General features: G+C 38.5%; 1 protein-coding gene across 1 annotated transcript; it reads left to right on the top strand.

Moving 5' to 3' along the window:
- The first annotated feature begins 71157 nt into the window (after nt 1–71157).
- On the top strand, nt 71158–141563 carry LOC150080995 (general transcription factor II-I repeat domain-containing protein 2-like). Its single transcript, XM_090380881.1, has 3 exons — nt 71158–71331; nt 124020–124082; nt 140934–141563. The coding sequence occupies exons 1-3, from the start codon at nt 71158–71160 to the stop codon at nt 141561–141563; spliced, it is 867 nt and encodes a 288-aa protein (XP_090237007.1).
- Nucleotides 141564–144179: the final 2616 nt, after the last annotated feature.

Below are 144179 nucleotides of genomic sequence, written 5' to 3'. Positions count from 1 at the left end.
TATATATTTTTTTATTTTTTTTTTACTCTCGCATTTTGACCACCTGTTTACTAAAATTATAAACTTTACTTCACATGTTATAAAAAATCTCCAGGCAACATTGGGGGCTGAAAAGAAAAACGTTTCATATCTGTTACAAGCCATACTTATCTCTTTGGCCACGTACGGAGCTGGTACGTGGTTTCATAGAGCTAAGACGACAAAATTCTATGCAAAAAAGTTGTTTACCCTTCGTAGATTTATGTTCCTCGCATGTTCAGCATGCAGGACAGAGTGCATACTTGTTGTCTAGGTTATAGTTGGAATTACATCCCATGACTTGCATTTGATTTTAAGAGGTCTTTTTTCTCGGATTTAGGAATAAAACCCCAAAAGAATTTTTGGTTATTATTACTGATATCAACGGTGATATTAACTAGGAAAAGCTGTGTTGTTGAAATGTAATTATTAACATTTACACCAGGTGGGAACACTTACTCCAAAGGTGTTGCATCAGAACCCTTTATCACCGATGTTATCTTCTCCATCAAACAAGATCCACCAAACTAGCAAGTGTCCCCCCCGTCCCTGTTTATATTCTTCATTCCTTAATCGGTCACCGTTCTTTAAATGTTAAACTCTTAATTTAGACTTGCAAATTCTGACTCATGTACCTGCAGTAGAAAATAAGTCGTGGTCCTTTGTTATTTATCAATGAATTGATAAATGCGAAAGGTTTTTTTTTTTTTTTTTTTTTTCCCTTCTTGGTTGCAAAGTAATGCTGTGATGTGAGGACTTCATCCCAAGTAAACCCCAGATAAGAATTAGGCATATCGTGCAGAATGTATGGACATTCCAATAAATCACTGAAATGCTATTAAGAAGAGGAAGAATGGAAATATTTATCCTGTAGCTTTGTTAAAAATTGATATAGAATTTATTTAGAAAATTAATATAAACTTTTGGTAGGGATGACCACAATTCCCAAAGTTCAAGCCGCCAATTGCATATTGACTTTAACCATTTCGTGACCCCCCCCCCCTTGTATGAAGGTCGTCTGACTTAAGACAATTTTATGAATTGTTCGGTTACTACCTAACCATGTAGTGGGCTTTCCTCAAGAATCCATCCCTGCATGACTTTCCGGTCACGTGATATACACACGAGAAAATGAAGCGTGCAGAGTGTAAAAAGGGTGTGAAAGGTGTCTAAATTGAGCAGAAAGTTTTACAGAAAGGAAAACAATTACTGAAGTAATGTCAGGTGCGGAAGTGGATGAATATTTATAAACCACTCAGAAGTTGTCTGCTGCTCCACTGTTTACTTCTGTTGTCAGCGAAATGCTGTTAGTGCCATTGTGATAAAACTGAACGAACTCACGCATTGTTGGCTTGCTAACTCAAGGACAAAGAATGCACATGTCAGTCGCGCAGAATTGGTTCTTACTGACCAGTCAACTGTGAACGACAGTTAGGACTGGCGATGAGTGCTGAATCTAGATCTGCCTCACCGGACCAAGTTTACGAATTTTGAAATGTAAGTGGCTTTGTGGAGTGCGAAATGTATAGATTATAAATATTTGGTACTCAGGCCATGCTTCGTGGTTTTTTTCCCTGTTTGTTTAAAAGGACATAATATCGAGTCGTCGCACTAGAAAGAATTAATGGAAATATGATTATTAATGACAGACATTGATTCCAAATACTTTTTTCAACATCAATGTTTACTGGCATTTAATGAAATACTCTATCGGAGAGATTTATCCCGCCTCATTGATTATTAGCCAATTGGTTGACGACGTCCTCATTGGTATTCCTATCATTGCTTCTGCTCCGAAGTCGTAGTTTTAATCGGCCAGCTTTTAAATAAATAATGTTTATACGCTGGAGGTTGGAGGAATTTACAAGTAAAGGTGAGTGTACAGATGCACAAATCTCGTAAACTGAGAGCATTTGTTTATTTCTTCACAGAGACTTCGATGTATTCTTGGAAGAACTGTGATAGCCTTGGCAGAATTCGTAAGGGTAGCGCTACGCCCGCTTGCGGAGTTTTGCCAGAGTTATCGCCTGGAATGTATTCTGTACAGGGAAACCATCTGGGTAAATCGCATAACAAAATAATTGATCTAGTTTTAGGTTCTCTCATGATTTCCACCGTTAAGACTGAAATCTGAAATACTGCAAAAGTGGTTGTTTTCAACGTCGGGGTAGAAGTGACCATATCTTTATCCAAGTTGCAGATGATCGTATAAATAGTGTTCTATTTCTTTAATTATTCGTTAATGTTATCACACCACAGATTATTCTCCTTACAACGTACGAACTCCTAATATCCTCGAAATTTAATAGTGTCGACTATCATGGACTCAGCGAGCGACTATGGGTTATATGCTCGCTGAAGTTAGAAATGTAACTATCAGATTTAATACTTATGGGTAGATCACATGGCAGAGATTCTGCATCAAGATACCCTAGAAATTTATCTAGGAATCCGCGGATCTTACCTTCAGGGAATCCCCGCACTAGATCAGTCTTGCCCAGTGTTTTATGTCGAAGAGCCAAATCGGGTATTTTTTAGATTCCGCGAAATTTAAGAAAATCACTCGCTATCAAATTAATTGATCGTGCGAAGCCATAGTTAATCTCTAGGATATCTAATTTGAAGAGCGATAATTTTCAAAATTCTTTCGCTAGCCAGCTTGAACGTTGTCGAGGATCGTCCAGGGCCGATCCTGGACAAGGTTCAAGCCGGCCGTTTATTTTGAAATTCGTGAAGACAAAGTATTCATTTAATGAAAGAAAATATCCATTTTAGAAACCTTCGAGAAAATTTGCCTTGCTCCTTATATTTGTAGTTCACTTCGGAGTCCACATGGTTAATATGAAAGCGGCTGCTGGTTCTAACCTCACCTGTAAAATATATTTCCTATTTCTAATTTTATATCTTTTTATTGTAACTGCAAATAGCGTGTGTTTTATGGCAGGTTTGTGGGATGAAAAACTTGAAACTGGCTAACTCAGTCCTGGTTGAAAGAAAGTAATGAAGTTCCTGCATCACCGATGGAAGTTAAACCAAAACAGTTGCCAGCTGTTAAAGTCATTATCCTGCCACGGAAGTAATATAGTATCATGGTAAAGGGCTTTGAAAATTGCTTGAAAAATGGTAAATTGCTTTGAAAGATGTCTCACATAATTCAGGAAAATAACGTTGGGGCATAGTATTTTTCCCTTATTTCGAAGGAGAGTGGGTATCAGAGGCTAGTCTGATTCGTGTGCAGAGTATTAAAAAATATGAAAGGTTTTATAATGACATATAATTGAGGTAAAAAGCCGATTTCTGTACCAAGATGTTAAAATGGCTGAGATATTCACAGTATGGAAGGTTTATTTTAACATGCTACATTTTTTTCTCTATATTTAAATAGAAATTTTCATTCCTTTTTTATTTATTTATTTTTTTTTGTGTTAATAGTGATCTTTAATTTTAAGTGTTCAAAAGCGCTCACCACATACTCTGTATTTATTGAAAATCTGTCCGTATTGGTGAAGAAAGACGCAGATCTGGAGTGGTGGATCCGCTATGGTCTTATAAAATATTGTGCGAGTTGCTGTTATTATTTAAATAAATAATAAATTATTGTTATTATATAAATAATAATAAATTTTTTGTTTATATTCCGGCACGAGCCCCACACAGTCAAAGGAGTTCACAAGATAGAGAGAATACAGGAAACAGCACAGTATTTAGCAGTCACGAGCTTGAACCTCGGTTACTCAAAGTAAGTCTACGTATGCACTCTCGCGTTTACCACTCGGCTACGGCTGGAGTATTAGCATTCTAAGGCCACGTTGCGCTGCATGTGTGTTTATGTCTATACAAGGCGCCTCCGTAGCCAGGTGGGAAGGAGCAGTAGTGCGTAGCACACGCTTATTGATTAGACCGGGGTTCGAGCCCGTCACCACCAAATACGGAAAGGTCAGGGAATGACCACTGCATATCCCGGGGCAATATGGCCTTAGTTGCTAATGCTCCTAAAAACCAAATAACTAACTATGTCTATACAAGTGTTTGTTCCATTTGCATGTTTTGCGGATTGAAAAACTTCGAATACTCACGAGGAGAATCATACTTTCTCCCTTTGAGATCAACTTTGAGATACAGCTCCGATTAAAAGAGGAGTTTAAAGAATTCTTAATTCCGACGATTGGAATCCAGACATTTCCAAACCAGTGGCATGTGGCGAAATCACTATACTCTGCTCCAGAAGTTCCCAAAGTGTGTGTGTGTGGGGGGGGGGAGACACTTGTTGTTTTCATGAAGCACTTTTTTTTAACGAAATATGTAGAAATCATCTCACTAATCCAGGTACGAAGCCAATTTTAATCTGCTATTCGTGCTTTATTTCCTTGAGATTAACTGTATCGAATTATAAATTATTTACAAAAGTATGTATATTCATAGATAAATGTTATATCAAATCTGTTTATTTGCACTTGTTCTGGAACTTAGGGGGCGCGTGGAATTTATGAAAACTTTTAAGGGGGCTCTCTGCTCTACTCCCATGAATGAATTATGTATGAAGTTTCATAAGAAATTTTCAATTCTGTGGGCTAGAAAAGTCCGCTTTTTTGAATAAGAAAATAGTTGTTTGCTTGAAGGGACTTTTTTTAAAAAAAAAGTGTCTTTAGAAAAACTTACTTTATATCATGCTTAAAATTTTTTTTAAATTTTTTTTTTATTTTGGTCACTAGCCATTGCCTTCAATGGCTAGTGACCAAATCCAATGTTGAGGGGGAATAATGAAAAAGAAATAGTAATTGTATTTGACATCGAGAAATAAAAAATATATCATGTACCGCAGGGGCTGTAAAACATACAGAAGTCTCTGGTGGTCTGTGATGATCGACTGTTCCAAAGGGGTAGAGGGGGTGATGCAGAACCCTCTATTCAAAATCCGTTATGAGCCTCTGAAGAACAGTCAATCATTCAGCTCTTATGAAGTATTAGGTCCCTCCACTTTTGTCAGCGCTCTGGGTTGCAACAATGTGTTCATCGTGTTATGCATAATTGCCACGTAATGGCGAAAATAATATAGACGTAAAAAATTATACATTTAGCTGTTTAATCGCTCTCATAGTAAATAGCTGAATTTTTTTTTTTATTTTTCAATTCGCTAGCCTAAACGAACTTGCAGTGCTAAACTGCGCATGAAATTGACGTCTGAAACACAGGAAGGAAGTGACGCGTGAAATTGACAACTGCATCCTAACTCGAAAAACTGAAGCGTGAAACCAGCGCTACTATGACAACACTTCCGATGTGACGTCATAGAGTTCAAGTAATTTTCCAGCAATAAAAAAAAAAAAAAAAAACGCGCACTCTTAAAAGGGAACAATAAATAATTTTTATTTGTGCTGCCATAAATAAAAAGATAAAATTATATTGGTAAGAGACAAATTCCCTGGCAGTAGATGCCAGTGATTTAACGTAAAATAGTTAATGAATAGCCGCAATAAAAATGTATAATTAATTAATTTATGAAAGTTTAATGTAAGTTTGCAGTAGGAAAACGATTACTGTACGAATTGTTTAGTTAACAGTACAGCCAGTGAAATCCAGATTAAATCAGAATTAATCATGCTCATTATATCAGCCATAATTTAAAGACAAAGTGTATCTTTAAATTATGACTGATATGAATATTAACCTAGCAAAAATTCCAGCCTAAGGGTCCTCGGCCAATAACCCTAATAAAGACTATGGTTCATATTGATATGCTATTGAGAGAGAGAGAGAGAGAGAGAGAGAGAGAGAGAGAGAGAAACGAAAGCAGACCCGAAACTTAGCGAGACGGAGGGATCAGGACACCTAAACACTATCGAATGCTATCTCGATGTCCAAATAGGTGATTTCGAGCGTTTCTCCGAGTTCTGAAGAAGAGAAGATGTTACTGTTGGAAGTAGGTTTGTAGTCGTGGTGCTGGTTGGTGGTGCATAATGGATTTGAGATGGTTTGTCTGGTAGCAGGTGGTAAGTCAGTACAGGAAGCAGGATTTTCTCGAAAACTTAGAAGGCTTGATGCATTAAACATTGGCTCATTTTGTTAAGATGGCATTTTAGGTGACAAAGAGGAGTTGCATGTAAGGGCTTAAACACTTAAGCATAAACTCTGGAACGTTATCCGGTCCTGCTATTACAAAGATAGGCAACTGGTTGATTGCTGTGGTAAGCTGTTTGTTGTGTTCAGATGATAATTGAGCGTGGAGATTATCATATTGCAGCAGGTTGTGGGACAGGCATAGCTGGTCTAGTTGTTCGTTGAGCGTTCATTAATCTAGTGAGGGTACAAAAGTACACACATTTTAGTGGTGGTGGTTGAAGCCCACGCAACTACCAAATACGTGACATTCTTGTTGTCTTCCATTGCCCTTATTATTGTGACTTGAGAAATTCCTTACTGGAAAAAGTTCCGCCGTTCTCTCCTGACAATGTAGAAGTTTCGATTGAAATTGTCTCCATTTTCAACAGTTTTTTGTTGATGTTTTCAATAGAAGGCAGTTACCGGCAATTTCCACGACGCATCATTATGAATGGATGGTTTCTTCTCACATCCTGCTTGCCTTTCAGTATTATCCTTAATAGTACTGAAATTCCCGAAGTTTCAGTGACTTATTTCTTTTTCTTTTTTTCCCCTCCCTCTCTAGTTTGGGCAACTAGAGAAATCTGCTGGCATCCACCGATTTAGCACTGCCTTCGGTGGGTGCATAGTGTGCATAGTGTTAGGGTCGGGCCCCACCTGTGGTTTCCCACTTCTGCGCCATATGTACACTGAAGAAATACAGAACACTGTAAATGCCAGAAAAAGTGTAGTGTGTTGAATGTGTAGTTTTGTGTTGGGTTCTGTTGTGTGTCCTGGCATTTGGCCGCAGGGCCCCTGGTGGAACCCCACGTTGCCCGCACACACCACTAGGAGATAGCCAGGCTGCCCATTATTCTCTGGCAGGTCTCCGTCAGGGTCGCCTGAGCTTCCTGAACGGAGACCAATTAAAAAATAATAATAATAAAAAATAAAATAAAAAAAAATAAATAAAAAAAAATAAATAAAAAAAAAATAAATAAAAAATAAGGTAGAGTGCGGCAGTACAGGGTGTACGGAAGAAGATGGGGGATGAAAGTAAGAATAAGGGGATGTAGGTAAGGGCATCCCGTAAATTGACAGTGGAGCATATGCCCCACCAGGCAGGTCTCCGTCAGGGTCGCCTGAGCTTCCTGAACGGAGACCAATTAAAAAATAATAATAATAAAAAATAAAATAAAATAAAATAAATAAAAAAAATAAATAAAAAATAAGGTAGAGTGCGGCAGTACAGGGTGTACGGAAGAAGATGGGGGATGAAAGTAAGAGTAAGGGGATGTAGGTAAGGGCATCCCGTAAATTGACAGTGGAGCATATGCCCCACCAGGAGAAAAGGGGGAGGGGATAACTCCAGAAGGGTAGAAAAACCACTCAGCGAGAGTGCTGAGTGTGACTTATATTTTGCGGTGGAGTGGTCAAGACCACTGGAGCCTACCAAACCATATGGAAAGTTAGCAGGTAATCCTACTTTGGATGTTCCAGGGTTAGCAAGTCGATGCTGGTAAAACAGTCCAGTACAGATTTTTTATTTCAAGTTTGAGTAAGTCCTTTACAGGTGGGTGCTGGATCTGCCTCTTTTTGGGAAATTAAGTTAATACAGACCCACTCCTCTTGCTGAGGATGGGTACCGCTTTGCTTCTGCCCGCTTAAGGTGGCACATATAAACCACATATGATCTACATTTGGCCAAACTACAGCATTCTGTAAACAATATGATGATAACTGGCGGAGTTGAACTCTGATCCAGATGCTGCCGCTACACTGAACAGTTACCTGTATATACACACACACATTTATGCGTGTATACAGTTGCATGTATACACGCATAGATGGTTTTCTTTAGTCTGAGTGTTTTATTGTTATTTATGGATTTGTATAAGATGATCTATAATCAGGAGTTTCCCTGCAGAACCGGATGATTGTATAAGAAAAGTGTTTGTATATATGTTAATAAAAAAAAAACTGAAAATGAATGAACGTCCCGGAGTGTAAAAAGAAATTATTTTTTTATGCATGCTTACGGACCGAAATGGTCTGGGAATTTAGAAATCTTCCAGATGCTAGGTAGTGGGTGACAAAATCGTCTATTGCTTTGGACTGTTGACGGTTAAACCAGAACCATCTTTTCCAGCAGGAACTTTAGACGCCTACGAAATAAAATAAAAAAAATAGGGTCGAAAAAATATATAATTCAAGTAGAATTCAATAATATTATTCCAACAATATTCTACAAAGTAATTTTTAAATACAGATTTATAAGTTAAATTCTTTCTTCTTCATTTTCGTTTAAAAAAATTATTAACAACAACGCCTCAACTAAGTTGCTGTTCGAATAAGTTCTGTGTAAATAATTTCAGTACAAAATTTACAGAAACGCTCTGGAATTTCTTGAAAAAACGAAAAAAAAAAAAAAAAAAAAAAAAATTCACGCAGGGGCATTTTAATGTTTGATATAAATGTAGTGACGCCTCGGAGTGCAGAGTACCTAGGACCTACGAACATCAAACGAAGAATATCTAAGGCCTACGAAAACCAAAATGCGGTTTTGGGTTAAACTGGACACCAGCTCCAGAATAGGTTATATGATCATTAACATCTTGGGTCCTTGTGCAGCTTTTGAGTGGACCGTGATTATTATATATTTTTATTAATCGTGAGAGCGAGTTCGCAGTATCGACGCCACGAACGTGGATGAAGTTAGTCGGGAAAAAAAAGCTGGCGTGAATATCTGTAAGAAATTTTAAATTTCAATTGCACCTTGACATTGGATGATGAGATAGAATGAATACGTAATGCATAACAAAGAAATGCTTCTCAAAGAAGCTTTCACATTGATTAGAAATGTAGCTCTCACTATTCGTATTCATCAAACATTTCTTCTTTCAGCAACGTAAAATATACAGACAACTGTGTTTGTCTATTCTACATTATTTTTACCCGCCAAGTCATGATTGACCACGACTGCTGTTCAGAAACATTTGTGAGGGCAGTGTACCCATTCACGTCAGGCAACTTTCGAGAGAGGATGCTAACAGGTTGTGGTATGGAAATGATGCGACTTAAAACACAGGTGAGGATTATGATGATCGTGGAAAAGGCACGATTAGGATGTCGACACACCATCTAGAAAGGAGTGGAGTTAAGAAAATATCATCACTCCATTACGAAAATGAAGCTGCCCTTTACATGTGTAAGTTCCAGACTGATATTCACATCATCGGACTCACCCGTCTTGATATCGGTGCCCCAAATAAGTAATGCGTCTAAACCGACACTTGCGAAACGAAAACAAAATAAATCAACTCGAGGTACATGGGTCCACGGTTGTTCGGGAGTTGGCACTGCAATTATGGATCATTAGCTGGCGACGAATGTGTACAGCGAGCCCACCACTAAGGTTTCTTCCACCACACCATCGGCAATTTATGACTATGTCAATAAGTCCCACCCCATAAAAAAGGAAACGAGACGGGTCCCCACCCTCCTCTCCCAATAGCGTTTCGTTGGTATTTGTTGTTCCTTCCCCCTCTCCCAAGTGCAAAAAAAAAAAAAAAGCTAGTAATTTTTAATTAGGTGAGATATACTTCACAGGAACCATCCAAAGCTTACCGCAGCCACATAAAGCGGCCGAGGGCACCCTCTCTACTACCCAATCTTCCTCCTCCCCCGTCTGTTTCCTTGTCCCTTGTTAGTTTCACTTCCGGCCAGCTTTTTTTCTTTTTTTGCAATGTAACCTTAAATAATCTGTTCAAAGTTACACGGCCTTCAGGTGGGGGCGAGAGCAGGAGTGGGAGCGTAGTATTTAATTTATGAGTTGGTGAATTTTTCCCGTTTACCTTCCCCATATCACGAGTTATGCAATGCTTAGTGTCCTCTAGTCTTCCAGTAAGATTCTTCGCAGAAATTCTCCTTTAATTATTGATATTTTGTCCCTATTAATGGATTTTTCAGTCGCTTATATTATTTTTCACTTTCTGATTTTACTAATAAGATGCTGAATAATTGCAATAAATAAGGAATAATTTGTCATACGGGATATTTAAAATAATCATGCCAGTTTTGAGAATTTGTTGGGATTAATCCAATAAAGATATGCTGAAGCTAAGCCGCCTTGAAAGCTGTAAAAGTTTGATATATCTGCATATAAATTATTTATTTCCTGCTAGTAATAATAATAAAAGATACTCAGGAGCAGCCTGCTGGAGGTATTTACAGAAAACAAAATTTACTTGTAATCTTAACAGCGCAGCAAACTAAGATCGAGTCGTACCATAAGTCGAAAAAAAAATCTAGTTAAAAACACACACTGAACACACATGGCCAAATGACATATATGAAAATTCTGCAAAATTAGTCTTTATTATGTCTTTATTAATCATAAGTCCACATATGATTCATACTGGCTAATAGAGCACACAACTTGTTGATGTAGGAATCTGGTTCGCGTTCTCAAATACATAATTACAGAGTTTTTTTTTATTACTAAGTCTGCCCATCTGCATGTAGCAACTCGACAGTGGAATGGATTTTCATGAATTTTTATATTTAACTCTTCTAGAAAGATTTGTTGGGGCATTCCAAATTTTTTAAAATCGAACCAATAGAAATTCGTTTTTTTTTTTGTTTTTTTTTACCACTCTCCATTCTTTATATGTTTCAAGTTATAAAAATTATAATGCTTTGGATGTTCGGCATTACTCTAGAAGGAAAAGTTTGATTGACATTTCAGAGTACGTGGTATGCCTGACGTAGCCGAGTGGTCAGGAGCGAGAGTGCATGGCTCGCGTTCCTTGAGTGGACCGAGGTTCAAACCCGTGATACTAAATACGATAAATCTTTGTATTGACGATTTATTGTAAACTCTACTGACTTGGTTGTCGTGCCGGAGTATAAACAGAAAATTTATTTAGTTGCTGTTTCCGGAAAGATTTTTAGAAACAATTCCGATTTTATATCCCTTGTCCCCGTTTTCATTAAAAATAAAGAAACATTGCTAATAAATTTGGAACAGCAGGTCCGATGTTTTTCAGAATTTTCGAAATTACATGTATTTAGAATAATTTAAGGAACAATAATACGAAATTTCATCGCGATAAGTTAGACCATTTTCGTGTACATCCGTCTCGCTTAAAAAGTACTGCTGCACAGTACCATCTCATTAGCTACCCATCATGTAAACATCATATTTTGATAAAAACTTCGAGTATGGTATAGAATCCAGGGACGACCAACCTTTTTTTTTACAGCATGTCGCACATTATGTATTTTAAAAATGCGTTGCGCACCACTTGAGGTGGATCCAAGCTACTGGAATCAAATATCCACAAAAAAGGAAAAGGCTGTCAAATTTCATTTTTGATGTAGACAAAAAAATCACTCCCCTAAACGCCATAGCAAATGATATTTTCCAAAGAAACTTTCAAGTTGAAGAACAATCTAACGTTACTAAACAAGATATTAAATGAAAGTATATGACCAAGTCCAAGACTGATATATATTATTCGTTTTTATTATTCGTAATTATATATATATATATATATATATATATCAGTCTTCAATCTTCGCGGTATACTCTCAACCAGCTTTTTATAAATGTCAGGTGATTTGTTTCTCTCGCTCCTGACCACTCCGTAGCCGAGTGGTCAGGAGCGGGGGTGCAATAGCACCCGCCCTTTGAGTAGACAGAGGTTCAAGCTCCTGACTGCTAAATACGGTCGATCTGCCAACCCGCACTGGACCAGCGTGGCAGATTATGGTCCATTTCCCTCAGCATGAATTGTTGAGGAGGCTTCCATCCTGCAGTGGATAATGGCTGCAGTTTACTTTATAACCAGAAGTTGATTAACTCTATGCCAGATTATTGCAATACTATAATTGCAGCTCGAAGAGGAACAACAAAATACTGAGGACTTATTTTGCTGATTTACAGTAAATGTTACTATTATGTCATTTCAGTTGGTACACGTAAATGCAATAAAATGTATGTTTGGTTGTCATGATTGCCATTTGCATGATTTCTCATATTTCCATTAATTACGCATTTTAACCTTTGGGGAAGATATTTATAGCAATTAGGTATATCAAGTGGTCTTTTTATTGGATTTCATTCAAAGAGATATTTATCCCATCTAACAAATGCATTTCGAACATTTCTGCAACCCACAATGCAGCGCAAAACACATTATTTGCAATATTATATATATATAGCTATTTTTGGCTTTTAGCTTTCCGTGTAAAAAATAAAGTAAATTTTCTGTTTATACTCCGGGATGACCAAACAGTTAGAGGAGTTCATAAGATAGACAGAATACAAGAAGCAGCACCGTATTTAGCCGTCACGCTATATATATCGGTCTTCAATCTTCGCGGTATACTCTCAACCAGCTTTTTATAAATGTCAGGTGATATGTTCCTCCGCTCGGCCTTTAACGCAGTCACCAGTTCGGCCTTACTCTTAGGGCTAACTCGACCCGCCGATCCAATACATCCCAAAGATGCTCGATATTGTTCAGATCAGTACTCTGGGCTGGCCAATTCAACTTTTCCACACTCATGTCCTGAAACCACTCTGTTACGACCCGAGCAGTATGGCATGGCGCGTAGTGTTGCTGATACAGGTATGGGCCTTCCCCGATGTATTGTCATAATGTTGGAAGTGCATAATTGTCCAGGATGGCCTGGTATTGCACAGCATTCATGGTTTTGTCGATAGCGACTAATGGGCCCAAGTCAAACCCTGAAAGGAGCCCCATACATTGACACTGCCTCCTCCAAACTTCATTGTTGGGAGGATACAATCAAGAAGGAGCTGTTCCCCTGGAATTCGTCACACTCAGGAACAGCCATCAGACTGCGAACCTCGACTCGTCTGTCCATAGGACTGTTTTCCACTGCTCCTTACACCATGTTAATCGGCGTCTATCATTTGTTGAAGTGATCAATTCTGTTGAACTGTTGAGGTTATTCTGTTAAACGTGTCATTTTGCAATTGTCTGTTCGAAGCCCAGTATGCATATTTATAGTAGGTCTGTGACGTGTTGCATGCATAGTAACTGTTTCCCCATCCATGGAGGGGGGTGTCCGGATATTAATGGTAGGCGGTGTGTATATATATGTACGAACACTGGGTTTTCTGAAAGGAAAATTCAAACTTTTATGTTTAAAACAACTCATTTTTACGTAATATTTATATAAATTATTTTTATGTAAATATTAATAATAACTTTATTTATCAAATTGCTATACACAGAACGATAATTTGACCAGTTCCTGAGGTTCGTTTCGCTGATCCCCCCCCCCCCTGGAACTGGTCTACGGCTTCCAGTTTGGGAAACGCTGCTCTAATCAAACAAGCGAAACTAGGGTATGCAACCAAGGAAGAGTCTCTCTATAACGCTAACAATCACTAGATCAGTTTTTGAAGTCACTTTTAATGAAGTGTAGCTGCAAAATAAAATGCCATTAGAATAATTAAAAATCCGAGAAACGGAAACTCGCTATGCAGCTCAAATTGCCAGTTTCATTCTTTGCAATAATAAATAAATAAATAAAAATCAGAAAAGAAGTAAAATGTTGTACAATAAATGTGAACTTGGATCACGAGGTTTGCTGTGGGTCTTCTTTCAGCGATGATAGTTGAAACTACCACTTAAAAATCGAAATTAAAAAAAAAATCACTTGTGTACCCTGTACGCACGAAAGATGTTTTATGCGTAAACAACTTTAACGACACCTACTAAATTTCGAACAGCTAGAATCGAAATCATGAATGATGTAATTTATGATCACGCCCACCACTTACTCTGTGTTAGTGATCTCTGTGTGATCAATGTTAGTGATAAATAGAATACACACGCCCGCTGCTTACTGTACCGAATCAACATTTTGAAGGGGTTAGGCCAATAGCCTAATTACCCATTTGATTGTAGTCATTTGTTGAATAGTATGATTGCAACAATACAAGTATTTGTATTGTTACAATCATACTATTATGTAGGATCACTTTACTGTGTCATGCTTTGTCGCAAATTACACATTCAGCGCTAGGAGATCTGCAAGAAACGACAGTATCCACGCATAATACGCTATCGAAACTATGATTTAGCTGAGGATCTCAACGAGTACAATCACGAGATGGTAATGCTGCACATTTCGCAATGAGGAAACAGAGATACTGTCAGAGATGAAATATGTCAAGATCTATGACGACAGTGAAGAGCTCATACTAGATCATAAATTGTATGAATCTGACTTGGACATTTGCAAAACGATTGAAATATGTAAGACGATGTGTCAAGACAACGAATACGTTGATTCTGACGAAGCATGCTGTAATGACCTGCATACCTTGTAACGAGACTTCGAGAAGACCCCTTTCGAAACTTTTACAATCATCCAAACAGCGAGACGAATGAGGATCTAAAGCTCGCCACGCTCAACCGACTCAGCGCGTCGGTTGAGCGTGGATTCAGTATGAATTCATTACTTTATGAATTCAATCATAATTGATTGAATTATGATTGAAAGATTGAAAGAATGAATTCAATAAAGTAAAAATGATGAATATCAGAAAACATTTAAATACCTGTCATTCATTGTTATGTTTCATCAAGATAGTCATAAATGGAATATAAACATAAGCAAAGAGCTATGACAACTGTAGAATTGCTCAATAGAAAGCCGTGTAAAAAAGAACTGGTGCCCTCCATAGCTATTATTGTAACATAGAAATGAGTTGAGCTATCGAATATAAAAAAATGAATGCGAAAGGCTGATTGCGAAAAAAAATTCTGAAGAAACGAGAAAGAGCAACATACCATAGACGAAAAGAAGAATATAAAATACCATTTCAATTGTAAATGATTATTAAAAGTAAAAATGAAAATAGACTTAGAGTGAAAACGCATAGATATCGTTCAGAGAGAAGTCATATGATGCGTTCACTTTCAAAGTAGTGAAACTACCACCATTGAGATGCTGGCGCACTATGGCCATAGATGCTGATGCGCCAAATAAATCTCCAATCAACCAACCATTGAGATGTACATCTATACAAGTATCAAGTTAGCACTAACCAAAATGAGACATAATACTTCTCTTATTCTTTGCTATTTTCGCCTTCTTTGTCTTTATCAACTTTATCCTTCCTTTGTTCTGCTTTATTTCCCGTTTGTATACCACTGCCTCTCACACTTAATACATTTTTGATCTCCAAATTCACTTTTTCGTCTCTTTTTCAAAACATTTTTTACACACCCAGTTTTTTCTTTACTATCTTTTTACTTTTTATCCTTCGTTTTTCCGTTTGTTGGGCGATTCAGAAATTCTTGCTCTCCTTCTTTGCTATTTTCACCTCTTTATTTTTACTAATTTTTTCTTCCTGCACTCTGTTTTTATTTCCCTTTGAATTTACATTATATATTCTCAAGTTATGTACATGAATTCAAGGTATTCATTATTCTTTTTTAATTAATTTATACTTTAATTTAATTTATTTAATATAATTTTCTTAACTTAATTACATAACTGCATTGGGGCTATCTAACTTATGTTTTTAGAGGTTCTATCTTTTTCTCCCCCCCCCCTTTTTTTTTCTATTATTTTTAATCTTTCCTCCATTACCATATGTTTGTATAGAAATGCAGTGGTTTGGTGCATGTTCAGGTGTAATCTCCTGATGAAATGCCTGATCGATGTACCAACTTTCTTTAGTTTGCATCAAGGCTTTTTTTTTTTTTTTTACCTCATTTACCGTCTTCCCACCATCAGTTTGCTCATTTTTCTTTATTAATTAATCATATATTTCTTCTTTCCCTTTCAGCTTCTCTACGTTTAATTGGCTCATTGATTCAGCCTTTAATTTTATATATATAATTTTTATTTTTATTTAATTTTTTTTTTTTTTTTGTTTAGGTTCTTAATATTAGGCTCTGCACCTTGTGTTTAATACTGCTCCATCTTTTTGTATTTTCTATTAATTCTTTCTGATTTCATCCATATACTTTTGTATTTGCATCTTTGCGCACTCAGGTGCAAGTCCTATCTTTTCTGTACGTTTCCTTTTTCTTTATATTTCTTATTCATCCATTTTATTTATATATATATATATATATATATATATATATATATATATATATATATATATATATATGCGCGCATATATATATATATATATATATATATATATATATATATATATATATATATATATATATATATATATATATATATATATATATATGCGCGCATATAGTGGTCCGCAAAAGTTTTTTGATTTTTGAAAGGGTCCGTAGTTTGGGAACCACTGGATTAGAGGATTCAAATAAAAACAGTACTTCTCAACATTTTCCAAATCTTTTCCTTTAATTAATAATAAAATAAACTGTAATAGCCTTTTCTCGAGGTGGGGAGAAATAATGCGAACAATATTCTTGTTGACACCGACCAGACAGTAAATCTGTGATTTAAAATTTTTAAGTTGTAAATTAAAATCCTCATTTCTTGTGTAGTCACTGCCGACAAGAATATTGTTCGAAATAATAAAATAATTGAAAAGGCTGTTTAAGCATGGGTAATGCATCTTCATCATTTCTATTACCCAGGTAGTATGCATGCATCGTTTTATTATATCTCATATTGGGAATACCTTCACTTACTTCGAATAAGTAATGCTTGTCTGGTAGAGAAGACTACAGTTACTTATTCTCAGATGGGCACCACTACCCAGACATGAAGTATAACTCCACAATATGAGAGATACTTGATGGTGTGCGTGGTTTAATCTAAATGTAATTCTTGATTAAGCATCAAAGAGTATGAAAAGGCTGTTTAAGCATGGGTAATACATCTCCATTTCTACTACCCAGGTTGTATGCATGTATCGTTTTATTATATCTCATATTGCGCTTCTCTACCAGAGCAGTCTTACCTTTTCGAAGTGGTACAATACCTATACAACTTGTTGTGAATATATTCACAATATGAGATATAATAAAACGATGTATGCATACTACCTGGGTAGTAGCAATGATGAAGATGCTTAAACAGCCTTTTCATACTCTTTGACATTTAGTTAAGAATTATATTTAGAAATTAATAATTAAAGATATATTTTCTTTTAAAAATAGCCTTATCGTCTTAATATAAACTGTAGCGACCAACAGATTTTGATTTCACATTTGTGCGCATAATCACCATTTGACAGATTTTAATTCGTTTACTAAATAATAATAATCTATTTATTTAAATTAATTATACTGTATGAAAATAGTTCTTGAATGTACGTTTGTATATCATGATATACGAACATAGATATTAAACAGAATTAATCTTAAATACAAAATTAAGTAATTACTTAACCTTAAAAAAAGGTTAAGTACAACATTTGAACACGACACTTGGACCAATAGTTTAATGAATGAAATGGTTTCATGCGTGTTTTTGTTACTTCGGATATACGTGATACATATATAGGTATTTTTTTTTTCTCTTAACCAACCCTTGATTCTTTTGACATAAAAATTGAACAAAGTGATGTAAATGAGAGAAATATGAAAATTGAGAGGAAGCGAATTTACCGATTAAACTACCCACTGAATATTAAACTGGTTATTCATATCATTAATTTGGTAGTAAAATATTTTTGGCTCGATGAAAGATATTTAAGATATGCTGGTATATGTTAGGAGGTAGTACTAGACAGTACTTCCGGTTTGGTCAACTTGATTTGATGTATTATTTCGTTCCTTTAACGTTCAAAACGTTTGTTTTGAACGTTAAAGCCCTTAATACATTTCAGTCTTCATTTCAACCAAATTTATTTTAAGTGAATAGCATTTAAATAAGAGAAACTGCAGTATTCATTGAATTACCTTTCAAAAATCAGCATATTCGATCAGCGGTTGAAACTGTGGACTGCTAAGGGTGTTATTTCGCTCCGCGAAGTTCTCTTCGGTTGACTCAACCTTTCTCTCTTTTCAAACAGTTCGCACTCAGGAAACCGTAACCTGTAATACTTCCTCTACTGAAGACTGCTTGCAGCATGAAAGTTCGACATTTTCAGGTGTTAAATTGATAAATTTCTATCATAAAATTAGCTGTATTTCTCTTGGGGTGAAGGTCACTAGCTTCTTGGAAGTTGTAAATGCCACAGTATAATGGATTTAATGGCACCATTTTAGACTCTCTAAAAATATTATCTGTCTCCTTGGCCCTAGATAAGTTGTGTTCTGATGTGGTCCGCTTTCGGAAAAGGTTGCATCACCTTGGTTTAGAGCGGCAGCTTTTCTTAAGGCTCTGGCCATTTTTAGCGTTTTACTTATCTGAGGGAGGACATCATCAACATTACTGCAAGTTTATTAACAATTTCGCACACCGTCTGGCTGTCAAACTTTATTCGTAACTTATAAGCTGTCGTGTCCGCTTTGTTTTGGAAATGCAGTTTTCAAAATTTACACTCTCTTAAGATCTGAGTGAAGAAATAATTTTGCTATATACATGTAGTTATTTCAGCTACGAAGATGGTGAGTTAACTTGTAAGATGACACAGTTTCTTTAAAATGTTATCTATGAAACAGTGTAGAAGTCGTTAAAATTCTCGTTTTTAAGAAGAAAATAATCTTCAATAGAAACAATGTTTAAATTAATGATTGGTATTGTTTGTAGGCGTTGGTCAGAAAGTTTTCCTTATTCTTCATATATAGTTTTATTTTCCAGAACGAATTCATAGGAGTTTACCACTAAACACATTGACATGAATATAATCGGTAAATGCAGGTAACAGTCATGCAGCCTCCAACTTCTTTCAACTCAAACGGTGTGCCACTACACTTGTCCCTGACCGCTTAGCTACATGTTTGGGGAAATGTTGACCACAGTCCCCCACCACAAGACACTGAATTAATCTTGTCCTTGAAATGTCTGAAGAAGAGATATCTGTTCTGAACCTCAAGGAGTGGGGTTTTAGATATTCATGCGTATGGATGGGAAACTTGCTCGCACTAGAATCATCATCCTGGCGTTTAATTCACCACCGTCTCCTAATGAGACCAAAGTTGGATATATTAACTGTCTAATGCGCCCATATGTTCCAAATATTTTAAGATGCTTTAAGTTTTAGGAATATGGACATTCGCAAATGGCCTGTCGTGGAGCCCTTACTTGCTCTCGATGTGCTGCAATGGATCACGAAACAATTTCTTGTTCAGCTACAAAACCCACCTGCGCTAATGGCCAAGAAGAACACCCTGCATGCACACGACACGCGAAGGCCAGATGTGGAAGGAAGAAAAAGAAATAAAGATTTAAGGCAGGCTGAACATATCATATCAGCAGGCAATAAAAGCGGTGAAATCTATAAATAAAAACAAACCTACATACGCTCAGAAGGTAGCAGGGAGAAATGACCATCCTGCCAAAAGAGTCATTAACTCCCATCGCACACTTTCTGTTAAGCTTCCAGAAGGCGTCTCCGTAGCAAGGTGGGCAGGAGCACCAGGGCGTAACACACGCTTCTTGATAAGACCGGGATTCACTAACGCCGCAAATATCACTAACGCCGCAACCTGTTCGGTTGACCCTGATGATGAAGACTCTAGCTTCTCTAACTTAACAGACGCAAAGGATAAGTCCCACCATCGCAGTGTCGCCACTGTAGCAACTCAAACAGAAGACTTCGCCAATATCCCGCATGCACAGCCAACAATGCATGCAGATCCCCAAAGAAGGAACTCCCCACCTTCTATCATGTTTACTAATGTGTCTACACAAACTGATTTTTCGCTTGCTGAATCTTTGTTTCCTAGCCACTCCACGTGCCTCTTCAAGAACCGTAAATCACTTGAAATTATTATAACATCAATACTTGAAGATATCAAACATCGTATGCTCTGCACTAATAATAACTACGTATCCTCCATAGCTGATAACTTTTCTCAAGATCAAAGTTTGTGTACATGTAATGGTGGTCCAGCTATTAAATGCGCTACGACTCAGACCTGCGCTACTAATCAGGATCACAATAACTTATCCTACAGCACTAATGTACTAAATTGCCCCGAGATCCAGATAGCCGAAGAACTTCCTTGCCAGGAAAACCAGACCAGATATCCTGCCAGTCCTACGGAAGAATCAGCTAATCCAGATAATCCACTTAGTGTCCCACTCCACAAATCACAGAAGCCATCTACTACATTGCAATGGAAACCCAATCCTGAAACTATCGTCGAGCCTTACTCGTACTCAAGCCGAGTGTATCAACCTACAATGCCGAAGAAACCTGAAATCCACAATTGCAGCCCTCCACTGCTAACATTACAACCATCCTGGGCAGGAGTTGTAGCTGCACCTCCTCCTACACTTGTGGCCCAGAGTTACTGCAGTAAGCCTCGCCACCCTGAAGAGGGTAAAATGGGAACCCCAAATGTACTAAAGAGAAGGCGATCATTTAAAATGGGCACCTCGGCCACCTCCAGGCTGCAGGCGATGAATCCACCAACTGTCCGTCTTCGACGAAGTCTATTCGTTTCCCGACTGGCCCCAAATACAACTCCAGATGATATCGAGTCATACATAATGCATGAGCTGCACTTTACTGTGTCCGTCACACTTCTTAAGAAAACACCCCTGCATACATCGTTCAAAGTTGAGTGCGATGCACAGAATTTCAGCTCCATATCAGCGACTGCTCTCTGGCCGTCTGGATCACTACTCAGGCCATACTATGAACCTAAATCCAATATCACCCCACGCCTAGTCATGACTAATGCGCTATCCCACCAATACTGCTCCCACGCGTGACGGTTTGATAGACATTCCTATTCTCAGAAGCCCCAGAACCAGGAATCAGGGTCACACGATGATGAGCCCTATACATACCCCGATGACAATACCTCTGATCAATCTCTGCAATACCACAGCTACAATGAAATCCACCCTCAGCTTATACCAACTATTGTAACCAACCGTGCTAAAAAGCCAACAAAGAAAATAAATAATGTCCTCGAATCAGCACTCGTGAAGGTCTCGTGTCACCTTACACTCAAGATTTTTTATCAAAATGTTCGTAGTATTCGGAATAAGCTCGAGACACTTGAGCAGATGCTTCTGTCCCAAATGGCTGATGTCATCTGCATGTCTGAAACCTGGCTGGAACCACAACAAGAATCAATTGCCTCCGCCCAAGCTGCTGGTTACAAATCTTTCTTCACCTCCCGCTCTCATACCTGTGGTGGCGGCGTTGCTGTTATCATAAATGCCAGTAGACTTGAGTTCGTACATGCAGTCTCCAGCAAATCCAATCTATTCGAAGCATTGATAGTAACGGTCAAGATCAACTCTTGCTTATTAGATCTCGGTGCAATATATACACCCCCAACCCCCGATGCTCAGACAATCAATGATATTGCATCCTGGCTAATAAATACGCTTCACACATCTGCTATCCACCTCATCTGTGGAGATTTTAACTTACCACCAAATCTCCAACATCTTCATGAGTCACTTATGGCTAAGATTGCACCTAGTGGCCTCAGGATCATAAATGAAGGCCCAACTAGAGGTCTTCATCGCCTGGATCTCATATTATCGTCTGGTTCCTGTAGCGTCGACATTAAACCCGAAACTCACTTTGAATCCGATCATGAACCCATCGTAGTCCTATTGCAGCTCCCAACGCCCAACTTTAATGTTTCCCACTACGTCAAAAGGAAGATCATCATCTCTCCCGCCTTCCTACAACCGAACAGATGCCTTTATGCAACAAGATTAATTCCCTGGGAAGTTCTCGAATCAGGAGATCCGGAACTGGCTCTAGACATATTAACTAGATGGTTGCACACTGTTACTATGTTCTCAGCAGCTAAACAGGTCAGTATCTCCGCTAGAACTAATGCTTGGTGGTCTTCGGAGCTAAATTACAGTTTCAAGCGCAAACAGTCCCTCCATAAACAATGGAAACAGTCTGGTACAGCATATGACCGAACTCAGTACTCCAAAGCTAGAGCACTGTTTAACAGACTGAAATCGCAAGCCATTAAAGAATATACTGACAAGACCTTATCCAAAGGCAAAGTGCCATATACCCGTAACTCTGAACCAGATTGCAATTTCAATCCAGTTGAATGGATCAACTATGTAGCCAGATTCCAAGACAACATTACACAACCATATGATTACAAACCAGACCCCATTTCTAGTCCACATGATGAGCTGTTTTCCATTCAAATCGATCGACAGCAGCTTCGTCAAGCCATCAACTCGCTGCGTCCGTCATGCACCGCTGGCATCGATAAAGTCCCGCATTTCATCGTAAAGTGCCTCAGTCCATATATCCTTGATCCTCTGCTCTACTTGTTCAACTCCATCCTCTCTCATAGAGTGTTTCCTGCATCCTGGAGCAAATACAGTCTTGCCCCACTACCTAAAGTTCAACTACCAAGCCAGCCGAAGCACTATAGACCGATTTCCACTTCATCCACGCTCCTAAAGCTACTGGAAAAAGTCCTTCTTCCGCATATAACACGCCATCTTCTTCCACAATCATCAAAACAACTCCATTATGTTCTCCCTAATAGATCAACTGTCTCCAACCTTCTGGCAGTCCAAACGGAAATTTTAAATGCATTTGAGGCCAAATCAGAAATGGCGGTTGTTTATGCCGATATTGAAGCTGCTTTTGATAGCCTCAACATCTCAGCCCTTCTGAATCTCCTAACCAATTTCTTTCGGATCAAAGGTGACGTTTTCGCTTTTCTGCACTCGCTCCTCCGGAATAGAACAGTGTACCTCACTCATCATAAGCTCTGCTATACCCGATCCATCAATGCTGGTGTGCCGCAAGGTGGCGTTTTATCGGGGTTACTTTTTACCGCCCTCCTTATTCCATTTGTGTGTAACAGAGATGATGTCATTACCTACGCCGACGATATAAAGTTCCTAACGGAAATACCACCATCAGCCGACAGGGGAGTGATCACATCGGAAATCTGTAATAAGATCACAGCTTTCTCTAACCACCTCATCCATTTCGGTCTCAAACTGAACCCCCAAAAATCCGTTATTATGGTTTTTTCTCTGAAGAAGTGTCCCACATCCATACAACCCTCACTGCAGGGTGCAGTTATTCCAAGTGTTACTAAACACAAAGATCTCGGTGTAACCTTCGACCCAAACCTTAGGTTCAACTGTCACATCGAATGTGTTCTACGCAAGATCAACCGAATGCGCTGGATTGCCCGTCAACATCTTCTTCATAACACAGACGCAAGAACCACAATCAGATATCTGGAAACCATTGTGTATCCTACCTTTCTGTATGCCTCTGAAATATGGGCATCCGCAGTACCTTCTCTCATGAAGCCCATCTTCGCCAGTGAATACTGGATGTTGAAGTGGGCAACCCACAAACATCGACTCCCCCCTCAGCAGAGGACCACCAGCATGGCCGACCAACTCCAAATCCCGCGGCTGCCTCAAATAATCAGCATGAGGAGAACTGCGACCACAGTCAAAATGCTGGTTGGAAAAATCAACTCCCCTGACTTCTGGGATATATGCCAGTGGCATGTTCCACTTCCTTCCTTACGAGCCACCCCTCTTCTTCAGCTACAACGGAACAGGCTGAAGATCAGTGACAGATTCCTACCTGGACAAGTACTTCCTACAGTACAAGCCCTGCTAATGATCGGAGTTGACCTGCAGAAATTCGCTTCTGATCGCAATTACAGGCGCTCGTTGGCCGAACTTGTTCCCCTTTTGTTTGGCCCCTGATGTCGACTCATACTGAAAACTCCATCTACTATCTCCTATGAGGCGCATAACGGCACGTCGCAGGCAAATCGACGAACTGTCTCACAAGAAAAGACGATACCGAACATCAATTTGGCACTGTGAAAAATTCTGACTCGTGTGAATATGCTTAAATATGTGCTTAAATATTATGCACATACCTTGGTGTACTGTCTGCCTCACAACTATACATACTCGTATCTATTGAATGGCTAATGCTACGTTTTTAATTGTTATGTAATCTTTTATACTGCAAATTTTTATACTGTACATATTTTTATATTACCCTATATCATTGTCAAGCCCCTGGCCTCCTGGCTGTGGCGGGCACATTATTGTATCTGTATCTTTACTGTACAATAAAGATTTTCTTCTTCATTCGAGCCCATGCCCACCAAATACAGAGGATGCGGAAAGGTCAGGGAATGACCACCGCATATCCCCGGAGCAATATGGCCTTAGTTGCTAATGCTCCTAAAAACCAAATAACAACAGCGTAAGCTCCCAGAAACCCGCACAAAAGGATCAATCAACTGACACTCCTATATCTGTACTTCCTAATACTCCACTAGCAACGAAAGAAATTTCTGGAGAAAAGAATAAGAAACCTGAAGTACCCTTTAGTTCTCAAGAAAAAAATGGTTGTCGAGTGAAGGAGGTACCTGACAAAACAGTCTTGTAAGAAATGGACGGACACGTGATAGCGTCCATATTTATCCAAAAGAGATAAATCTAATACTGAGAAAAGTAAGCCCCTAGCACTTCGGAAGCTGCCTGATGGACGTACCAAGCCAAAATAATGGCTAAATTGTCGTGATTACAATTTAGTAATTGTCGTGATTGTAATTAATCACGACAATTACAATACAATGGCAATTGTACTCCTGTCCCAGACTCTATACGTTGAAGCAAATGAATCACTGTTATCTCTCTGACGTAAGAAGTTTTCTAAATTACGCTTTAAATCTGAAATTCCTCTTAGACCATCAGTAGACATCGTTTTTGAGTCATGGTAGGAAAATTTGTACAATTCCCGTCAGATTGCTAATCATCCGTATTCGTGTCCAAGATCTACTCAGAAAGCTTAATTCATAGTAGACAAGGCTGCGCAATAACCAAGGCGACCCCTTCCATCCTGGCATTCTCACATTCCGACATGCGAGTTTTCCTTAAGAACTGGGTGAAGTGTGATATTCTATTTGTCTACCTGCAGCTCTATACGGCACACGAAGCTGAATACGGTATTCTGACTTCTTGCCAGTTTTCATACACGGCTTGAAGTCTGAATCATACGTTGGGTTTTCTGCTGTCTTTCCAGACACTACTGTATCCAATTAGATTCTCTCTGAATGCAGTATTTTCGCTGTAGAGTTAGCTTTGGATCACATCAGTAGTTGTCAGTTACCAACGGGTTACTATATACTCCGTATAACTCTCATTCAGTCCTGTCACGAGTTCAGCAGAAGATTTACTCTCTCCGTGAACGCGAATATGATATCCTCTTGTGCTAGGTTTCTAGCCACATTGGGATTAGGGGAAAATTATTTGGCTGATACCGCAGCGAAATCTCAATTCCTACTAATAATCGTTGCCTGTTAGTCCATTATACAGACTACAGGCAAATAATACACAAGATGTACTCCCAATGGCAGGAATCATGGAATAGACAGACAAATAAATTACATCCGATAAAGCCTATAATTGAACCATGGTATTCTAGTCTGCGCAGGAATCGTAGCGAGGACGTTGTTTTTGTCCGGCTCCACATAGGACACAATCATCTTACACACTCTTTCCTACTGAGGACTGATCACCCTCCTATGTGCGATCTTGTGACATTATTTTAAGTATGGAACATGTTTTAATTAATTGGGCTAATTTACCCGTGCTCGAAACATGTTTTACCGCTTTTACCCATCGGATTAGGCCTTATACATTTCAGTCAGATTTTATCAGACAATGATCACGTGCCAGATGTTTTTAAATATTTAAAATAAAATAAATTTTCTGTTTATACTCCGGCACGACAACCAAGTCAGTAGAGTTTACAATAAATCGTCAATACAAATATTTATCGCATTTAGTAGTCACGGGCTTGAACCCCGGTCCACTCAAGGAACGCGTGTTATGCACTCTCGCTCCTGACCACTGGGCTACGTCAGGCCTTCTACAAGTTATTAATTTTTATAAATATATATAATATTGAGTATTTATTTTTAGTCTCTGTATGCATTTTATACTGTTTTATATTTGTACAGTATATGTTTTTTAACGTGGTAACCTTGCTGAAAGATTACGAAAAACCTTTTTTCTTTTACACTTTTGTACTTTTTATGGCGTAGTCCGTGCACTATAGCTTCAGTGGTTTTTGCTCCAGTAAAACAGAAATAATTAAATCAAACCAACCTCAGGTATCTGTGGACCACAGTTTGAGAAACGCTGATCTAGTAATATGAAATTATTGTGAATAACTGCATGTATGTATTCTTATTGTTTCAACAAAACAGTTGATTTTGGTTTTCATGTATTGCAATGCTTTGTCAAAATGTGGGGTCATATTTTTAGAGAGAGATATCTAAGTGGTGTATAACCACTAACAGTATTATCTAAGTGGAGCGTTTGTTAACTTTTGAGAAACAGTACACTGTTGTATGGGTAGCCAAAGTTATATGACCAAGTTATCAGGTATAATCCGCCCGCCATGGTACAAGGACTCCACCACTACGTCAGACAATGTTATATCTATATGTACTAGGCTGTATAAGTCTGGTATCGAACGGAAGTGCGTGTATGCAATTCAGCTAAAGAATGGGTCCGCAGTGCAACCCAAGTAACTTTTTAGCGCAGTATGGTAGCCGGTGCCAGATTTACCGGTACAGGTATCAATGACACTCCTAGCTTTTTAAACTATTCAGACACAACTGTGTCCAGAGTATAGCGAGAATAGTTCAACAACCAGAAAACACCTAGCCAACAGCAGTGCTAGATTTAGTAGGTTGTTGTGAGAGGCTGAGGGAGAGCGAAAAGAATTGTGCAGGATCAGTCAGATGACAGCTCAGTAAACCAGCGATGTGCAAAGGGGGTGCAATATAACGGAATGCACTGTGCATCGGAATATATCGCGCAGCATACGACCTCACCGACTACCGTTCTTTTCAGCTAAAACAAGCAGCATGTAGCTGCTTGTTTTACCTGAAAAGAACAGGAACGCCGACAAAATAGTACGAATGATGGACTCATCGTACCAGGTATTAATCAATACTGCAGGCTGGTGGTGGAAGGATAACGGTCTGGAGTTGATCAACCATAATGACGGTGGATTAATGTCTGAATTCCACAGCCTACTTGAACATTGTTTACAACTGCGTTCATCTCTTCATGTTTTATAGTTTATTCATCTGGTAAGTTTCTTCCAGCAAGATAATACTGGAAGAAGCCATGCCTAGGGCATGTATTATTTGGGGAGCATAAGAGCAACTTTACTGGCGTGCTTATTTACGGAATTAAAAAGGATTGAGCATTTGTAGATTTGAGGTGAGCACGCTATACGTTGCAGGGATCCGCCGTTGTCACATACCTCAACCCAAATGAGTATTTGTGGGATTTGGTGAAACTACTGTTCGCAGCTGAGATTGGTTGCAGTTCATTCTGAGGAAACTGCAGGCTAATACCGCGTTTGCACGGACCACCATCCGTATGAATGTTTTCAGCACCTCGCAGTCTTACGCCCTGACGAGTGGGCTGTATCATGTAATATGCTGCTGCTCTCATACAGTAGTGTTCAAAAAAAATTTAATCATCTCATTTTCTAGGTTGTTTTTATTTATACTGGCACCTAATCTTTTGAAATAGCTGAAAACACATAACTAATAACAATACACATATGAAACTATTAATTTTTCTCCGAAATAACAGCATGCTACTTGTACCTATGGTTCTTATAATAACAAATTCTACGAAAGCAATGTTTTTTTTCTTTTCCTTTTTTTTTTTTTTTTTTCATTACTTTGCTCATACTAGGACGACAGGCAGCTACATAACCAAAAAAAAAAAAAAAAAAAAAACAACAAAATGCACAGTAATATTTTGTTGACCCACCCCTTTGCTTTGATGACTGCCGCACATCGTCGTGGCATCGACTGGATAAAGTTCAGAATGTATTCCGGGGAAATTGCATGGTACCAAACACGGATTAATGTTTCCTGGAACTCTAAGTGTTTTTTGTTTCTTTTACATTAATGAAACACCCATTTTGTTCAACAATTTTCAATTGAATCGAGGTCTGGACTGTTCCCAGACCATGTTATTGTGCGAATTTATTTATCCTTCAACCATTTTTGCATCTGTGGATAGTAAAGACAGAAATAAATTAAATTACATTTATTTCAGCAAGAGTGTGACGTTTCATAAATTTAAAACTTTTGCTAATTTTGTGTAGTAGTGCTTACGGTTTTGACTCTGACAAGGAGCAGAGTCTTCCTGAAAAATACAATTGCAACATCTCCATAGTGATCTCTAATTGCGGGAAGTAATTTTTGTCTCAAGAATGTCCTTGTACACCTTGAGGTGTACAAGGACATACTTGAAATCTCAGCATTCATTGTGCCCTTCACAAATTCAAGATGACCAACTCCTCTGTGTGAAATACAGCTCCATATCATTTGAGAGGCAGAATGTTTCATTGTGGAGACGATAGAGTTAGGATGAAATTCTTCTTTCTCTAACAGTCTGCTTACCATTCTAGTCGAATTTTGATTAATCAGAGGAAATCACATATTTCCACTGATTCTCAGACCAATACTCTTTTATTCACTTTAGACGCAGGGGTTTCATTTTTTTTTGCGTCAAAAGTGGCTTTTTTCTTGTTTACCGTGCTACTAATCCCGATGAGAGAAGGCGTCTACCTGCTGCACCAGTACTTGCCTTTACTCCTGTGTCCTCCTATGCCGTTTTTTGGTTCTGACGATGAGGATCTTCTGTTTCGGTCACAAAAACTGACTAGAAATCTGTCATGCGCTGCAGAAGATTTTCGTGGACGTCCGCTTCATATTTTTTCTGTTTAGACTGCTAGTTTCTGAAAATTTTCGTAATAAACCAGCTACTGTTGACTGATTACAGTGAATCCTTTTAGCTATTTCATGCGTAAAATGTTTTTAGCTGGGATCAAGTTTAGCTTAAAGAACTGTGGATCCTCAGCCAGGGCATGAAGCCTTTCATCTATGGGAACTGTGATCTAATGGTGTTCATGGATTGATGAAGGTTAGAAGCTTAATGTAATCTGGACAAACAACGATGTCCTCTTTCGAACGAATAAGATGGTATACTGCTAGACAAAATTAACAGAACAAAATTTTTTTCATGAATATTTAATTGTGAAGAGTGTCGCCGAAGGCAATTATTCATTATAATCCTGGCATGCAAATTTCAAGTATTCAATAGAAATCGATCTACCACCTTACAGAGCCACAAATTATTCATGCCTATAAAAACACAGGTTGCAACCACATCACTTCATTCCCGTTTTTCGGCTTGCCCAGTACTCAGGATGGCAAGTCATCGTCGTTTAGATAATTTTTTGAGATGGCGAGCCGTTGGACGACTTGAAGCCGGGTAGTCGCAGGCGGAGATGGGACGTTAGCTTAATGTGTCATGCCGTGTCGTCTCGGCACTATGGAAGCAGTTTCAGGCAGTGACGGGCCTTCCCGAGGGTGAAATGAGTAGTGGCATAGTATTTAGGGCCAGGCGCCACCAGTGGTTTCCCCCATCTGCACCGTATATACTCTGTGATGGAATGTAACCCTGCAAAGCCAGAAAAAGTGTAATGTCTGGTTTATGTAGTATTGTGTTTTTTCTGTTGTTGTATCTCTGGTTGCTTGGCCGCAGGGCCCCTAGTGGGACCCTACGTTGCCCGCCACAACCACTGGGATGTGAGCCAGTCTGCCCATTTATACGCTGGCTGGCCTCTGCCAGGGTCACCTGAGCTTGCTAGATGCCATAAAAAAAATAATAATAATAAACATTTTTTTTTTCTTTTTTTGAAGAGAGCATATGGGGTAGTAAGAAAAAGAAGAGATCAGAATGGGCAACAGTAGTTGGAATGGACCAATAGGGAAGGCAGTTCACTATAAGTTAGGCGAAGGTAGGGATGGAGAATGGAGTGGAAAGTCACAGGAGCAGATGCTACTGCGTGAGCGCCTTGCTCTCTCTGAATATACTGCCCTCTGAGGAGTGCTAGAATGAAACCTACCGTTATCGGGTTAGCAGGGCAAATCGCCTTTGAAATCCTGCACCCAGGGTGCTTGCATTATCCTCCCCCAATAGGAGTTCGCAGGGGTGGCACGTTATTCTGTTTCGTCCTGAGTTCTGCAAGTCTAGCTCTTCCAGCATTGAGTACAGCCTGGGCGTAGCGTGTTAAGGCTACGCCCAGGCATGTGGTCTCTTCTTGTAGTAAAGTTGACTCCTAATTGCGGGGGTTTCCTTGTATCTCTGTGAGGAACTGAAGTCTGGAGTTTTCGTAAGTGAGACACTCATACCTAAGGTGTTCCCAGGACTCGTCTTCACCACAGGGTTATTTTCTATTCCCATGGCTGTCAGTTTTTGCTGAAACGGTCCATGTCCTGTAATCAGGAAGGTGACTTGCAATCCAGGCGAGTACCAGGGAGAAGGCTTTGGGAAAGTGCGACTTATTGAGCGAATAAACCTTTTGGTGGTTGCTCCTTTCGGGGACTATCCCATGTTTCTTGCCAGATGTTTTGTAGGTGGTCTGCAATTTTTCTTCTTTTCTGTTTAGGATCATTTTCATGGTCCAACTGCAGATTCAACAATTGCGTTGGGATTCCCTTCTTTAGGCGCTGGAAGAGACAGAGATCCCTCTTGACAACTTCCAGATAGAGAGGTAGGTATCCTGCAATGACTTGTAATACAGGGGTGCTGACAGTACAGTACCCTGGTACCGATAGTAACATAAATCTTTGAATGGATTCAAGCTTGCGCTTGTTCCTTTCCAGGGTTGCCTTTTCCTTGTATGCTATGGAGCCACAAGATAGAGGCTCCGTAGCATACAATTGGGACATATACTACCGTATATATTAATGCTAGAGCTTTATTCTTTAGGCCCCAATCAGCTCTACTAATCCGCCTTATCATTGCAGTGTAATTTTGGATTTTATCTGACAGGCATTTTAAGTGGGAGTGGAAGGATAAGTTGGCGTCAAGATGCAGATACTTGATTTCTGTATAGAGACGGATTGGGAGGCGCCTCCGTAGCCAGGTGGGAAGGAGCAGCAGTATCTAGCACACTCTTCTTGATTAGGCCGGGGTTCGAGCCCGTCACCACCAAATACGGATGATGCGGAAAGGTCAGGGAATGGCCACCGCATATCCCGGAGCAATATGGCCTTAGTTGCTAACGCTCCTAAAAACCAAAGAACAAGACGGATTGGATTGTTGTTAATTTTCATCACTTAAGGCGTTTGGATTTGGAGCTTTCCTTTTAGAAGGATTGGCTTTGTTTTTTCACTGGAGATTGTTAATTTGTGCATGGCAGCCCAGTCTTGCAGTTTTTCCAGTGCAAAGTTGGCTCGTATTTCCAATGTGGCTTTTCCACCATAATGAACAACCAATACTAGATCATCGGCAAAGGACAGTGGCTTGACCTCGCCGAGATCCATCCATCAGGAACTCGTCCAAGACAATGGACCAAATAAATGGCCCAAGGACAGCCTCGCAGTTTATTATTGGTGACTATTTGGTAGTTACTTGCACTGTTCTATTGCCAAGGTAGGACTTTATACTGTTATAAAGACTGCTGGACGTCTTGGCTTGCCGAAGTCTTCGAAGTACGCTAGGCCACCATAGTCAATCGAAGGCCCTAGCAAAGTCCACCATTATGACTAGAGAGTATTTAGATTCTGTCTAGGTAGCTAGTGAGATTAATCTGTGGATAGCATCTTTTGTACTGCAGCCTGTTTTAAATCCAAATTGATGCGGAGATAGTAATTGTTGCTCTGTGTAGTAGTTGGTGAGACGGAAGAGCAAAAGTCGTTCTTGAGTTTGGCCAAAACAGAAAGCAGGGCTATTGGTCTGTAAGAAGTCGGGATTTGAGATGGTTTTTTCGGGTGTTTTAGGATTAATTTGAGTGTTGCAACTTTCCAGAAGTCGGGAAAAGTTCCTTCAGCAAAGCATCTATTAAATAAACTCAAGAGAGTTATAGGATAGTATTCTGCGAACCTTTTTACTATGTTGACCTCCAGTAAATCCAAGCCTGGGGTTTTACCCTCCTTCGTTTTGACCAGAGCCAAATTCATCTCCAGGGATGTTGATGGGCGGTTCACTAGTATCTGATATGTATGCCCTTTTTCTGTCAATGATTTCTTGTTGCTTCAGTGTCGGTGAAAGGAGTGCACTGCACCCCTGCGCCAACGTTCAAGGGGCACCTGAAACTTTCATATTCATATGAAGAAATTTTAAAGGAGGGAGCCAAATTGCGATCGGCACCCTGGCGCCGCATACCCTAGGAACGTCCCTGGTTTCAGGAGAGAGAAACCCTTACAAGAATAGCTGGCCAAGGTTACCCCAAAGGCTACGTCAACCAGAACAGACTGCTGTCTGGCTCTAACAGCAAGACGGAACCCTACGATGTCTGGCCATCAACCGTCTCTTCAGGTTGCTGCAGCTACATTTTAAAACATTTTGAACCGGACTGTGCAAAGAAGGCTCAATCCAAGTGGACTCTACGGAAGGAAGCCAATGGTTTGTATCGCATTAACCCCCAAACGTCGCAGAGCTCGTCGAAACTGGGCTCTTCAGAGAAAAAACAGTTTTCTGATGAGTCCGGTTTTAGCCTACAAGGAGATTATAGACGTTGTTCCATCTGGAAACAACAGGAATAGGGTACCATCCATCCAACATCAGAGAAAAGGACACTTAGGTTGGAGGCGGTCGTACGGACATAGTTCACGCCTGCATGTATTTGGGATGTTTTCAGAGCATCCTTGTGGGTGCAGAATAATAATCAACGGCCACATCCCTCTTCATGTTTTTGATAGGAGTACCGTAACTGCGCAAAAGCACCGAGAACAGATCCACGAACCCTATGTGTGAATTTTTAGGGGTACGGTTGGTATTCTTTTTATGCACGACAACGCCGCTGCACTACAACTCAGGTGGTGGAAAAATATCTCGAAACCGAAGTTATCCGACGACTGCCGTGACCAGCACGATCAGTAGACTTCAATTCAATTGAACATGTATATGATGCCCTTGAGCATCGCATTGCACGCCGACAATCAACTTCAGTCACTTGGTGAGCTAAGATGTGCGCTGGTGTAAGAATGGGAATTGTTGCCACATAATAATATCGACACCCTTATACAGTATTGAGCAAGGTTCACCGCTGTTAGGTGTGTTTAGCCTTGAAAGGGACCATACGCCGTATGGATGTCATGTGACGATATTTTCTGGCATCTTGTATCCACTTCTGTAATACATGTATGACATTTTTGGTAATTCCTGTACAACCCTTATAAAATGTACCTTATACCTGTCCGAAGTTCGTGCTGTCTCCTGATTTCATTGCTCTTCTATAGTGCTCCGCCATAACAAATTTTGTCTTACTTCATCACAAGCTGCATAAGTTTTACTACATTTTCTCCTTGTTCCGTTAATTTTGTCGAGCTATTTGGGTGGTAGTTAATAATAGGCCAAATCGTACGGACATAGTTGCACATCTGCATGTATTTGGGATGTTTTCCGAGCATCCTTGTGCAGCGGATGGATGTTTCTCTTGTGTATTAGAGACTTGCTAAACCAGAACGTCATCCATTTTGAAGGATTTTTGAAAGAAAGAGAAAAGCGGCGATGCGCAGGCTATCAAAGCTTTTTCAATATTAGCATAAGTGGCTACGAGTTTAGCATTATATTTGAAGGCTTTGAGAATAGAGGCTGGAAGTGGTGGATCTGTCAGGCAGAGCAGAATGGAGTTGCTTTGGAACTTCAGCCAGGAACTGATCAGCTAAAATCGGGAGTATTATTTTTCCCACGAGTTTCAGTAACGTTAATTAAGTCGTTCATTGCCGAAAATGCTTCGGGAGGGTTGAAGAAAGGATTTTCGGAAATGGCATCACGTGATAGCAGTTCCATTGATCTGGAAAAATCCTGCTGAGTTAGGTTTTTATTTTTTTATTTCATGTAATCCCCAAACATGAGAGGTATTAGAACCTATAGTACTTAGTACCGTGCTTGGGTTGGAGGTTGAGAAGACGAATGAAGATATTTGTTGACATTGGACTTCTGGACTGTAATTTTCAGGAAATATGTATGAAGGAAGGTTGTTCTAGAAAACGGCAGTTGAATGAATAAACGAGGAAGATGAAAAGTTGGTTCTGTGAGTTTGAAGTTGGACAGTAAATTGATGTTGGCTGCCTGCGGCACGTGTTCGCAAAGGTTTTGAAAGAGAGAGCGGGAATTATAGAAGCCAATTCCACATCGAACAGTGCCCATCGAAATATCTGTAGAAGAGGCATGCAGCAGAAACAGTACGTCTATGAGACAGCGAGTGGAGAATCTCTGTTAGAGATGAATCATTTTGAAGTGATAGGTGTATAATGCACGGCTTAGACACTTTAAAGTATGAAATTTGATCAATTCCTACCAGGTACGTGATGGCCGCATGGAGGTAACTGCATTCGTTGTTGTCTAGAGATATTGATAGTAGACTGAGCTTGGGTTGGGATATAGATGTGATAGACATCAGTATAGTTGGTTTGGTAGGGTTATTATGATATATTGAAATACATCTAATTCAATCTTCGGGCGGTAGGCGAGGTGGGAACTCCTTGAGGTTGTGATGGATGGGGAAGTTTACTTTTGTTACAGTGGTGTCAGTGTTTAATTTAATGGCCTGCGATTTAAGTCTGCTGACTTCGAAGATATCCGTTGCTTGTGAAACAGAAAAACTCTTTATTGTATACAGGTTTTTGGTAGTTGTTTTTGATAAAAACATCTGGTGAGTGCAGAGTCCATTAATCTTTTGTTCCAGGGGAATATGAATGTAATTTTAGCAGAAGTGTAGAAAGTGATGGTATTCAGCCAATTAGTAATGAAATTGACAGTTAGTTCAGGGTTACATACTTCCTAGGATATTCCAGGGGATGCAGTTGGCGGCATGGAGGCATTTGTCATCTCTCTTCGATTTGGGAGCTCAGCGACTAAGGCCATATTGCTCCGTGAATATTGTGTGTAAATTGCGTGTGTTCTGAGATCAATTTTCTGTTTTCTCCTCGAGTTTCTGGGAGAAAAAACCATGCTACTTACTCCTGAGACCGACTAACTCAGTTACGTTGTGTAAAAGGCCTATAAAAATTTCTCCCGTTATCGACGGGATTCGAACTCGGGTCTTTTCCATTCGGTGGAGAGCACAGCGATGCTACCAATTGTAAATAAAAGGTAGTTAGATAACTAACGTCTTCACAACCCGATTTCGAACACCAAAATTGGGTGTAGGTAGCTTTAAAAAGTGCGATTATTGGATCATGATTGAAATGTCTTTAGAGCAGAACATGAGATCAGGTCTGTTGTTTATACATGTCTGGTCATCGTTGACAACTTCAATGCGAAGTGGAGCAGGTGTGCCAAGAAGTATATCAGGGAGGTTTTTGAGCGCTGAGGGTAGATTGAAATCGCACATATGCGAATGGTAGCGGGTGAAGGTTGGTCATAATCTTAAATGCATCATTTACTGTATTCAAATTTGGGAGGAATGGTATGCAGATCGTGCCAATATCAATCAGTGTGGATATATATGATTTAATTGGTTAAACCATCGTTAGCAGTTTCTGCAGGCCATTTTAAAATGTTAAACTGACTCAAATTAGATAGTCATTCTAGATCAGTGATAATGGCCTAGATTCTACCAATATTAATCCCCAGTAGACCTGGATGTACAGGTGATGGGTAAATAAATAAATTTGCGGTTTTTTAATGAATGTAAGAAATGATGATAGCTACCTCCTTAGAGACTCAGTGAATTTCATAAATGATTATTTTGGCTCCTGTTGATGGGATTTCTTTGGTTTGATTAGGTTTGAGTTTTATTAGGCTACATAGAACAAACGGGAAGGTAACAAAAGCTGTCACTCGTCAATAAAACGACGTTTGTAAATTGCGTGCATTCTTTGGTTGGGTCGTAAGTGGGATGAAACACCTGACTTTTCGGGAAGTTAAAAATAAAATTGCCTGTCCTTGTTCGAGACCGAATGATATAACCACAGTGTTTGAACCCAAGCCATTTTCACACTCCCATTGCGCCAAAGCAACTTAGGTTAAGAAGCGTCAGTGTTTCCTACGGTCGATTTGCCTGTTTTGTTAGATTAAAATCTCACTCTTCAGGGGCAATAAAGCTGTGCAACTCGAGGTCCTTTAATTTGGTAAAAGCGTAAAAAAAAAAAAAAAAAAAAAAAAAAAAAAAAACCCACAAAACGGGATTTGAACCCAGGTCTTTTCAACTCTGTGTGAAAGAATGGCGATCGTTGTCACTGATAAATAAAATTTTCTATTTATATGCTGGGGCGGTCACACAGAATTAGAAGTTCACAAGATGGCCTAAGGCTATTTCGTATATTGTTGTACCGTCGTACCTCGAGAATTCGACTTTTCAAGGTTCTGCAGGCTGTATTTATGTGTTGATTTCTTCGCTGATCCCCCACCTTCGTTCTCTACTATGCTCAGTCGTCCCCATCTCCCTCATGCAGTTTTATCATTTCTTTCGTCAGTGTCCTTCTCATAGCTGCTGTGTGAGTCCGCTGTAAGGTGCGTTCTGATTTAGAACATGGTTGGTCTTTTATATGAAAATGACAAAGAATGGATTAGAACATTTTGCGCGTAATCGGTAACCATGCAAAGTGCCCTTATTAGTACCTATCGCAATATCCTTGGAATTTATAAATGCCCTTCCATTCATATGTATATTAAATAAAATGTAAAACTGTGGACGGTCACTTCGTATTTTTCTCGTCACCATTTGCCCTCAGGAGAATCAAAGTCTATTAATTAACAATTGCTCCTTGTTACAAGGATATTTCACAAGAAAAGGTTGTAAAATGGATTTCATAAAGAACTGAATGACCTACTTAGCTCCTCATTGTCATAGTTACTGCTCTCTCTCTTTCCCTCAGCATGAATTGTTGAGGAGGCTTCCATCCTGCAGTGGGTTGATAATAGTTGCACTTTACTTTTTTTTTACTCTCTCTCTCTCTCTCTCTCTCTCTCTCTCTGTACGCAGTAAGCTATGGTTCCGATTGGCGATTTAATTTCCGCAAAACTTGTTCTGGACCCCAAAATATTAAAATAAACATTATCAACTGTTAGATTCCAGAGACCTCGAATATATGTGATGTGCCCGTCCCAAGACCTTTTTGGAATTTTACAGGCTCGCGAATGCGAAAATTTGTTGAATCTCAGCAGTCTGTTCACAGTTGCTATTTGCATTGACAAACGGAGGGGTGGAAAAAACGGATAATGCTCCGTCTGGTGGAAGTAACTGAAGGAAAGGATCGGTACTACCTCGACTGTAATCTGAAGCCATTTATTTTTAAGGTAGGATGGTTCAGAAGGGTCCGTGGAACCGAAAAGGATGTTCACAGGACGCGTGTTTCTTGTGGGAAAAACGTCGAAGTTCGGTCAGACTGTGACCGCTATCTTGATTAAGGCTAACGTATCAGACAGCATTAGGCGTGCCTCTAATTACTTATCAGTTGGTGGCGTTCATTAGCTAACCGATTGGAATACAAGGCTAGCCGTGATAGGTTGGGCGATAATAGACGGAGAGGTCGCCAAGGTCAGTACAGTGGCCTGGCAGCCTCTCTTAGGCCGTAGGCAGCGTGCAGCACCGCCAGCAGGTCGGCACGAGCGCTGGTCGCTCCCTAGGCGGAGCGTGCCGCTTCACAACAAAGAAGAGGGGTGGGAAGAGGATACAGAAGTTGCACGTGAAGTACAGATTAAAAGCAAGAATGGGAACTTGACACGAGGGGAGGGAGGAGGGGGAGGTAGATAATGGGGCTGCTGGAGTACTACCGAACGGAGGCTGGTCACGGCTTCGCCCCTGGCTGATTTGTGTTGTTTGATGGAGTTTTTCTTTTTTCTACTGCCAACTGATCATCCGACTACGGAAAAATACTGAGGGGGAGGAAAGGGGCGATTATAATGAAGCATCTCTCTTATTGTTTTTCGGTTTATTCTAATAATTAAGAGGCGTCAAAACCAGAACTAACGGAAAGGATGCGTAAAGAAGCGCCATTTGCAGTACGTGTTTACATTAATTTTTCTTTTAGCCCACCCCTTCCTTGTATAGAATTTACTAAATTGAAAACATTTAGTTACAGCTTTTAACAACACAATATTCAAAACAACGGGTTTATCACCGAACTACAATGGATATGGGATACATAATATAGAAATATTTTTCCATAGTTTGCAACTGCTATAATTAACAATGGCGATATCTTGTTGCTGTTAAAGTAATTTGATTAATGAATGGATATATCAGGGAATATTATAAACAGGAATCAGTTTCCAGTGCAGAACATTAGAAATTGCAATTTTTTATTTTCTGATTACAATGCGACTCATTGTAAGGTTGTCTTATTAGTTCTACTGCAAGTGAATTCCAAGAGAATCGAATGTCAGGGATAGTTAAGCCAGTTTTCGAATTGCTTTGGAACTCACAAAATCCATCTACTCCTTGTTAAACTTTCAAAAACGAGTTTTTGAAATGTCAAGGCTTTCCTTCAATAAATTTCACCCTCTTTGCAGTTCAGGAGGACTGCAAAGAGGATGGAAATCTCCTCACTCTGAGGTGCATCACTCTTTGTATAAATGGTTTTCCAACCGTTAAATATAGTTAACTGTCTCTTTTGTATCAAAGATTGCAGGATACTATTTGATTTGATGCCTTCCGTCTCTTATATACATCTTAAAGTATTCCTTTAAGATGTACATAAGAGACGGAATATAGACATTGGACATTATCTTTTATATAGACATTATCAATCTAAGGCTTTTTGTGCTCTGAGGTGGGTATCCAGGAGATTTGAGGTCGGTGAGCAAAACAGTGTTGAATAATTGTTGTATGTAAAAGTTTTTCAAAACTTTTCAATAAGGAGTTATCCTATGGAGATTGAACGAAAGTCTTTAGGAATCTTCGGTTTTAAATAAATAAATTTTTATTTGTCTTACAAAACTAAATATTGTTACATTGGTGAGTGACCAATTCCCTTCACAGCAGTAAATGTCAGGAATTTACATATAATACAATATAAAGGATTAGAAAAAAAACAGTGAATACATTTACACTGCCTTTCTGTCTAGAATCCTGACAGTTAGCATACAAATTGCTCAGTATAACAACAACTATAGACAATTGAAAACACTAACATCTGGTGAGTTATGGGCTTGGCACACCCAGGGTCTTCAGCTGGATATCATCATTCTTCTCTTTCTTGGTGATTCCTCTCTATCTATCTCTCTCTCTCTCTCTCTCTCTCTCTCTCTCTCTCTCTCTCTCTCTCTCTCGGTTGGTGCAACATAAGTCTCCGGCTTCCTTGCACCGTATGGCTAATAATAATAATAATAACACTTGTTCACATAAGCATACTATTGAGTACACGCAGTTCAAAAAAACACACAGAACTGTTAGGCGACAGTAGCCTCAGCGAACCACATCGCGGTTTTTTTCAGTACTTCGGATCTTCTATTAGCCTTTTAAGGTCAATTCCAATTTGAGATAAGCAGCGGATTGATTCCAACGCCCTGGCTGGTATGAACTTACCATCTTCAGTGTGTTTCCTTTCATCCTCAGGGATTTGGTGCCTCTTAAGGCAGATGGCGGGATGTGCCACTCACAAATCTGCCAGAAGCACGGTGAAGATATCACGGCCATCATCATCTTTATTGTAGTTATCAGTCGTTTCCAGGCAATGATGTCTGGTAAAGGCTGTAGTTTCAGCTAGCTGTGTGGGCCTTAGCTGATGGGGGAGATTATGTTTATTGTTGGCCCACTTCAGCAGCAAGGATTCAGTCTCATATATTCTCGTTATGTGGGTAGGGGTGGCGGACGCACACAATTCAGCACTATATAATATGACCGAACGCACCGTTGTCGCAGCTTTGTCTAACGTGAATTTGAATACATTTAAAATGTGTGTAGATTCCTGGCAATATTGCGCAAATAAGTGATTTTATTTTATTGATCGTACCTAAAAATGTGTCTTTCGTTCATAGTATTATACATTTTTTTGCTTGTTGATCGCACTTTTTCTTTTCGCTAAAATTTCTTCCTTCATTAAGAGAGGTATCAGTTTCCAAATACTAGGATGCATATTCTGTGCCAAATACCAAAATTCTGTCTACATCATGTTCTCTTCTCCACTATCAAATAACAAAAAATTTTCACCATTTTTAAGAAACTTATACTTAACAGGAATAACGTAACCATTTCTTTTTTTGGGGATTGGAGGAGCTTGATTCTTCTTTTACCTCCAATTTCTAATATTGCGTGGTAAATTTGGTAAAGACTGCATTAGAGAACAAGCTGTTGTATCTGAATTAGCTAAAGAATCGATAATTAATGCTCTCGAAGACTGTTGTGAATTAGTAGCCGCCTCTTATGTTTGCCATAGCTTGGTAAGATTTTGGTTTTGACGGGTGGGAGGGATGACTGTGCTCACCGAAGGATTTGCAAGTTGATATGTTATCATTTTCTAGTATAGTATGCAATCTGGCTCTACACTCTTATTTCACACTTCCAGTAAGTTTTATCACCGTATTTTCTATCAAGTAGATATATGTAGTTGTTATCATCCACTATTTTAAGACCACCACTCTACTGGTCACTGTATAGGCCAATATGAGGGCTAAGATTTATATACAGTAATATGAAAATGGGGGTACTGCGAGAACTTCGCCAATGGATAAAGGAAACCAAACTGTCAAATAGCTTAAATACATTGTCTGCCGAAGGCGGTTGATTCGTCAATGGAAAAATGAAACCAAACTGTCAACCAGTTATTTTATCTTTTACGGCGAAAATACCGGGCACGGTAAACATCGTCCCTACCCCCGCAGAACGGGATCATCATTGCGGTAAAGAGGAGTTCGGATAAGACGCCACCTTGTGGAACTTCTACATGGACTGGTCGTTGGAGTATAAGACTGTCTGTATGGAAGTAAATGGAACGGCAAATTAGTAGAGACTGCAGGAACTTCAGCAAGTCTCCTTTTATTTGGAAGGCGTGTTGCAGCAGATATAGTAGGGCATGAACATGTCACCATATACTCATGTTATTGCGACTTCATTTCCAGCTTGAAAAGCGTTCAGTATCGCGGTTTGCACGGTAAGGAGGTTCGTAATTGTTGATCTGTTAGCGTTAGATATTGCATAATGAATTTGTTGAGGCTGACTGGCCAGGATCTGTTCCGTCAACTTTGTCAGTAGAGCTTTCTCCAGTATTTTCAAGAATGTAGATGCCATAGATTCTGATTTAAAGGACGTTTGACATAATGAGATTTCCAAAAGTTCAGGTATGGCGCCTATCTTTAGGATCTTCTGGAAGATGTACTGTATCTATACAGTGTGGTTATAAAGTCTCATCCCACTTTTAAATTAATAACTTGAAAACTACAAGTTGTAATCACAAACGGTGTTTTGCGTTGTAATCAATATATATGATATTTAAAAAAAAACCCATGAAACAGTCCGAAATTTTGAACGTTCCAGGACTCAGCGATTTGTTCACTTCAATATATAAATAGAGGGATTTAAAGATTATAGTATAGTATTGGTTCCACTTCCTTAGAAGCCATTAACAATCGAGCGTATTTTGAGAACACGCACAACTAACGGCGCACGATATCTTAGCCTGTTACAGGGCAAAATGATCCTAGAGATTAATGAATGTGGCTTACATGGAAGCATAATTTTTTTGCCCAATGATCTACTAGTATTGAAAATGTCATATGTCCCACGAGAACCAATCACGGAAGAGTGAATTACCAATCATCACTTTCCACATCCCTGGCTTGCAAGTTAGTTCAACCGAACTGCAACATACTTTTGATTTCAGGATATCTAAAAAACCGTGTTTGCAGAGATTTATCTTCAACTTTTTCAGATTTGAAGGACTAAATGGGTTGGGGCGTTGTTTCTCCTTCAAAAATTTCTGTTGAAATTTTTGAAGGAAAAACAGTGCTCCTTCTGGATTGCTTATTAGAAAATAATGGGGGGATATGTGATGATTTGATTGTCAATAACAATTGGTGAAAATTTTACATTTGTGCTATTTTTCGAAATTAATCGCCGTGTGCCCCTGGTGATCAAATTTCGAATTATTTTATTATTATTGTTTTAAAAAAACTGCACATATACTGATTTACAGAGCTGAAAACCTGTAATACGACCACAGAAAAGGTTAGGCTGGCAAAGGCAAATTATATAGAAATTACTGGTTAAGAGAGCAAAGAATAGGGAAAAAGAGTTTTTCGGGTATGAATACAAAGAAGAGAACAACAAATCATTTTGGATCCTTGTGTAATGGGTGCGGGAAAGCCTTGATAACCCGGCTGATGCTGCGGACGAATTGAAGCGGTACTTTGCATCGATGTTTACAGAAGAAAAACCCTTGATAATAATGAGGAGAAACTGTGCGAGTGAAACTGAGAATTATGAAACCAGAGATACTGAAATTTCAGAAGATAATTTATTAGAAAAACTTTCTAGCCTAAAGGGCGTAAGACTCCTGGAGTTGATGACATGCACTCAGCAATTTTGAGGGAAGCGGCAAGAGATTGCATAGAATCATTAAGGTTAATTATCAGGGCATCTCAGGAGAAATTCCCTTGGATTAGAGAAGTGCCAATGTATCGCCAGTACATAAAGGTGGTTCTAAGAGTGAAGAGAGTAATTACTAACCAGTCAGACTACAGGGAAAATCACGGAAGCAATGATCAAGAGAGCTGTATAGGATCATTTTCATATAAATGGAATTCTGAAGAAAACACAGCATAGTTTTCTTAAGGGAAAATCATGTTTCAACCAGCCTGGTTAGCTATTTTGATAGTCACTCATTCATCATCATCATCATCATCAGCCATTTTCGGTCCACTGCAATATTGAAGGCCTCTCCAGCAACTTTCCAGTTCCTTCTATTTTGAGCACTGGCCATCCATTTACTACCCACAAACTCATGGATTTCATCTATCCATCTCCGCCTTTGTCTTCCAGGTTTTCTTCTAGCTCCTCTTGGATACCATTCTGTTATTTTCTTAGTCCATCTGTCATCATGTCTTCGAGCTATGTGTCCTGCTCAAGACCATTTTAGTTCTTTAGTTTTGATAAGAATGTCCTTTACTTGAGTTTGCTGCCTAATCCATGTTTCTCTTCTAATCTAACAGTCTGATTCCCAATATAATTCGTTCCATTCTTCGCTGTGTAGTTCTCAGCTTCTCTTCCATTCTTTTGGTGAGTGCCCAAGTTTCACTTCCATAAGTCATGGGGGGGGGGAGTATACATTGGTTCATTATTTTACATTTCAGACAAACTGGGATATTGCTCTTCAGTATGTGACTATATTTCCTGAATGCTATCCATCCAAAGTTTATTCTTCTCTTGACTTCCAGCCATTTATCATTATTACAGCTAATAACTTGTTCCAGATAAGTATATGACTCCACCTTTTCAATTACTGCTCCTTCAATCATTATTTTCCTTTCTGTGGCGTACTTGTTCATCAGTACTTTTGTTTTAGCCATATTCATCTTTAGTCCAAAAGCCTTACTAATTGTGCATAACTGATTAAGATTTTCCTCTAATTCTTTGGGATCGTGGCTTATGACCACAATGTCATCTGCAAATCGTAAATGGTTTAGGTACTCTCCGTTCACATTGACTCCTTTCTGCGACCAGTCTAATCTTCTGAAAGCTTCCTCAAGGGCAGCAGTAAACAGCTTCGGAGATATTGTGTCTCCTTGTCGAACTCCTTTCTCAATTTTAAATTTCCTACTGTCTTTGTCTAGTCTAATAAAGGAGGTAGCACTCTCATATATTTTCTTCAAAATGGTAATATATGGGGTATCTATGCCTTGTCTTTGCAGTGCCCGAAACATTGCCTTATGCTGTATGGAGTCAAATGCCTTTTCATAATCCACAAATGCCAGGCATAATGGTGTTTTATATTCATTTGCTTTCTCCATTAGCTGTGATATTACGTGAAGGTGATCCATAGTTGAGAATCCTGTCCTAAAGCCAGCTTGCTCTTTCGGTTGATTCTCATCAAGTGTTCTTTCTAATCTGTTAGTAATGACCCTTGTGAACAACTTGTAGATGTGGGATAACAAGCTAATTGGTCTATAATTTCTGATTTATCTCCTTTCTTATGCAGCAAAACTATGATTGCATTATTCCCCTGCTTAGGCGTCATACCTTTTCTAATGCACTTTGTGAAGAGCTTTGCCAGTTTTTGTGTTATGTCTCTTCCTCCCAATTTTAAGAACTGTACAGTAACTTCATCTTCCCCCGGGGCTTTCTGATTCTTCATTTTCTTCAATGCATGTTCTACCTCATCAGGAAGAATATCGGGTATGTCGTATGTGTTGCTACTTTGCAATCCATCTTTCCCACTGCTGGTATCAGTCCCCTGCTCCTTGTATAATTCTCTATAGAATTATACAAGGAGCAGGGAGCGATGGTGTACTTATAAACAGCAGAGAAGGCATAATTAAAATGGCAGAAGAATGCCTTCTCTGCTGTTTATAATTACACCATCGCCATTCTTAGGTTTCAGTATCATGTCTTTCTGTATTACTGCTCATGGCTGCTGATTTAAATCCTTTGTTTTCCCTTAATGCTTGTTCTACTTTTCTTGTGTTAAATCTTCTTATGTCCTCTCCGAGTCTCTTTCTAATGGCTTTGCATAACTCAGTATAATCAGTTTTCTCCCTGTCAGTGTTTTTCTTGCTTTTCATTTGTCGTCTTCGGTTCATCATGACAAGTGTTTCTTGACTAATTTTTCTTCTTTGGATTTCTTTTTACCTATAGGTTTCTTGGGCTTTATCACTTTCAGAAAGTTGTAATATTCCTCGTCGATATCTTGGTCCTGAGCAGTCTGCAGAAGCTCAAACTTGTTCTTAAGTTCCAGTACATACTGCTTTTTTTCTTCTTCTGTTATCTTAAAGACCTTTGTATTATTTACTCGAGTCAGTTTTTTCCTTTCCTTTCCTTTCCTTTCCTACATCTATATCAAGTGTACATCTTACCATTTTGTGATCACTTCCAACATTTACCTTATTCAGGAGGGTAACATCATTCACAATATATCTTCTGTTAGTGAGGATGAAGTCGATTTCATTAGTTGTTAATCCATTTACTCTTCCATGTCCACTTTCTGTTCACCCTTTTCTTGAAAAAAGTGTTCATTACTGACAGTCCTTGAGATTCTGCAAATTCTACAAGTCTTTCACCTCTCATTTCTTTCACCAATTCCAAAACTTCCTATAGTTCCCCTTTCTGCACTGTTTTGTCTTTTTCCAACCTTAGCATCGAAGTCCCCCATAATAATAGTGAAATGGGTTTTCTGCTCATCTAGAAGACTCAATTTCGGTGTACATTTCTTCAACATCTTCATCATCATGGCTCGATGTTGGTGCATAAATCATTATAATCTTTAGCTTGTACTTCTTAGAAATCTTGAGTATTAGTCGTGACACCCTTGGTGATGTACTTTTGAATTCCAAAATGTTTTTAAAATCTTTATGGATCAGAAACCCAACTCCACCTTCACTCCTTTCCCTGTTTCCATTGGTGTACAGCAGATTTCCACTTGATAAACTTATATGTGATTCATTTCTTCTTGTTTCAGCCAAACCGATGATATTCCAATTCACATTTTCTAATTCCTTTTCGAGCTCTAATATCCTGTCTTCACCGATGAGTGATCTTACGTTATAACAGGCCAAGTTCAGTTTCCGTGTATGGCAACCTGGTCGTACCCAGAGATTCTTAGCACCCTCTGCTTCCACTCTGATCCTCTCGTTGCCGTAAGAGGGAGAGTGAAAGCTGCTAGGGACTGAGGGCCATTTGTGTCACTCATTAGCTGGATGGAAGAAATAATTTAGATTACAGTACTTCTATTTCAGCAAAGCATTTGACTCAGGCCTGCATGACAGCTTATTTAAGCTGGAACATGTTAGAATGGCAAAATTCTTACATGGATCTCATGGTAGCTGCGATACATCAGAGGGTTATGATTAATGGTAACTCATCAAATTGGGCTAATGTAAGTAGTGGCGTTCCACAAGGATACTAGGACCACTGTTCTGTTTCGTTTTCTTAAAATGATATTGACGAGTGGGTGCAGGGAGTAATTTCAAAATTTGTAGATGATATCAAGATCACAGAGTAGTTAAGATTAATGCCAAGAAGCGCTTCTTCAGAGATGATCAGAAAAGCTGTTTTGTGCAGCAAAATGCAAGGTCTTACACTTGGGGAACAGCATAACTTATATACTTGATAATAACTTATATACTTGGTGGGGTGAATTAAGGGCAAAAACTATGATATTTTTTTTTTTTTTTTTTTTTTTTTAAGTTTAAGGTGCCTTCTTAATATTTGACCGCACTTGAAATTACTTGGTAGGATCGGCAAAAGGAAGGCCATATGAGGAAAGAAGTCGAATATGTGGGCTACAGAATTTGATAACTGAGTACTGTAAAGAAGACCTGATTGAGGTGTACAGTGCTCTGGGTGGAGAAAGTAAAATGTATGAGGATGAAAGTTTCACGGTTATAAATGATTCAGAACTAGGGGCCTTAAATTCAAATTACTAGGGAAGATGTTTATATTGGATTGCTGCAAGTTTTCTTTTAGCCAAAGAGTTGTTGATTACTGGAATACGTTGCCTCCATGGGTGATTGGGGCTGACAGCTTGGATACCGGTATCTAGGTAAAGAGGCAGTCAAATATGTAGTTTATTTCATTTATTTATTTTTTGGCCTCGAGCTTACTTTGCTCCATATGGCTAATAATAAGTGTTTCTCGATATGACCTATGTTCTCGGGTTACTATCATTCTAAATGTTGATCTCTTTATGCTAAAATAATGATAAAAATAATTTCAGTCTAGCGCCCCTCGCGTGTAGTAGCACAGTGTTTGTGTTTACCATCCTCGTACCTGGTGGAAAGGGTTGGGGTACGAATCCCGTCAGTAACGCAAGGAACGTTGATGCTGTTTTTCTCTCTCTCTCTTCACAATGTGGCTGAAATATTCGATATGTGGGGCGAGGTCTCGTGTCTTTTTTATTTTCCTGGAAGCTCAGGTGTTTTTGTCTGTCGAATAGCAGACCGACAAAAGAATGTCCAATTATAGACACTATACTGACTCCTCATAGCCCTAGTTGTTCTGGTGCTAACACACATTTCTACATAATGGCTCTTTCCTCATTCCTACCCTTTTGGTCCGCTTCACAGCATTTGTGAGGTATGGGTCGTGGAGTACACTAATTTTATGCCATGGTTTTACTGAAATGACAGTAAACATATTCAGTTTTTTTTTTTTTTTGTAGAGGGAACTAATTTTTACATATGTTGGAAAATGGCAACTGATAATTCGCTCTCTTCCTTGAAGGTTTCTCGTGGGAGCTTTTGACATTCGGTCGTTAATATTATTTAATTCAAGTCCTTGGTTAAGACTAAAAAACAGTCTTAAGGATGTCTTAAAGTATCTTGAACTTTTTTTTCAAGGTATTTAACCCACTCTCGTAGTTGCTGCAAGTAATGTACAATGGTAATAAAGCCGTAAGCCCACCCACGATGTTTTTTTGCGTTCTGATTCCGAGCATTATTATCTATTCATGCGTTCATGAATGCCATAATTCTGCAATCAGTGACGTCATCCAATGAAGCCGTATCACACAGCACCATGTCGCCACTGACAAGGTGTCAGTAGATCCAGGTGTCACTGAAAACTGGTTTAGCTGCTTTGAGAACCATCCGAAGGAGTTGCAACAGTGCTTGCTGCGATAATGGGGATGGCAGTGGGGGAGAAAGAGTTATCGACTGTAATTTGCGCCGAACATTTCAGAACGAGGAGCGCTTCTCTGTTTGGGACTGCCTTCAAATAATTTCTTGCCTTGGCTGAGCCTTATTTCATCCGTCATTTTCTTAAAAATGCAAAACGAAAGTTCGCGATAAAATCAAAAATAAAGAAACGAGCCTGACCTGAACTGACACAATTTAATAACACCACGTGATTCATACGTTACAGCATTGCATATTATTCATTAGAGATTTTTCACTGATGCCACTCCCAAAACAAAGTTGATTATTTGATACAGATTTCTCAGGTGGCCTACATATCTGTTCGAACACTTCACAAAATTTCCCGTTTGTCGGAGGATTGTCAAAGAATTTCGTCGTACGATTTAATGACATCGTCTTTTGTGTGGAACGCAGCAGTCCCAAAGATTCCTGTTACGAGCGAAAGCAAATTGCCAGGTGAGCCAATTCTTGTGGTAACAAAAACAGAATTGTATCCTTCGAAGAATACCAATGAGATATTTTGTTTCTTGGCGTTGCTTTATTAAGTTCGACTAGGCCGAGACAAGGGAAAAGTGCGGGGGCTGTATATAAAGAAAAAATGTGATGTCATAATTACAGACATTACTGCACCGCTGACATGCTGTGTTGATATGAATAATTAGCGTAGGATTTTTGCCTGAATTTCACTCTTCGCTCCTTCCTGCGTATAGGCAGAGGCCTGACAATGAAAGACGCACACAACAACAAAGTAGATAGACAGACTATAGTCAGTTTATAGGCACAGTAACATTGTCGCCTCATAGCCTTGTTTGCTTTGGTGTAAACACACACACACAGGGGAAAAAAGACACGCACGCACGCACTTGCAACACTAAACTTGTTTTCAGAAACCAGAACATCTGTTGGTCAGGACTGATGTAGCCGAATGGCTAGCGCTAGAGCACAGTAGTACACGCGTTTCAGTTAACCTCGTTTCGAGCATAAAAACAAAAGTTGTAAACTTCTCTGACTTAGTGATCGTGTGCCAGGATGTAAACAGAAAATAAGAAAATATATATAGTTAGTATATATACCAAAAGTGTTTCAATCAAAATTCACCAGGAACCGTCTTCTTATTTGTAGATTTAATGAAAGTTGTTCCTCGTCATCAATTAATTTAAAAAGAGACAACAAAAAAAAAAAAAAAAAAAAGAAAGAAAAAAATCCGCGGTTGCTTGGAATGTTTGCTGCTTTGTAGTACGTGTGTTTCGCTGTGCGAATGCAGTTATCATATGTTGTTATTATTATTATTTTCTTTTTTTTTTTTTTTTTTTTTAGAATCGGTTTACGTTTCAGAAGTACACCGATAACGTTTTTTGGCCAAACCGAAGACGACAAACAACTTTCCATTGAGAGAAAAGTAGTTGATTAGGAAAAATTAAAAACGTGGCGCAGTCGAGTTAAAATTTATTATAAAAAGCCAAAGAAAAGTTAAAAAAAAAAAAAAAAATGTAATGTAATAATTCACTGTAAATTAATTTTAGATTTAGAAACTGCTTTGGCTAAGATAGTGTTCCCTACGCTGTGTACTGCATGTAAATAGATAAAATATGTATGTTTGATTCCCTTGAATTTGAAAAGTGCAAACGTATCTCCCATACAAAAGGGTGGCTCTAAAAGTGAAGTTGGAAATTATCGACCTGTCAGTCTGACTTCAGTAGTAGGGAAAATCATGGAGGCAATGATCAAGGGTGGCATTCAGGATCATTTGGATCGAATTGAAATTCTCAAGGATACTCACCATGGCTTTGTAAAGGGAAAATCATGTTTAACAAATCTGGTTCGCTATTTCGAAAGGGTCACTCACGAGCTGGATTTAGGGAATAATTTCGACATTGTTTATTTAGATTTCAGCAAAGCTTTTGCTCAGTCCCACATGAACGGTTGCTTTATAAGCTGGAACAGGTTGGAATCACTGGGAAAATCCTTAGATGGATAGCAGGATGGCTTCAGGGCAGGAGGCAGAGGGTTGTGATAAATGGCTATGCCTCAGATTGGGTTGATGTAAGAAGTGGGGTTCCCCAAGGATCAGTATTAGGACCACTGTTTTTAATTTTCATAAACGACATTGATGAAGAGATAGAGGGCGTGATGTCTAAATTTGCAGATGTTAAAATTGGTAGAGTAGTTAATGATCACTGTCAAGTTGAGCTTCTTCAGAGAGACCTAGATAGACTTCAGGAATGGTCAGAAAAATGGCAGCTATGCTTTAATCCAACAAAGTGTAAGGTATTACACCTGGGAAACAGTAATCCCAAAAAAACTTATTCACTTGGTGGAGTTCAACTAAACCCAGTACTGGAGGAAAGGGACTTGGGTGTTACGATACGGTCAGACATGAAATTCTCTGAGCATTGTAAACAGGTTGCAAGGAAGGCCCATGGTGTCCTATCGATGATCTATCGAACTTTTGCAAGTAGAGATAGGGACGTGATAATCCCATTATATAAGGCTTTTGTTAGACCACACTTGGAATACTGTGTTCAGGTATGGAGACCACACCTAAAGAAACACATCGAGCTTCTTGAAAGGGTGCAAAGACGGGTAATTCTCCTGGTGAGATCGGCAAAAGGGTGTCCTTATGAAGAAAGACTTCGAATATGTGGGTTGCAGAGTTTGGAAACTAGACACCTTAGAGGAGTTTTGATTGAGGTGTTTAAGGCTCTGAGAGGCATCAGTAAAATGAATGAGGACGAAATTTTCAAGATTATAAATGATGCTAGAACTAGGGGACATAAATTCAAGTTACAGGGGGAAATGTTTAGATTGGACTGCAGAAAGTTTTATTTTAGCTAGCGAGTTATAAATTACTGGAATAAGTTGCCTTCATGGGTGGTAGAGGCCGACAGTTTGGGGAAATTCAAAGGTCATCTGGATAGTACCTTCGGGTAAGGGAAGCGCATAGGATGATAGGTTTAATTTCCTTTTTTTATTATTAATTATTATTATTTATTTATTTTATTTATTTATTATTTTTTTGTTTTTATCATTGTTTTGTTCGGATATTTTTTTTTTTTTTTTTTTTTTTTTTTTGGCTGGTGCATCATAAGCCATAGGCTTTCTTGCACCATGGTCATTACTAATACTAATAAAAATTTACAATTTAGTTTAAAGATTTTTTTGGTGGGGGGATTGATCTTTTAATTTTAGTTTAAAGGTCAATGATCCCCTAAAATATGGGGACAACACAATGATGAATTGATGGTTTGGGAAATAATGCTAATCGTAAATAGTGTGCAGTGCACTGCCGAAAGGAAAAAGGTTAATATTACTGTATTCCAAATAATGTACAGACTCAAGGTAATATGGTTTTAGGGGCATCAGCGAAGAAGGCCATATTGCTCCCTGTAAATTGCGTGCGTTTTGTGGTCGATTTTCTGCTTCGTGAACGAAAATCCCGAGTTTTCGGGAGAAAAAACCACGCTACCCTCGCCTTGACCGACTAACTCAGCCACGTTGTGAAAAGAGCCCATAAAAATTCCTCTCGTCATCGATAGGTCTCGAACTAGGGTGTTTTCCACCCTGTATGGGGAGGTCGGCGATCCTACCAACTTTGCTACCCACGAGGGCTGCAACTGAGACGGAGGAGAAAAGAAAGGACAGAAATGGAGGAGGAGAGGCAGGGGTACGAATCGATAAATATTATTGGAAGTCGGTTCATCTCTGTAAAAGGACTTAAAAGTTGGATACACTCGTATATTGAAAAATAATTTACAGAGAAGTCTAAATTCCCGGCTGATTTTTTGCAGGGATGTCTGATGGAGCTTATTGTACTACCTTTCGCGTACACTCTGGTTACGTGAAATAAGCTTCAGTGGTCTTCGTTTGCGTTGCTGGATAGTGGCGGTACCGTCACGCTTCCATTTCATGATAACATCACCGAAGGTCCACTTTGGATGGTATTGGCCAGGGTTAGGGACGCTGCGGCTTCTTGTGATATTCAGTGACCTTCTTTCACACTTGCTTAAACATTGTCCCGTGCAACTTTAGTGCATAGCCTTTCGGCTCAAAACTGCATTCAATTTTGATCCCTTTTAACTATATCTTTTCATTATTCTAAATGTCAACCTAAGATGTCAAAATGTTTGAAATATTCTAATATAAATCATAATTACACATGTACTTCAAAATTTTGTATTCAACCTTTCAGGGTGAACGCCCCATAGACTTTGTAACCTTTTGCTCATGGGGTCCGCTTCACACCTTAGAATGTAACCCACACCCTTCTAGCCAGTGGCTGTCCCAGGGATGTCTCCTCAACAGAGATATATTTTAATTATTTTAATAATATGGTTAATTAAAGACTCACAACTGAGTAGAACGCGTCCGACTTTCTAGAGTTTTTCATTTAATACTTGTTTCTTTACCATCACTTCAGAGAAGTGATAGTAAAGGTATCATTGATGTAAAGATGGTAAATCAATTACCATTGATGGTAAAGATATCATAAAGGTATCGGTGATGGTGTAGGTATCATTGATGGAATATATAGGTGTTCTTGATTGAGTACAAGAACAGGTTTACGGATTTTGAGAAACATTGTGTTCACAGTGAAGTTAATTTTTCTGATGTATCTGGGTGATGGCTCAAATGCTTCTGAAGATTTGCAGGTAGAGTTCATAAAACTCAAAAAACAACATTCTGATGTCTATATTTGACAACAAGGACTAATCGAAAGATGGAAGAATGCTTTAGAAAATTCAGGACTGTGGAACTTCTTTACTCTTGCTTTGACATAACCATTGTTGTGAATCAACATTTTCACATTGACTATAATTAAGACATGTCCGCGATCATAGGTGATAAACGTTATCGAGAGGGTAGTTGAAGCTGAAAGAAACAAAGTTCTTAAGCTCACAAAAGAAAAAAAAGTCTAAAAAAAAAAAACTCATTGTGTTCGTCTCTTCATTTTTTTTTTTTTTTAATTTGGTAACTTTGATTAATGTCAAAATGTGTAGTTGATACGTTGTAGTTAATCCTGGAAAGTCCACTGGACTATGAAAACGGTGTTCGAATATTGTTTGGAAGGTAGTATAAAGTAACAAGTGCTGTCGCCATTTGACATTTTTAGTAGATGAGTGAGGCTGGGAACAAAATACCTCAGAGAAAATAAAAATATTTTTGTTTATATCTATAAGAATAATGATAAGCTTGAAATAAATATGAAAATAGAATTGAAGAAAAAACATTCTCGGAGGCTGAGATTCTTCTCATTATCTTCCGATTCCGTCCGACTAATGGCAGCCCCAAGTTTCGTGATACCTTAATTGGATTTGGTATCATGAAATTTGGGGCCGCCATTTGACTATTTCGGCAGATTAGCAGCAGTAAAAACTAAGACTACTATTTGCAGTAACTAGAAATGCCTTTTATGCCGAATCTAAGAGAATATAATAGTTAGGGAAAAGAACCTATTATTGTTGCTGCTTTTATATAAAATCCTACAAATTCTTCGTTACTGAGTTTTTTTTTTTTTCCCTACAGATCAGTTAGTTTTTCGATATCGGCAGCATTCAAGCACCCTAACTGCATACATTTTATCAAAAAATATTGTTGCTGCAAATGATAAAGCGTTTTTCTATGCTTTAAACTAGCAGCAGATAGTGGGAAAAACAGCACTTCTCTCAACCGCTACACCGGCCAACATAATTTTAACCCACACTAACATATGAATTGTTTGCAGTCAATTTTTATACGTAAATTTTGAAAATAATTCTTAAAATTGCGCATCACGCCACAAAAAAAACAAAAATAAATAATAAAATAAAAATAAATAATAATAAAAAAATCTGCATATGCAGAATTTTGTATTTTCCCATAATACATTCTTCTTCCAGTCACATGGTTCCATGAGGAGCTGTTGTGGCCACCAATAAATTCCTCCAACTGCGTCGATTATTTGCTATACTAGCAGTATAGCAAAATGTCACGCTCAAAAATTCACTGATTCCATCCTTCCACCTAGTTGCAGGTCTTCCTTTAACACCTTCCATACAATTTTTAAGGAAGTATATATGACACTGATATTACCTACAAGTAATCTTTACAGATTCTCATTTGTTTTCATCCGTTCAGTCGCAGCCGACTTTCGGAGAGTTTATGGGCGAGCTGCCTCCATACTGTCAGGTCTTAAGCAGCTTTTTTCAAGTCCTTCATGCTCATGCCAGTGTCGATCTTGATAGTGTTAAGCCCGCGTGTTCTTTGCCGACCTCTTCTCCTTGTTCTACTGACCTTTCCTAGCATTATCAATTTTTCCAATAAATTGGATCGCATTACGCAACCGAAATAGGCCAATCGTAGCTTGGTGATCTTGGCTTCCAGTGATGTTTCTGGCTTGATGCGATCCAAAACCTCTGTTAGTAACTTTCGCTGTTCATGTTATGCGAAGCAGCTTTCTCCAGCACCAGAGTCCAGAAACGTCAATTTTTCTTCTGTCTACTTTTTTCTTTGCCCCTCTTTCACACCCGTAAGTTGTTATGGGAAATACTATAGCATTAACCATTCTGATCTTCTTTGTAACGATGACGTCTTTGTCTTTCCAGATATTTTCCATGTTCATCGTTGCGCTGCGTCCAAGTGAAATTCTTCTTTTAATTTCAGGGCGAGATTCTCCACCCCGGTTGATATTAGATCCAAGAAAGATGAATTATGGACAGATTCGACCTCTTCATTGTTAAATTTAACTTCTCCAGTCTCAGTCTTCTCCAGTCATAATTTTTGTTTTCTTGATTTTAAGCTGCAGTCCCGTTTTTTTCGCTCTCATCTTTAGCCATTAAAATCAATTGTATCAGTTCCTCATTTTCTGCAAGCAGAGTTCTATCATCTGCATATCTTAAATTATTGATGTTTCTGCCGCCAATTTTCACTCCAATTTCTGAATCATCTAAGTACAATTTTCTCATAACTGATTCCATATACAAATTAAATAGAAATGGGGATAAGATATAGGCCTGTCGCACACCGTTTCCGATTTCAAACCAGTCTGTATATTCAAATGTTGCTCTGACAGTTGCTTCTTGGTTGTGTACAATGATCTTATTAGCTCAACTAAGTGTGCCGGTACCCCCAATTCCATCAAAGAATTCCACAATTTTTCGTGTTCAACATAAAATGCTTTGAAATAGTCGATGAAGCACATGTATACATCTTTCTGAAATTCATGGGCTTTTTCAATGATGCAATGGATGTTTCCATGATTCTATTCAATCGTCCTTGAATCATTTTCAATAGAATCTTGCTTGTGTGTGATATCAAGGCTATTGTATGGTAGTTTGAGCAATTTCAGGTGTTTCCCTTCTTCGAGATTGGAATAAACATTGATCTCTTCCAGTCTTTTGGCCACATATTGCTTTTCCAGATCTCCCGGCACAAAACCGTGATAACTGCAGTTATTGTTGAGACACAACATTAGTTTGTTAAGGGGAAGTCTTGTCTGACAAATTTGATTGGATATTATGATGTGGTGGCAAAGGAACTGGATGCAAAAAATAATTTTGATATCATATACTTAGATTTTAGGAAAGCTTTTGACATTGTTGCACATGGAAGACTGCTGTACAAATTGGAGCAGTATGGCATTAAGGGCAAGTTGCTACAGTGGATAAAAGGATGGTTGAATGGGAGAAGACAGATTTGTTATCAATGGACGCTGCTTCTTGTGGACTAATGTTATTAGTGGAGTTCCCCATCGTTGTTTTCTGTATTTATCAATGAAATTGATGAAGGTATATCAGAGTTAACGGCTAAGTTTGCAGACGATACGAAGGTTAGCAGGATTGTTAATGACAGTAATGATAGTACACTAGTGCAACAGGATCTAGAAAAGTTGAGCAGATGGACTTGAGAGGTGGCAACTGAAGTTTAACATTGACAAATGTGAAGTACTACATATGGGTAGCAATAACCCCAGAGTAACGTACCAGCTGGGTGGTACTATACTTAGGGTATTGGAGAATGAAAAGGATCTGGGGTAATTGTGCAGTCAGATATGAAGTTTTCTGAGCAGTGCAGACAGTCTGTAAGAGTAGCTCATGGTGTCTTGTCAATGATATACAAAAATTTTGCTAGCAGGGATAGGGAAGCGATTGTCCCATTTGTATAAGGCAATGATCAGGCCACACCTTGAGTACTGCATACAGATCTGGAAACCTCATTTTAAGAAGGATATAGAGATGTTGGATCGAGTACAGAGAAGACAACGAGATTGGTAAGGGGAACAAAGGGTTGCTGTTACCAAGAAATCTTAAGTTCTGCAAATTGCAGCGTCTGGAGACTGGCACCTGCGAGGTGATCTAACTGAGGTGTATAAGGTCTTGAATGGTTTGAGCAAGCTCAATGCTGATGGGATTCTTTTACTTGCTCAAATTACTCACTTGAGGGGACATTAATTCAAATTGAGGAAAGACAATTGTAGAACAGATGTGCAGAAATTTGCCTTTATCCAGCGGGTGGTTGATAGTTGAACAAACTTCCATCTGTTGTAGTGGAGATCAACATCTTAATTAAGTTGAAGGCATAACTATACAAACATTTGGAGTGAATGAATGGGTGAAAATGAGTTTTTTTTTTTTTTTTTTTGCTGATTATAATAAGCCAAAAAGATATATAAAAGCTTGCTTTCTTGCATCATATGCCTCTACTAATTCTAATTGTAGTTAGCTAAAGTGTTAATAATTCTGTCGATATTCCATCAATTCCAGGGGCTTTTCTCTTTGGTAGTTGTTGCAGCGCCTATGCTACCTTCTCCCCTAAAATATTCGGTTCTAGTTAATCCTGCGGTTTCATTTGCAGATGCTGATAGATGGCAGTAACGTTGGGAAGATTGAACATGTTCAACCTTGTCTGTTTGCTTTATACCTCTCTTCGGTAAGGGAAAGATAGTTGTAGCGTGGGTACTCGTACAGTTTATCAGAAGCACAGTGTCTGAATCACCCTGACAATTTCCGATTGTCAGGATGATTCAGACACTTGAAGTACACCGTCTTTGGCTTGATGATCACTAAGTCAGACGGTTTATAACAAAAACTGAGGAGGAAATCTGGTATTACCAAACGTGTATAATTTGTGTACTCTACTTACAAGACTACTAGTTAGGACAAAACTTGGGTTTTAACTGTGCTGTGTGTGATGAGGCCCACGTGAATATAGCGAGGATTGTCGTGTTGCAGACTTTGCTGGCCCGTTCACTTCGACAAATTTAGACTGCTAACTGGAAAATTATTAGGCAACGCACTTTAAATTTAATCAAGAAGAGGTGAATGACTTAGTTCGCGATTTAAACTTTACTTTAGCTCTTAAAGATTTTAATGTTATATTAAATCCTCGTTTCCCCCCCCCCTCTCTGGTTGTCTTACTTTACATTCCAAAGAGGGGGGGAGGTGTTATGAGGGGAATAATGGATTACAGTAAGATACTGGAGGAAAGGGGTTGGACCCTAGGAGTTTTTATTTTTCAGTTTAAAAAAACTTGCGGTTTGGTTACTGGACTTGGTTACTTCACCAAGTTAAGGGGCTGCAGCTTGAAATTTTATCTTGACCACGAAGAATAACACCACGTAGAGCAAACACTCGAATTCTCCGATTCCAGAGTCATTCCTTTTCATAACGAACGCAAAAGCTAATTTGTTTATTAGTTGAATACACCTCCTAGGCGCATCAGCGACTTAAAGTATAATGCGCCATTGTGTATTATGTCTGTACAATTTGTGTTTTTACGTGCAGATTTATGTTATGCGGACTTTTAAACAAGGAATACCTCACGGGGTAAATCTTTGGCTTGATTTTTAGTAGCGCAGAAACCTTCAAAATTTCATTCTTCAAATTTAATCCAGTTGCCACTCATCGGACAGGTTTCATCGCTTCTTGCGTTACATGCATGTTCCCTGAGGTAGTTTATACTTTCTCTGCCAACGTCATACAGCAATAAGAAGCACAGTTGGTGCTTCTTATATAACGTTTAACTAAATGTTCTGCTTACACTCCGTCACGACGAATTCTGCTAATGGTTTCTTTTTACTTTTTATTTCAGCTACTAGTTAAAGATATAGAAAAACGCTTTATATCATATGCAGTTAGAATAATTTTAAAATTTAAATGTTCTGTTTATAGTCCGTATGATCACTAAGTCACAGGACTTCATATTTGACAATGAATATACTGTCAATTATCGTATTTAGCAGTCAAGAGAGTTTGAATCACTGCCAACACAAACGCGTGTACTATTCCCTTTATCTCTAACCACTTGGCTAGGTCAAGCAACTCAGTTTACAAGGAAAATGGATATAGCAAGCTGTTCATCTTAAAAAGAACTAAGATCTGTAGGGAAAACTAAATTCAGTGACGAAGAAATGAAAGCTTTTCATATTAAAACCTCAACAATAATACGTAGTATAGTTTTAAAATCCTTTCCGACTTATTAATTATTCGAAAACTATCTAAAAACATTTTTTTCAGTTGTAATCTGTATGTTTTGAAGTTTTTTAACAATAAAAAATTTAGCTGAAAATTTCACCACCAGGGGAGCGCACAGTGATTAATTTAGAAAAGGAATTAAAAAAACTAATCTTTTTGATGATCAAATGAACACCGTTATTTGCTAATAAGCAATCAATACGAACATTGTGTTCAAAAACCGCCTTCAAAATTTCCGATGGGATATTCCTATTCTCCCGAAGGATTGCGCCTTTCAAATAGGAAACAGTGTGGTTGTTACATCTCAACAATTCTTTGAATACCTTGTAATCCTGACGGACGACCATTTCTAGAATTAGGAATAAGGTAGAATTTTTGAAACGACTTATAGAATTTAATACAGTTCTTGAAGAAGGAGGGTTTGAGACATTATTCTGTCTTTGCTCCAATGTCTGCAGTACTACATCGCAATTTTTGTGATAAAGTTTAATTACAAGAGCATTATCTTTGGGCAGCATTTAAAAAGGAACTTATCTGGACTTGGTTACTTAACCAAGTTAAGGGGCTGCAGCTTGAAGTTTTTATCTTGACCATGAAGAATAACACCACGTGGAGCAAACACTCGAATTCTCCGATTCCAGAGTCATTCCTTTTCATAACGAACGCAAAAGCTAATTTTTTTTATTATATGAATACGCCTCCTAGCGGTTAAGTTTCAAACTTTTATGTTAAAAAATCCTCCATACAATGATTAAAATGCAAGAAAGTATTTTTCGTTGCAACCTATAGTTTTCGGATTAATTTTTAAAAGTTGGATTCGGCATGAGAAAGCATTTCGAGTCACTGCCAAAAGGCTGCCTCAGTTTTATGCTACTAACGAGTATTCCTACCAGGAGCGGAAGTTTGATGTAGAACAATTAACATCTTACAAGGGTGCAAAAGGTAATATTGTTTGTACATTTTAGTACTAATGATGCTAAGTACAAGCAATGTGAGGCTTTACTTAACAAGTATGAGGCCTTCTTGGGGAGCACAGTTGGTATAATCACCAACTGTGCTCCCCACACGAGCTAGAAAAGTTCGAATCCAACCAATGACTCGAGGAATTCATAAGAATTCCTTTTTCGCAGTGTGGATGAGTTAGTCGATCTACGGCAACGGTAGCATAGTCTTTTTTATCCTTTTAACCGGAAACTAGGGTTTTTCGTCCAACAAACCGCAAATTAACCACTGAAGAAACGCAAATACGTCACAATATGGCCTAAGTTGCTGATGCTTCTGCATCATATCTTTTACCACAGACTCCATGATCTTACGGACTATTGAAGTCAAATTTACCGGCCTATATTTGCCTCTCACCTCTTTTGCACCTCCTTTGTAGATTAGAGAGATATTAGCGCTTCTCCATTCTACTTCCATTATTTACTTTTTCAGGAGCTGAATGTAGTAGTCGTACTGAGCACAGATTCTTGTATGCCGCATTGAACTACACTAATTGGCCTTTATTAACTACGTATACTAAATAGCGAGTTGGTGTCCTTTAGCCTTCAGAATAGCCTGGGTTCGTTATGGCATGGACTCAACGAGGTGTCGAAAGCGTGCCACTGGGATGCTGACCCATAGTGACTCAACTGCTTCCCACTGTTGTTGCAAGTTGAATGATTGCAGATCTTTACTCCGAAGAGCTCGTTTCGCCTCATCCCACAAGCGCTCAATTTTATTGATTTTATTGAGATCTGATGACAGGGGGTGGTCACTGGAGTAGTCTGAGCTCACTCTCGTATTCCTAGAACCAGTTCTGTACAATTATGGCCTTGTGAGCTGGCGTATTTTCTTGTGGTGTAGTCGCCCGCGAATGGGTTCTTCAACCCATTCGCAGATGGATACACCACAGCCCCTTCATGGAAGAGATGCTCATGGCCAGAAACAATTCCCAGATCATTTGTGGCATCGAATTGTCGAGTTCCAACAATTCAGGCCTACTAGCCCGAATTGTTGAAACTTGACAGTATGGGCTCCATAGACTTATGCTGTTTTTGCCATATTTTGGTTATCACATCAGCATGAAGCAACAGGAACTGGGATTCGTCAGATTAGGCAGCGTTTTTCTAATCTTCGACAAGACAGTGGAGAATTGAAAAAAACGGTGTTGGTTTTCCTAGGTCAACTGGAACTATACCTTTTATGTTCTTTTTCTGAGAGGAGTGGAACCTGCTTCGATCGTCGGCTGCGATGTCCCATTCGTGACAAGGTATGACGAGCTATGCGTTCTGAAATGCATCTTTAGTTGCTACTGTTGAACTAAGTTATGTGACTGAGTGTGGTCTTTACGTTATCATGCACGTCTTATCAGCCTCCGTTAACCTCTTGCATCGACGAGCTGTTTCCGACCATAGAATCGTCGTTAGCTGGATATTATTTTGTTATCGGAGCATGTGTTGCATGTTATGTTAGCTCCTTAATGTACGTTAAAATCTGAAACGGTACTGTGATAATATATAACACTGTAAAATGGTCAGAAATGAATATAGTGCTGTATTTCTCTAGTGTATATTTCTGTTGTAGTGTTTCTGGTCACTTTCCTACCAGAGAGCAGCGATCAGCAGAAAGACTGCTCTTCAGTATCCGTCCACGCCACGAGGGTGCGCAATAGCTGTTCACATACTCTCTCCTATTATGCAGATAGGATTAATGAGCTCCCAGACTCATAGGAAGACAAGCAAAACTTGCAAGTGCCAGCAGTCCCGTCTACCCGGAAGGGAATCCAAACCGGAGACACTAGAAATGCAGCCTCAAAATGCTAACAAAAAGGGTAAAAAATAAATTAAATAATAATAAAAAAAAAATCTTGTCTATCAGCAAACCTGAGTGGCCAGCAAAATTTCCGCCCCAAAATGGGCCCGAATAAAAAAAAAAAAAAAAAAAAAAAAACGAAAGAAAGAAGACAGAGAGATAAAGATGTCACTAGAAGACAATTCCCTACTAGAATTGTAGTGTCAACAAGAAAAATAACTAAATTACTGAAAAAAAAAAAAAAAAAAGCATCCCTTTAAGTATTTCTGATGGCTTGGTAGACATTAATTAGCTGCTGCAGGTAAGTGAAGGGGTGTACAGCAGAAATTAGATCCAAAAAAGCTTTCCTGTTCAGCGGCAGACAAGGCTAGTGAGTGATGAAATTGTAAGTAAAGTTCTTGTTCATAGAATAAGGCCAATAGACGGCTAACTATTTAATAAAAGAGTGTAGCTGAAGGCTGAAAAAAAAATTAAATGATAGAAATCTTTGGACACGATCTGATTGATATACTGTTGACTTGCATAAAAGGTGACTGAATGCATATAATATTACCTATCCATCCTCTAACAGTTTTTCTAGTTCTTCCTTGAATTTATTTAAACAACCCACCTCAACAACACCAGATGGAAGCTTGTTCCAACAGTCAACCACCCGATAACTGAAGGAAAATTTTCTACACATCTATCCTGCAGCCATCCTTCTTCAATTTGAATTTGTCTCTCATGTGTGTAATCTGAGCGAGTGGAAGGATGCTATCAGCATTGAGCTTACACAATCCATTCAAAGCCTTAAACACCTTAATCAGATCATCTTGCAGGTGCCTAGTCTCAAGATGCTGCAGTTTGCAGAACTGAAGCCTTTCTCGGTAAGAGCACCCCTTTGTTCCTCTCACCAATCTCGTTGCCCTACGCTGTACCCGTTCCAGCAGCTCTACGTTCTTCCTAAAATGAGGCCTCTAGACCTGTATGCAGTACTCAAGATGTGGGCTAACCATTTTCTTATACAACTGGACAATCAGCTCTTTGTCTCTGCAGGGAGGAAAACCGTGAACTGTCCTAACTGCCAGTTTGCATTTATAAATCGAGGTCTCGCAATAGTCTGTTGTCTAATGCTCCCCCCCCCCCTTTGCTCAATGAAACCCTTAACCTCTCTTGTTATCTATTTTGGCATCTTTCTTTCTTGAAACTTCTCCACTCTATTGAATGCGTTTGTGGTTTCCAAGGTAAATCCCTAAGTACTTCCCATAATGTACTCTTATCCAGCGGTATATAGCTGCGTCTTCAGTTAGTAGAGTCTGACAGCTACATCAATCCAAGCTTAAAATTAAAGCCCTTATCTTTGACCACAGAAATCTATTTGGACAATACCCTTTTATGATAGTGTTCACTACCGCTATTGGTTCCTGTCAATTTTTTTATGTTATATTTGGATCGTTAGCGAGGACCAGGTCGAGGATATTAGGGCTTTTTTTTTTTTTTTTTTTTTTTTGACACATCAGATTACATAAACAATCATACATATGGTTCGAAAACTCCATATGGCACATTGCCAGTTTGCGATATCTACTCAATATGAGGCAGGTGGAAGACCGAAGATGCTTGATTGAAATTCACTTAAAAGTGTAAGACTGTTAAATCTTGTCTTTTATGGTTTTTTTTTTAACTTGTTTTTTCCATCACAAGAATTTTATTAAGTCTTACAGGATTTCTGGCATTGGTATCGAAAGATATAGTTGAAATGATGTAAATAGGCTGCACCACTTGGCTTATATCATTACTTGCGATGGTCTATTCTGTATATACCATTCATATCTACAAGTTTCTTTTACTGCGCGTGTGTGGGATGAATCACACTATGACCATCCCTGTTAGATGTGGACCAGTTTAATTTTGCTTCTTTCTATACGCTTGAAACACATTCGTCGACTAAAACTCCCATAATATAACAGACACTATACGACAGAATACTCCAAGTGACTGGTTAATAGTTATGCATACGTACTACAAGTATTGCGAGATAATCACCCTCAACCACCATATAAAAAGTTACACTGGCGGCGTGTTTTGAAGTCACGATAGCTATGGCAAAAATTCCTAATTAAGAAATGGGAAAGAAAGAAAGAAAAGAACAATGCCTTACTAGTAAGGAGGGAAGGCTTCGATGTAATTCATATGCAGTGTCGTGATTAGACTTTTTAGATGACGCATATTTATGTAATCTGTTCCTTCCCAGTTCTGAAGACTACGTGGTTATGCGATGTCATTTCCAACAAAGGCATCGCAGAAGACAAATGATGGCCGAAACAGAAGTCCTTTCTTTGAATTCATGTGGCAATTTGAACTTAATTAATGGAAAACAAATAACGTTTTTCCACGTTATGCTAGAGTTGCAGCTATTTCTGTTATTTTGGCAAGGATTCTTTCTGTAGAACAAAGAGGGAAAAAAAAAGTGTCTGAGCTGGATGACTCGCGGTTGCCGAGTCACGCACATCGCTGGGGTAGTCATTTCGACGAAGCTTTAATAAGTTCTTTTTTCATGAATATATGAATATTAAGTGTTTGTGTGGGACCTTTGTTTTGGGTTAATCAATAAAGTTTCCATATCGTGAATTGAACGATATGCAATTCGTACGTATATTCTTGTATACCTACGTATCAGAAGGTGGTACTAACTTTAGACCAGATTTTCGAAATTGATGCCATTAAACCAAGTGACCTAGAGTTGCATACGGACTATTTTAATGTCATGTATTTAAAGGCAACTCATCTCTGCAGTTAACGCATCTAGCAGACATTGAGATAAGTAGAACATTCAATTGACCCACTTGTCGTTTTCTTTTAGCGCCTGATTCCTTATACACACGAACATTTTTTGTATGCAAAATGAGGCCGCCTGGAAACTACCTTGAGCTGTTTTCATTAATATGCTCCCCACCAATGAACATAAATCAAAGGAAACAATCTGCGAAACGCGCTTTACGTTTTCTTCTGTCGAAACACAGCATGAGGACACTAAGAAAATGAACTTAAGTCCCAAATCCAGTTCATTAAAATCATCCGAAGTAAACAGAGTGACGTAAATCATTTCAGGTTGTTCAGTCACACTCATTGAGGACAGGACGAGTTCAACGTGATTTGTTTTCTTGTCCGAGGATAAAGTAATTAGGCTTAGGATTGTACGTGTTATGATAAGCTAGAAAATTCCGTTTAATGGAGATTCAAACTTAGATACCCCAAAATGGTATTTTTATAGAAGAAATGAAAATAGTTCTATATTTTAATTCCCTAACTTTTTGGAAACATTCAATATGCAAATATGTATTATTAAATTCATTTAGAAAAAGTCTGGATAAATTGTTATCCTGATATGTTCTTCGTGCTGGATGTTTACTTAAAAAAAATCAATCCGCCATGATCTTTATCTTAGCTAGTTCTTTAATTGCAAACTTATCCAACAGTACATACTCATCTGTGTCATTTATTCTTGAATCGAGGGCTCTGTAGCTGCTGTTGCTTTTTTCTTTTTCACGAGAGCGGCCGTGACCTCGTGGTAACAAGAAAGTAGCAAATTAGATACCTGCAGGTTCGAGCCTAATTGCACTACAAATATGAAGTCAGTGCTTTCAGCTGGTTCGCAATTAATAAAAGTGACTGGTCAGGCACGCTGTTCAGTCTACAAAGCGCTACAGATGGTAAAATCAGCAGCCGGTGCTAGTGATTGTACTGTCTATTTTTCTTGGTGGTTCCAAATTAAGGAGATTGCTTTCGACTTTTATGATATGCCATCTTACTTTCTTTTTGCTGCTAGTAAAAAGAATTTCTGAAACGATTTTTTGTCCGTCTGGAATATTTGATTTTTGTCAATTAGTAGAATTTGCCTCTGTAAAACTGGCTTTGCTCTTTGCGGGATGGAAATTTTGTCACTTTAGACTGAAGTCGGCTAACTCGGTGTCTGCTGAAAATGTCCCAGTAAGTTAAGTCATCGTAACGACTTCCTTTTCACGCATTCACATCCGCGATTTGAATGAGTCTTGACATAGCCACAATCTTGCCACGAAGATTATTAAAAAAATGTTTATTGTACTGTATTAATTAAATTCACCTAAGAGTAAAATTTGTGGCCAGTAGTCTTCTCTTTGTGAATTAATTTTCGTATTCTAAAAGCAACTCTCTATCTACAAAAAATACATTCTTCAGTTATTTATTCATTAAATCTTGATTAACGAGAGGTGTTTTTTTTTTTTTTTTTTGTTCAGTTTAATGCATGTCGTTCTGATTAACGACATGCATTAAACTGAACAAAAACTGATAGGCAGGTAGCAAAATTTAATGATAATAGTAGTTATTTATGGTAAACTGAATTGATTAGTGTATGATGAGAAGAATATTACGTGGGAACTTTAAATGAAGGCGATGAAAATACACGTTACCCGACCAGAAATATTAGGACACTATTATGTTTTGAAAAGCACGAGTTTTATTAGCAAAGTAAGATGTAGATCGCCTTTAGTTCTAGCGAGATCATCGATCTGCCTTGAAACACTTTCCACCAGTTTCTTATAGCAATCAGTAGTACAGTCACTGTTTCAGCTGTTGAAGAGGGGTGTATTGGCCACGCCCTGATCCGCTGTTCCCGTTCATCTCAAAGGTGTGTTCAATGGGATTCAAGTCTGATCCCGTCGTGGGCGACCAGACTAGTTGTTGGACTTCGATTTCCTCGAACCACGTTTTTACACTTCACATAGCATGGGGAGAATTATCGTGCTGAAACGTGGAGGATCCATTTCCATATAACTGCCAGAATGTGGGCATCACGAAATTGATTCAAGATGCAGTATGCGGCTCAGAATTGACAATTTTTGGCACTACAAGCCAAAGTCCTAGTCCAAACCACGAAATAGAGCCCCAAACTATGACCACGCTTCCTCCCACTTTCGACCCATTGTTGTGGGCACAATACATTGTGATTGCTGACGTTCCCTAGGTATCCCCCTATATTCGCACTCGACCGTCTGATCTGAAGCAGCACGACCCGTCACTTCATAAAACTTGTTTCCATTGTTCAAGAACGATGGATTTGACACCACTACAAAGAACGTGTGTTGTTCGTTGGAGTTATTTGGATTTAATACACTTCCTCTACGCTGGAGATGGTTTGACGTGTAACCGGAGATGATTATCTCATTGTATAGGGTAATGGTAACGCCTCATCTTGAGTTTTGCATAAGGTCTAGAAGCCGCATTTTAAGAAGGATGTGGAACTCTTGAAGCAGACGCAGAGAACAGCCAAATTCATATTCAAGGATACAAAGGATTCTTTGTATCCTTGAATATGAATAACTCTGAGATTCAGTGTAGTGTGAATTAGTTGGAAGCAGAGAAGTGGAAATAATCTACAGACCAGAGGCTTGTGAAGAGTTTGACGAGTCTCAACATGCAGTTGGAACGGATAAGAAAGTGTGAATGTCTTATTACGGGTAACTTCAGGCTTCTTCTAATTGATTGGAATAAGTGGGAGAGAAACTCACCATGCAAACAAAATTTTTAAATAAACTAGATGATTATTATATGTACCAGAATGCAAGAGAATACACTAGAGGTAAGAATATTCTAGACCTCATTACTCGCAAATTAGATGATATCATAGGACTTAAAGTATAGTAACCGTTGGCAGGTAGTGATCACGTAGTAGTTAGTTGGAAGATGAAAAAGATGCTGCAGTAGTTAAAGGTACGGTTTAAATTTCAGAAAAGGGGACTATGACAATTTAGGGCGCTACATGGCATCTATTAATTGGGCGGATTGCAGAGGGACCACAAATACATGAGAATATGGAATGCGTTTAAAGAAATAATCACAGAAGCCATGAACCCATACATACCATTAAGAAACGATAGAGAGAAGAGGATGCCAAGATGGATGAATACGGAGCTGGCCAGTCTAATAGAGCACAAAACGACAGCATGGGAAAGTTACAGAGCGATGAAAATTACTGAAGCCGACAATAACTACAAGTTAGGAAGAAAGTATTAGAAGCTTATGAGAAACCACTAGTTAAGAGAGCTATGAATGGAGATAAGAAGATTTTCATTTATGTCAATACAAAGGAGAAAACGAATCACATCAGGCCCTTGTGTACTGGATATGGGAAAGTCCTAGATAACCTAACTGAAGTTGCTGATGAAAGAAAGAACTTACACGCTGAGGGCAGGTTGTGCTGGGCGAGTGCTGCTGAGACATATGAAATTAGGTTTTATCGAAATTACCGATGACTGTTAGAAAAGTTTCAAACATTAGGGCAAGTAAGGTTCCTGGAGTTGATGGCATAAACCCAGTAATTTTGAGGAAGGCAGTTAAGAGTATATCGAACCACTGAGGTTAATTATGAAGGTATCATTTGATTCGAGAAGTTCCAGCGTATGGTCAATGCATAAATGCGGTTCGAAGAGTGATCTCAGTAACTATAGACCGGTTAGTCAGACTTTAGCGAAATTTTTGAAGGCAATGATTAAGAGTGCTGTTTAGGAGACATTTAAATACAAATGGCATTCTGAAGGACACACAGCATGGTTTTGTTAAGGGAAAATCATGTTTAACTAACCTAGTAAGCAATTTCGAGAAACTTTTCAAAATAGATTACCAGCTTAGTTGCTGGATACCTGAATGTAGGGAACCGTTTCGGCATAGTTTATTTGGATTTTAGGAAGGCATTTGAATTATTCCCTCATGAGAGGTTACTGTATAAGCTGAATTACTGAAAAGATTCTAATGTGAATCGCAGGATGGCTACAGGGTAGAAGGCATAGGGTTATGATTGATGGATATTCTTCAGATTGGTGTAAAGTCAGAAGTGGGGTCTTCAAAGAATTGGTTATTGGACCACTGTTGTTTCTGATTTTTCATAAACGACTTCGACAAAGGGATAGAGGACGTGATGTAAAAATTTGCAGAAGATTTAAAGATTGAGGGAGCCGTAAATGATCAGTGCCAAGCAGCGCTATTTCAGGATTACTTAAAATGCTTCAAGAATGGTCAGAAAAGTGGCAGGTACGTTTTAATTCAGCAAAATGCAAAGTCTTGCTCTTCGGGAATTGCAACCCCAAATTAACTTATACACTTGATGATGTTGAATTAAAATATCAGAGGAAGAAAGGGATCTGGGAGTTACGATACGGGCCGATTTGAAGTTCTCTCAGCAGTGTAAACAGGTCGCCAGGAATGCTCATGATATCCTATTGATGATTTATCGAATAATATCATATGGAGGTCATAGTCCCACTGTATAAGGCAATTGTAAGACCATATTTGGAATACTGTGTTCAAGTATGGCGACCTCATCTGCAAAAAAAGACATTGGGCTTCTTGAAAGGGTCCAAAAACTTGTAACTCGCACTGTGAGCTTGTCTAAAGGGCAACCACAGGAGGAAAGACCTGGATTATGTGGGCTTACAGAGCTTGGCAACCTCTGTGAAATGAATGGAATTTTCACTGTTATAAAGAATTCCAAAAATAGGGGCCATAAATTCAAATTACAGGAGAAGAGGACTAGACTAGATTATTTTTAGAAAATTTTCTTTTAGCCAGCGAGTCGTTGATTACTGAAACAAGTTGCCTCCTCGGGTATTTAAGGTTGACAGTTTAAAGAAATTCAACGGTCAACGGAATAGTTACCTAAGTGAAGAGGGAAGCGAATGATTTGTGTTTTGTTATCGACTTTTTTTTCTTTTTTAAACCCTTTGGTTTCCTTAAACTATATGGCTAATTCTACTCTGGTTTCTTTATTGTTGAAATTGCTTTAGTTGAGAAGTTGTTATCAAAAAATGGAAAACGGATGTTCAACGTAATTTAAACTGGGGGTATGTGTATGTTAAGTGGATGTTAAAATTTACGGCGGTCTTCCTTATGTTGCTATGAGAGATCACATAACTGCTGTAAGAGTTAATTCTAGGTCATGTTTGATTGCTGAAAGTTGCAGTAATTTGGTGCAGTCATGGACATTCTGCCTCTCTATTGACAATGGAGAACATTTGGAAATCGGCCTCATAGATAATCTATTTCATTTATATAGAGGCTCAGATGGAAGGTATGCTATTCATTCATTCACAAAGAGGGGAATTAGTAGGGAAAATATAATAAATAGCCTGTCGAACGCTAATGAAAAGGACTCGTGGATTAAAGCATTGATCCACGATAAAGACAATTTAGGGAATTTTTGGTTGCATGGACACATTAGTGACTTTCCACAATTCGGTAATGCTTCAGCTTAACAGATGTAGCGAATGCTATTATTTACTGATATCTATAGATGAATATAAATTAACCTCCTGTGACGAATTATAATTTATAAACGGATATTTATTACTTCAAGAGAATAGAAAGTATTTCCGGTAGTTTGGTATTCTCTTAAATCTCTATCAAATGCAGATATTATCAGAGAATGATAGTAATTTGATTCTCACTTATCATGGAGAATGTCAGCCTTTTTGATCAAACGGCGAGGCTTAATCAGCGTATTGATCTTGTGAAGGGATTCTGTGTTCCCAATAAAGTCCCCTCGACGTGGGAACCTATACGTGGTGAGGGGACCTCCCCGTGATGCTGCTGGCCTTCCAGATTAGCATCACTGGGATCTAACGCCCATACCTTGGTTCCAGGGTTACATCGTTGGAATCCGACGTGTGCAGCCGTGCGCTGCGACCCGTGGAAACTCGAAAAGGGGGGATACTGGTGGTTGAGGGGCCCAGCCTTAATACACCACTTCGGCCCCTGCTTCGACAAGACGGGTGGTCCCGGACCGGCACAACTGGGATCAATCGGCGGCTGGTTCTTATTGCTAGTGTCAACTGCGTTCCAATAAGTCTCCCTCCCTTTGGCCCTGGGACGGGATCAAGGCTTATTGGAAACGTGGGTATGATGCTCCTGAGCGAACTTGGCGTCACTTTCGTGTAAGCAGTACCTGCTAGTTCACGAGTGGGCGTCCCCTCGTAGGGCTCCGTGGTGGGTGAGGTACTTAGGGCATCTGAAATTTTTATTTTACTCCTATGAGTAACTTAAATCCTCTTTCTTCTGGGGCCCTAACAAGGCCCTACCTAATCGAAATGATAGCACGGAAAACCCTCCGTAAAAAGAGCCAGAACTGAGGACACCACCATCAGTGACGCCACTCTTCCTCATTCTTCATTCCACCGGAGATCAGTCAGTCGGAAAGATGTCACCCTTCTTTATCCAGAAAGGTTGGCAGGATCACCAAAATCCGTTAAACGACCGTTCTGGCGACCTTTTGGTCGAAGCTTCCAGCGCAAAACAAGCAGAAAAAATCCTGAACTCTACATCTATAGGGGGAATACCTATCACCGTAACGCCCAACAAAACACTGAATTCTTCACGAGGTGTTATATCAGAGTGGGACCTTCTTCATGTCTCTGAAGAAGAGATCTGTTCTGAATTGAAAGACTAAGGAGCGACAGCTGTCAAGAGAATATCGGTACGAAAGGATGGGAATCTCATCCCTACCCGAATTCTTATCCTCACATTCAACACCCCACGGCCTCCAAGTTCCATCAAGGCAAGCTATCTAAACTGCCCAGTGAGGATTTACATTCCAAACCCACTGAGGTGTTTTAGATGCCAAAAAGACGGCCACTCACAGACGGCTTGTCGTGGTAACCCTGCCTGTGCTCGATGTGATGCTAAAGACCACGAGAGCAAGGAATGTTCAGCCTCAAAATTGATCTGTGTCAATTGCCAAGGAGAGCACCCCGCCTACTCTAGAGCATGCCAGCGGTGGGTGGAAGGATGAAAAAAAATCCAAAAATAAAAAAACAGAGCTGAATATTTCCTACCCAGAAGCCAGAAAACGTATCCAACCAATAAATAGCGGGAAACCTTCATATGCCCAGAAGGTTTCTGCTAAGTGCACTATCGGTACACAAACGAGATGACCGTACCATCTCCAGAGTCATTCGCTCCGATTGCACGCTATTTATTGAGTTCAGAAAAGCCCACCCAGAAAACACAGTCAGCTGCCACTCCTATATCCGTACCTTCTAGTGCTGTACCACTATCAAAACCAAGTGGTAAAGAAAAGCCAAAAAGATCGGAAGAGCCACCTGTAATACTAGAAACAATCGATGTAGAGGATAAGGAGATACCGGACGAATCAGTCTTGGAACTCTTTGTGGACGAAGAAATGGACACGGGACAGCGTCCACACTTCCTCAGAAAAGAGAAATCCAAGACTGACAAAAGTAAGCCCTCAGCACCTCGGAAGCCGCTTGATGGACCCACCAAGCCAAAATAATGGCTAAATTCCTACAATGGAATTGTCGTGGATGCCGGCGAAATACTGATGACATCAAGGCCCTCCTGCAAAAGCACGAGCCAGTTTGCTTTTGCTTGCAGGAGACTTATCTAAAGGCAAATAATCACCCCACAATGCATAACATCACAATTTTTGGTAAGGACAGAATTGCAGATGGTCCTGCTCATGGAGGAGTGGCTATCCTTGTAGGCAACCAAACCCCAGTTCAGGCCTTGCTACTTACAGCCATCATAGAGGCTGTTGCAATTCGCCTTACAGTGGGATTTTTATTAACCTTCTGCTCTATTTATTTACCACCTGGGACTGATATCTCCCAGGAAGACCTTGATGATCTAATAACGCAGTGGCCTCTCCCTTTCTTACTTCTAGGGGATTTTAACGGACATAACACCCTGTGCGGTAGTGCTAGCAATCAGGGCCGGCCCTAACAAAAGCTGGGCCCGGTGCAAAGTTGACTTGCGGGGCCTTGATACAAATTTCGTACAACAAAATAATTTATTGCATTTCGATATTTATTACATTGCACAATTGGTTTAGTAAGGATTACATGAAAATGATAAATAATTAAATTATTTTAATAAAATTAACATTTCAATCACAAAAAAAATCTTTAATAAATCAAATAAGAAAAATAATTGCTTCATATATTTATAAATTACAATTTGGTATGCGACTTAATAGAATAAGTCCAATACGTGATTTTTGTTTCATTTCATTATTTCGTTGATAATATCATCATAATTTAGTCTTTTGGCTAAGGAGGTAAATCGTTCTTGACTAATGCTAGATCTCAAGTAATTTTTTATAATTTTCAATCTTGAGAAAGATCTTTCTGCAGATGCGACGGTAATTGGTAAAGTTAATATAATTTTCAGAACAGTAACAAAATTTGGATACAATTCAGGTAAATATTGTAATATTGTGATCCTGGAAGGCAAAACTCGACGACATATTTTGATTTCATTAAATAAATCAATGCAATCAATATCGTCTTGCAAGGTCGCATTTAAGATCGTTTTCAGTCAGTTTTTGAATATTATCCGAATTATATAAAAAACCATATAATGTCTCATGTTCGTGATAAATTTCGAATCTTTCTTTAAAAGAAATAATCGCACTATCGATTATGACTAGAAAATATTGAATTCTGAAATATTCTTCGCCTGATGAAATAGGCTGATAGGTTCCTTCATAACAAAATTGCTTTGTTTTTCGTCCAGTTCTTTGATTCTTAAATTCAGATGTCACTTGTAATTCTTCAGCTATTTCCTTTGCAGTTATTAAAGAAGATTTGAATCCCGATTCACGATACTGTTCAAAAAAATTTAAAAGGCTTTTTAAATGTGAATTTGCAGTACCGATATCTATATTTGAATTTTGAAAAATCTTGCTCACAATATTTACTTCATTCAGTATGTCATACCAAATGACCAAATTTAATAAAAATTCAAATGAAGTAAGTTTATTTTCGATTGATTGGATTTCGTTTTCATGTCACTGTTATGTTCATAAAGGTATTTCAAAGCTAGAGAAAATTGTGGTACTTGGTATTTCACACTTTCGAGGCGACATTCCCACCTCGTTTCTGACAGTGGTTTTGGAGTAAGATATTTGAAATGCTCTTTTAATATATCCCAGCGTATCACAGAACTTGCAAAAATATTATATATGCTTTGTAAAGTCCCAAAAAATGAATTTGCAAGAGAAGATTTTGAAATGTCTCCAAGAACTAAATTCAAATTATGACTTCCGCAGGGCATATACTGTGCTTTGGAATTCTTTTGCAGGATAAGTGCTTGCACGCCTTTATATAAATCTCTCATGAGCTCCGTTATCGTACCCCTGTCCTCGACAGTTCCCTAAATCTAATTCCTCCTTTTCTAATATGCTTTCAGTTTTGGCTGATAACCCTTTTCCTGTCGAGTCTTTTAATGTTTCAAAACAAATAAATCGTTCTTGTATACTCACATCACTTTCAGAGTTATCTATATTAACATATCTTAAAATAACAGATAATTGTTCTTGATGGCTTACGTCTCGAGTGCAATCTAATAAAATTGTGAAATACTTAACTTCTTAACTGTATTTATTATTTACTTTCTAACTTTTTTAGCCAAAGCAGAAATCAGTTCATCTTGTATTCTATGAGATAAATAGGAATGCACCGATCCAAATGTTGTTTCATGATTGGGTCAAATCTTGCAAGTAATTCTATGAGACCTAAGAAATTACCGTTGTGCGGTTTATATAAAGCATCGCTACTGGCCCTGAACGCCAAATTATGCTCTGATAAATATAAAATTGCAGCCACTATTCGTTCACAAACACATTTTAAACGCTGTGTTTCGTTTTTAATTATTTTTTCATATTCTTTGTCAATAGTGTTTCCAAGTTTCAAATTCTTTTCAAGTTGTAACAATTTGTACATAGCTTGTAAATGATATTCTGATCTTTCGTGACTTTGTAATCGCGAACTTAAATGTACCCAATCGTTAAGTCCAGTTAAACGCAGAGAAGTGGTATTTGAAGAGAATAACTTACACGCATAACACAATGTGGCATCTTTGTACTTTGAGTAGAGTAACCACCTTCGTTCTTGACGTTCCCCATTCGTTAATTTTCTTAAATAATAATTTTCGGAAAAACTTCTGTTATTTTTTATCTTTCGGAAAATCGTAGTTTTTTACTCGTGTCACGCCATTTTGTACGATAGCCATTCTAAATTTATCAGTTATAATTTCGGGCCAAGTACCAGGATCATTGATATCGACATTTTCGTCTTCGTCGCTTCTCTTGAAGCTGTGGTCCTCGGAATAATTCAACTTGTTCTTTGTTCGACGCTGACAAAAAATCCTCCGTCTGTACGTTTCCCTCTGCTTCATGATTATCTTCCTGTTCTACAGTTTTCTTGTCATTGCTCTCCTCTTCATTAGGACGAGAGCTGGCTTTATGACGATCAGGATCGTTTTCGTGGTGTCGCACGGCGTAATTTCATTTCCGCGAGTTTGATCTTCCAGTAACTGTGAATTATGCGTTTCTTCAGTTTGTTGCACATTTTCGGTTTTTAAAAATTTTGCGAGGGAGTTCCTCTGTTTTTCTGTAATTTCTTCTCTCTGTTTTTTCTTCAATTTATCAGAGCCACACATACTTTCTTCGTGCATCTCTGTCTCTACTAGTCATGTTGCGAAATAGATACGAATATGTTATTTTCACACCTCGCGAATCGCGATAAAAACGTACGATGTACGCTGTCATATATATACATTTGTATATTCGTATTTGGGGGGGGGGGAATATTTATTCAATAATTTCAAATGAAACTCCAATAAATTATTATTTTTATTTGTAAGGAGAGATATTTTAAATATATTTGAAAAAAAAAATATTTTTTAGTGTTCTTTGGAGAATTCTTGGCGGGCTTTCAGATAATGTTAACATGATTATTGACATTTTATTTCTTATGTATATTATTTTATGGCGATGTCGCTAGATTTTGCGACAGTATTAAAACAAAAAAAAAATGAAACCATTTTTATTTTGCAAAATCAGTCAGCGGTCATATGCTAAATGACAATGACCTCTCCCTTCTAAATGTAGGAACCAAAACATTCTTCCACATGCCTACCCGTACGTTTTCTGCCATTGATCTTTCTATCTGCTCTCCCTCTCTACTCCCTTCAATGACTTGGGAAGTGGAGGAGAACCTATATGGGAGTGACCACTTCCCTGTGACAACCTGCTTACACAGCGGGAAACGATGTCTTCCTTTCAAGTTACCACGGTGGAAGACTGGTCAGGCAGGCTGACTGCAATGCTTTCCAACATCAGGCAAATTTTGACCTTAATGCAGTCAGTCAGAAGACTATCAATGATGCAGTCACGCATATCACAGAAAATATCGTCCGTGCAGCTGCCAATACCATTCCGAAAACATCTGCCCGGTTTCCATCTTTTCCCAAACCATGGTGGAATTCACAATGCACAGCAACTAAAAAGGCTCAAAAAAAAGCTTGGGGGATATTCCGCCGATATCCTACCAGTGTCAATCTAATAGCCTTCAAACGTGTACGAGCCAAAGCACGCTACATTCGCTGTCAGAGTCAAAAGGAATCATGGATCTGTTTTACATTATCTATTACCCAGTCTACCAGCACTAAGGTAGTCTGGGATAAAATCCAGGAAACGAAGGGAAAATATACATCTCACCCTTCACCGATCCTACAATATAATGGATGCACTATTGCAGAGCCATCTGCAATAGCCAATGCTCTTGAAGAAACATTCTCAAACATATCTGGAATATCTTCCTGTTCCCCAGAGTTCCTGGTCCTGAAACATAAAAGAGAAAAACAGGCACTAAATTTCACACCGAAAAGCCTTTGTCCCTACAACGTGCCTTTCAATCTGCAGGAACTAAAGAGCTCTCTATCTTTCCAAGGCAAGTGCTGTTGGACCAGATGGCATTCATTATGAAATGCTTAAACCCTCTCACCAACATCTATGAATCGCCTGCTTGTTCTGTATAACAGTATCTATATAAAAGAGCAATTTCCAGATACCTGGCGCATGGCAATTATGCTTGCCTTTGCAAAGCCAGGAAAGGATCCTAAATTCCCTAATAATTATCGTCTTACTAGCTGTCTGTGCAAAATCCTGGATGGAGAATGGTTAATTTTCGGTTAATGTGGTATTTAGAATCGAATGATCTTCTCTCCAGCATCCAGTGCGGCTTCCGAAAAAAAACAGATCGACTCTTGATCACTTAATTAGACGGGAAACATCCATCCAGGATGCTTTCCTAAAACAAAAACATTTGGTGTCAGTATTCTTTGACATGGAGAAAGCGTATGACACAACTTGGAGATTCGGCATCTTAAAAGATTTGCATAGCCTCGGTCTTAGAGGGCACCTCCCTATTTTTATTAAAAACGTTCTTGCCAACTGGTCGTTCCAAGTTCGTGTGGGATCTTTACTCTCTCGCTCCTTTTGCCAAGAAGAGGGAGTACCACAAGGATCAGTATTAAGTGTCACGCTTTTTGCCATCAAAGTGAATTCCATCACAGAACAGCTTCCTCCAACTGTAAGCAGTGCCCTCTATGTTGATGACTTTAGCATATTTTGTCAGTCATGCAACATGAGGGTTATTGAACCACAACTGCAACAAGCCATTAATCGCCTTAATTCCTGGGCACTTGCTAATGGATTCAGGTTCTCGCCGCAGAAGACCGTTTGCGTACACTTTTGTCGTAAGCGTAATCTTCATCCTGAACCTGAATTAAGGCTCGAACAAAATGCTATTCCAGTAGTGTCAGACACAAACGAACCACCGTTATCGCTTCGACGTAAGCAGTTGTCTTTAAACTATGCTTTAAAACTGAAATCCCTGCCAGATCATCCTATGTGGCCATCTGTGTTTGACCACGTTGGGAAAATTTGTACAATACCTGTCAGAATGCCAACCGAACTTTTGGTATTCGTGTCCAAGAGCTACTCGGAGTTTAACGTCATGGTAGACAACGTTGCACAAACACCAAAGCAAAATCTTCCACCCTGGCATGCTCATACCCCATCATGCGACTTTTCCCTTAAGAAATGGGTAAAGTCTGAGACTCCATCTGCTCTATTCAGCTCTATTCAGCACACCGAGCTGAGCAATCCGGCTTCCTGCCAGTTTACACAGATGGCTCGAAGTCGAAATCGTGTGTAGGATCTGCTGTTGTCTTTCCGGACACTATAATATCTCAACAGATTCTTCCTGAATCCAGCATATACACTGCAGAGCTACATGCTATAGAGCTAGCCTTGGATCACATTCGAACTTGTCAGTGCCAAAGGTCAATAATATATTCTGATTCTTTGAGTGTATTACAGGCTTTATAATCTTTGAGACAACTCCCGTCCAGTTCTCTGTCGGGTTCAGCAGGAGATACATTCTCTTCATGAATACAAATTTGATATCCGCTTCTGCTGGATTCCTAGCCACATTGGGATAAGGGGAAATGATTTGGCTGACACTGCAGCCAAATCAGCAGCTCCCACTATTAATCTTTGCCCGTCAGTCCTCTGTACAGACTACAGGCAAATAATACGCAACAAGATATATTCCCAATGGAAAGAACTATGGCATAGAGAGAGAGAACAAATAAATTATATCAAATAAAGCCTGTAATAGAAACATGGCAGTCCATTCTGTGCAGGAATCGTAGCGAGAAAGTTGTTCTTGCTCGACTCCGCATAGGACACAGTCATCTGACACATTCGTTTCTGCTGAGGGCAGATGACCCTCCTATGTGCGAGTCTTGCGACACCATTTTATCAATAAAGCATATTTTAATAGATTGCGTTAATTTTACCCATGTTCGCAATATATATTTTACCGCTTTTACTCATCCGACTGGGCCTTATACGCTCAGTCAGATTTTATGTCTTCCATGGCGATGGTGTCTTCCAAGATGACAATGCGCCGAGCCATCGGGCATTTGTTGTGCAGGAATGGGTTAAGGAACACAGTTCTGACTTCCAGCATATCGATTGGCCTCCAAACTCCCCCGATATCAATCCCATAGAGCACTTGTGGGACACTATGGAAAGGCATATCAGGCGTCTAGATACACCAATCACCTCCATACCTGCATTACACACAACTTGGTTGGCCACACCTCCCGAAAGCTTCCGACATCTTGTTGAATCAATGCCACGTCGGATAGCTGCTGTACTGAGGGGCGCCTCCGTAGCCAGGTGGGAAGGAGCAGCAGTGCATAGCACACGCTTCTTGATTAGACCGGGGTTCGAGCCCGTCACCACCAAATATGGAGGATGCGGAAAGGTCAGGGAATGACCACCGCATATCCTGGAGCAATATGGCCTTAGTTGCTAATGCTCCTAAAAACCAAAACAACAACAACAGCTGTACTGAGGGCAAAAGGAGGACCTACGTAGTATTAGGTTGATGGTCATAATTCAATGATCACTCAGTGTATATATGGTGCTATACATCTTAAGTCGCTGATGCCCCTAAAAGCCTACAATAACAACAACAAACTCACCCAGCCACCTTTTCTTTTCGTCATTTCTCCCTTCTGCTTCAGTTCTATGGAATAATCTTCGTTCATATAAAATATTTGCCGAAAGTTTCAGCCCACAAAAATTCAGGTTTAGTGTCAACAAATATTTCCCGCCTTCTTAGTCTTCAACTCATTCACGGTAAAAAGGAAAAAAAAAAAAAAATTGTATTGTCACCAAAGGGAACTTGGGTTTCAGCTTTCACCCGAGACCAAAAGTTTATCAGTGAAATTGAAAGCACCGAGCAATGAAATGTTTCAGACTGTGCAGCCAGCAGAAAAGGTAGTAGTGATTGTTTTTGTGTTAATTCATGGCATATTTCTTGCACATTTTTGAAAGTCTGGAGACACCGTGAATGTCATTGAATATTACATTGCATTGCATTCTCCTGAAAGCACCTGGGGCTCAATTCGTACTAAACTGCTTGGGCTGTTGAAAAATCGACCACAGAACACACTCAATTTACAGACAGAATATACAAAGCAACAGGGCCTTAGTCGCTAATGCTCCTGAAAACCCAATAAAAACTAAATCACTGCTGTAGGTTTCACAAGTGAAGGTGGCATGGTAAAATTGCCGCAAATAAGGTGAATAGCTGTAAGGAGATCATTGAGTGAGTACAAACGGAAGCAGATATTGACTGCAGTCAAATATTTCAGTAATTATTGTAACGCTATTTTGGTAGCACTGATAACGTGAGCAATGGCATTTGCAAAGTTTAAACTGAACGATAGACCTTTTGTGTGTAACTTGAAAAACTTCCCATGGCCAATTAGGAATACTATTGGCTTTTCTATTAATTCATATTAACATCTGGGAAATATACGCCCTTCTGTCGGTACATCTTTGGTCCTTGAGGTTGTCACAGACATTCTCTCGGTTATGCCAGACAAGCTGTACTTGCTACCTGGGAGTCTAAAACGCTGATGAAGCTGATATTCTAGTGACACTCAAGTCAAGTGGACCCAATTTTAGGCGAAGTCCGGCCGGTTTGTGACAGCCAAATCCTCTGCTTGCACCTTCACGATGGTGGAACTGTTATTAATCCCGGGTATAACCTCCATGCACAAGCACACGGTGGGTGACCACCCAGGTGTGAACCAACGTAAGCAGGGGTCGAGGTGTGGCGCCCACACCACATGGAGGAATGCTGCCCCTGTGTATTACCAGGTAGCCTTTATCTCGAAGTGGTAGATGACTCATCCACCGGTGAAATATCACCACTTTGCTTATTGGAGGCTTGAAGTGGTGAATCCAAGTTTAGTCTCCAGAGCAAAGTTCCGGTCAACCCTTCCCCATCTCTTCCATCATGCAGTATGACAGGTTATAATGAACATCAGGGCGAGATCCAATCTCCTTACATTTCGAAGGTACAGCTCTAAAACGGTGTTCGCAGGCTGGCCGCTAGTTCGTACACCGGACCGAACATATTGGTAACTCCATAGGAGGACTCCGGATCATTCAAAAATTTCATTACTTCATACAGCATATCCACCCACTTTTTCTTACTATTGAATACACAATGAATTATCAAACTAATAAAGTAAGCTTATCTGCGAAAAGATCTAAACCTCCCAAAAGCTTCCTAGTTAATTTCACAAATATACGTGGTCTCAATTCTAATCTCAACGATGTCCATTTCCACTTGCAGTCTGTCAAACCCCATGTACTTTTTCTAACAGAATCTCAGTTATCGGTTGATTCAACTACTGCTCATCTCAGTTGCCCAAACTATTCGCTGTATGATTCCTTTCGCCACAAAGGTGGTACTTGTGCATATGTTCGTTCCAATATTCCCTATCAGAGACTTGGTAATTTGGAATCTCCTCTTTTCGATCTTCTCTGGCTTAAAATCTCACTACCTCATTGTATCAAATTCATCTGTTGTCTCTACCATTCTCCCAACTCATTTGGAGCTCATTGACTTCTCTTTGCAACTTGACTTTCTCCAGTCCAACTTTACTAACAGTGAGGTAATTTTCCTTGGTGATTTTAATGTTCACAACTCCAGCTGGCTTCCGTTTTCTAGTCACACGACCCAGCTGGTCGAGATGCTGAGGCTTTTGCAATTACTAATGACCTTGCAGAGATTGTTCATTTACCTACAAGAATACCGGACAATCCTAACCATACAGCAAACACGCTTGATCTTTTTCTCACCAGCAACCGTTCTAAGTACACGGTCGAAGTGAGGGGTCCTTTAGGCACCTCAGATCACAACTTGGGGATTGTCTCTTCTCTAATGATGCTTTTATCTCATGGCTATTCCCATCCTCGTATTGTTTGGCAATACAAGAATGCAAAATGAGATGAAATGCTAGATTTATTTTCTTCTTTTACTTGGTCGGATTACTGTTTCAAAACTTCTGATGTCAACGTTTGCTCAGATCGTGTCAGTGAAATTATTCTTGTAGCAATGGAATCCTTTCTCCCACACTCCACTTTAAGATCTCGTCCTTTATCTAAACAATAAATGTGCTAAGGCTGTTCAAGCGAAGAACGTTGCATATCGTAATTGGCTCGTTTCTAATTCTTCAGTTTCATTTTCTGCCTACACCAAAGCTCGCAACAGTTGTAAAGCAGTCATTAATCAGTCCAAACTAGAGTTTGAACAGGCTAAGAGTCGAAAACTTGCTTCTTGCCCTAATGGTAGCCGAGCATTCTGTTCTCTTGCCAAAGCTATTGGCCGCAACTTTTGCCCATCTCTGCTCCCACCTCTGTCCAAACCAGATGGTTCTGTTGTCACTTCAGCCAAGGATAAAACTGACCTGATAGCATCCCATTTTTCTTCCGACTCATGTATTAATGATCTTGGTAAAACACCTCCCACCATTCCCAACACGTTCCATTCAATGCCTCCTGTGGTCTTCCGTAAAAAGGATGGCAGAAGGATTTTGACGAATCTTGATGATAAGAAAGCTCCACGTCCTGATGGTATTTCTCCACTTGTTGTCAAAACCTGTGCTCCTGAACTTACTCCTGTTCTTTGCCGCCTTTTTTCATATTCTTATTCCAAAGGTGTTTTTCCTTTAGCTTGGAAAATTGTTCACATCCAGCCTGTTCCTAAAAAGGGTGACGAATCCCTCCCATCCAATTATCGTCCCATTGCAATTACTTCTACTCTTTCTAAAGTAATGAAGAAATCAATTAACCACCAACTCTTAAACTACCTAGTAACCTTCGATCTGATCAACGATCGCCAGTATGGATTCCGTAGTGTCGATCCACTGTTGATATTCTGGCTTATGTTACCCATTTATGGACAAATTCAATGGAAAAGTTCGGTGAATGAAAAGTTTGGAAAACACAAGCAGTTGTTCTTGACATCTCAAAGGCTTTCGATCGTGGTCGGCATAAAGGTCTTCTAAACAAGCTTCCATCTTATTGTTTTCCAACTGTTTTTTGTAATTGGTTATCCAGTTTTCTCTCTGATCGCTCACTGAGGGTGATGGTAGATGGCTCTCTGTCTTCTAACTTCTCCACTAGTGCCGGTGTCCCCAAATGTTCAGTTCTTTCCCCCTCTCTTTTCCTCTTGTATATCAATGACCTTCTTCTATTGACTGGAAATCCTATCCATAGTTTTGCAGATGATAGCACATTGCATTCTACTTTCTCTTTTGAGAAACCTCACCCTGCTCAATCAGCTTCAACTTCTCTAATATCTGCTACTAATTCCTTAAATGCCGATCTCCAGGCAATTTTCCAGTGGGGCAAAGACAACTTAGTTGATTTCAATCGTTCTAAAACTCAGTCTTGTCTTATATCTCGGAAAAAGGATTCTTCTGCTCCTATGCTTATCTTTAGTGACACTCCAATTTCTAGGCAAAATGATATCTCTTTTGAGGATTACCCTGACTTCTAATCTCTCTTGGCACAAGCACATTACAAATATCGCTTCCTCTGCATCTAAAAAAAACTTGGTTTTCTCTTTCGCTCTCGGCGGTACTTTTCTTTCAAACAGCTGTTCACTTTGTACAAAGCGCAAATCCGCCCTACCATGGAATATTGTTCCCACATCTGGGGCGGTGCCCCCAAAACTTTTCTCAGGCTTTTAGATTTCATTCAGAAGAGGAATTAATGATTCATCTCTAACAGAGTCTCTCCACTCGCTGTCTGATAGACGTACTGTTCTGCTGCATGCCTTTTCTACAGATACTTCCATGGGTACTGTTCTTCTGAATTGACTTCTGTAATTCCCGCTCTCTCTTTCAAAACAGTCCGAACACGTGCCGCTAACAGCCAACATCCATTTACTGTCCAACTTCAAACTCACAGAACCAACTTTTCATCTTTCTCGTTTATTCATTCAAGTGCTGTTTTCTGGAGCAACCTGCCTTCATACGTATTTCCTAAAAATTACAGACTACAGAAGTTCAAGTCTAATGCTTTCGTCTAAGTACTATAGGTTCTAATACCTCTCATGTTTGGGGTTTTAATAAAAAAAAAAAAAAGAAGAAAAGTTTTGTGCGCAGTGATGACTTGTTATTCACTGGTGTGTGTGAGAGGAGGGTTCCCCCTGAACAGTTGAATAATCAAATTTTGGATGCATCCCTTGAGTATAAAAATAAGTAAATAAATTTTCAATTCTCAAAATTTACAATGTAGGAAAAAATACAAAAACAGCATCATATTTAAGTCACGTGATTGATCATTTCATTTATATATATAATTTTTTTTTTTTGTCAGGTCTGTGTTGAGCAATCAGTGATGCGTTAATCGTAAATTGAGAATGATGCCCGATCATAAATGTGTTCCAATTTGATTACCTCTTTTTATCCAACTGCACGTATGTGGCACTTGCATATTTGCTGCCAGCTGTAAGGAGATAATCACATCCCAGTTCTCTTTATCGAGGATTTTAATGCTTATTAAAGCCCTTATAGCAATAAGCACCGTTGCGTTTTCTGCCTTAAGGAATGATTAAATGAGTAATTACATTCGCGGAACCGTTAAATTAACTGATACCTAAAGTACCAGTTAATTTAAGTAAAAGGGGTAAGTATATTGTATCGCAATAGTATATTTGTTCTTGCGAGCAAACAGGGGAAGTAAATTTGTTTACGAGAACAAATAGCTTGAACGTTGCCAAATATTATGTCTAGGCTACGTTTCTAGCACGGATGTACCAAAACTTACAGATAAAAGATAAACCTTGTCATAGTTAAAGGTAGTTGAGTAATATGGAAACAAATTAAAATAATAAATCATTCATGAATGCACATTAAGGGCTCCGCACTGTAGCTGACGTGTAACTGGTTGGCGCAGACCTTGATTCTCGCCCACCAGACTTCTGAAGGATCGGAGATGTACAATCTTTTTGAAGTGTCTTAACAGAGAAAAAAAAAAAAAAGTGTGTAGGTAACTGAAATCATTGTACTTTTATTTCATTACTTGCTTAGTCCATTTGTAGTCTTTGACCTGGCTTCAGCAGAAGGAAGTCGGAAGCTCATTAAGATTTTTCTCCATCTAGGTGCACGTAGGTTTCAAGTAATGGAACATAATGTTGAGTTAGGTCTATTTTTTATACTAATGAGTGGTTAGGAACCTGCTTGTCTGTTATTACATTAATTATAAAACCCGGAAACTTAGAAAGATTATTGGTTCTGAAAATGGCATAAACCTGCCTGTGATAGTTGTGCCAATTTAATTCTTTATATATATTTTTTATTTGAAGTTTTCAACTTCAGTATTGCAAATGAAATTGTTTATCGTATGTTGTTCCGGTTATATCAAAACTACGATGGCTAACATAATTATAGTGATAACATTCTTCAACTATGTAGGGCATTTATTTTATGTAAAAATCAGGCTTTGTATAAGCCAGTGATCTTATTGTTTACAGCTCTGCTTACAACTCGCACAAATTCGAGTTGACATCGATGAATGAATGTACATTATAGTTTTTCGACGTACTTTTAAACTGCTATCTCCCATATCCTGTGAAAAAAAGTTTGATTCCTGACGTTAATCGAAGTTAGGAAGAGTAGTGAACTCAATTCCGGACCCTTTCTGATTTTATTCCAAATTAAACATTCTTCTGAATTTTTTCAGTTGTTTTACGTCTGACAGATATGTTTAATTTGTAGTGAAAAATATATATTTAAAAAATAAAGTTTCTGTTTAACGAAATGTGCGCGTATTTGGGTCAATACGTTTCAGATTTCAATATTTTATTTCTGTTTCAGGTAGGCATTTCAAAGGCTGAAGTTATAGTAATCACGTGGTCACGCCACTCCTGTGTACAATCAGATATTGTTTACATTTACGTGATGCATTTTGTGATAAGCTGTATCCGATACATTAACGCTACTGAAGTGTAAAGTTATTCTTAAAATATTTCGACAATTTCATGCGCTAAGTATAGACTTAATGCAAGAAATAGTTCAAGTGACACTGAATGTATGTAGTGGTGGCGCTGACCTGTGAGATATCTGTCAAAAATAACGTTGCAGCTTTGACTGTTGGTTGAAGCTTAAAATCTGCAATTTTTTCTATTTTCTTAAGTATAGACAAATTTTTGTTTAGTATGGTTTTGAAGTAATTTTTACGGTTTTCACAGAGTGGGCACGAAAACCTGTAAAATGCCGCGCCACGGTTGCAACTTTGTTTTTGAAGAGTAGCTGGCCCTGACAGATTCTGGCGCTATGAACTTTGGAATTATCTGTTTGCTTCTAGTTCAGGGTTACTAAGACAGTAACTGATGAAATCCGAAGGCTTTCAGATATCCTTTCTCCAGACATTGTTTGTTTTTGCACTATCATGGTAAACTCACAGGTTATCCTTTATCCACCAGAATAATAAAATTCCCTCATGAAGATCCAAAAACAGCTATTATTGTATTCAATAGAAATCTAGACATTCTCAGTATGCTACCTGTATACAAGCTACTAATGAACTTATGTCCTTCTACTTGATTTCTTTATACTGTCCGCCATCTTCAGATATTAATCCATTCTTAGAGTACCTAGAAACTGCTCCTCTTAAACTTTTACTAGAACCTGTTATCCTAATGGATACAAATTCCAAATCTTCACTTTGGCATAGCGCGACTACCGACCACAGAAGTTGGTTATTAGAAGATTTAATTTTTGCTCATCAATTACATGTTCTTAATCTCCCAAATAAGTCTTCTACCTTTTGTAGCAGCCTGGGGCTGTCTAACATCGATTTCACTCTGCAACTAGCAATATCTCTTCTATAATTTCTGAGTAGGATGTACATATAGATTTGACAGTTTCTGATCGTAGACTTGTATCTTTTGACCTATGTTCTTCTAAAACTACTACAACTCCAGCCAGTGATCTGATCAGATTTTCCCTACGAAATATAATTTGGGAAAACGCTGATAAATCAATCTTTAAAGATCTTCTGTCTGATTCTACAGACTCTATGGACCATCTTGATGATAATCAATTGGAAAATTTTGTTAAAAACACTATCTTTACAGCTATCACAAAATCTACCAAAATGAAATTTTTCCGTACGAAATGTACCCCGTGGTGGACAAACGAGCAAACAATTCAAAGTCGCAAGGTTCATCACGCTAGGCACCTTAATCAAAAAGTAAAACGTAATACACAGACTTTACTTGTGGTCAATAGGTTATATTTAAATTATAAAAATGAGAAGAGGAAATATTATAAGCAAATATATACTGTGCTGCCACTTTATTAGGTAGACCCCTGCTGTGCACACAAATGGTCTGTCCCACAATGTTGCAAGTCATATGACCACAGTTGTGGATATAAATGCAGCATAACAACCTTTCTAGTATCAGTTAAACGTACAAACCGTAGCAAGAACGGAGCAAAGGAGTGATCTAACGGACTTCGAACGTGGCACGGTAGTAAGTGCAAGACGTGCTGGAAAAAGAATCTCTGAAACGGCAGTTCTTGTGAACTTTTCACGCACCACAACTTCAAGAGTGTATCGAGAATAGTGCAACGAACAGAAAACAACCTCTAAACGGCACTCCTGTGGAAGAAAATCGCTTGTTGATGAGAGAGGTCAGAGGAGGATGGCTAGAATTGTGCAAGCAAACAGACGGGCCACAATTTCGCACATCACGTCAGATAAAACCTTGGTGCGCATAACAAAATATCGCAACGGACCACTAGTCGCACTTTGTCGCGAATGGGCTACAACAGCCGACAGCCACATTTCGTACCTTTTGTTATCAATGAAGAACAAGAGAGCATGCTTCCTTTGGGCATAGCAACACTACCACTGGACTATCGAGGATTGGAACACAGTTGCTTGGTCTGACAAGTCGAAGTTTCCTGTTGCATCATGTTGATGGAAGGCTCAGGAAAACAACATGAATCCATGGACCGGTCATGTCAGACGACTACTGTGCAAGGTGGTGGGGCAGTGTGGGGAATGCTTACTTGGCACACGTTGGGTCAATTGATACCCATAGATTCGCGACTGAATGCCACATCGTACCTAAACATCGTTGTTGACCAAGTGCATCCGTTAATTTTGACAGTTTATCCTCAGTCAGATAGTTACTTCCAGCAAGATAATGCACCGCTGCACAAAGCCCGAATCACCATGGAATGGTACTAGGGACATGAAAATGACTTTTCTTTGCTGCAGTGGCCCGCTCAGTCCCTGGATCTCAATCCTATTGAACATCTTTGGGATGAGCTGGAAAGGGCTGTTCGCTGCAGGCCTACACCTCCGTCGAATCTCAAGCAACTGCGTGACATACTCATGTCTGCATGGTACTCCATTCCTGCACGTTTTCAGCATCTTGTTCGATCCATGCCAAGACGAATTCAGGCTGTTTTGAAGGCTAAAGGAGGCCCAACACTCTACTAGGTAGGTATACCTAATAAAGTGGCAGCACAGTGTATAATAGTAAAGTAAAATCTTGGCAGAATTTTGTACATACAACTGGACCAAGATCCGTAGGGTCTTATATATAAAATCAGTAGAAATAAATAAACTCCTGGTGATATCTTTAGTACAGTCATCTCAAACAATATTGAAACTCTGAACTGGCCGCAAACTGCCAATTCAAATACTTCAGAGACTTTTTCCCCCAATGATGATAGAACTCTTGATTCTGCCTAATATTCTGGAGTCGGGAAAAAAAATAAGCAATGTGATTCTCCCATTTCTACTCCTTTATTTTCTATGGAAGAGCTTAAAAATGCACACAAATTTCTTCCATGAATAATACAAATGCCCAGGTACTGATCTACTGGAAAACATTTTCATAAAAAGATTATTTTCTATTGAGCCAAACCATATTTTGAAACTCTTCAAGTGTCTCGAAGCTGGGAATTTCCATGTTATTTAGAATTCTGCTCTCATTAAAATTCCAAAACCAGGTAAACCACCAAGTGATCCTAAATGATATAGGCTAATCGCGTCATTATCCTACTTAGGCAAGTTATTAGTAAAACACATGGCATACAGGTGTAATCAACTTATTTTGGAAAATAATCTATCTTCCTCTCTTTAGTGTGGATTTAAGCCTGGTTGTAGTTGACAGATGCGCTTTTTGAATTGAAAAGGTTAATTGATAGCTCTACTTACAAATATACACTGGCAGTTTTTATTGATTTCGAAGGCGCTTTCAACAACGCTTGGTAGGAGACTGTCCTACGGTGCCTTAGAATCGCTAGTTGTTCTAGACACCTCTTCCTTCTATTCAACAGTTACTTCTCTGAACGTACTGTCTACATTCAAACCAGTCCGTATCTAAAGCTGTTTCTCGAGGATGTTTCCTGAATTCAATTTTTGCCCCTTGTGTGGAACCTCGTCTTTGATGATTGGCTGTCTTCTACATCTGACATGACCGATGTGCAAATGATTGCCTTTGCCGACGATCTCTCCATCTTAGTACATGGTAACTCCAGGTCCCAATTGGAACAACGGGCTAAATCTGTACCCGATAACTTGCTGGATTGGACCCTGAAAAATAAATGAAGGGCGTCACCATCTAAAACCAAGATGATGATATTTCATGGAAAACTAGACCATAATAGACCTCCGGTTGTCAAGTTTAATGGAGTATGTTTTGCCACTTGTTACCACTCATAAGCATCTTGGCATCATTTTTGATGAAAAATTGTCATTCTTTCGACATATCCAGAATCTTTCCAAAGAACTTTTACGGCCATGTTATTCAAAAACTCTCGGCAGGATTGGGGTTTAAAAAAGAGAACTCTCAGAATTCTATACTACATAGTTTTTATTCCAATCGTTACATATGCAGCCAGCATATGGTTTCACAGAACCAAACTTATTACAGTTCAAACCAAACTATAGTGTCCAACGGACCTTTTTGCTAGCTCTTCAGAGAACTTGTAGAACAGTTTCATCTTTACAAGCTATCGCAGGTTTATCCTCTGGATCCACATCTCACATACAAAGGTTTTGCTTACTATATTCGTATAGTATATCCTCTAACTTTTTCTGATTTGACCTGTGATCCCATTTCCGATCCAAAGAATGAAAAAGCGAAATGTTGGACTGAGCTACATAAAAGATGGCAAGTGAGATGGAATTCCTCGACCAAAGGAGTAGTGACCAAATGTTTATATTTGATATTAAATTCACCACCTAAAAAAGTAATCAGTTTTGGTTCTACCCAAGCCTCCTTATATCATACATTTTAACTGGCCATGGTTCTTTGAACGCTCGTCTTCTTCAATTCAATCTATGTCAGATATGTTTCTGCAGCGCCTCCGAAGATTGGAGCCATGTCTTATTCTTTTGCCCAGTTTACCAAAATTTAAGACAAACATTACCTAGTACACTACATAATTTTTCTCCTGGAAATGAAATATATCGTATTGCAAATCAAAACTCCTCAACTCTACAGGAATTTGCTACACACTTTTAACAGACGACGCGGATTACTGAATTGACTTCTGTAGTCAAAACTCCTTTTACGATCCTCCTGTGTTGAAGTTCGGCTTCATTATTTCCTTATTTTTTTATTTTTATTAATAACAAGATACACAACAGGTAACCATTCTCAGTGTATCTGAGAGCAGAACAATGAACACAATAACAATAATAAGAGATCCAACAGGAAGATAAACATTGATATAGATTAAAACATTAAAATCATATGTACAAAAGAGGATTGCATTAAGTTAAGTTACCGGTAAAACAGATAATAATTAATCAGTTAGAGAATAGAAAAATAATAAAACAAATAATAATAATAAACTACAATAATTAGATAAGAGCTAGTCACTTTGCAGGTTAAGAGAAGAGGCAAACTTGTGGTGGAGTTCATCAGTGTTTGGGAGTTGTCAAAGTAGTCAATGAGAGAGTCATTTGCTGATTCTGTTTAGTGGATTGAACTTCATAAAGTCCGTGGTGGCAGAGTCAAGGCGAAACAGTGTAAGGTTCCTGACTTGTTTACAATGAGCATTGAAGTTGATTTTACTAAGGATATCAGATGCTTCATAAGTTCCAGTGTTTACTTTGGCTAGAAGGGTGATTTCAGCAATAACTCTTCTAGTGCACAGAGGCCTCAGATGAAAGTAATCACACAGCGATTCATAATACACTGAGTGATAAACTAGAGGATTAGGATACGTAAGGTAACGGACAAATTTTTTTTTTTTTTTGGACTGCTTCAATTTAGTTAGTCATTGTGTGAGGATTCCAGATGGGTGAACTGAATTCAAGGATTGGCAGAGCAATAGTTTTATAAAGGATTAATGCATAGCTGTAGTTTTGGAACTTATAAGTGTTCCGTTTGATGAATCCCAGTGTTTTGAATGCTTTGCTGGTGATTTTAAGGACATGGGCATCGAATTTAGCACTGCTGAAGAAGAGAATCCCCAAGTCGTTAACGTGGTCACACTTTTGATGATCTCAGAGTTAATAGTGTACTCCGTATTTATTAGTTGTGGAGATCTGTATGATGAGAAAGAGATTACTTTGCACTTCGAGGAGTTAGCAGACAAGCCATTCAGAGATAGCCACAGAGAGAATTTATTGAGAGGTCATTGAAGCTGTTGAGAATCTCCACTGCTGAGTAGATTAAAATCATCTGCATAGAGAGCAACTTGAACATTGGAGGTGTTGATGAAAGAAGAAAGATCATTTACGGAAACAATGAAAAGTAGAGGACCTAAGGGTGAGCCTTGAGGTTATAGTGTTAACCTTTATTATCGCTCGCTCGCCTCTCTCTCTCTCTCTTTGTTTATTTTCCCCCTAATTATTTTATTTCTTTTTCTTTAATAATTATAATTTTAATATTTTATTTGTTTAAATATTATTTTATCCATTTAATTTTTTTAAATTCTAAAATTGTTAATTATGCTAGCCCCTTCGGTGACAGAATTCGCTGGTCTCTAGTTTATTAGAGACAGAATTTTGACCTGCTTTTACCCAGATTTGGGTTTCCTGGGTATGGGAACTGTTATATTACACTTTCTCCAGTGGATGCGGGATTCTTTTTGGTCTTCACTGCTGTACGTGATTATAGGAGATTTCTGCACCCAAATGACTTTCCCTTCTCCGGGTGCTGGTAACAATTACATTTAGTTTAGCACGTGTATAGTTTGGCCCTCCTCCTCGTGGCGTGGACGGGTAATGGGAAACGGCCTTCCTGGTGATCGCTGCTTTCTGGCAGCTAAGTGGCCAGAAACAACTAAACAACACAATACGCAAACACTACACTAATTTCTGGCCATTGTAAAGAATATTGTATATCATCACAGAAAACTATGGCGTAGTTGAACTAACGTTTAGGGGTCGCCTTGCATAAGACAACACATATCCATTGTCCAGGGGTACTTGCCTTTAGACTATAGATATTTCTAGCGCTCTTCGACGAGTTCTCTAAATATCAACAATCTTGATTGAGTTGTTTTTGAAAGATTGGTTATTGTTTTCGCATAATAAACTAAAATCCCAGAAGGGAGTGCTCACTAAGGATAGAGAGCAAGTACCATGGTTAACATTTTAAATTTCGCTTACTTCACGGGGCGCTAAATTTGAAAATGGAATGGAGTACTAGTGTCTGATTTTACATATATATTTATTATTATTATTTTTTAATTTTAATATTTATACACATAAGTCAGTAGTAGTCTCCGACGGATGTGCGCTCTTCATTTTACAACTGTGCAGCGTCTACATTGTGCGGAGTCAAAAAAGTTTGGGAAGCACTGGGCTAATGTTACTACTTTGTCTATTAGCATTTTTTTATTTTTTAATGATTTTTGTTTAGTTAATGTTAACTCGGAAAATGGGTCACGAGAAAGGTGTATTTATTGTGGCTTTTTACATTGGTATTTTTTTTTATCAATATTACACACAAGGAAACCGGAACACCATCAAGTAGTTGATGATAATGTAAAGAGGTGTTATAGGAATAAATTTTAATTTCATTGCAATAAGTTTTATTTGAGATATCGATGGAAAATAATATCAGATGTGGTCAGGCGCTCGACTACAAGCTCTGAACCTGGCGTGCATTCAGTGTAACGGGTGTTATGTCTTCTTGCAGCGTGTTATTTCTGGCTTTCTTTTCCTTTTGAGCTGAGGGTTCGAAAGTGATAATATCAGATTGAGGTCAGGCGTCATGTGCGATTATCTCGGACATGACGTCATTTCTTTGCATTATGAACTCAACAGTTATTTTGCATCGATATTTACAAACGAAAAACCTTTTGTGGCAATGGGAAATTGTGGGAGCGAAGTTAAAAAATATGTAATTAATGATATTGAAATTTCGCAAGATTATTTAATGAAAAAACTTTCGAGCTTACAGACCAGTAAGGCTCCTGGAGTTCATGGAATATACCCTATAATCTTAAGGGAGGCGGCAAGCGAGTGCATTGAACCATTGAGGCTAATTATGTGAGCATCACGAGACTCTGGGGAGATTCCCTTGGATTGGAAAAGTGCAAATGTATCTCCCATACGTAAGGGTGGCTCTAAAAGTGAAGTTGGAAATTATCGACCTGTCAGTCTGACTTCAGTAGTAGGGAAAATCATGGAGGCAATGATCAAGGGTGGAATTCAGGATCATTTGGATCGAATTGAAATTCTCAAGGATACTCAGCATGGTTTTGTAAAGGGAAAATAATGTTTGACAAATCTGGTTCGCTATTTTGAAAGGGTCCCTCACCAGCTGGATTTAGGGTATAATTTCGACATTGTTTATTTAGATTTCAGCAAAGCTTTTGACTCAGTTCCACATGAGCGGTTGCTTTATAAGCTGGAACAGGTTGGAATCACTGGGAAAATCCTTAGATGGATAGCAGGATGGCTTCAGGGCAGGAGGCAGAGGGTTGTGATAAATGGCTATGCCTCAGATTGGGTTGATGTAAGAAGTGGGGTTCCCCAAGGATCAGTATTAGGACCACTGTTGTTTTTAATTTTCATAAACGACATTGATGAAGGGATAGAGTGCGTGATGTCTAAATTTGCAGATGATGTTAAAATTGGTAGAGTAGTTAATGATCACTGTCAAGCTGAGCTTCTTCAGAGAGACCTAGATAGACTTCAGGAATGGTCAGAAAAATGGCAGCTATACTTTAATCCAACAAAGTGTAAGGTATTACACCTGGGAAACAGTAATCCCAAAATAACTTATTCACTTGGTGGAGTTCAACTAAACCCAGTACTGGAGGAAAGGGACTTGGGTGTTACGATACGGTCAGACATGAAATTCTCTGAGCATTGTAAACAGGTTGCAAGGAAGGCCCATGGTGTCCTATCGATGATCTATCGAACTTTTGCAAGTAGAGATAGGGACGTGATAATCCCATTATATAAGGCTTATGTTAGACCACACTTGGAATACTGTGTTCAGGTATGGAGACCGCACCTAAAGAAAGACATCGAGCTTCTTGAAAGGGTGCAAAGACGGTAACTCGCCTGGTGAGATCGGCAAAAGGGCGTCCTTATGAAGAAAGACTTCTAATATGTTGCAGAGTTTGAAAACTAGACACCTTAGAGGAGATTTGATTGAGGTGTTTAAGGCTCTGAGAGGCATCAGTAAAATGAACGAGGACGAAATTTTCAAGATTATAAATGATGCTAGAACTAGGGGACATAAATTCAAGTTATGAGGGGGAAAATGTTTAGATTGGACTGCAGGAAGTTTTATTTTAGCCAGCGAGTTATAAATTACTGGAATAAGTTGCCTACATGGGTGGTAGAGGCTGACAGTTTGGGGAAATTCAAAGGTCATCTGGATAGTACTTTCCGGTAAGGGAAGCGCATAGGATGATAGGTTTAATTTCCTTTTTTTTTTTATTTATTATTATTTTTTGTTTTTATCATTATTTAGTTCGGTTTTTTTTTTTTTTTTTTTTTTTCTTTTGGCTGGTGCCGCATAAGCCATAGGCTTTCTTGCACCATGCGGCCATCGCTAATACTAATAAGGTTAGACTGTGGACAGATCTGGCAATCTCGCAGACCATGAAAGAGTATTCACTTCTTCGAGAACCAATATGGTAATTTTGGTAATATAACAAAATAAATTTTCAAAATAAACCACACGTAAGAGGAATTCACTAAAAAGAGAAAATACAAGAAACAGCCGTATTTAGTAGTCATGCGAGCTCGAACCACGTTCACTCAAAACACGTGCACTTATGTATCCCGCGCTGACCACTCGGCTAAGGCCACCGGGCTAAATACGCGAGTTGTATTCATAAAGACACGGTTAGTATATGGCACCTCGAAACTATAACACCAGAAGTTTGCGATCTCCCCCCCCCCCCAACGGACATCTGACTCTCATTCGTCCGTCATCCCTCGAAGGCGGCCGAAAATGCTTTTATCACTAAATACTATTGTCTCCAATTGGCATCACTAAAGACGTTCACAACGTGGTGGAGTGATGAGGGAATTGCGAACTGAGCTAAGAATCACGTGGAGCGTAACAGCAGTTCTAATCTGGACAGAGTGGCTGACCAATTCGTCAGAGAGAGAAATCCTTCTGATACACCGGTCCTGCCTTTTGTCGATGCTTCTGGTAGATCTTCGAACATGTGTATTCCCTCCTCCTCCCATTGTGTTCAATATGTTGGTGAGCTGAATACACGTTTTGTCCAGTTCGTTCGGTAATGTCACCATACGACATTTCGCCATGTCGTAGGCCGACTATCCGTTCTCTCTCTCTCTCTCTCTCTCTCTCTCTCTAAGTCCGTCAGTTGGACATATGGAGCAATTTGTTTTCTTTTCGCCATTGTTATAGAAACAAATTTTAATCAGAAACCTTTGAAAATTTTTTATAATTTTATTAAAAAAAAGTGTAATTTCAACTATTGAATTTTTCGGACATTATATCTTTTTTTTTTTTTTTTTTTTTTAAATAGAATCAAATTCCCCGGAAATAATTTATTCCTATATTAAAATATCTTGATATTATTACCAGCTTTGGTCAAAATCGGATCATTCTTTAGTGTTGTTCCTGTTTCCGTGTGTGTGTACAAACAAACTGGGTGTACTATAAAATTCATTTTTAGAAGAAAATGACGATTTTGGAAAAAAAAAAAAAAAAAAAAAAAAGGATATTGCATTACAAGTGGACAAAATAATAACAGCTAATGACAAAAAAAAAATGCTTTGTTGCCTTTTATTTATTTCTATTTTAAAAAAGATTTTTATTTTTAAATCTTCACACAGATTTTCTCAAGCCATGACATCTTTTGTACAAAATATTTTTGGATGACGAAACGTTCTTAACACTCTGCTCGGTAACACACGCAGAGTCATCTTGAAAAGTGAATTTTCGCCGAGGGCATCATTTGAAAAGGAACGCCATTGTATATTATGGCATTCCAGTGCTGTCAAAGAACGACCATTACTCCTGACCATTGCTGGTGAGAAACTTCACTGTGTTGATCGTAATTGAAGTATCAAAGATTCACTGGAAGTGCGAACAATTCTGTAGCAACTGCTGCCATCCAAATTAGTTTTTGTTGAATCACTTTCTGCCACTCTTCTTTAGATCAGTGCTGATGCTGTCAACTCACGTAACACGTTCTTGCCGCTGTTGTTTTGTCCAATTAAGAAGAATTAACTTTTCAATTGGACGACCTGATTTCGGACCCATTTCCTTCTGTTCTTGGAGTGTTGATGCGTTTGTTTCAGCACTGCCCTCGAGGGTAATACAGTTGATATAATTGACGTCCTCCCCACACCAGGTGGAAAAGAGAATTCGAATCCCGTCAATGACGCGAGGAATTTTTATTGGCCTTTTTCACACCCTTGTTGAGTTAATCGGTCTCCGGCGATGGCATCATGGTTTTTTACCCTCCTGGAAGCTTTTTCGTCCAACAAACAGGCAAATCGACCACAGAATACACGCAATTTACAGACTTCCCCATAGCCTTAGTTTCTTTCGTGCTTAACATACATTACTTTACACTGTTTCAGCAGTTCGAGTTGCCATGCGTTTTCTTCCACAGTTGTCTACTCTTTCACTATGGGCTTCTCTTCCAATTCTACCATTTTCTTTAATTTCCGTTGCTCTTTTATACACCAACAGTTTCAGAGATTTCAGTATTTGTTTTTCCTTCAGTCTTGAAGGAAAAACAAATACTGAAATCTCTGAAATTACGTACTCAAAGAGTAATTAGAGTACGTAATTCAAAATACCAAGGACTTTCCAAGGAATAATATCAGCCCCCATCCCCATTTGTTTAAGTTGAAATCATTGACAGCAGCTAAATTACAGGATCATTCTAGGAAACAACTGCTTCCTGCGATGGCTCAGAACACAATCATACTCAGAATAATGTTTTGCATATTTTAATCAAAAATGCAAAATAAAGTTTATTAAACAATACGTATTATTGCTTGGTAATATTTCACACAGTAGTACATACTACTTTTCCGCTGCTCTTCATCTTGTGGTAACAAGAATTATGAGTGTATGGTAGTAATTAGCCATACTAATTTCCTCGCACATAATTTGAAAATGACTGGAATTCATTACGTGATGCATAAAATCCGTTGCTTTTACTGCTTCATTCATGGCTCTCTAGATTAGAATCATTTAGTTTTCAGGTGTATTTTAAAGATTTTAAGTTAAAATAATCTTCTTTCTTTTCAAATATTTGTTATGATTTTGAATTTATCCTCTGTATACCTTCTATTCTTTAGGCTGTGACTGGATAAATTATTATTATTATCAAAATTTGCTTTATTACCGTATTGGTTCACCCCCTGCCTGGATATCCTGCAGGCTAGGGTGGGGTATACACTACCAACAGATCAAATAAGAAGTCACACGTTACGTAGTGCGTACAAACACAAATTTTAAAATTAGAAAAGTATACACAGAACATCAATAATGCAATAATATATAACTAATTAACATATGCATAGTGCCATAAGCAATGTTGATAACATTGCGCAGTGTAGTCTATATACAATTTTTCAATGTTCATGGAGAAGAGCCTTCTTTTGAGCTGTGGGAGCAGAGGACGGAGCTCGTCAGGCGTTACAAGGGCGGCTTGAGGGTAAGTTTCTTCAAGCATCCGGCTTCTGTAAGACCTATCATTGACAAAGCTGTCAGAATTTATTTTCAAGGAGTGTTATGCAGGGTGGACTAAAAGTCGCGTCTGAAAGACATTTTTATGAATTAGCACCCATAGGGTTCGGAATGATTACCAAATAAAAAGATGTTCTTGTTTATACTCCGGCACGACCACCAGGTCAATAGAGTTTACAATAAATCATCAATACAAACATTAATCGTATTTAGCAGTCACGGGCTTGAACCCCGGTCTCCAAAGGTATTTTAAGACGTGAAGGTATTTTACGTCTACCAAAGGTATTTTAAGGCGTGATGTATCTTTTGAATACCGAAGTATTACGAGGTTAATAACCGAAAATTCGAATATGGTTTTTTTTTTTTTTTAATTAAAATCGATTATAGAGCACCACTTCTGTGCCATCCTGAATATTGGTTGTACATATCTGCACAAGTGAATAGAGATCGTTTTGCTTGCATTAATAAAAATGACATTTTATGTAATTTTTCTTAATGAGAAACATCTACAGTTAGCGCGATACAATTTCCAATTTTGAATTCTCTCGTATCAAGATATTACTTAAGACACTGCATTTCCTGCTCCTTTTGACAGTTTAGTGCAATTTAGTCCAGTCGTCATTACCCATTGGCTTTAGTTTCTGTGTGTGTGTGTGTGTGTGTGTGTGTGTGTGTGTGTGTGTGTATTGCCTTTGGCACGAACGCTTACTTTAATCATTCACATAGCTGCGTTCTTCTTTCACGTGCTGCGCCAAAATCCGTCTTTATCATGCATGTGAATCTTTCCGCATTTGCTCTTTAGCTGGACATCCTGTTCAGCTATTTTAACATCATCATCACAAGTAGCCTTCAGGTGTGTGTGTCTGTTTCGGGTTTATTGATTCTTCGGGCAATGTTTGTTCGTGTTGTTTTTTTTTTTTTTTTTTTTGCTGTTTTTCGTTGGCGCTGACCAGCTGAGGCTCAGGGCAATGTTTAGAATTATTGCTTTAGTTAACAAGGATAAATAGAATCCACGGATAGAAGAAAGCAATAGGGGGTTTGTCCTGTGTGATGAAAGAATGTGTTTTTTGTGGGTGTACCTTTTAAACACTAAAACTAATGAGTGCACTAACCTCTTTAAGTAATATTTTAAAACAAAAACTATCCGCTCAAGAATACTTGCGTGTAATGACAATAGAACGTGTACAGCTAAAAAAAAATATATATATATAAAAAAACTGTTATAGTTTAGTTCTAAAATGAATGATCTCAATGTAGCTGGTTTTTTATTATTATTTTTTAAAGTTTGTAACATTTTTGACATGGCGGATCTCTTGAAAGAAATTTTGTTGCTGCATTGTTCAGACAGTTTTGCTTGAGTAAGTTGTTGAAGAGAATACGCGTATAAAAAGGAGTGAGCGGCATTAATTCTTTAAAAATAAATAAATAAATGAATAAATTTTACTACACTGAAATCAATGTTATAAGACTGAAATCCCACCTCACAAATTTGTCCATTCCTTTCACGATTCTACTCCACAGTTTCTTTTCTTCTCAAGATGCGAACAGTGAAGCTTTGGACTGTAACTTAATAACATAAACACGATTACTGTCTTTGATAACTATATGGTATTCCACGGCTTGTTTAGTCTCGCATTCTTCCGAAGAAATATCGCGATTGCCTTATTAATACAGTGGTACAAAATTACAAGTCATCTGAAACGAGATGACTTGTAATTTGTATTTTCACTGAGATGGGCCGTTCCACTGACTCAATAATTCATATTCTTGTGTGTGTTCCGAAGCTACATATTTACGCCTCTTGCACAAAAGAGCAAGATTTATTACAGGAAACTTTACGTAGGTTGGACAACACAGACGATATCAGTTGAGGGCTTCCTCAATAAATTGTCCATCCAGGACAATATGCCAGAGGGAAGAAATAAGGCCATAGATGGATGGCACTTCTTCATGAAAAGAAGATTTATTTCGTGTGGGATGGACTTTATCAAGTAGACGATTAGCAAACTATGCCAGTTATACGCTAAAAGGTCTAATTAAAAGGTAAGGAAAATGGAATGTTATGGTGGGATAATAAAGACGCAGCGCTTGAAGTGTAGAGTACGTGCCTGTTCATTATTTGAAGAGTATCTTATTTGTATTAATTCTTCAGATCCTTCCCAAGAATCTCTGTTACCACAGCATATTCAGTAACATTTTCGCTGTAATTCTTAAACTGTTTTGGGAATATGGTTCCGTAAAGAGATTAGGATAAAGATGGAAGTAACCCTTCGCACAGTCGGAAGTGTTTTGCAGTTGTGGTAGCGATTGTACAACGTTGCCCATAGGCCGAAGGTGTAATCGTTGTATAATCGCTATCATGGCTGCGCAGTACTTCCGAGTTGTGACGTAAGAACGGAATGCTTTAGCCCTAGGAACCTGTGACGAAAACTCTACCTTCAGCTAAAACGTAACCTGTGGAGGGTGGGGCTGTAAGGAGCCGATGGCCGAAAGAAGTGTGCAGGAAGGGCAGGGTACTTCGCTTCAAGCTCCTCCCACGTGAAAGGGCAGTTTAACGTAAATGATGATAAAAAAGAAATGGCGATGTTTATGACTACACTCGATCGAAGCCATCTCTGCATCTGTAGCCGATCAGACGTGGCAGACTAAAAATATTCTGTCTTTCCTGGTATTTTCAAATTCCAGAAGCCACACCTGTAGACTACACCCTTCGACTGGGCAAGGGGGTAGGGAACAGCAGGAGGACAGTTACTCTAAAACAAAAGATAAATGGCCTCCCTGACCTTTAAGAGAATTCTCAAAAACACATTAAAAATGTTGCGAATGGCGTTTCCTCCCTTCTTCCGTTGCCCCCCCCTACAATTTAGCTCTTTTTTATTCCAAGATTGAAAATTAGAAACCAGAATATCATTCGCGGAGAACAACATTCTTTGAACTTTTAACTCTGCTGAGTTTTATGACGTTCCTTGGCGAAGCCTATAATTTTGTTTAAAGCACCGTTTCCCCAGTGAAAAGGAATCACATCCAACAAGTACAGCAATCAGTACATTCCAACGCCAGCCATTACCAAATTACCCTCATCTCAGATTCACCCCGTACCATCATTTAACTGCATCGGACGCCTGAAAGTACCCTCTGCTGGGTTAGTCTAATTGCATGACAAAAGCGATTAATGATATCTGGGCTGGGCTCATCGATCAACAAGCTAGGGCCCGACCCCTTCGAAAAATGTCGATCTTGCGAGGTCACGTGACGGGCACAAAACCCTCCAGGCGTGCCTTCGACAGCCCAGAGGAAAAAAAAGACAACAGTAATAAGCCCCACAGGTAAGCTAACTTCGCCGGTTCACGTCGTAACTGCGAACCCGCCGCTGAATGTAATGAGCGCGAAGATTACAGTGGTGTCTATTGTATGCAGATATGTCGGCTATGAAGCGATTGTTTAGGACAGTGTTTGTAGAATTCATCCACTTTCTCTAACTCCCTCCCGCTTCTTTTGACTGCTGTTTGGTATAGTTCAAGTGTTATTTCCTGTTGTCAGCGTTGAATAATTTACACCGATTTCAATTTACACTTATTGCGGGATAGAAGAGATCTTTTTAATTTGAGCTTCAAGAACAGATGGGAATAATGCAACGGATCTGCTTCTGATCTCCAATTTAACGAAATGATCTTCCTATGGCATTCCGAAACAGTTATTCCCACATCAATTACTTCGATTGTATAGTTAGGCTAATTACATAAAGATTCTCATCGGTAAGGTATTTCAGCCAGTTGGATGCCAATTATTATCAATAGAATAATGTAAAATCCCACGTGGTAATCGCTGACATGGATGTTGTGAGAATTTAACAATGAGTGAGCTTTTTCAGGGGTAAGAATTATTAAGGACTGCTGCCTCTGAACTTAAGTTTGCACTGTTAAGTTGAGGATGCTGTAACGTAAATATGTTGTATCTTTATACTGATTATGCACTTTTAGTTTTAATTGTAATCGAGACTCTGCTGTAAATATTTTGTACAGGTATATTTTATATTGATGTATAATAGAGAATTAAATGGAGAATTTCTTGCTTGATTAATTGCCAGGTGCTTAATATAGCACTATGCAATTACTTAGTTAAGTGTCCAGTTATCAGTACCCAATAAGTCTGTTTGACAATTTAGTAACAAAACCAAACTTAAAATAAATTAACACCTTTTTGGTTTTAAAATGATTCAATGCTTGAACATTTTTACAACTAACAGATAGCTTCTTTGGTTTCTCAAATTAAATTTCATGGAGTTTTTACAATTACCACTAGAGCTATTTCAAAATGAAACGTGTTACAATTCGCTTATGACAGGAGTGAGCAAATAATTAATTACGTATTTACCCCCATTCTTCTGTCGCTTTTCGCTGTTATACTGTAATCTGTTATTTATTATCCTGTTTTAACGACCTCAATGTTTTTTTCTTTGTCTTTTTCCTGATCAGCATTTTTATTATTTTTATTTTTTTAACGGCGTATCAGTTTTTTTGTTAAACAGTATATTTGCTTTCCTGTTGTTTTCTTTGCTGCTTCACGACCTCGACTACTGGCTAACTTGGTTGGCATGCACTGGAGATGCGCGCCCTCTGATGAGTGGACAGTGTAGTAGGCCACCGTAGCCGAGTGGTCTAGTGCGAAGGTATATAAGGACACGCGCTTTGAGTGACCGGGTTCAAACCCGTGACTATTAAATACGGTGCTGTTTCTTGTATTCTCTCTATCTTGTGAACTCCAATGACCATGTGGTTGTCCCGGAGTATAAAAGCAGACAATTTATTTAAATTTAAAACAGTTGTAAGGGTGGTGCCCTTTTATAATAATAATACAAATTTATTCATTTCCATAATAAAGCATAGAATACAAGCACAATTGAAAGAATGCAATCACCAGCGTGGGCTAGAAGAGGTTATACAGTTGCACAATTAGTAATTGTGGAAGATAATGTACAGTGCTCAGCCAAAGAATCGAAAACAGGTTAGAGGAATTAAAATCTACATGCGTGCAGTTCACTAAGGTTACACTAATAGATTACGCAAAATTAAGATATCAAAGACAACCTGGCACAAAAGAACACAGCATAATATTAAAAAATTTAAATAAATGAGAAGTCATCGTTCGTCAATGAATTTTAACTACTTTTCTGTTAGTGGAAGGGTCTCAACTCCTTTGGTGAAAATCGCCTCTGATACGGTTTAGAAACTTTTTGGAGAGCGAGAATCTGTCAGTGCAACAGAACTTCATTGCAGAATGTTTGAGAAATTCTGCTTAGGTAAACAGAGGGTCGAAGTTGTCGATACTACGTGCAGAGAAGAAACGAGCATCCTCTGTTTAGGTCTAATTAAAATTAAATAAATAAAACGAAAGTCGCGGGTCAAAAGAAACAATCCCCAGACAGTTGATGTGCTTCTAGAAATACTTTATAAAATACTGTATTAAGTGAGTCATGCTCTCTTGTAGTTAATTTTGTTAAGAACTTGATACTTTAAAACTTTTATTTGATTTAAGTAATGTAACTCTGATGGTGTCTTCTGTGGCAGCTTGGTCGGCACTATACATCCCTGCCTGCCATTTCTTTGGAGAGATCTGGGTTCGATTCCAGTCGTGACTGACTGGAGAATCCATGCAGCCTCTTCAATCGGGCTGTATTAGCCGACCTCAAAGGGCGAAAGCAGGGTTCTCCCCCGTGAATTATTCCGGTTAATCCGTGCAACATCCATCCAGGTCAGTCCTTGAACACACATTTTTCGTATTAGTATTAGTCAACCAATGTGGGAAGGAGGAGGTGAAGAAAAATTAAATGGAAATTACATTAGATGTATTTCGGGTTCGACTGACTACTGCTCCATTATCAAGAAGGTTGGGATCAAGTCGATTTCCAGAGAGCTCACAGTGTTGTATATGTATGATATGCTATCATGTCTATAAATTGTATATTTTATGATTAGTTTTCCTACTGTGGGGTGAAATTCATGTTTGCGGGTGGGAGAAAGGAAGGAAGAAAGTTCCCCATCTCTGCTTTAGACCGACTAACTTGACTAGCATATGAAAAGTTTTATTAAAAGTTCATACCGTTCGCACGCTCCTTTATCTGACGAAGGAATAGAATAAAGATATTTCAACTTGCTTTTTGAAATTAAATAAATTAAATTTTTCGCCTAAAGCACCAACTTAAATACCTAAATCTTTATATTGCTGAGTAAGTATTGGGGTAGTTAAAATGGGATGAATTCAGAATTGGAAATTTATGTAAAAAATTAGAAGCATTTATATTAATGAATGTCCACAGCCTTGGAGAACAGAACGAGGGAGCACAGAACGGGACCACGCCGGAGAATCTGATTTGACGTTTGAAAAAAAAGTAAGCTTCTTGAGGAATTTATTAAGCAATTAAGCTTGAAAGAGTTCACGAGATAACTCTTTACATTATCTCGCGTTTTTATTTTTTAAATAAAAAATTCACTTAAAAATAAATGAATTTTTTCTATTGAAAAAAAAAAAAGTTTACTTGTTCTTGTTCACATACCACTTATAGGCCAAGCGGCTTTCTTATACAGTATTTGCATGTTATGGTATTGCAATCAAAGTTCTATTTTAGTAAGGATTCTCTCTACATGGACTCTTTTAATATAAAGAAAAAAAAAAACACGACGATATTACAAAAATTAGATTTTTTTTAAAGTTAGTTGTGAATAAACTTATATTTGGACACCTTATTTTTTAAAACTTGAGTTTTCCAGTGTCTTCTAAAGGACAGTTGCATGGTTACATCGGTTAGTCAAGACAAGACAAAGTTTTAGACAGAGTTACTCAAGAACGATCACACTGTAGTTTACGATGCATTGCATGCCAACCAGGACAAGGCAGATAAGGTGTTCAGTGGACCATAAATTGCAATGTGATCGTTCTTGATTTAAGCTCTATAAAGTTCCCTTGTCTTGACTAACCAGTGTGCATCCAGCCTTAAGGAGAAAGTTAAAGATTATTATTATTATAATGTTCATTAAATTAGATCTTTCAAAGGTTATGGAAATGTTAATGTAAGATGACTTGATGTTCGATACCGTTGAGATGTGAACACTATTTTAGTTTTTTTTTGTTACAATGTTAAGTTTTTTTTACACATGATGAGCTTTACTGATAAAAAAGCATTCAACACATGGAGTGGGGGTAGTGTTAATTTAGGTCAGTGAACAACACTGGTCAACAAAGTAAAACTTTCTTCATCAAAGATGTAAACACTTTTCTAAACCAGTTTTACTCGATGATTTCAAATATGTTCTCGGTATTTTTTCTACAAGTGTAGATTTCGTAATAGGACTGCTGATAATATTAGTACAAGTTAATTAAGATCTCATTATGGAACAATTGATAGTGGCTACAATTAGATTATTGCGTTTACGGTTTACACTGAATACATTTTATATACGTCTAAAACAATACTTCACTATTGTGAAAAAGATATAAAACATAGGCATAATTTAAAAACGTTGTGCGGATGATGTCCTTTGTTATACTTTGTCTGGAATGCGGCGGTACAACATCCAGCTGTAGTCTGCCAACATGCGTTCGTCCTAGTAACCTTGGTAGCGATTTTCCTTTGACTTAATATCATGATAGAATTGTTTCATTAAGCTCATTATCTCCCTTATCAAGGTTTTCGGAAAGAAGCCTAGATGCGATTGCAAGAAAGGAAGTTTCATCCTATTTCTTTTTATGCATCGAGCAGTTTCTGAACCTCCATCTAGTGTGCGGAGACCTGTGATTACCCAAAAAGTCATTTTTAAAGCTCTTTCTTCCTGCAGAAGGATGAAAGCTTTAAAGGCGTTGAAGCCGCACAATTTCCCTCCACTTTTGCGGCACTGATCTTTGGAAATTTCTCATTTAAGTAACGAAAAAAATCTCGAATTCATCTTACTCTTTTCTTTCACAAAACTCTTCATTAGGCCAAGTTTAATGTGGAGTGGAGAGGTGGAAGGAAAATCTTCAGTGGATTCATTATTGGACTGCAGTACACTACTCGTTTTTGGCTCATAAGTGCCTCTTTGAGACCCGTCGCGTCTGATAAAATGGTCTGTAGTAGAACAGCTGGCCCATAGGCAAAGGAAACAACAATTTGCGAACCTTCCTTATATGTCCATTAGCATACGAAGACTTTAAACGCCACCACATATATTCCATTCATGAGTGTTGTATTGAATTGCTTGAGTAGTGTTACCATATTATGGTATGTCTCCTTTAGATGAACAGAGTGGACGTAGCGCATATGTCGGGTGGTGTCAGAAGCTTCCCACAAAACCGTAGTTGGTGACGCTGTGAAGACAACTCTGCAAAGCCATATCTGTGAATTGTGTTGGTACTATGAATTATGTGCTGATCTGTTGTTTGAGTTATCTTTCCACTTAGTTACAAGGAGGCGCAATTACCAAGGAAGGCACCTCCCAGCATCTGCCAGCGGCACGAGGAAAGCTGGGCTAGGACAGTAGGAGAAACATCTGACTGAGCCTCCCCTTCAGAAAAGCAAGGAGAGAGAGAGAGAGAGAGCCCAGGAAAAGAAATGGGGAAGGAAAACAGTTGTACGTATAGGGGAAAAGAAAGCAACATACAGGGGTGTCAGCAGACGAGCAGGAGTACGAAACCACTAGGGGTAGAGAGCCCTATAGAATGGCTGATAGTTAAAAGTAGAGAAAACAGTAGGGCAGTTAGACAGCTTTAAAAAAGGGGTAGGGAGTCGCCAAGTTGATTCCACAATATCACCCCAGAAAGGGGTTAGCATGGGCTTGGTAAAAGACTCGGCAATCCCACGCTTGGGAAAACCCAGCGTCAGCAGTCTAGTCCGGGGTATAGTCCTAGTAGGTGAGTTTATTGACGAGCAGTGGCAGCAGCTAACAACGATCTTCTGTTGAATAGATTTGCGCTGAACTGAAGGAAGACAGTGAACGCCTGTTTACTTTTTATGAAGTTGTGGTAAAGCTGAAGTGAATTATGATTAGTAGACAGTAGAAGTTTGTTTCTGAGATCAAGATAAATATTACAGTTCTGCATTAGATTGATCCAATCCTCTGACTTTCCGCAAAAGTACTTATCATCAATCCAGTCCCAGATACTTTCACTTGGCCCTAATTGAACCGTGGCTAGTAATCATTTAGGAGGTTTCCAAGTTAGAAGTTAGCCTGGTCAGGGTGGTGGGAGTGAGGAAGCTTATCTCAGGAATGAAATATAAGAAATACAGGAAGTATATCCTGCAAGACTTGCTTGTTTTTTTAAATAGATTGTAAAGTTAAACTTATATTGTAAACTTAATTAATTCTCCTGTGTATACATGTTCGAAGTTAAGTTTTCTCTCTCTCATAAATATATATACCTATGTTATGCCAACTCCAGGGAAGTGCATCGCCAAACGTTATCTATTGTCCTTTTAATGTATGTATTTTTCAGTTATGATTCCATGTACACCCTTATAGCTAACCAGCTGTGCAAGGGATGAAATCAAGCTTAATAAACTGAATAATAATAAGTTCCGAGTGATCTCCCGTTTATTAAGAGTCCACTCAGTTTGCCAAAGTTTGTGTACTTCGGCCATTGTCGTTTCCTTTCTGTCTTGATTTCCTGATCGGGCATGGTAGTGAGCCCTATAAATTCCATTGGTTGACGTTGACGTAAGGGATGTGGGCAGAGAAGATGGATGGCTTTAAGTTTCCCTTGTAGAAGAGAACAGCTTTCAAACTTCGCTGCGAAGAGTCGGTGAAGAGGCACCATTCAGTATAATATGTACTTATGAACATTTCCTTAAAAACTCCAGTGATATCATAGTGGTGGCAGAGCTTTCCGTTTACTATAAAGAATGTCCCCAAAACTTGGTTTCTTTTTCAGCAGTGAGACACTTGATGTTCTTCTTAACCAAGTGTTCGGCTTCAGTCTTGAGGCTAGAAGAAGTTTGGCTTTTATCTTTTGAGAGGGCTAGATCTCTAATGTGGCAGCCATTTCATCTTGGATGAACAGCTCCCGCGCCGATATCTCTTCGTCGGGTGCGTATTCAGGATCAGCTGAAGGTGCTCAGGTCTTCGCTAATCATCATAACTTCATCATTGCATTTCGCGTTCTAAAGAATTTCATACTGTCATCGTGAGGGACTGGTCTGATTGCTGAATCCAGGTTCAGATAAACAGTCTTGTTCTTATTCTTCGCTGAGAATTCAGTTACATTCGCATTGCAAAAGTCACCATACGACATGGGCTTTTTCGTTTCGTTCAACCAGTCGCGTAATTTATTCAAACAAGTACAATGAAATGTGGTGCTCACGCTTTATTCTGGTCACCTAGAGGGTAAATAAAGTATCATTGGTTAATTTCCCGAGTATCTCACCGATTGTATGGTATTGTGATTTAGTTAGGAAAGAGCCGCACATACAGCAGATTGTTGGGGTGAATTCTACACTTTGGAGGTGTGAGGATGAAGCTGTTTCATTAATTCGGTAAATCTTACACGAAACAATTTACGACCAAATAATTAGACTATGAAATGACAATGATATAGATATATTCAAACAGATACATAAATATGAATGTATAAAGAATAATAAATAAATAAATAATTACAATATATTCATGTGGGTTGGCCGACTAGTTATGTGAGCGATATAATCAGTCTCATACCAAAAGCTAGACATACATACTAAAGGCAAACCGAAAACAACTTTGGAAATCAGCACAAAGATCTATCTGTTCCACAATTGTTTTTTTCTGACTAAAAATACTCGTTAACTGGTGAAATCGATATAACTAAGGCGATATGACATATTTTTAGTAATTATCAGCTGATGAGCATTTCATTCCATGTGAATATATAATCGCATTTTTGTTGTGGAATTTAGTTCTATAATTTTAAATATTCAAACATGAAGATTTACGGTAGATTGAAAATAATGACTCAGCTCATAACTTCAGTGTTATGAGCTGAGTCATTATTTTCTTCATGTAGCCACTACTTTCTGGTCATGTGCTCAGTACCGTTTCTGTGTATTGTTCATTTACAAGTTACTCTGAATAACGTGATCAAAGATGCTCTATTTAAGACAAACTTGCAAATATTGAGTTTCTGATTGCTGTAGAAAGCGAAACGGATGCTTTTTTTTAAACGATATTATAACTGGAGATGAATACTGGATTCACCACTCTGACCCGAAAACAAGAGAGTCCATGGAATTTCGCCATAAAATATTTCCATGTCAAAAAAGTATTCAAAGACCAATCATTACTCTCAAAGTGATGTTGTTTTTTAGCTCTTTGTAGATGATGTCCACACCGAATTTTTAACGTGGACAGCGGAAAAAAAAAAAAAAAAGGAAATACAGCAATGTTTCTTGAACAGGACAACATGCAATATTAGCAAGAATTTCGTCGCTTGGATTTGAAGTCATTCTGCATCTTCCTGAAGTCTTCACTTTAGGAACTTTTACCATAATCGTTAATTGCTTGAAAAATCGGACTTTTATTCTGTGTTGTTATAGATCTGTATTTAAATAACTACATTAGCGAAAATACATTTTTCGAATTTATATTTGGGTAAAATGGCTGAAAAATAACAGGCATCATTCCTAAATATTTTATTATTATTTTTTGATAACTTTAGCATTAATACCATCTCTTTTAAAGAGTATTGTCTTATATAATTCTTATATATATAGTCTTATATATTTCGTATTGTCTGAAATAATTCTCTTATAAGAGTATTATTCCAAAAGGAAAAACACTTTTCTTTTAGGAACGCAGCTGATCGTTGCAGCCTATAATGGGGTAGCGGGGCAAGTCTCAAACCAAGGCTGAAATCTCTGCCTCAGTAAGTAAAAACTTTTAATTTTGATTTTCATCTAGCTGGCTCTCAGTGGTTTCCTGTAGAATTTATTTTCATTACAATTTTAATAAATTTGTTAAACCAGATCTCTCCTTATGAAAACATAACGCTATTTTAATAAAATGCATCAATAAAATCAATTAATTAAAGTAATATTTTTATAATATATTAAAATAATTTTTATATCGGCTCTAATTAAAAATTGATGATGTCGCCGTGTTTGCAAATATTTTTGCTCTTTGAACGTGTTGTTCTATAGATGGAGACTTGAAATGGCTGTGGTCATATTTCACTTTAGTATTTCAACCCCTTGCCTTTGGGGCACGAGATGATATCTGAAAGTGTATTCACGCATTATGTACCGGAGAGTCAGGTGAAATGCCGACTGCCTAATCTGTAACTCGACTAATGAGAAGGCCACCTATAATTAATGACATGGTCCCAAAAAGAACAAAGGAAGGACGAACCACAGCCATTAGTCGATATTATAACCAGACTTGATTATGTAACTTTTGCTGCACTCTATGGAGCAAGGTTTGCTTTCGGTCGGGGACATTGGCACAGGGGGAAAATAGTTCGGAGAAAGTGCCCAACGCACACAAATAAGATAATTTGGGTTGAGGTATAATTTTCAAGACTATTTCGATGGTTGGTCATTAAGACTCACACTATATATACATAATATAGACACATGATTAAAGGTTTGAACACGCAAAGCTTAGCGAGCTTTTACTGTTGCCTGCTGATGTTTTTCTCATTGGACGGGGAACAACACCATTTTATATTTTAAAGCGTATTTCACAACGCACGGGGCGAAATGCCTTTGCATTTTTGTCGCAAAACATTGACATAAAAATGACATCGGTAAGAATAACTTAAATCAACATTTCATTTTTCCTAAGTTTTATTGCATTTATGACTAAATAAAATATACAAAACTTGGCTTTTTTTTTTTCACTATAATATGTTAGAATATGTATTAAATTATTTCAAGTAATGGTTGAATTATGAGTACTCGATTCGCCGAAAATCCCCAAGAACAATAGTCTGAATGGACAAATCTCAATCTAGAAAATGGAATAGACAAATCCATCTACTAATCAAATGACCTTAAACACATTGTCATAAGAAAAAAAGAAGGAAAAAAAAAAGTGATCTGCTTTTTAAATTACGAATTATTATATTCCTGCTATTCTCCAACCTACAGTCATGTCAGATTATAGTATTGCGGATTATATACTCTGATATAAGTTGATTTGTTGTGACTCCTCTCTATGCTCCACCTTTGTTGAGGATGGGCGAGCTGTGCTTGGGCTACAGTAAAGTAGTCAAATGGGCCTTATTAGGAACATGCGGTGTAAAATAAAGCCTAAGGCGTCTTTAGATAAAAATTCTAAGTATTCTAACTTTTTCATCGCTTTCACTTGTAGTAATTCCATATTTATTCCTCAAAGTTCTGTGGGAATTGGGACATGTTTTGCTGCTGTCCTTACCCCCATACCATCATTTACAGCTATTGATGTAAGATTTCTGAGTTGCTATCTGAGGACTATTGAACTCTTCTTGGGAAAATCATAATCTGTGAAAAACCAAACAAAACAAACTTCATTAATATTTGAACAATCATTGGAGAAAATACCGAAAAGTATAAATCCTCTTTTTGAAAGAGGACGTGTATCAGCAAGGTCCACCCGGGCCTTCTGGTTTATCATCAATTTTACTTTTAGCAATGCCACGTAATATTTCTAAAAATTCGAGTATAGTTAAGTAAGAGCTACAAAGACATACTAACCTAATATGTTTGCAATTACCCATAAAACAAACAATATACTTCTGCGCTTGAGCACACATCACTAATAATTCGTTACGTAGTGAGAGATAATTATCTATCTACATAAGCCGTAGTCTGATTATAATCAGACTACGGCTGACACCAATCGGGCAATAAGCATTCCTCCTGTAGAATCAATAGTGGACCTTGATTCTACAGGAAGGGCAAGGCCTTATTTGGCTCACTTACCATATTTACCTCCGTAGCCGAGTGGTCAGGAGCGGGAGTGCAGTAGCACACGCTCTTTGAGTAGACCGGGGTTCAAGCCCCTGACTGCTGAATTGTTAAATTTGTTGGTGCATCAGCAACTTAGGCTATAATGCACTGACTGCTGAATACGGTCGATCTGCCAACCCGCACTGGACCAGCGTGGCAGATTATGATCCATTTCCCTCAGCATGAAATGTTGAGGAGGTTTCCTCAACGATGGGTTGAGGAAGTGATTTGTGCAGTGGGTTGATAATGGCTGCACTTTACCTTTTTTACCATATTTGTATTTCTTTGGTCGCAAAACATTCACATAAAAATATTGGGACTAACCGAATCAAAAATTTGTAAAAGAATTATTTTGACTTGCCAATAAATCAAATTTAAAATTTTTTCACATGGGAAGGCGTATTTTCTTAAAACTACCCCAATTATTATTATTTTTTTAATTTAGAATTTACATACTTTTAAAGGATTAATTTTCTATAAGGCAATCTGCTTTTGCTGTACTTAAAACCTAACTGCAATTAATATTGTGGTCTTTGATCTTATCAATAGGTAAACTCCAGCTTTCACTGGTTACATGGAAAAACAAATACTAACAACTACATAGAAGTATTGTGAGACTCAGATCTTTCTCCGTCGCCCCTTTACTTGAGACATTTGGCCGTAATTATAGACTAGATGAACTAACTAGAAGAATACTAAGCAAGCCTTATGTTTTAATGTATACTGGAGCATTAAAAGGTTTTCGAGGAATGAATCCATTTAATTTTTATTGCGATGGTTGCTTTGTTGTTGGTATTTAGTACCATTTTACGATATTTTTATCGACGTCATAATTTCGGATCTCACATTTTGAATTGGTAGTATATTTGCTCGTCAGGGCTGGCTAGAATCCATACACTCGATGTTTTTATGAAAACAGGTTGTTTATTGCTGTTCTGATATCATTAGGGGAATTTCATATAGATAACGTGTACGCGCTTAAAGCAAGGGGGACCTGAATTCAGTACATGGCTAGACGAAGGTCATTGAATAGTACTTGAAGTGGTTATTAGAAGCCACTAATATCCGGGCGTATGTCTACTCCGTAGGCGTACTATATAAGAAAGAAATTACCATCGTGGAGCCTAGTATCGGAAAAGAAGGTAATTTTACTTTAATTAGGAGAATTAATGCAAAAGCTAAGTGCTATATAGGTTCGGTGTTCTCTTTTATACTTTTGCAGGTTTCCTTAAGTCACCATCCATTTAGAAAAGTTTTAGGTTCGAATCCCGTATGTGACACATAACTTATTTGAGGCCTTTTCAAGTGATGGGCAATTGGTATTCTCCAATGGGGGTGGATGGTTTTTATTCCGATTTTCTCTGGGATAGTTTTCATCCCGCATGCACACAAACTGACTTTAAAACGAGAACGATTTGTGGACACGATTAGGATTTTGAAGCCTTGAATGGCTTCAGTTTTCTTGACGCTAATTCAGAGTAACTATTTTGTTCTGTGAGGATTAATCGAACGGTTTTATGGCTATTCCTTTTTAATAGTTTGATTATGTATATATTCAGCTATTTATATAGAGATAATTCAGAATAGCAATTTATTTATATCATTATTCTAGATTGGTCGAATATCTCATAATATTCAACTACTTTTTTTTTTTAATAATAATAATTCAGTATGTTGTGGATGGTTGATGTGGAGAAATTACGTTGGTCTTTTACGCTTCTTGCATATTACTTATAAATGGCTTATGTGAATTATCTGTGGTGGAATATCAGCTAACCTTCAAACCATTCGATATTGGTGATGAGGAAAAGGAGATGCAAGGAACAGATATAAAGAATCGTGAATCCAAGCAGATTTTTTCGAAGGAATCAAGAGTAGCCACGGTCAGTTTATCCTGTTTAAGGAAAAATTACCACATTTTGAAATGGAAAGGAGAAAATGGTAGTGGAATACTAGAGACGAGGAGGGACGAAATGTAGGATTTAGATAGTTTTTCTGAGACTAAGATTTAACTGCTACGTTGAAACGCTTCTCAATAAGCTAAGTAGTCAAGTAATGTAAAGAATCTGATGACCACCATGGAGATCTATAAACCGTTGTCTACTCATGACTTTTATACTCTGCTTAAATTTACATCTTCGCCGCCCCTGTATGGGGAAAAAAAATCTACATCTGGGAATATTAGTGGCTAAAGTGAATAGTCTTGAGGAAATTAAAATTTAAGACGCAGTTACAGTTTACTTCCTAATATAAAATTTTTAATATAAAATGAAATTTTTCAAAAATATGACAATATAGTTATTATTCGCAATTTAATTTTTTAAAATTTTACTTTTATTAGAAAAAAGAAAAACGTTTAACGTTGCTACCTTCCCGGTACTGTTACATAATTTTTGAAATGCCTCTCTAATTACAGGCAAATCCACAAAAAAAAAAAAAAAAACACTTGTGACAACGGTAAACGTAATTAATAGTTTGCTGTACTTGTCCATTTGGAAAAACATACACTTCTTTTGATCAAAATAATGAAAACTATAACTACAAATTTAATGCAGCAAGAAGCTGAAAAATGGCTACCCCTTCAATTAGTATATTCTCACGTATTCCCATTCAGTCATTAGGCCTCATATCTTCAAAAAACCATAAGGAAGAAATAGTTAATGAAAATATAGCATTTCGAAAGCTCAGGATAAAATAAAAAGCCAACAAAATATAACCTTCTAGTACTTATGATAAGAAATTCTTGTTCAGAAATAAGTACAGCCAGGCCTCGCATAACGCGAGTTCGATTAACGCGATTTTCAGTTAACGCTATTTGAAAAATTATACCACTTTACACGATGAAAATTTCCAGTTAACGCGATCTTTTTTTTTTTTTTTTTTATGCGATAGTTGAAAAAGATTTGAATCGCGCGTTAAGCTTACCGCGAGTCGTACGGTCAATAAACAAACGTTCGCCTGCTGCCCGCCTCGGTCTGTTCCATCAACCATCGGAAGAAGACGTTACTTTGTCTCCTGCTAATAAAGTCAATGCACACTTGCATAAAAATTGAAATTTTTAAATGAACCAGATGAAAATGTTACCGCGAAGGAGATAACTGTAAAAGAATTAGATGAAGTCTTTCGTATCGCATAGAACCTCAAACAAAAGGTTTGAGGTTCTCTGCGATATTTATTTCGCCAGGGCCCAGAGAAGATTGTTGTCGGCTATCGGAAATTGATTGATGAAAAGAGAAAGTCAACACTGTTCAAATATTTCCGCAACAGTCACTTCTTCATTGTGGATTTTATGTCAGATGTTCCCAAACTTTCTCGGTTCAAGCCGTTAGTGTCTCAGTAATTTTTTCAAGGTGCACCCAGACCAAAAGAAATACCCAACAGTTCAGTTTTGTAGTTAGGTCCAAACAACTTAATAAGAAATGCTGAAATTGTGAACTGCCTCTTGAGCTAGTAGTTCGCGCTGTGTGCCACAGATGTCGAGTATCGCTGTGTTTCCCTCGAAAATTTAAAATATTCCGCGGCGCGCAGTGTGGGAACCGCTGTTTTACGTAATAAACATTTAATTGCATAATTATTTTCATTATCTTTTACATTATATACAGTTAAAAAGTTATTTAAAAGGTATTTTTAAAATTCTTAATGGACATTCCAGAAGGTCAGGGGCCAATTATAATTTTTCCTATTGATCATTATATTCGATTATCGTGTTTCCGTTTTGCGCGATGCGCTCGCGTTAATCGAGGCCAGCCTGTATTTTCGCTTCGTCTAAATCTTCCACTCCAGCGTTTACTCGTATGGTTTCAGCGCAACTATTTCTCTAATTCCTGTTATCTGCAAACAGCAACTCCGGAATTCTTATGAACGTCAACATAAATTAAAATAATATTAGCTAACTGGCAGAAGTAAACAAATCTTTAGTGCGACTCCATAATATTAATTTATTTAAGAAATGCTGTTTTGTAAACAACGAGGCAGTCGCGGAATCTGAAACTCAAGTAACAGACACGTGGCTCAAAATGGCCATAGAAGCTTTGCGCAATTAAATCTCAACAAGAACAAAAACAGACATGTGGAAACAGTCGTTGTGTAGTAGTAGTAGTGGCATGAGATGCAAGAAAGCAAATGTATGAGCTTATGCGGCGTCAGCCAAAAAAAAAAAAAAAAAATATCACACCATTCCCTCCAAATGCCTGTCCACTTCCTCCTCCTTAAATTTATTTAACCTATCAACTTCCACAACGACAGATGGTAGTTTGTTCCAGCAATTAACCATCCGCTGGCTAAAGACAAATTGCCGTACATCTATTCTACATCTCTCTTTTCTTAATTTGAATTTATGCCCCCTTAGGTTTGTAATCTGAACAAGTGGAAGGATCCCACCAGAATTCAGCCTGATATACCTTCATCAATATCATTGATAAATATACAAAACAACAGTGGACCCAACACAAACCCTGTGGGACTCCACTAATAACATTAGTCCACAAAGAGCAGCACCCATTGATTACCACCCTCTGTCTTCTCCCACTCAACCATCCTTTTATCCATTGTAGCAACTTACCCTTAATACCATTCTGCTCCAATTTGTACAATAGTCTTCCATGAGCAACAGTGTCAAAAGCTTTCCTGAAATACAAATATATGATATCAAAATTATATTTTGCATCCAGTTCCATTCAAGGCCTTATACACCTATATCAGATCACCGCGCAGGTGCCTAGTCTCCAGCCACTGCAATTTGCAGAAGCTAATCCTCTCTTGGTAAGAGGATCCCTTCATTCCCCTCACCAACCTTATTGCCATTCTCTGTACACGCTCAAGCAAATCTACATCCTTCCTAAAATGAGGCCTCCAGATCTGTACTCAAGGCGTGGCCTGACCATTGCCTTATACAGAAGGACAATCACCTCCTTTTCCCTGCTAGGAAGATTCCTATATATCATTGACAAAACCCCATGACCTGCCCTGACAGCCTGTCTGCATTGCTCAGAAAACTTCATATCTAACTGCACAATTACTCCCACGTCTTTTTCATTTTCTACCACCTTAAGTGTAGTACCACACAGTTAGTACGTTTCTCTGGGAGTATTTCTACCCATATGCAGTACTTTGCATTTGTCAAGGTTAACTTCAGTTACCACTTCTTAGCCCATCTGCCCAAATTTTCTAGATCCTGTTGCAGTAGCACACTGCCATCACTGTCATTAACAGCCCTGCCAGCCTTTGTATCATCTGCAAACTTCGACACTAAGCCTGATATACCTTCATCAATATCATTGATAAATATACAAAACAACAGAGGACCCAACACCGACCTTTGAGACCGGTGAACCCTGTAGAACCCACTAATAACATTAGTCCACAAAGAACAGCACCCATTGATTACCACCCTCTGTCTTCTCCCACTCAACCATCCTTTTATCCATTGTAGCAACTTACCCTTAATACCATTCTGCTCCAATTTGTAAGGCGCCTCCGTAGCCAGGTGGGAAGGAGCAACAGTGCTTAGCACATGCTTCTTGATTAGACCGGGGTTCGAGCCCATCACCACCAAATACGGAGGATGCGGAAAGGTCAGGGAATGACCACCGCATATCCCGGAGCAATATGGCCTTAGTTGCTAATGCTCCTAAAAAAAACCCAAAACAAACAAAAGCTCCAATCTGTACAATAGTCTTCCATGCGCAACAGTGTCAAAAGCTTTCCTGAAATCCAAATATATGATATCAAAATTATTTCTTGCATCCAGTTCCTTTGTAACCACATCATAATATCCTATCTATTTTGTGAGACAAGACTTTCCCTTAACAAACCCCTGCTGTATCTGAATTATTGCTGCAGTCTTGTCTAGATGATCCTGCAATGTATCTTTATCCAGTGACTCTATTATTTTACCCAGAACAAAAGTTAAACTAACTGGTCTATAATTATTCGTGTCACCCTTCGATCCCCCTTTGTGAATTGGAGATACATTTGCACATCTCCAGTCCGTGGGGACCTCCCCTGAGTCCAAGGATGCTCTCATAATTATGGCTAAGGGTTTGCTTAGTTGCTTTCCCGCCTCCTTTAATATAACTGGATAGATCCCATCCACCCCAGGTGCCTTTCTTGATGTTTAGCTTCAACAATTTTTCCTCCACTTTTCTTTCAGTTATTATAAAATCATTAAGCACCCTGCTACAATTCGATAACCTTCTGCCATTTTCAAACCTTAATAACTCCTCATGTGTGAATGTAGATGCAAAGTACTCATTCAGTTTGTTTGCTATCTGAGCAGGACCATCGATATCAAGTGGACCAATCAGATTCATCCCCTTCCTTTTAGAGTTTATATAAGTAAAGAAATCCTTGCTGTTTTTCTTAGCTTCCTTTGCCAAAGATTTCTCGTAATCTGCCTTCGCTTGCCTAACTTCCTTTGTGACCTGATTACAGACTAGCTTATATCTGCCATAGGCTTATGAGTCGCTTGGTAATTTACAGTATATGCATCCCATGCATTTTTCTTCTCTGTTACGAGTCTCATTAGTTCATTTGATAACCATTTAGGCCTAAACCTTGAACAATATTTCTTAATAGGTATGAAACTTTTAGTAGCTTCCACGATTAATTCCTTGAATGCTTCCCACTTAGAATTTACTGTTGGTAACATGTGCTGGTGCTGTACCACGCTTGTTGCTCACAACTTGGTGATTGGTGTGATTCATGAAGGAACAACACTATTCATACAAAGGGTACTAGGAAAGTTTTGCAATATGACGCAACAATGAATCACAGGAACCTGCTTGTTGCTGCATGTTGAGACATGTTCATACGTGCATAGTAGCCGCCGCGCCGAGTCAATGGGCTCAGTTATTCATTAGTAGTGAGAGTGTAAAGTGCTTGCGATGGCATCGTGGTCACGAAATGAGATAAGGACAGTTTTGCGGTATAATTTCGTGCGTGGTTTAACCATAGACCAGTGCTTAGAAGAAATGACTCTTGCACTAGATGATGATTGTCCACATCGTACAACGATATTCAGGTGGTATAGAGAATTCCAAAGGGGAAATTTCACTCTGGAGGATTCTGAGAGGCCGGGAAGGCCACGAACGTCAGTTACGGAGGAAAACGTTACTGCTGTGAGGAAAAATGCTTGACGAAAACAGGCGAGTGACCTACCAACGGATAGAGGATACTTTTGGCCTAAATGCACCAGCAATTCGTTCGATTCTGCAAGATCATTTGCACGTGAAGAAACTTTGTTCTCTCTGGGTGCCGCATCAACTGACTGAAGAGCAGATGACACGACGTGTGACTTGGTGCCGGGAGATGTTAAAAAAGTTTGATAAGGGACAATCTCGGTATGTGAACAACATCGTGACAGGTGACGAGACTTGGCTGTACTATTACGATCTGCCGACCAAGGCTCAAAACAAAGTTTGGGTCTTTGATGATGACGACACACCCGTAATTGTCAGAAAATCCCGATCTGTAAAGAAGAAAATGATAGCTGTATTTTTCAAATCGAGTGGAATTGTGGAACGTGTCGTTTTGGACACGCAGAAGACATTCACAGCTAAGTGGTATACTGAACAATGCCTGCCTAAAGTCATTGGATCTATGAAGAACCTGCGGCCAAAGTCAAGAATGGACACCTGGTACCTCCATCACGATAATGCTTCAGCTCACGCGCCAAAGCCTGCACCGAATATTTGACCACGACAGGACTGAAACTTCTCGAGCACCCTCTCTACAGTCCAGACCTTGCTCCCTGCGACTTTGCACTGTTCCCGTATGTGAAAATGAAGCTAAAAGGGAGGCGGTTTTCCAGTGATGAGGACCTTCTACGGGCTTGGGACAACGAGTGTGCTTTACTCCCTAGTGAAACTTAGCAGAACTGGTTTAAAGATTGGTTTCAGAGGATGGAGAGGTGTATTGAATGTAGAGGAAATTACTTTGAAAAAATTAAATAAACAAAGCTGTATTGCAAAACTTTCCTAGTACCCTTTGTATTTGTGTTGGTACTGTTTAAAGTCCGTTTTATACAGTCGTATTTTTATGATATATATTTGAACAGAAAAATGTTTTGCCATTTTACACGAATTAGGTATTTATGATTATTGTTTAATATCTCGGAAATAAAAACTCTTAAGACATATGTTTATAGGAAAATTTTCTTATTTTTAGCTGTAGAATGTGCTCTTACATTCAAGGGCGATCTGAGGATTTTTTTTAAAGGATGGGAGGGAAAGCAGTTAAATGGGGATAATATAGCGGTAAAAAAAAAAATCACATTATTTTGATCATAAGGGACGATATCTCCTCGCTATCCCCTACATGGGACCTCCCTGCTTACATTTGTTCCATGAATTTTTGAAACACTCTGTGTAGCTTCATTAACTTAACCACTGAGTCTGTGTTTACGTGCCTTTGAAAACTTAAATTCTTCGCTATACAAATAAATCCTCTGAGGAACCTAGTATCTTCTGTAAAATTAAGGGCAGATTGCGGTTGTATCTTCTTGTAGGAGCATCGCCACTTTGGTATTGTGTTATGGCCATTAGTTTGTCTTAAAACTGCGGACTCCTTCTGGAGAAATTTGTCTGCTTTGTTGGTACCTTTATGATGTCACCGTAGATGTACCAACAAACAGCAGAATCAAAAAAGCATGAAAATTTCCGAAGGCTAATTTGAGAAAATACTGCCCAGTACTTTTGTTAAAGCAGGTATTTATATTCGTGGTATTGAACGAATGCAATAGTGCACTCGAATGAGTGAACAACGTACACTGGAAGGTGAATTAATTGGGAAGGGCTAATAGCAGATAATAGGGAAAATAATAAGATTGGAAGAAAATGTAGAAAGATGTATGAAGACTATAGGAAGGCAAAGTTTTTCTGTTTCAGTGAAAACAGAACTGTGCAGTTTTTTGTCATTGTTGCTTTAGACTGTTTTCACTAGCCCTATATATTTTAACTTAATGCGGTATTACTTCGTTCACTCTATTAATGATTCCAAGTGAACTAATGGGTACTGGGTTAACGTTAATTCATTCATTTTAAATAGAAATATGCCGTTGAAGGTTGGCTTAGATTTCGTGACAATTAAATTAGTACTTATTTTTTTGTTCTACGTGATTCATGCAGAGTATTTCAGTTTCGTCTCCCTTTTATTCTTCTATTTATTCGGAAAAAGAAATCGTTTCGGCGACATGTTTCAGTAAAACGGGATGCTCTGCTAGTGCTGTGGTGTCAATGGAGTTTTTAGGCGACTGTCACAAGTACATGTTACAACTGAATGGTGCCTCTTCATCGACTCGAAGCGAAATTTGAAAGCTGTTCGCCATAACGGAAACTTAAAGCAATCCATCCTCATTGCTCACTCTGTTCATCTGAAGGAGACATATTATAACAGGAAGATACATCTCGAAGAAGTTCAATACAGCACGCATCAATAGAATATTGGTGGTGATCTCAAATTCATTTGTGTGTTGATGGGCATGTAAGGATTCCTAGCCTCAATGAGAGCCATTGTACCAGACAAGGATTCCTATGCCTAAAGGACAGCAGGCGTAACTGGCTTCAAATAAGCACATATGAGCCAGCAACGAGTAGTGCGCCGTATTCCATTAGTAGGTCCGATGAACATCTTCCTTCCACTTCTCCTCATTAAAATTGGCCTAATGAAAAGTTTTGTGAGAGCGATGGGCAAGATGAATTCTAGAGGATACCCTTACTTAAGTGAGAAATTTCCAAATATTCACGCTGCGGAAGTGAACGAGGGAATCTTTCTGGGTCCTTAAGTCAAACGGCTTCTGCATATGAAGGCTTTGAAAAACGTCTTAATATACACCGATGAGCTAAAACATCATGACCAGCGAGTCGTTACGCAAATCGAAGCAACTTCAGGTGAACTACGGCACGTGCGCGGTTCGGGACACGGCATAAAAAACACCTGATGTTGAGCTCCGTTATTCAGTGTTGCTCATGTTTTTCAGATGGGAAAGGCAGCGGACTTAAGCGAGTTTGACAAAGGCCAAATTGTAATGGCCAGACTACTGGGTCAGAGCATACCCGAAACTGCACGGCCGGTGGGCTGCTCACGGTCAGCCGTGGTTAGTACCTACCGAAAGTGGTACGAGAAGGGGAACCCCACGAACCGCCGGCAAGGTGTTGGACGGCTATGGCTCATCAATGCTTGAGGTGAGCGAAGGCTCTCCTGGATGGTACATGACAACAGAAGGGCGACTGTGGCGCCGGTAATTGGAATGCTGGTGACGGGAGTAATGTGTCACAACACACAGTACATCGAATCCTGCTGAAAATAGAGCTGCGTAGCCGCAGGCCGCTCCGAGTGCCCATGCTAACCACGGTTCACTGGCGACAGCGTCTACAATGGGCATGCGAACATCGAAACTGGACCTTGAGTGATTGGAACAAGGTCGTCTGGTCCGATGAATCGCGTTTCTTGTTGCACCATGTGGACGGTCGGGTACGTGTGCGTCGTTTACCTAGGGAAGTGATTGCGCCTGGATGCACCGTGGGACGAACACAAGCCAGTGGCAGCAGTGTCATGCTTTGGGCAATTTTCTTATTTAAATACCCTGGGTCCAGTCATCCATGTACCGGGTCCTCTGACGTCTATCACCTATCTAAACATCATTGCTGACCAGGTACACCCTTTCATGGCAACGGTCTTTCCCTCTGGCGGTGCCGCCTTTCAGCAGGATAATGCGCCATGCCACACCGCCCGGATTGTTCGAGACTGGTTCGCGGAACATGAGGAAGACTTCTGGGTATTGCCCTGGCCTCCAAATTCCGCAGACACAAATCCCATTGAGCATATGTGGTTTGTGTTAGAACAGCAACTTCGATCTGCGATGTCTCAACCACGAACCTTAAAGGAGTTAAAGGATCTGCTAGTTACGTGTTGATACCAGAAGACACATTTTAGAAATCGTATGCCGTCCATGCCTCGCCGGGTACGAGCTGTTTTAGCTGCACGTGGAGGACCAACATCATATTAGGTAGGTGGTCATAATGTTTTGGCTCATCGGTGTTATATTAGAACGAAAAGCATGGTTGGTTAAATGGCTTTGTAAAAACTTTTTGGGTAACCACGGGTCTCTCGTATTCAGAGATGGAGTTCTGATACTGCTCGCTGCATAAAAAGAAATGAGATGTTTTATGTCCCTCAAACTTCATTTCTGTCATTCACATTTAGTAGACTTCTTACCCGAAACCTTGGCACGATGATTGCCCAGTGGAGGGTGGCTGGGGGAGTGTGTGTCGACAATTCCATCTAGACATTAAATCAGTGAAATATCAGTACCGAGGTTGTTTCTGGAACGACTATATGTTGGCAGATTGCTGCTGGATGTAAAAATGTCGGAATGTTGTACCGCAAAGGCCTACATTTTTAAATTGTACATATTTCATTTGTAGTAAGTGTACTGCATTATTTCAACTGTATTAGATTTAAACTGTAAAAGTGATAAAAATTTAATTGTAACCAGTCATGTGTTTTGTAATTAAATTGTCTTAATTAACTCGTATTGATATTACCAAAAACCTTATTACAAAAACTACACGTTTTAGGAAAAATAACTAAGAACATATTTGAATTTCAGCGGATAAAACTGGTTTAGAAAAATGTTTACGTCTTTGATGGAAAAAAAAAAAATCGATATTTTTGACTCGTGTTATTTTGAAAATTTTCAGTAATACGAGCTAATCGAGGAACTTGGCAGATAGCTCCACCCACCAAAATGCCATGCATAAATTTATTTTCTCGGTTAGAATATTTTAAAAATGATTAAAAGATAGCTCGCACCCAAAAATGGACTTACTTTTGTTTCGCAATATCAGATGGCCAAACCTAAATGGAAATTTTTTTTAATTCTATTTTTAAGACTTACAATAATACACTCATTATCATGAACGCAAACAATTCCTTTCATATTTTCATTCAGTGTTAAAGTTTTTAAAAATGCTGTATATTTTAGGTGAATCAACGTTAAATAAGGTGGCCTGTGATGCGGTTTGCTATGTATATTTGTGAACTGCATGGTGTTATCAGATGGCCAAACCTAAATTTCCATTTAGGTTTGGCCATCTGATATTGCGAAACAAAAGTAAGTCCATTTTTGGTACAAAATATTCTGCGGAACTTGTAGTGGTATTCAATCAATGGCTGATATCTTTGAAGGACAGTGCAATTGGTGCTGTTTTGGCGATTGATTGTAGAAGACTCAACAGTTTCGAACATAGCTAAGTTTTTTTAAAATTAGCTCCTCAGTTTTATTCTAATGAATTGATTATCAACTGGTCGGTCTTGAATTAACCCCAATAATCCCGTTACTTTATTTTTCTGAGTCGTACTTGGTTGTATATCAAGAGCGAATATGTGCCGGGTTGCAATTCAATTGCATTCATTCAATGGCATTTGCTTGTGTTCTGGCCCGCAGACCATACATTTAGCAGATAAAATCTCAATAACAATAACGAAATAAAATTAGCTGCGTTTCTGATTTCAGTATCAAAATCCGACTTTGTGGATGTTCAGATTTCAATATTGAAATCCGAAACGTATCCAATTTATTTAGTTGTTGGGATTGTTTGTGATCTAATTGTACCAATTGTCCTCTACTACCAATAAATTAATTAAAATACTTCGCGTAGAAAATTGTCTTATTTTAAATCTTTCTTACTGAGTAGAACACCACGTAATGCCCTTCTCGAGTTTAATTAAAGATATCCGCTTATTAATCCCACTCCATTCACGACATACAAATGACTCATTGCCATGAGCGCCACATTTCCTAGTAATGCAATTATCATTATGATGAGGAGTTCTGTTTGACTCCTATTTGCTTATGCCCAGAAGTTGTTCCATGAAAACAGCACACCTGTTCGTGTCACTGTGTCATGCAGCATTCTGCCGAATGGCATACGCTTTGGCTCCTTCGTTTCCCACATAAAGTTATGTTAAACACTTCTTGTACTTTTATTTTAGATCTTCTTGGAGAAAATTCTTGGACTTTCTCTTAGCCTCTTCGGGCATGTACCGGCGACAGTAGTAAGTGGCGGTTGACCTTGCGTTATATACAAAATAGCCCCGGGAATTGTTTTGCATATAATTTTGAATTGCAGAGACATGCATGCAAAACAGGAGGGTCGAGATGAGATTTAGGTCGCATTTGTGCTCGTCGTAAATCATAGTTGCTAAGCGACCAAAGGTGCACAATTAGCTAAGGACGCGAACGAGAGAAAACACTAATTCTCTTGACCGCTGCTGAAAGATTCAGGCTAAAAAGAGGGGGTTGATAGTGACCGTGTCAGTTTAGGAGGAGACAAAAGAAGGTCCTCTGATCACAGTGATTACCAGCACTGTCGGTAACGACCTGGTGCTGCATCACGTCAACCGCTGCATCCTAACAGTCGGGGTCAATCGGGAAGATATCTGTTCTAATTTTGTCGTCACTCCCCTCTTGCACACAAGCAGCTATTGGTGTCACGATGAAAAACCGGTCATTCTCCGGCTGTTGTGCTGACTGTCACTGTAAGATGGCTCCTTCCGAAAGAAATTACAGCAATAGCAACTTCCATGCCTGTGCCTTGTTATTACACAGACAAAGTGGAATATGGATGGCTTTTTGTTTTCTGCTATCTCCAGTTCGAGCATTGTGCTGAGATAGAATGGACAATTTTTAACAAATCCTATCTGTTTTTCCATATGTAGTACAACACGTATAATCATCTCTTGTATACTATGATTTCCCCCCCCCCCTCTGCCCCTCCTTCTCCATGGAATCTCTCCCCTTTTTTGGCTGAGTTGGCAAGATTATTTTTTATTTTTGTTTCCAAGTCAGTACCACACATTTTTCGACTTTTGCTATTAACATTTTTAAATAGAAATATATAAAGTCGAACCTCTCAAATATATATATATATATATATTTTTTTTTTTCCCTGATGTCTGTCCTATAGGTATCAAAAAAAAAAAAAAAAAAAAAAAAGCCGGGAAAAATATTGCATTTTTATTCTATAACTTATTTTCATAGTAGTATACAAGTGTTCTCTCTATTTTTAGCCCAGGAGAAAGATAATGTACAGTATTTGGAAAATACAGTAAAAGCAAAATGAATATTACCGTGTTATGCACGATATATTTTGCAAGGAGAAAGCGAAAAGTTTTAGACAGCGATTTACCAAGTTCACTGTCGAACATCTCGGATAATACTTTTTCTGCAATAGAAAGTGACTTGGATTGACTAAACAAAGTGACTTCGATAAACAAACTGACTAACTAATGTATCAGAGCCATAGTTCTCCCTATGTTTCAACATATTGATACATTTGTTACTTAAGGGATTGTCTAATTGCTATTTAGGAGCAATATTAGCGACCCACTGGTTAATAAGTAATGGATTTCCCAATTTGAGTTTCGCAATTTGTATAGGAAGCTTGAGGCTTTGCGAATATTTAGTGAATGTTTTTAGATCTTTTGTGCCGACCGGGCTAGCCGAGTGGGTAAAGTACCTGCCCGGCAATCCAAAGGTCGCGGGTTCGATTCTCGCCTCGGGCTTGGATCAAAGTACTGCAAAAACCTTGGGAGGTGCAATATGGCCACAGAAGCCGATGCGCCAACAACTACCAAATCAAAAAAAAAAAAAAAAAAAAAAAAAATAGATATTTTGTAAACAACATCAACACTTTCACCCTTAAGTATTTTTTCGTATGCCACTTAAAAAAAAAAAAATTAAATTGGCCAAGGGATATACTAGTAAATATGCTTTTCAAAACGCATATCCAAGTCATTTTCTATTGTGGAAAAAAAAAGTATTATCAAGAGATGCTGTACATTGGACTTGGTGAATCGTTGTCTAAAACTTTTAGCTTTCTCCTTCCGAAATATATCGGGCATAATACGGTAATATTAATTTTACTTTTACTGTATTTTCAAAATAGAGTACTGTACATTGTCTTTCTCTTGGGCTAAGAACAGAGACAACACTTGTATACTACTATGAAAATAAGTTACAAAATAAAAATGCAATATTTTCCCCGGCTTTTTTTTTTCGATACCTACAGGAGAAACATGTGTGCATTTTAATATTTTATGAAATAATAATGGAAAGGTGTCTCAGATCAGATTAATGCCATCAAATTATTGATTAAACATTACACGAGTCTGTAAAATAATTACAACAGTAAGAGTGTATTAAGTACAATAGAATTATTCAAAGTGAGCCTTTAGGCCAAAAGAGCAGATGTAGAATAAGACTTTAGCATGATGATTTAGGATAAAAGTATTCAAAGTGAGCCAAAAGAACCGATAAAGGCTGAGTTGGTTTAATGCGCTACGGCCTGTTAAATAAGTTAAATAAATAATTAATAATAAAAGTAAAAAGTAAAATAATGATTGAAGCTAATTATTGATAATAGGATACATTTAATGGTACAGTGAATGGTTCTAGCCCTTGTCAATGTATCTTATTATCAATAATTAGCCTCGTCATTATTTTACTTTTATTTTTGTGTTCTTAGTTATTTTTTTATTTATAGGGTATAATGCATTAAACCAACTCAGACTGTCTTAGCTTTTATCGGTTCTTTTGGCCTAATGGCTCACTTTGAATACTTTTATCCTAAATCATTATGCTCAAGTTTTATTCTACATCTGCTCTTTTGGCCTAAAGGCCCACTTCGAATGCTTCTATTGTACTTAATAACTCTTACTGTTGTTATTATATATATGTATATCACCAACTTTAGTATAAAAGTTTTATCATACATCTGCTCTTTTGGGGATTATAGACACTTTGTTGAGCACCTATATGGTACAAATTACATTCTTACAGTAGTAATTACACAAACAGTAGAACCCTATTAAGAAGTTTTCCAAGGAACTGGAGGTTTAGAACTTCTTAAGAGGGAAAACTTCTTAGAGGGGAAAAAGATCCAAGGTTATGAAATATTAAGTGCACAAATAAAAATGAAAAGATAAACATATATAACTTAAAGATGATTTGTAGTAAAATTTCAGAATTTATAAATATTTTACTCTGCCTATGGAAAACATTTTTAAATCGAGGAATTTTAATTGCTTAACGTTCTGTTCATTAAATTCATCCTTCCAACTACAACCCTTCAAATTAGAAAAATATAATATAGTTAATATAATCAGTATAATTAATAACTATTATACTCATATAATCAGTATAATTAATATTTGTAGCGTTCAAAAAAAAAAAAAAAAAAAAACTGCCAAGGAGGGACGAATAATTAGGACCAATACGGTAGATAGACAAAAAAACAGTTATTCTTTAAAGAATTAGCAAAAATGCTAATGGTAATCTACGGAAATAAAGTATTATAAATTCAGCTTTCAACATTTGTACTTTAAAAGGTCACAATTACAATAAGATACAGCAACAATCCACTAAGTAATTCAGAACTTAAAGGGCAAACGCTTCACTGTGGTCAATGCCATCCAATTATGGATATCGATGAAAACCATTGCAATATGTCACTTCCATTACATCAAAATGTTTCTACTAAAGAGGTTTTAGGGTGAAAGCCTCAGACTAAGGAAAATTCACTAATCGAACAAGTTAATGCCAAGCATCATTTTAGTTTGTAGTAAACCACCGAAGTAGGTGAAATAGCATCGTTTTTATTGTATCTCATATTGTGAATGCCTTCGAGTTGCCCCGATATTGCACTAACTCCAATAAGCAACGCTTTGCCAGTGGTGTTAGTGTTAGGGTCGGGCGCCATATGTACGCTGCGAAGAAATACAGTACTACTGTAAATGCCAGAAAAGTGTTGTGTGTTGAATGTGTAGTATTATGTTGGGTTTTATTGTGTGTCCTGGAATTTGACAGCAGGGCCCCTGGTGTGACCCCACGTTGCCCGCACACAGACCACTAGGAGGTAGCCAGGCTGCCCATTATTCTCTGACAGGTCTCCATCAGGGTCGCCTGAACGGAGACCACTTTAAAAAAAATAAAAAAGAAAAAATAAGGTAGAGTGCAATAGTACAGGGTGTACGGAAGAAGGGGGGGATGAAAGTAAGAGTAAAGGGATGTAGGTGAAGGAATCCCCTAAGTTTACAATGAAGTGTTTGCCCCACCAGGCGAAAAGGGGGAGGGAACAACCCCAGGAAGGGTAGAAAAGCCACGCAGCGAGAGTGCTGAGTGTGACCGACATTTAGCGGTGGAGTGGTATATACCACTGGAACCTACCCAACCACGTGGCTTGGCTAGCAGGTAATCCCACCCTGGATGTTCCAGGGTTAGTAAATCGATGTTGGTAAAACGGTCGAGTAGAGATTTTATTTCTGATTTAGGCTAGTCTCTCACGGGTTTGTATCCCTAACTTGAATTGGTTGTAGAGTCCTGCGCTTAACAAAGAGGTTCTGTACGTACTCTGTTAGTAATTTATAGTATTGTTCGTCAGAAATGAACAAGTACTCTTGTCCTTAAGGTATGTGTTGGAGTCCGGTATACAGTGACGATCTTCGAGTATTCCTCGAAGATCGTCATAAATTGGGCAGTTATAAAGAAGATGGTCTCAATCTTCAATTTCTATACATATGCAATAGGGGTTATTGATGATTCCCAAGGTAGTCAACTTATGATTTATAGAACCGTGTCCAGTTATAATATATGTACAGTAGAGGCCTAGAGAGAACCAAGGCGGCGACTTTGGACAAACAAGTTCTACGTCTGGGATGAATTTCTTAGTTATTAGGCCCTTGTCCGTCTCTTCCCATCTTGTCTGCCAGATTTGTAGTAGCATGGCAGCTAGTTTCTTCTTTTCTTGCTTACAGTCATTGTGGGTGCCGAAGGTATGTCCAAAGATGGTAGCTGGGATGCCCCACGACAACACTAGTGCAATCCTCGACGAATTGCCTCCAAGTCAAGGGGGAGGACACACGCCAGAACCTGTAGGGCCGGAGAGCTTACTGTGTAGCAGGCTCTGGTAATGACGAGCAAGATACTCCACTGAACTGTTTCTAGTTTGCGTTTATTGCAAACAATTATTGCTCTATTACTGTTGCGCTAATACTAATTCTCGGCGTAACTAATGTTACTTTTTCTCGGCGGATACCACCACCCAGAGGTGTTGGTAATGGCTGTCCAGTCTGTAATCATCTTCAGCTGGCTCCCTCCTAATCCAAAAACGACCAACAAATGTCGAAAGTCCGAAGTATAATGGTATCCCTACGCTTAATGCAACAGGTTATGAGTCTCCGTTGCACTTGTACACTGCTTGAAATAAAGTTTAATATTTGCTTGCCCGTTCTTGAACAAATACAGGTTATGAGAAGATGATTATCAGGCAGAAATGAACATGTCCTGGTCTTCATCAACAGGAATGACCAAGAATAAAAAAGATTGAGAGAGGTTCTGAAATGACCCCAGTTTCCCTCTGATTTAATGCATTCAGTTAAAATTTTGCGTTAAAAAGTGAATTAATTCCATAACTTAATTTTATAGCTTTGAGAAAGAGAAGAGGTGGTACATGTGGAGAAAGGTTCTTCCGAAGAATGAGGAAATGAATACTTTGAATTTTTGCTTGTTTATACGTAGTCTGTATATTGTGTGATCTGTTTGCCTAGCACTGGACCAAAATCCAGAGTTTCCGGAGGAAGACGACCATGCGACCACTCTTTCTTTTGCTATCCCGTGACTAACAGTAGCTAAATTTTTAATGAAGATAATTCGTTACTGTACGTAATTTAATGGGTTATTAGAAGAAAGTATGAAATTATAGATGTCAAATCAGAAGAACAGTGTCCATTGAAATATTAATAGAAAAGACATGCAGCAGAAAGAACAATAAAGAAATCCTTTCTAATTATATATCTGTGTGATAGAGAATGGAATGAATACGAGAGAGAGAGAGAGAGGTTCGTGATTTATATTATTATTTTCTTTAGGTAGATTCAAGGGCTTGGGAACTATCCCAAATGCGGGACAGCTGTTTAATTTAGAGCGTATTTGAGTCTGAAAAGAGTATATAGTTCATCACAATTAAATTGTGACGTGAAAGACGCCTAATTTCTCCCTTTTCTCTTTTTCTTTAGCTTAACTTATCTGCGAAGAATCTTAATCGAATCTAGATTTTTCGTAGATAACTCTGATTCCTTTAGTCTGACTATTGCAACGTCATTAGAGAAAAAGTGCAGGTAATGTTTTTGATATTCCGGACACTGACTCAAGTAGAGCCAACTCTTTAGAGTGTGACCTGGAGCCTGCTGTTTTCCTCCGAGTAGTATACGTGGTCATCGATACGATACGCATATTGTCAGAGCGTATCCATGCGCTGCCAAAAATATTAATAAACAAATAAAAATAAAAAGTGCCGAGTCCATTGATAGGTGGGTTCAGGTATATCGGTTGCCACATAAAACAATTATAATAAGATTGTAAACTCCCAGCGCTTCGCGACAGTATAGCAGTTTCGTCACGTGTCACTCGTTTAGAGAGGTTGGGACTGGAATCGCGTCGATGAATGGAGGAATTTCTAAAAGGCCTCTTCAGTCGAGGCTGTTACTAACCGTTCTCAGGCGGAGAGAGAGGAGAGTTCCCACCATCGCGCGCAGACGAAATACACAATGGCGCAATATGGTCTAAGTCTCTGATGCGCCTAAAACCGACCCCCCCCCCAATTATTGATTGGCAGCACCGACATATAAATAGTAAAAAAGAAAACGTTTTGCAGTTCATTTTCCCCATACCATTAGTGACTTCCACCAGTCATGGATTGGCAGAGTAGTATCAAAGACATTACCGCTGCTGAACCTGAAAATACTAAAACGTTTAGTTTAGGCCTGGTTTAGCCGAGTGGTCACGAGCGAGAGTGCATATAAAACAATTACATTAAGATTGGAAATTTCTTCCTCCCCCTTTCCAGTCATTCGTGACAGTATAGTGATGTCGTCACTCGTTTAGAGAGGTTTAGGAGGGCACACATGCTCTTTGAGTGGAACGTTCAAGCCCGAGTGACTGCTAAATACGATTAACAATTGTATTCATGCCGACCGGGCTAGCCGGGTGGGTAAAGTGCGTGCCTGGCAACCCAAAGGTCGCGGTTTCGAATCCCGCCTTGGATCAGTGTAAATGCAAAAACTTTGGGAGGTGCATTATGGCCACAGAAGCCGAGGCGCCAATAACTAAAAAAAAAAAAAAAAAAAAAAAGTATTCACGATTTATTGTAAACTCCTCTCACCTGGTAATCGTGCTGAAGTATAAACAAAGCCCATGACAGTATAGTTAACTTTCGCAGCTGACACAGTGATTGTGATCACTGTCTGTCCACATTGTGTGGTAAAGGACTGAGTTGGAGTTACATCCAAGGTGGAAGAAATTTTATGAACTTTTCATCATGTTGTCCAATTAGTGGGTCTGCATCTATATTTTTGTGTGTTTTCTTAATGGAAACTCGAGTTTATTATCCGCCAAACTACAGAATATGGCCATATTTATTTATTCATTCAGTTTTAACCGCTGTGCAGCCGTTGGGCTAGGAGGATTACAGATGTGGCGCCTATTTTGATTAAAGCTGTGTTACATTTCTATAGCATACGAGATTATTAATACAGAGTAATACATGAGATTACATAACATAATTACCTTTAATACAGAACATTTATATATGGCTGTAATTTAATATCATACTTAGCCACTTGAGAGTACTGGACGTCTCCTTTTATTGGAAGAAGCATTCATTTATTTTCAAAGCTAATCTGTGATTTTTTTTTTTTTTTTTTTTCAGTTAAAGGTATCAGGTGAAATAGCGACACACTTACCGAGAATATTTCTATAGTTACCCTTCATTTGAACTGGATATGTGAAAATGTGTATGACAAGATTTAGTTTATGTATGCCTTGCTGCTGCAGTCTTGTGAACTTCAAGGCAGAGAATGTTGCGCAGAGAAATTATATTATCCAGTGTTTGAGGCAGTTAAGGGTATTGAGTTTAGAACTACATTAGGTGTTACTGGTGGAATGCTTTCTTCTTCTTGAGAATCTGTTAGGATTCTGGAGATATCAGGGATGTTGAGACAAGGTAACGAAGTTCTCAACAGGCATTACTGACTTGGGGTTGGTTGCTGCTTTCATGTAATGTTATTTAGAATTCCTTGGATCAAGTATTCAGTGTTGAGGAATTTTGATAGATAACTTGGTGGAGCAGGAGACTAAATTACCGATGCATAAATGAAGACTGATGGTTGTCATTATAATGCATTGTTCGGTATATTCTATGATCGTTTTGTTTATTCTGATGAATTCCTGTTTCTTGTTCCATAGTGGTGCTAACATTTTGATATTATTTCTTTGAAATGCCTAAAGAAAGACAATACACCGGCATCGCATAGGCCTTAATTGCCTTGGCACAAAATTGAAAACAGCGCAACTCATACAATCTCAAAATTAATGAAAAAGTTTTTTTGTTTTTTTTTGTAAGAGTTATTATTGATTTTTCGGAATATGCTCCTCTCTTTTGTGTGGAACGGCTTCCACATTTCGCAGTCCGATTGTTAAACCATTTGGTTGGGGCTGTCCACGATATCCGTTATTTCCTCAGAAAGGCATTAGTCATACTAAACTGACAGAATGGCGAACGGAACGGAAAAGTCCACGGTTTCCTACTTTTTTTTTTTTTTTTTTTTAACCACGTTTTTGGTTAGCCTTCCACTAAGCTAGAAGAATTGTCACGAAAAGTGATTAAAATTGTCGGTCGGAAGAAGGATCTCTTGCGTTCCACTCTTCTAAATGTACAAGCATCAACATATGATAGTACAATTTTATAATAAAAAAAACTATAATATGTATAAAAATAGTGCAAACGCATCGTCTGGGTGGTAGAGTCTAAAAAAACTATATTGTTGAGGGGACTTCATCTCTTTTCAGTACCCCTCCCCCCCTTTCGTGTATGCCTGTGATGCCCGCTATGTTAGCATCCACGCGATACCAAAAAATACAGTAATATTCTTGTAAATCATTTAAGTTGTAAAATCTTCTGACTATATGTGGCAGTTCCTTTTCTTTATTTTTGTCAGTTGTGGGTTCTGTCCTCGACTTCTGGTTTCATTTCTTCTGATATGAAAGATTTACTTCAGTATACAGTTTGCATCCACTATAAACAGAAATTAGCTTCCAGTGACAGTGGCATAAGCTAGATAAGTGATGACTATCCAAAGGAACTGAATGAATCTTGTCCAGACATTTCCGATTGAAACAAATGTGGAACTAAAATGTAGACCTATATTCCTGCATTTAGACAAAATGCGGGAATTCAGCGGACCTCAAATATCAACAGAAATATTTACAGCAAAGACAAATTTGTCGGTAAGTGGCCTAAAAATCTTACACAAGGAGCTCGATTCGATTCTCTGTGAAATCCAACCTGTTCATAAGCTGCAAATTTATGATTTCGGAAACAGTTTACTGCCAACCACCCTAAGCACCTTTAAAGAATTATAATAATTAATACTGATGTAGTAAAATTACAGATAATACATGGCGTACAACAAAGCAAAGAAGGAATAATGAAACGTACAAGGAATTGAATTTTGAAGACAATCCAGAATGTCATAACATTACAGATAATCTTCCAAAGTATCATAACAAATTTATTTTAATTTGGCAAAACCTATTGAAGGCTAAATTCTATTCAAGACATATAGTAAATTGAAGATTATTTTGTCCTCCCATGTGTTTAGTGGCCAGCTGGATTTCTTATTGTTTTTTTCATAGCAAATGAAATCCTGTTGGCCGTACAAAGATCCTTTTTACAACTACTAAAAGCATATCTACCAAACAAATGCAAGAGATTTGAAAAGCAGCATCTCAAATGTTAAATGATCAGAGAAATATTGCTACACACTGGCCAAAAAATACGAACCTTTGTATTCACACAGGAGAAATGCAAACAGATTTTAAGAAAACTGCGACGTGGGATGATAACGTGTTGCCTTTTTGAGTATAAAGACCGCAGAAGCTGTTTGACTGCAGTCATCTGAAGCCAGAATGCGGAAAACGCATGATCGATCAGACTTTGAAAAAGGTCTTATCGTGGGTGCATGTTTAGCAGGAGCTACGATTCAAGAAACGAAAGATATAACTGGTTTCTCCAAAGCATCCATCTCAAAGGTTTTTAATGACAGGAATGCAAGTGATTCTTCCACATCTCAAAGCGTAAATGTGGCAGAAAACAGTACTTTAAGAGCGAAGCAGTCGCACTCTAAGGAGGGCTGTGCGGAAAAATAGGACATCCAGTGTGCAACAAATAACATCTGAATTCAACGAAGCCCAGGACTGCCCTATTTCAACCGTACCATGCACGGGGAATTGAAGAAATTTGGCATTGGCAATCGCCTCCCTATTCGGAAGAAACTTGTTTCAGAGAAAAACAGAAAAATCCGCTTTCAGTGGTGCCGAGAACGTCGTGATTGGACAGTTGAACAATGGAAGAAAGTCATATGGTCAGATGAATCATGATGCACTTTTTTTTTTTTGCACTTTGGGTAAGCAGAGAGTGTGGCTAAAACCTCATGAAGCGATGGAAATCCCCGATTTCCATTGCTTAACAAGGAAAGCCCTGCTTTCTTTGTTAAGACAACCCAAGCATATGGAGGTGGTATCATAGTATGAAGAATATTTTTTTGGCACGAACTGGGTACGTCGATACCGGTGGAAAGTCGAATGTCATCCAGGGTGTACCTGAATTTTGTATCAGATCTACTGTATTTTGCAATGTTACACTTTTATCCCGAAAATAATGACCACTTTATGGATGAAAATGAAACAGCGGTTCCTGCCAGAATCGTGCAGGAATGGTTCGGAGAACATGACACGGATTTCCACCATCTTCCTTTGTCCCCCTCATTCATCTGATCTCAATCCTATTGAGAATATGGATATGCTGGAGAAAACTATTCGGCAACGAAGTCATCTTTCTCCAATTTTACTGCAGTTACGCGACGTTTTGCTGGAAGAATGGTTACAATTAGACTAAACGCTAAAACACCTTTTAGAATCCATGGCACGTCTCGCCCTTGCTCTTATTGGATTCAAAGGCGACCCGATTCGAGGCTGAATAAAAGTTTGTATTTTTTTTTTTTTTATCCCGTGTTTGTACGTCTATCATAATGAATATATCTCGAGCAGTAGTCTCGCCTCGCTCTTATTCATTCTGCAGATTACGGTTTAAAAATATGCTGTAAGCAACTTTGTAAAGCCTGACTTTAATTTTCTCAATTTTTCATCACTCGTCTGAAGGATTACCCTAGATTCTTTATTCTCCAAATTAACTAATGTGTCATCCATGAACTACGTACTTAATTTCAGATTTGACACTGGGCTTGGTATGAGCTACTTTAAGAAATTAAATGATCTACCCGAAGGAGAAGAATGTATGTCCTAGAAAACCAACCAACGGGCAGATTTTCTCGTCACTTTTTTAAGCTTGCTTATTTATTCTCTTTCACTTATAATTCTTTTGGACCAGATGGATGTGTAATGTCACTTCCTTGAGCATAGCATAACACTTTAACCGCTTCTCTCGCACATTTTCCTTGACAGTTCAGCTCTAACAGGTTTGCTGCACATTCTCCCCTGTTGTACTGTGCAGAAGCAAAAAACATCTAGCGTCATTGGCCCGAATTAATTCGATATAATAAATTTTCAGCCGCAAAAATATAAGTAACCCTGATTTTATTCCTGATAATATACTGTATATTTCCTTAAGTTGCGAAACCAAAATAACTCGAGATAATTGATGGAGTGGATAAAAAACCAGCAACTTTGTTATTTACACTACCGATATTTCTTGTGTACAAATAGAAGCAGAATTTATTACTCATCTGATAACTTCAACCAAATTGTATTCGCAATAGCAGCCCGAAGTATTTTTGCTTTCTGGGAAATGATATAGAGACTTTCTTCATAGAAATTTTTCACGAAGACACGTTAAACAGTTATGTTTATTTATTTTTATTTTAACAAGTATATGAACTTCATAAAAAATATCATCCACATGTTAACAATTTTATAATCGCTACCAGAAAGAAGTACGTTTTAAAGCACTGTACTACAAAACAGTCCTGCATTAAAGTATGTACTAAAATCAGTGCTTACGGTACCGATGTATTGTACACTATAATGAAAAGTAAAATTCGGGTAACATCTTGCTAAGTTTATTACAAAACTTATTTTTATAGAAAATAAAGCAAAGAATAATATTTTGTTTTTAAGATGCTTTTTTTCTTAGAATTCAAATCCATGTTTAGAATAGTATCACTTTCAATAAAAACTCTCTAATGATTTAATCTTTCTACAACACTTTTTTTTTTTTTTTTTTTTTTTTTTTATTGGCAACCCCGAGTTGTCTGTCTTGCTCATGTCTTGGTGTCCTATGACGGTATAGCGGTTTGCCACTTTTCACTCCTTTAGAGAGGTCTGGGTTCGAATGTTTAAGAATTTTAGAGCAATTCTTAAATGCCTCTGCAGTCGCAGCTACCACAGGCAAAGTAGTTCACCATCTCGAGTGGCGCCTCCGTAGCCAGGTGGGCAGGAGCAGCAGTGGTAGCACACGCTTCCTGATTAGACCGGGGTTCGAGCCCGTGACCACCAAATACGGAGGATGCGGAAGGGTCAGGGAATGACCACCGCATATCCCTGGAGCAATATGGCCTTAGTTGCTAATCCTCCTAAAAACCAAATAACAGCAACAACCATCTCGAGTAATTTGTTATTCCAAATCCTTCAGCCTGCACACCATGAAAATTGGTCCATGTGCACAGATACACGTTAGAGATCAAACCTAATAATTCCATTTAGTACCACATGAACTGACGCATTACGACCGAGGTACTCATTCCGCCTAGGAACTCTTCCCCTCTCCTCAAAAGCTGTCTTGAGACAGCTTAGTTGTCCTGCTAGCCTCTCAAAACCTTTAGGCCACCCGACCTCAGAAAGAAAGGATAAAAATACGATTTACAGGGTTGTTAAAATTAGAGTATCCCTTTGTAGAGGGCTCTGGAGCGAGTTATAAGGCTCCTACTAAAGAGAAATTTGGACAACAGGTACAATAAAGAATGAGCTCGCCATTTATTGGAAAAAAAAAATAGTTACAAAATTGGTCACTGTATGGCTCATAACTATCTTAGTTACGATTATGCAAATAACGTAAGTTATTTTGCTTACGTTATTTGCATAATCATAAGCTATTGCCACAGCACCATTACTCAGATCTATTGTACTGTATAAAAGCAAAGCAGTCTCTTCAAAATCATACAGTAGATGTTTGCCTGCACTACAGCATCAATGCCAACAACGTTGCAGGAAAAGGCGTTATTAGTGTGGCTGTACCGTAGAATAGCAACAATGCAGCTGCGACAATCAGAGAATTCCGGCGTCAGAGGCGCATAAAGCATGGACCTATGACTGTTTGCGCTGTCCGCAAAATGATTGCGAAATTTGAAGCGACAGGAAATCTTGGTATTTAACCAGGTAGAGGACGGAAACGAGTGGACTCCTCTCGTGTTTGAAGATGTGGCTATGGCTGTCGTGAATTTATCAAGTCAATCTCCATGTGGTAGCGCAAGTGTTTCTCGTGAAGTGGACCTCCATGTGGTAGCGCAAGTGTTTCTTGTGAAGTGTACAGCTATATTCCACTGCAAGGCTAGTAATGCGGTACTATCCTTACAAGATGCACATGCTACAGCAGCTAAAGCATGGGGATGCAGGTATTCGTTTCACATACGCACTTCAGTTTCTGGCGCAAATGACAGTGGATATTACTTGGCCATAGAATATCCTTTAGAGTGATGAAGCCCACTTCTGCTTAAATGGACAAGTGAATACGCACAACTGTCGCATCTGGGCAACAGTAAACCCTCGAGTTATCCGAGAGGTCCCGTTGCATTCTCCAAAAGTGACAGCGTGGTGTGGATTTACGACCACATTCATGATTTGGCCATATTTTTTTGAGCAGGTAACAAAAGGCAACACTTTACAGACGAACAGGTCATTAGCCGTTGTTTCCAGACATCTTGGCCACTCCGATCACCGGACCTCACCCCATGCGACTTCTGGTTGTGGGTTTTTTTTGAAGAACCAGGTGTATCGGGAAGGATGTCAAACTGTGGCAGATCTGAAGGACAGCATTAAACGTCATGTGCTGGCTATTCCAGTTGACATGTTACGTTCTGCTGTAAAAAATGCTGTTCTTCGAATGGAAACTGTTGTTGACCAAAATGGAGGATACATTGAACAATTTTAGCGCTGTTCAAGTGATTTGTATTGCCACAGCGCCATATAGTGACAATTTTTTTTTTTCCCAATAAATGGCGAGCGTATTCTTTATTGTACCTGTTGTCCAAATTTCTCTTTAGTATGAGCCTTAGAACTCGCTCCAGAGCCCTCTACATAGGCATACTTTAATTTTAACAATCCTGTATATCTGAATTTACGTTTGAAAAAAAAAATTCGATTTTCTCTTTCCGAATTAAAAAATTACAGAATAAAAGTACTAATTTACGATGTATAATATTCTTAGTTAACTTATTTTTCTCGACATCTTTATGCTTACAGATTGCAGAATTTAACATTACGAATAAGAACTACTTTCGTTTCTGACGCTTTTAGTGCATAGACTTCTTTAGTACTTTACTTCAGTGCATTTAATTACTTTTCTTTCTTCGCTCTCTCTCTTATGCAAACCTTAACTGATAAATCCCTGTGTTAAAAGCCCTTCCCGCTGAGCCTTCTGTTTTGTCCACTGTCCTCTTATCTTATAAGACAGGAACGAGCAACGAACGGATTCTCGACTGGGTTGTTGTTTTCCCAGGCTCGTGATAACAGACCCTTTCTTATCAGTAGCATTGTGGCCGTTGAAGAGGAAAGGTATTTAACAAGCTCCACATTTTGTGCTATTTATTTATTGGTCACCTTTCAACTAGAGGTATGTGGAACTTTCCACTATTCCTTTCGTTGCTCTGCCATGAGGGAAATTATCACTGGGAGAAGTGAATAGCTGAAAACGTACTACTTATTTTTCTTGTTTAACACACAGACGAATTCTATTTCCCCATTGCCAATATGCTTCAACCTCTGTCACACTGCTTTCATCCACCTTCAGAATTATTATAATTACTATTGGCAGGCAATTATGACCATATATAAACAATGAAAGGATCAGTGATAAGTTCCACATACCTCCAGTTGAAAGGTGACCAGAGAAGAAATGATCCAAAATGTTGAACATGTTAAATACCTTTCCTTTTTAATGGCCACAGTGCTACCGATAAGAAATGTTATTTTATCACGGACCTGAAAAAACAATAGCCCGGTCGTGTGTATATACACTGGTAGAATGAATATAACTCGGACTGTTGTTTGCATACATTGATTGTGTCTGAAGGGAGTCGTTCATCGAAACTTTTTCCACTAATTTCATTTAAATGAAAATGAAACAATGAAGTAAGATATGTAGTTGACCTTGGAAGATTCGGTTGGATGGAACTTTTGAAACTAGATGAGAAGTTGGAATCATTATACTTTCTCCACATAAATAAAAAAGGATTCTGTTGCACTTGCTTTAGGAAATGTTAGCAATTGTTTTTATATAAACTTTATAAAAAGTTTATCTGATGATTGTATCTTGAATGTGGCAATTACTATTAATAGCCCATACCCGGGTGTGTTTAATATATTCGCATTGGATTAATTCTGCTAATTCAGTTAATATTAAATTCCACTTTAATTCTACTTTTAATTTTCATTTGCTTTCGACAGGAAGTGTCTAACCAGCTGGCTATGAACAGAATAGTCATCTTAACAGAGCTAGGTTAATAACAAGAAATGAATTTTGCTTGTAAATACAGTAGACTTTAAAAATAACGGCACCTTCGGGGTTCAAGGTGCCGTTATTTCGATTTTTCAGTTATCTAGAAAGTTTTATTTTTAATGTATTTAATGCAGAAATAATGAGGCCAAATAAGAAATAGAGAGCTTAAGAATGCAATTTTATTAACTACACATAAAAAAAAAAAAAAAAAAAAAAAAAACGTAAAATCTGTTGACGATCCAATATTATATTCGACTAAACCTTGATATTATAAAGAAAATACACTTCTGCTTACCCCCCGTTCTATTTTCTTTATTATATCAAGTTTATTCTGCGCGGTAGCACAGTGGTACCGTCACCGTCCTCCCCACTACGGGTGGAAAAGGCCCCGGTTCAAATCCCGTCGATAACGCAAGGAACTTTTATGGGCTTTTTTCACTCCGTGGCTGAGTTAGTGGGTCTCAGGCGTAAATAGCAATGTTGCCCCCCCCAAGAAATTGGGGACCTTTTCGTCCAGCAAAACAGGCAAATCGACCAGAGAACACACGCAATGTACAGACCCAATACACATGGGTATATGAATTAACTTTCCGGGTGACCCTAATGCACATATGGGCAACCTGCGGGCCGTACTTTCTCTTCTTTTTATCCGGCCCTAATCTATTTCATCGAAGTTTGTCTGATTCATGGTGGGAGAAAACATGGTGTGTTCTACTAACTCACATTAAGCTGACATTCATATGACTTGCGCAAAATACACCATGTTTTCTCCCACCAAGGTCTCTTTCTCACTTTGACTAGCGGCGTGTGTGAACGTGTTATAATGTGTCAGTTCGGTGCCTGCATTGATGTTGTGTTCTGTTCAGTGCCTGCGGTGTAGAAGACAGTTTGTTTGATAGTTCTGAATATCGCTTATAAATTTGGAAAAATATCAGGGGTTATGTAAAAAAAAAAAAAAAAGAAAAGAAAAGTAGATGCAGAGAATTGTCAATTTCAAGACAACTGGACGGAGGATTATTATTTTATTCTGAATAAAGGATTTCCTGTATGTTTGCTGTGCAAGGAATCCGTATCTGTCAACAAAGAATACAACTTGAAGAGACACTTTACTTCGAGACATGCGGATCACCAAAAAATTGATGGACAACTACGAAAAGATGAAATACAGAAGTTGAAGAAGAACTTGGATACCCAGCAGCAAATATTCAACAAGCAAAGAACGCAGCACCACAGCATTGTCAAAGCCAGCTTTGTGGTAAGCGAAAAAATCGCTAAGCATTCTAAGTCATTTAGTGAAGGAGAATTTATCAAAGAATGTCTGCTGGATGTTGCAAGTATAATATGTGCTGAAAAGAAAAAAAAGACTTCGAGAATATTCGTTTGTCGAGACGTACTGTTTGTCCGACGGATAAAAATTATGGCTGATGATATCAAAGAAAGTTTAAAAGAGAAGATTGCTAGATTGAAAGCATTTTCAATTGCTTTGGGTGACAGCACCGATGTCTCCGATACAGCACAACTAGCAATATTTCTTCGAGGAGTTGATGCGGGTTTCAACATCACAGAAGAATTATTGGCCTATAAAGGAACAACTACCGGTGAAGATCTATTGAAACAGTTAACAGTTTCGAGAGAATTGGGCTTAAATGGAGTTCACTATCTGGCATATGCACTGATGGAGCCCCTGCAATAGTTGGCGCACGGAAGGGATTTATTGGAATAGTTCATGAAAGAGCAATAGAACTACAGATCCATCAGGAAAATTTAACAAAATTTCACTGCATTATCCACCAAAAAAAAAATCTGTGTGCAAAATCGATTAAATTCACAAATGTTATGGTTAGTTAGTTATTTAGGAGCATTAGCAACTAAGGCCATATTGCTCCCGGATATGCAGTGGTCATTCCCTGACCTTTCCACATCCTCCGTATTTGGTGGTGACGGGCTCGAACCCCGGTCTAATCAAGAAGCATGTGCTATGCACTGCTGCTCCTTCCCACCTGGCTACGGAGGCGCCTACAAATGTTATGGAAGTTGTAGTAGCCAGTATTAACTTTATTAAGTCACGTGCACTTAATCACCGCCAATTTAAGGAGTATTTGGTAGACCTATTTTCGGATTATGAAGGTGTCTTATTATTGTGAAGTGAGGTGGTTGAGTAAAGGTAAAACGATTTTATGATCTGAGACAAGACATTGCAGATTTTATGGACATAAAAGGAAACACAGTTAACCAAGTAAAAGATGAGTGGGTGTGTGATTTAGCATTTCTTGTAGATGCCACCAGATACCTAAACGAACTGAATCTCAAATTGCAAAAACAAGGACAATTAGTTCATGAACTGCATGGACATGTCAAAGCTTTTTGTAATAAACTAAGATTGTAGGAAAGTCAGATAAGAGCTAAAAATTTTTATAATTTTCCTACTCTAGCAACTCATAAAAATATCCCTTATAATTGTTATGAAGAAGTGAAGGCACTAGTAGAGCAATTTGATACAAGATTTGCCGACTTCCAAAACAAAGACTCCACATTCGCTCGACCGATGGATGCTGATGTAAATAATGTGCCAGAAAACTTACAGATGGAACTTATTGAGCTTCAGGCGGATTTAGTGCTAAAATCACAATTTAACAACATTGCTTTGACGGATTTTTATAAATTTTATTTGGTGGAAGAAAAATATACATATTTACGCGCCTTTTCAAGAAAAATTATTTATCTTTTCGGCAGCACATATGTGTGAACAGTTTTTTTTTTTCGAGGATGAAATACAATGAATCAAAAATTCGGACAAGAATAACGGACGAAAACCTCAAATTCTATGCGATTATCCTTAAGTAATATTAACGTCAATCTTGATAGTCTCTTAGTTCAAGTACAAGGCCAATCTTCACATTAAATTGTTGTCGTTCATTATATTATAAAATTTATGTAGAGCTTTATACCAAAGCATTATATTATAAATAAATGAAATATGAAGTAGCAACTTGTTTTAATTCATTTAATATTAATTTATTTTATTTAATAATTTGGTCAGGCCCTTGACTTGGAGACAGAATGATAATTTGGCCTCCGAACTAGGAAAGGTTGCCCATGCCTGCCCTAATGTAATAGTTTGGATGATATCAAATTTGTCACTAAGCTTTAATATTGTCCTTCTTTTCTTCTCTGTATGAGGTTTATTAGTTAACTTTAGGAGCCATAGTGAGGGATTTTTAATTTAAAATAAATGTAAAACAGCTACATAATTTCCGATATCAGTAAAGAATTCACTTTGAAAATGGCGAACGTAAGCAAATACAATAATCACTTGACTTGCCTTTTCTTTTTTCGGCACTGCAAGACATCTGCGCTTTATGTATACAACCGATATCAATGTCCCGTTATTTCGACAGTCTACTGTACAACGAATTAGTAATGGTGTCTTGAATGGTGTCCCAGAAAGGTATGCGGATACCTTTCTGGAACATCGGCAAGAGGAGTCTGTTAGCATAGTCTGATGATTGGTATCGGTAAGGTGCCTGAAACGTCACCTTAATGTATAGTAGTTTAGGTGAATAGCTTAATAAACTATATTATTAATTTCACGTGGTATATGAGTGGTATTAATTATAGTAATAATCTTAATGAAAAACAACCACGTAACATCCTTCCCCAACTATAAAGAAAGAAAACACTTACACCACATGATTTTTGAATTTAAGATAGGCGCCTAGTGGGAAGGAGCAGCAGTGCGAAGATAGCCAAGTGGGAAGGAGCAGCAGCGCGTAGCACACGCTTCTTGATTAGACCGGGGTTCGAGCCCGTGCCCACCAAATACGGAGGATGCGGAAAGGTCAGGGAATGACCAACGCATATCCCCGGAGCAATATGGCCTTAGTTGCTAATGCTCCTAAAAACCAAATAACAAACAAACAATTAAGATATACTATGGGGCAGAGATGATACATCGTACTGGCTGCTACTGCTGAGACATTGAAGACTCCTTTTGATGTATTTTAACCTTCAGTCTTTTAATAGGGGAAGTCGAAACATCTGTTAAATCTGCAGCTAAAGCAATTATTTCGTTATGCAATTTAACCGGATGATTTTCGCAGAACTTCTTAATACTCCTCGCAGAACTTCTTAGAGTGCCGTAGCGTACCTATTACAAAGTTCTACTAAGAATATATACGAAGTCACTGCCAAGATACGTATTGGCCTTAGTTGCTAATGCTCCTAAAAACCAAATAACAAACAAACAATTAAGATATACTATGGGGCAGAGATGATACATCGTACTGGCTGCTACTGCTGAGACATTGAA

This window comes from Mastigoproctus giganteus, chromosome 9 (genome assembly GCF_048544385.1).
Source record: "Mastigoproctus giganteus isolate SK-2022 chromosome 9, ASM4854438v1, whole genome shotgun sequence".
Lineage (NCBI taxonomy): Eukaryota > Metazoa > Arthropoda > Arachnida > Uropygi > Thelyphonidae > Mastigoproctus > Mastigoproctus giganteus.
This window is presented reverse-complemented; position numbering and strand designations above follow the sequence as displayed.

Coding starts and splice junctions, on each gene's coding strand:
- LOC150080995 (XM_090380881.1), top strand. CDS start 71,158: ATGACCGTACCATCTCCAGAGTCATTCGCTCCGATTGCACGCTATTTA. Junction 71,332..124,019: donor AAAGATCGGAAGAGCCACCT/GTAATACTAGAA, acceptor CTTTTATTTTAG/ATCTTCTTGGAGAAAATTCT. Junction 124,083..140,933: donor GGCATGTACCGGCGACAGTA/GTAAGTGGCGGT, acceptor TTGCTGTGCAAG/GAATCCGTATCTGTCAACAA.